Genomic DNA, 144,179 nt, shown 5'->3' with positions numbered 1-144,179 from the left:
AAATAAAATTTTTTTTTCATGTGCTCAATCATCCTGTTTTTCAACTTTTAATAAAGGTAACATATCATCTTCCAAAACCCCAAGTCAAAATGTCTGAATGCCTCTCATCAACCATCACCTAGAAAAGAGTTTGTATTCCCTAAAAGCATAATCTTAAGCAAAGAGAAATCTAAGGTACAGTTCTTCTATTTTTCATTAATCTATTCAATAATTAAATACTCTGTGCCAGGTATTGTTTTAGTACTGCCTATATACAGCATAAAAGGTGAGGTGAAAAGCGAATAAGTTATTAAATAAAGAAATCATAGGAAGCGTATCAGATAGTTATAAGCACTGGTGGTAGGAAGATATGGGAAAGAAGAAATTGGTAATAGCCTTGAACTTGAAATCAGAAGAACTAGGTTTTAGTTTGGCTTTGCCATAGATTAGCATTTGATTTGAAGAGGTATTTTCCACTCGAATGGCTAACCTTGTAATCAGCTTTGTCTGCTTCTGTAGACATGCTTGCTGCATAAACCAAAGGGCAGAGTGATCTTGAGATCAATTGAAGACTCGCCCTCCTCTTTGATTGTTCTGTCTAGATAACAGATATACTGCCTAAATTCCTGTCTGAAAATCTCATGCTCTGTAACTGCCCGAAGCCCATAGCAACTCACAAGGTCTGTAACCACCTGTGGACAAATCAACCAATCAGTCCAACTATAACAGCGTGGATAAGCCCTATAAAAGCAGGATTGCCACTGAGCTCGTGGCTCAGATCTTTAGAGCACTAGCTCTTCTGGGACCACTGGCACAATAAACCTGAGTTCTCCAACTATCCTAGTGGTGCTTGGTTTCTCACCGGTTTGATTTCGTAACATTTCTGCAACACATCCTTGGACAAAATACCTCACTCCCCTGAACCTTAGTCCCTCACACATCAAATGAAAGTCATTTTAAAACATACTATATTGAATGTATATGTTATCCTGGTTCCTCTCTAAAACTTTAGCGAGTGACATAGTAAACAGATTTTTTAAAAAGAAGTCTTAAGCCCATAAGGACAAGAATAACAGAAGAAAAGACAACAGCAGAACACAGTGTGAATAAAATTTTGGAAGACAAAAGTAGTTAAACAAGTGATAACTGCACAGAATTGGGGAAACTGAAACCTCAGTGTGGAGAGTCAGAGGCCAAAACAAACCACCAGGGACAATAAAAAGAACTCAAGAGAAACACGAACTAAGCAGAGACCAAAAGAAAACTTTAAAAATAATAATATCATAAAAGAGATAATAAGTAATATATCCATAAAACATGAGCAGTATGCTGTAAAAAGAGCAACAATAAAAATCTCCTAGGAATTAAAGTATGATGGCAACAATTAAATTCAACATAAATATTAAAAGATAAAGTTGAGGAAATCTACTAAGAAGTGAAACCAAAATACTAAGAGATAGAAAATGGGAGATAATAAGAAAATCAGAAGCTATATCTAAAAAATCTTTACATCCAACTTTTAGGCATTTCAGGAAGAAAACAAAGAAATGGAGAAAAGGAACTTCATAAAGAAAAAATAAATACAAAGGAAACCTAGAATTAAAAAGTAGAAGTATCCATAATGAAAGAGCCCAGAGTTAAAGAAAATGTCACATCACTAAATTTTTATAAAACCAGGTATAAAGAAAGGACCCAAAAAGCTTCCTGAGAGGAAAAAAAGCTAATAGTCTATACACAAATATTCAAGAATAAAAATGGCATCAGACTTCTCAACCACAACAGTGAAATCTAGCAGACAATGTAAAAATGTCTTCATCCCTGCATGGAAGCAGGACATGACTCAGGAGACCTGGTCCCAAGACCAGCTTCTTCAGGGGCTGAGCCCTCTGCACAGAACTGGGGCATACACAGCTGCATGCCACTCACCCTCATGCTGTCACACATACCTGTAGTCATGCTAAGGGACAGAGGAACATGAAGCAGATGCAGGGTTACCCCCGGAGCCAGGTTGGTCTGGGTGTTGCTATCTGAGAATCTGAGTACGTTTCTGAAATGTGTGTGTGATTTCTCTACATTGCCCAGAAGGAAAAAAAAATGTCTTCGAAATTCTGATGGAAAGTAATTTCCAACCATAAAATACTATATCCAGGCAAACTGTTAAGTGTAAAATAGACATTTTTATTTTTTTATTTTTGCATTATTTTTTAATTAAGTTTATTGTGGGTAACATTGATTAATAAATAAAGACATTTTTAGACATGAAAAGTTTTTCCAAAAATTCCTGGCTACACATCCTTTTCGAGGGGAAGCTGATAAAGAATGTGATTCACCAAATCAAAATGTATATCAAGAAAGAAAGTGATGTGGTGTGGCATATGCAGTGAATTGGCTCCCTAAATAACTATTCTGACCTCCTCAAAGTGTGCTTCTCTATATCAAGGCTGGAAAGGTAAAAACTACATTTTCCCAGTTCTCTTGAAAGTAAGACTTCAGTTTTGTTAATCACATTCATGAATGAAAGACTTGAATTCAGCACTTAGTTAAATGGAGTACATGACATTCATGGCATCTGGTGTGGATATAGCAAGTGTGACATGGCTCTCAAAGTTGTAGAGGCAGCATCTTGACTTCTGTATCAAAGCTAAGAGAGTCTGTGTCTGGAGACAGTAGTTGCATCATGGCTTCCTGATTCCTCAGCATCCTAATCAGGGCAGATATGGCAGCATTTCAATAGCCTGTCTTATTCTGAGTCATCTCTGGAGGCTCCACCTAAACCCTGCTCCTCCACTCCTCTCAGCAATTATTTTTCAATACTGAACTCCTGTATGAAATCATTTTCTGTTTAAAATAACTAGGGTGGTTTTTGTTGCCTATCTGTACCCTAAAGGATTGTAGGCAATAGACATTCCAGGACAAGAATCTGGGATTATGTGACCTGGATTTATTTAAAAGGAGTGAGCATCTGTTACAATTAGAAGATGGGATATTGATTGTCCATACCACCCAGTGGCATGTTACTAAATTATCACCTATGTTAACTAAAATAAATTGCCTTTTTGTAGTCACAGCTTTGGTGGAATGAGTAGCCAAAGGTATAGCACAGTGTGTTGTGTATAAAGACTCCTGAGAGGTGCAGGTTACTTTTTGCCTCCCTAGGTCCCTTTAAATCCGCTCTGTGGCACTAATTTCCCCCCACCTCTAAATAAAAACTCAGGCCAGTGCTTGGACTTTTCAGGCCACTCTTAGGCAATAAAAGTCCTTTCAGTCATTTTAGGTCACACGGCACACCTTCAATTCAATAAGAAAAATCTCTAGTCTCATAATTCAAAGTTGTGGCTTCTCCTGCACCCTCAGTTCTGGCCTATTGCAGTGAGAAGCCTGCAATGTAGGAAAAGGAGAAAGGCAGCTCCTGCCTTCTTCCCTACCTAATGCCTCTCTTTCTCCTCCCTCATCTTGCCCATCCTGGTTTCCGGCCACTCTATGGTATGAGTGCATGGAAGAGGAAAGGGAGGCAGAAAAATTCATACCTAACTGACACAGTGGAGGTGATGTGGCCTCATGTTCTCTGGTCTCAGAGAAAGTTTTAAAACTGTTTTTTTTACCCTGGACAATTTGGTAGATTTTGTGAGCTCTTTATAAATTTCACATCACTAGGAAGCTTTCATTTGAAAGTCCCTTGCCATGGGGGCTTGCATCTGCGTTCTGGCTGGTTGGTTGCTACTTCTTCTCCAGTATATAGGCATCCTGTGGTACACATCTCAAAAGTCCTCTTGGATGGAATCTAAGACACTTCCATGCTATCTCTCTCACATGCATGATTTCCTTCTGGTCCATAGAAAACATTTACTCACTCTTTGCCCAAATGAAGTACAGAAATTGAGGAACAACCTCTCCTTTGTTCCTCCATTGGAACGGATAGCAAACCAGGCCCTCAGCTCTAGATTTCCCAAGTCGAGCTAAACATCCCCAAACTGCAGGGGACACATTTTAAACTCTTTGAGCAGTCCTGTTGAGGCTTCCCCCTGGACTTGAGATGAGGAGTAGGGATCCTTGTGGAGGAGAGAAGGAACTCACAGAACACTACCAGCTCTCTCCAAAACTCTTCTCTCGTCTCTAGCAACCCATGACATTTTATATTCTCTTCATAGATTATTTGTATGTTCTTTGAATGGACAGTTTTGGAGTGTCTCCTTTGATATTTTTTTATCTTGATCTGAAGACTTACTGGAATCTGTTCTCTGTTGCGCAGGGATTCCCTTGAAACTGCCATTGTATCTTATTATACTTTGGCAAAAATGGAAATTGAAACGATGGCCTTTCACTACATTAGACAATTTTTAAGGTCTCTTCCAGCTCTGTAAACAGTATGTGTGTAGGAAGGGGAGACATATTTTAAGAGAAGAGTGAGATATTAGCTGTGGCGGCACTGGGAAGAGGTGGAAAAGGCGTGCAAATGTGTGTGGGGTGATGTGATCAGGCAAGGGTATAGTAGTCAGCCATGCTATATTTCCTGTTGATTCTCCTTGAAAGCCTTGGAGGACAAGTCTGAAAGGATGACTGCACAAGATTTCAAAGAACCACTGTCTAGCTACCATCATTTGAAGATACTTTAAGAAGGTGGTTTGGAAAAAGACAGAGTCTTTTTTCGTCTCCATTTCTCTGTTTTAGGAAGTCAGGGAGATATAGTTCAATATATTTAATTCTAGGGAGGACCATAATAGTGAATAGAGCCAATTCTTTCTTTTTCCTCTTCCTCAATAATTTTGATTTCTGAGCATCTTTGTAAAGCAGAATTTTCTAAACATTTTAGGTTTGGTACTAGAGGAAAATTTGCTTTTACTATCACAGTTCAGAAATTCCAACAAGACTGCCTTCTTTAATGATCATGAAAGTCATTGTGATGATTTATATCCTGACCTTTGATTCATTTAATTTCCAGTGATGGGAAAAGTGAGGTAAAGAAAAACTAGAGTGATCGATCACCAAGTTAGTCACTCTCAGCAAAATTGTCAAATTGATAGGTAAAAATTGCATATCATTGATTTAATTTGCATCTTTCTGATTACTCGTGAAGTTGGGCATTTTGTCAGTGCTTAATGGTCATTATATTTCTTCATTTATAAATAACCTGTTTATAGGTAAAATGGTCTTTTGATAAATCAGATAGCAATTTCCAGTGGGATAAAGACAAATTGGCTTCTCTTTTTATATTTACTCCTTAGTGATACTGCTCTTGGGTGAGTAGGTTATAGGGCCCTAGCCACAAAACAAAGCAAACAAAAATACCAGCCTTCATCTTAAATGTAAATCACTTTTAATATTTTTCCCATAACTGATCTGTTCTCCATTTTCAGACAAGAAATGCTTTTAAAAAGTCAACTGTTCTAAAAATAAATTCTTACCCTTGAAAGACATATGCCAATATTTAAGTTGCTTGTCAATTATAAACTTATTCAAGTTAAGTTATTAAGTTATGTACATGTTTTTTCATTTTGAATGGTTGAGAGAAGCATTAGTTTCACCTAATTTAAAAATTTTCCACATTAAGTTACTAAAGTCACGTTCTATTATATTGAACTTTGGGGTCTTGAAGACTTTTTCATTTATGTGCTAAAGTGAATTCCAAACTACTTCTTGAAGAGAACTTAGGCCCTGCCCAAGAGTATTTTCTTAGCCTATTGCCATTCCCTTCTAAGACTTTTCTGCCTTCAAAAGAGGCTGTCAATTCTATGCCCAGACCAGTTGGCTATTAAAATTTCTGGCCCTATCTTTAACTACACTCCAGGTGCCTGGCATTGAGAATAACATTAAATTCACATTTCTTGTCCTAAGTGAGACAAATAATATTTTTGGAAGATATTTGGAAGAATGGTCTATTCTCCTCATTTATGCTAAGATCTATTATTAGGAAAGACCCCTCATCTATTCTTGCTGAATTAAGCTCAGACATGAGGCCATTGGCCTACACCAAGGGGCATTTATGCAAAACAATCCAATTCACAGGCCTCTTAGTTTCTCAACTTCCTCATCTCCGTGGACATTTTTTATCTCTACTACCTGAGGCACCCACTTTCCAAAGTCACATCCTGGGTGTCATCCCAGAAACTGTACAACTTCCAAGATGACAAATCTAATATCTCAACTTCTTTGCTGTCCATCCAGCTCCTCTGCTTGAGTCATACACTGCCACACTTTTTGTCTCATTTAGAGCACCGTTCATTGATGCCACCACCACTGCCCCTTTCAATCTATCGTGGTTTTCTTGTCTTCACTTTCTTCCTTATCCACCTTGGGTACCCTGGCCTAAATTTATAATCACTCGGGCATACCTCAGAGGTATTGCGGGTTTGGTTCCAGACCACCACAGTAAAGCAAATATTGCAATAAAGCAAGCATTGCAATAAATCAAGTCACACAAAATTTTGGGTTTTCCTATGTATAAAAGTTATATTTATATAACTTTTAAGTGTCTATTAAGTGTGCAGTAGTATCATGTCTAAAAAAAAAGTGTACATAAAAAAAAGTGTACATACCTTAGCTTAAGAATACTTTATTACTAAAAAGTTGCAAACTGTCATTCAGAGTCTTCAGAAAATTGTAATCTCTTTGCTACTGTAGGGTGTTGCCTCAGTGTTAATGACTGCTGACTGATCAAGGTGGTGGTTTCTGAAGATTGGGCCGGCTGTGGCAATTTCTCAGCCTTTTCCCATTTGGAAAAAAATGTGCAGATTACTGCTAGTGTTCATTTAACATCATGCATAAGAACGCTTCGTTTTCTAGGATCTGACATTTTCCGTGATCAAATTACTAAAAACAGAATGCTATAAATAGAATGATGTCGTTTGTTTCCAATATATTAGAGTGATGAGAAAAATAATAATAAAAGTGAGACATTTCATGGAAAACTTTAGAAGTAAGGTTAAGACAGTAATCCTTGGGGTAAATGCTGCAGCTACAAGCGCTGCTGGTGAGTATTCTCGGGGCAAACGAGAAAAGGGTTAAAATAAGACAACAATGAAGTTTGCCACATTGGTTGACTCTTATTTTCATTTAAACACATAGAGACCATTGCTGGGTTATTAACTGGCCTAATATCAATATTGTATCTCAAGGAATAAAGGCCTGAGGGGAGGGAAAGAGATGAGGCAGCCAGTTGGTGGAGCAATCAGAACACATACAACATTCAATTGATTGTTTGCTGTCTTACACGGGCATGGTTTATGGTGGTCCAAAGCAATTACAATAATAACATCAAAGATCACTGATCGCCTATCACCATAACAAATATAATTATAATGAAAAAATTTTAAATATTGCAAGAACTACTAAAATGTGACCCCAAGATATAAAGTGAGCAAATGCTTTTAGAAAAATGGCACCGATAGATTTGCTCAACGCAGGGTTATTAAAACCTTCAAATTGTTAAAAATGCAATGTCTGCAAAGCACAATAAAAGGAAGTTCAATAAAACAAGGTATGCCTGGGAAGGTGGGAAAAAAATGGCATAGATGATAGAGGCTCTGTTCATCCCTCTGTTGACCAAATCAAAGTTATGACAGAAACAAGGAGCAAACAGCTAGGAAAAGTTGCCCGGGATATAGATGAACAAGCCATACAACTAGGGAGAAATCTAAGAAATCACCCTGCAATGGCAGAAGGTAGGACAGGTTGAGGATGTGAGGCTGCCCAGTCCTGAGGGGTAGAAGCAGCCAGCAGCTGCAGATGCCTCTTAAAGGGAAAGCATCTGTGAGCAAATTTTCACAGTGACAGACCTGCTTGCTCTGAGCACCAGTGCCTATTTGGCTGAGTGCAGGGGGCACCAGGGACTTACAGAGCTGAGATCTTAGAGTGAGGGCCAAAGTGAGGTTTACTCTGTATAGAAGCGCCAGTGGTATCCATTGTTCCCTGTTGAGCCCTGCCCTCTCACAGTGCATGGACTCAGTGCCACCATAGCCATGATGTCATCACTGGATAATAGAGGTCGCTCCACCCAGAGGATTCCCTGAAACTCTGCCTCCCCCAGCTCATGGCCTCACCCACACCACATCCAGGTGTAGCCTCAGTAAGTCAGGTGCGCCTTTCTGAGCAGTGCCTAGACTCACACAGGAGGTGGCTGGCCTTGGTTTGTGCAGTGGCTTTTTGAGACAACTATAAGCACAGCATCTGTGGATTGCTTACTGAATCTTAACAGGTGGCCTCAGAGGGGCACAGGCTTGGGCTAAATCTAGCCTGCAGCTGAAACCCTCTCAGGAATGGGCCACTGGATACCTACCACACAAATCCACACTAATAAGACTGGGAGACTAGGAGCTTTGCTTACTACATAGAAACAGAAAAGCAGCCAAAATGGGAAGACAAAGAAGCAGAAACCATATGAGAGAACAAAACAGAGATCCAGAAATAATGGAGTCAAGCAATCTAACAGATGCAGAGTTCAAAACACTGGTTATAAAGATGCTCAGTGAACATATGGGAAGGGTAGATGAATTCAGTGAGACTTTCAACAAGAGATAAAAAACATAAACATGGAAATGGAAATTATAAAAGAGAACCAGTCTGAAGTGAAGAACACATTATCTGAGATAAGAAGTATATTAAGTGGAATAAACCAAGGAATAAACAAAGTGAATAAAGAAGAGGATCAAATGCCCTATCTAGAGAATGGGAAAACCAAGGACACTCAATCAGAATAGCAAGAAAAAAGAAGCCACCACACTAATAATAATAATAATAATAATAATAATAATAATAATAATAATAATAAAGGAGCCTATAGGACACTATTAAAGGTAAATGTATCAGTGTCATAGGGGTACCTGAAAAGGGAGAACAAGAAGTTGAATATATGGTTGAAGAAATAATGAAAACTTCCCTAACCTGGTGAAGGAAATAGACATATAACCCCAGAAAGCACAGAGAATCCCAAAAACCAGGGATCCAAAGAGGCCCACACCACGGCCCACACCACATCATAATTAAAATGTCAAAAGTTAAATACAAAAAGAGAGTCTTCAATGCAGCAAGAGATAGCAGATAGTTGCCTACAAAGGAGCACCCATAAGACTGGCAGCTGATTTCTCAAAAAGAATTTATCACTACTGGGCCATTATTATAGGAAATGTTGGAGGGACTTCTTTAAGAAGAAAAAAACATATATCAAAAACAGGAATAAAGAATGGTAACAACTACATCCTATCAATAAGTACCTGAAATGGAAAAGAATTAAGCGCTCCCACCAAAAGATAGAGTGGCTGAATGGATAAGAAAATAAGAGTCCTACATATGCTGTCTACAAGAGACTCACTTCCGATTAAAAGACACACAGAGACTAAAAGTAAGGGAGTGGAAAGAAGATATTGCCTTGATGGACCTAGAAGGTATTGTGCTGAATGAAATAGGTCAGATAGGGAAAGATAAATATTGCGTGATTTCACGTACATGTGGAATGAAGAACAAATTCAAAGACGACGACAACAACAACAAAAGTGGAAATAAACTCATAGATACAGAGAATATTTAGAGGGATACTAGATGGGAGGGGAGTTGGTGGGACAAAAAAAGGCAAAAGGATTAAGAGGTACACATGGATAGTTGCGGAGTAGACATGGAGATGTAGAGTGTAGCATGGGGAAGATGGTTAATAATGTAATAAACATGTAAGGAGGAAGAGGGGTACTAGATTTAGTGGGGTGATCACTTTGTGAGTTATATGGATCTCTGATCACTATGCTATACAACTGAAACTGGTATATTATTGTATGCCAACTATAAGTGGGAGAAAAACTCTGAATTGTACAATGTAAATACAAGCAACTAATTGTCTATTACATTTCAATAAAGACAAAAACACAAAACGAGGTATGCCTGTAATTTAAAAATTCAAGGGTACATCTTGCTTTAGCTACAGCTTGATGCTGGGGATCAGACAATATCAAAAGATCTTAGTTTCTTTTTTGCATTTAAGAATCTCTGCTCCCCCACATTGCCTCCACTTTTAGGCCTGTTCTCTCCTCAGGGTGGCAAGGAGACTGTACTCATCAGCTTCACAACTTTAAATCCAACTGAACAAGATAGTCTCATTATTAATTGCTTTCATTAAAGTTCTGGGATTCACTAAGAATCACTCAGAGGGTGCACACTTCACCCCTCCCTCTTCTGGTTTGCTAAAAGATGGATGTAATGGCTGGTGCTTAAGCAGCCATTTTGGAGGTAAAAGCCATAGGTACAGCATGTCTAAACAGTATAGACAGGGACTAGTTCCCTACCTTTGTAAAACTGCCTTATTAGTCCTGGATATTCCTTTATGCTTTTTTACATGAAAGAGAGATAAATCTCCAACTTGTTTAAACCATTATTAATTATCGTTTTTCTTTTTCTGTCACTCACAGCCTAATCCTCAACCATGCAAAGTGTATTGTGTTGAGTTATATCACGATATTTCAGTAGCTATCTATAGTATAATAATGGAAGAGCAAATAGAAGTAGAAGAAGGAAACTCTAATGGTGCCAAAACATGTCTTTTATGCCATCCTAATTAATTTCTGTTTTTATTCTTTAAGCAGTGTTGCATGTATATACAGGGGGGATCCGCAATCATTTGAACTAAACATAATATGATTCGATTATTGTGTATGTTAGAAAAATTCTTCAAGTGATATGAAGGCTATTTGGGAGGTGGGCAACACCAGGGGAATTGAGCTTGTAGCAATTCTAACAAGAGATGAGGATCAAAATCAGAGCAAACAGTATTCGGGAGGGCAAAGAGGAGACAGACTTGAAAAACATATACAAGGCAGAATGGACCAGAATTTGGTCAACCTGAATGATTTCTGAAGCACTAGAGGCAAATAGAAGCTATTACAAGACTACTACTGGCTGATATAAGAAGTCCAAAATGGGCATTCCAGAGAGATGACATGGAAAAATGCAGCTATTCTTATTGTAGTTTTTCATTCACTACTTCTGTATATAGTTCTTATAGAAGTCCTGAGATTCACAGACATGTTGTGCCTGAATGAATGTCCATAGTTTACTGGAGTGTTTTTCAGCAGGCAAGATGTCTTTAATCTACTGTCGTAGGCATGCAAATGAACTATAAGTTTATCTTTCTACAACTCGAGGTAGTCATTATTTTTAGCCTCCATTTCAACTAATGACTTAATGTAGTTATTTAGGCTATTTTTCTGTAGCCATAGCAGGTTTCTTTTTAAATTAATGTATTTATTTTAATTAGTTTCAAGTATACAGTACATTGGTTAGATATCTATGTAATTCATAAAACTATCACCCCAATTGCTCCCTCCCTCCCCTAGCCCTCCACCTAGCCAACATATTAATGTTAATGGCATTCCCTATGCCATGATCCCCATCCCTATGTGACCATCCATAAACTACTAATTTGAACTTCTTTAAACCTTCACCTCATTCTCTCAGCCCCACAACCCCTCTCCCCTCTGTCCATCACCAAATTGTCCACTATATTTGTGAATTTTTTTTGATTAGTTTGTTCTTTTTGTTCCTTAGATTCCTCATATTAGTGAAATCATATAGTATTTATCTTTCTCTGTCTGAGTTAAACACTTTCTAGGTCCATCAAGGCAACATCTGCTTTCCACTCCCTTACTTTTAGTCTCTGTGTGTCTTTTAATCGGAAGTGAGTCTCTTGTAGACAGCATATGTAGGGCTCTTATTTTCTTATCCATTCAGCTACTCTATCTTTTGGTGGGAGCGCTTAATTCTTTTCCATTTCAGGTACTTATTGATAGGATGTAGTTGTTACCATTCTTTATTCCTGTTTTTGATATATGTTTTTTTCTTCTTAAAGAAGTCCCTCCAACATTTCCTATAATAATGGCCCGGTAGTGATAAATTCCTTTTGAGAAATCAGCTGCCAGTCTTATGGGTGCTCCTTTGTAGGCAACTATCTGCTATCTCTTGCTGCATTGAAGACTCTCTTTTTGTATTTAACTTTTGACATTTTAATTATGATGTGGTGTGGGCCGTGGTGTGGGCCTCTTTGGATCCCTGGATTTGGGGACCCTCTGAGCATTCTAGGGTTGTATGTCTATTTTTTTTAAATTCCAGTTTATTTATTTTTTTCATACTATACATACATAATTTTTTAACATTTTATTTTCTTATTTCTTATTTTCTTATTACTCATCTTCCCTCTACTCCCTCCGTTCTGGTAACCACTTGTCCATTGTCCATGTCCATGAGTCTCAGTTCGTTTGTCCTGCTCATTGGTTGCTTTTAGGTTTATATCCCACATATAAGTGATATCATGTTATTTTTAACTTTTTCGGTCTGGCTTATTTCACTTAGAATGATTATTTCAAGGTCTATCCATGTTGTTGCAAATGGCAGTATTTCATCTCTTCTTATGGCTAAGTAGTATTCTATTGCATATATGTACCACAGCTTCTTTATCCAATTGTTTGTCATAGAACACTTCAGTTGCTTCCATGTCCTGGCCACTGTGAATAATGCTGCTATGAACATCGGTGTGCAAATATCTTTATATATATGAGTTTTCAAATCTTTGGGGTAAATTCCCAGTAGATGGATCGCTAGATCATATGGTAGGTCAATTCTCAATTTTTTGAGGAACCTCTGTACTGTTATCCATAGTGGCTGTACCTATTTGCAGTTCCACCAGTAGTGTATGAGGCTTCCTTTTGCTCCAAATCCTCTCCAACATTTGTTATTACTTGTCTTATTGATTATAGCCATTCTAACAGGAGTCAGATGGTATCTCATTTTGGTTTTGAATTGCATTTCCCTAATAGCTAGTGATGTTGAGCATCTTTTTTATATATTTGTTGGCCATTTGTATGTCCTCTAGGGAGAAGTGTCGGTTCAAGTCCTCTGCCCATTTTTTGATTGTATTGTTTGTTTGTTTTTGTTGTTATTGAGTCGTATGAGTTCTTTGTATATTTTGGATATTAGGCCCTTATTGGAGGTGTTGTTTGTAAATATATTTTCCCCTTTGGATGGTTGTCTCTTTACCTTGTTGATGGTTTCTTTTTCTAAGCAAAAACTTTTTGGTTTGATGTAGTCCCATTTATTTATTTTTGCTTTTACTTCCCTTGCCTTTGAGGTCAAATTCCTAAAATCCTCTTTAAGTCCAAGGTCCTTGAGTTTAGTTCCTATGTTTTCTCCTATGAATTTCATTGTTTCAGGTCTTATATTCAGGTCCTTAATCCATTTTGAGTTAATTTTGGTGTGTGGTGATAGACAACAGTCCAGTTTCATTGTTTTGCAGGCAGCTTTCCAGTTTTCCCAGCATCACTTGTTGAAGAGTCTTTCCTTTCTCCATCGTATGTTTTTGGCTTTTTTTGCCAAAAATTGTTTGCCTGTATAAATATGTGTTTACTTCTGGACTCTCATATCTGTTCCACTGATCAGTGGGTCTGTTTTGCTGACAATACCATGCTGTTTTGATTACTGTCGCTTTGTAGTATAATTTGAAGTTGGGCAGAGTGATGCCTCCAGCCTCGGTCTTTGTTGTCAGGATGGCTTTGGCAATTTCGGGTCTTTTGTGCTTCCATACAAATCTGATGATTTTTTATTCTACTTCATTAAAAAATGCCAATGGGATTTTGATGGGGACTCCATTAAATCTGTATAATGCTTTAGGTAATATGGTCATTTTAACTGTTGATTCTTCTCATCCACTAACACGAAATATCTTTCCATTTCTTTGTATCTTCTTCGATTTCTTTTAATAGGGTCTTATGGTTTTCATTATATAGGTCCTTCACATATGTCTATTTGCTTCACCAGGTTAGGGAAGTTTTCCATCATTATATCTTCAAATAGCTGTTCAACATTTTATTTTCCTTCCGGTATCCCAATGAGATGGATATTTTTATTTTTAATCATGTCCCATAGGCTCCTTAGAATATTATTATAGTCTTGGTATCTTTATTCTTGCCATTCTGATTGAGTATCCTTGGCTTTCTCATCCTCTAGATAGGGCATTTGATCCTCTTCTTTATTCACTTTGTTTATTCCTCTGTTTATTCCGCTTAATATACTTCTTATCTCAGATAATGTGTTCTTTATTTCAGACTGATTCCCTTTTATAATTTCCATTTCCATATTTATGTTTTTTATCTCTTGTTGAAATTCTCACTGAATTCATCTACCCTTCCCATATGTTCATTGAGCATCTTTGTAACCAGTGTTTTGAACTCTGCTTCTGTTAGATTGCTTGACTCCATTATTTCTGGATCTCTGTTCTGTTCTCTCATATGGTTTCTGCTTCTTTGTCTTCCCATTTTGGCTGCTTTTCTGTTTCTATGTAGTAAGCAAAGCTCCTAGTCTCCCAGTCTTATTAGTGTGGATTTGTGTGGTAGGTATCCAGTGGCCCATTCCTGAGAGGGTTTCAGCTGCAGGCCAGATTTAGCCCAAGCCTGTGCCCCTCCAAGGCCGCCTGTTAAGATTCGGCAAGCAATCCACAGATGTTGTGTTTATAGTTGCCTCAAAAGGCCAGCTATCTCCTGTGTGAGTCTAGGTGCTGCTCAGCAAGGAGCACCTGACCTGCTGAGGATATAGCTGGAGGTGGCGTGGGTGGGGCCGCGAGTTGGGGGAGGCAGAGTTTCAGGGAATCCTCTGAGCGAAGCGACCTCTGTTATCCAGTTTGATGATGTCTCTGCTATGGTGGGGCTACGTCCATGCACTGGGAGAGGGCAGGGCCCAACAGGGAACACGATACCACTGGCACTTCTGCTGGGGTGAGAGAGAGAGCCTCACTGTGGCCTTCACTCTGACAACTCAATTTTGCCCTATAAGTCTCCGCGTAGCCAAATCGGCCTGGTTCTCAGAGCAAGCAGGTCTGTCACCATAAAAGTTCTCTCGTAGATACAGCCCTTTTAAGAAGCATCTGTCGCTGCCGCTACCTCCATCCCATTCGGCCTCTCAGGACTCGGCAGCCTTCCGTCCACGCCCCATCCTGCCTTCTGTTGTTGCAGGATGATTTCTTAGATTTCTCCCTAGTTGTATGGCTTGTTCATCTAGATCCAAGGTGATTTTTCCTTACTGTTTGCTCCTTGTTTCCATCACAACTTTTATTTGGTCGCCAGAGGGATGAATAGCCTCTATCATCTATGCCATTTTTTTTTCTCTCATCCATAGCAATTTTATTTATTTTTTTAATTTTTTTTCATAGCAAGTTTAAACTCTTGTCAATTCAGGATTTTTTCCTCCCTCTCCATATTCGTTTAGGTCATTCAAACTCCTTTATGTTTATATGAGCTCATCGTATTGGAGGTGGGTGTGGAATTGGACATTGGTCCAATTGAGCAATGACAAAGGCCTTCACTAATGCAGTGGCTGTAAAGTCTTATCTTGAAGTACAGAGGAGTATATAGAGGAAATTCTACCACTCAGATGCCTCTCATTATAAATATAACAAAATTAAAATAACGCCTATACAAGTTAGAAAATGATTATTACATTTTTAAAGTGTAAATTGACTTCTAATTCACTTTAGATAGCCTTTCCTATACAGAAAAGAATTGTAATGATACAAATAATAATTGTTTGAGTATTGGGAATGGCATGAACATAGATTCCAAGTTGACTTCTAATTTTATCCATCCACATTATTTATATATCCTGGAAAAACTCTATTTAGCTCAGTCTCAGACTTTGGTTCCAGTTTAATCCATGTCTGATTGTGAGGATCAAGATAGTAAGGGTACTGAGGATCTTAATCACTTCATACAGACCTCTCAATAATCTATTTCATGACCCCCTAGTGGAAACAGTAGGAAAATATACAGTTTGACAACAAATGTAATTTATTATCAAATTAATCCTTGATATCAAAAGATTATAATATAATTGGTAAATAAAAAATTGCAACTGATAAAACCCTGTCTCTACTCTCTATACTCAGAAATTTTTTTCTTTAATTCCCATACAAATCCTAAAAGAATGGTGCTACTATTTACTAAGGTGATGAAGACTGAGGAGCAGATTCTTTTTGTTGTTTTCTCACCTGTAAATAGTAACATTTATACCCAGTATGTAAAGTACTTCTTAGTGTTTAATGTAGCAAACACAAGGAGCATATGGAGGATTTCTGAGAGTTTTAAGAGAATCTCAAAGCCAAAGATACATTAGAGATCATCTAGCTCAATGGCTTTTGACATTTTTTACTTTCATTCAAAAGAAACAAATTTTACATCTTGACCCAGCACACAGACATATGTATACACACATACATACATATACATACATATCACTGAAACAAAAGTTTCATGAAATGAATATCCTTATTATGTACTATGTACTCTGGTATTTTGTTTTATTTTTAATTCTGGTAGTTAACTACTAAGTTAATTTTACAACCCTCAGTTTCAAAAACATAGATGTAGCTCAACCTTTCTAGTGTGTTGCTGAGGAAACGAACCCAGAAAGAGTAAGTAATTTATAAATGCCCTCCCCCAAAGTTAATGGCAATGCTTGGACCTGAATACAGGTCTCTTGACTGTATTTTAATAAGCAAAAAAAAAAAAAAAAAAAAAAAAAAGACTAGATTCTCCTTTCAAGTTGTTCCCATATTTTCATTTTCTTTTTAAAAAATGTATTAAAGTAGATTATCCTTAGTAACAGCTTACGCAGCTTTCTTAAACTAAATGTGCCCTACCTACCTGCCTTATTTTATAAGTTTACACTTTTATAAACACAACATAACATAACATTTTTAATTAAAATATTAAATTATTTATATTTAGCATGCATAATCCAATATACTTTATTGGATTATATACTTTAAGTTAAAGTTATTCATGGATTATTCAAAGCTAAATTTCAGTAAGCATAAAACTAATTAATTCTAGTTCATCATGAAGCTCATCAGATTGTGTGCACATTGCACATATAGAAGCTTAAGTTTATAGAGAATTCCGGTTAATGGTTTATTTCCACTCATGGAAGTTGTGTATGTGCTGGGGAAATAAATTAATGAATCAAGTTCCTGTGGCCTTGGGAACTTACAAGCAAGCAAGAGAGATAGTTAAACCAGTAGCCATAATTCAATATGAGATACATTAAAGAAGATATAAGAGATATCATAGAAGCACAGAGTAGTCTTTGCTTAACTACTATAGGAACATAGTTGAAGGGAGAAATCGATTCTTCTTGGGGTATAAACGGTTTAGAAAGACTGCAATGGGGAGATGACATTTTTTCTGCACCTCGAAAGATGAATAGAAATTTGCTGACCAGATGAAGGGTTAAAGGGATCTAAGGAGAGGAGAGACTAGCTCGATGGTGGGGAAGAGGGGGTGGGGATAGTATAGGATGAATAGCATATCATAGAGAGAAATCACTGACTAGATCATGGATACCACATTACGATTGGTCATATGTGACATGATTAGATATTTAGACTTTATCCTAGGGTGAATGAGTCATCAAAGAGTTTAATAAAGTAATTTTGGAAGCAATGTAGATACTAAATGGGAGGCTATTATGGGTTGAATTGTATCCTCCAAAAAAGATATGTTGAAATCTGTCCTACCTCCAGTACTTCAGAATGGGCCTTATTTGGAAACAGTCTTTGCAGATGATGAAGTTAAGATAAATCATTAGGGTGGGCCTTAGTCCAATAAGATTAGTGTCCTTGTAAGAAAGGGGGAATTTGGACACAGATACAGACATTCACAAAATGGAAGACTACATGATGAGACACAGGGAAAATGCCATGTAAAGGTGAAGGCCCGAGGTGATATATCTGCACAACAAGGAATGCCAAAGATTGCCAGGAAACCACCAGAAGCTAAGAAAGAGGGACAAAACAGATTCTCCCTCAAAGGACTCAGAAGGAACCAACACTGCAGACACCTTGATTTTGGATTTTTAGCCTCTAGCACTGTGAGACAAAATTCCTGTTACAGTCATCCCTCGGCATATGCAGAGGATTGGTTCCAGGGGCTCCTCGAGACCAAAATCTGAGAATGCTCAAGTCCCTTATATAAAATGGCATGGTATTTGCATGTAACCTATGCACATCCTCCCGTATACTTTAAATTATCTCTAGATTGCTTATAATACCTGATACAATTTAAATTCTATGTAAACGTTGTTATACTGTATTGTTTAGGGAATAATAGCAAGGAATAAAGGTCTCTACATGTTCTGTTCAGTACAGATGCAACCATCATAGGCCCACATAGCACATATCAGCAACAAGGTAACATTTTTTTAATGTGCATATTTTCAATCCCAATTTGTTTGAATCCATGAATATGAAACCCACAGATACAGAAGGCCAATTTTATTTTAAGCCACTCTGTTTTTTGGTACTTTGATACAGCAGCCCTAGGAAACTAATACAAAAGCTATTGAGCAGTACAGTCTAAAGTGATGAGACTGAATGAGATAGTGACAGTGGAGATTTCAGAAATATAATAAATCTGAAAGATGTTGATGAGGTAAAAGCAACAAGATTTAATGATTGGCTGAATATGGAGAGGGAGGAGTCCAAGATGGATACAGAGCACAAATTCAAAACCATACTCTCATCTAAGGAGCTAGAATAGATAGACACTAAAGCCATTAACTAACCTGTAATATATAGGAAAAGAAAACATGGCAAGAAAACTACTGAGTTCACTTTTGGACATTATGGAGAATATATTTTTGACAAAAAGGGAAGGCATTGACCTGTCTTTTCTCCAGGACTGCTAATACCCCATGTATCTCATCCAAAGGGATTGGCTTGCTACCCGTTCCTGTCCCACTGGCCATATCTCTTTGTTATGAACACCTGTTCCAAACTAGGCCAACTAGATTGTCTCTACAGAGAAATGGAAATCGGTCTGTATGTATCTAGATACCTAATATGGAAACTGCAGCAACTTTAGCCTTCCATATAGACTAAGCAGCAAAGAAAACTGGTTTGCAGAGAAATAAGAATTAAGCAGATGTTAGAAAGAAGTAAATATGAGAGATAGAGGCACATGCTACTTGAGTTCCTTACGGCTTTTCCTTTTCTGGTTCCAATCCCTTTCTAATAGCAGCTGCATTCCTGCCTGTGGATTCTGTAAAAGTTCCTCTGTATCCTTATAATAAGTTCACTCAACTTTTTATATGTCCCTAACTGGAGTTCATTTCAAAAAATCCTAACCAACACAGATGTGTTGAGTCTGAAATGTGAAGATAAAGCTGAGGTTGGAGAGAGGTCATGTTTGGGTAAAAGAGTAACTGAAGTCACTGGAGTAGATGAAGTCACCACAAAGAGCTCATAATAAATGGGCGAAAAAAGGGGGGAGAAGAGGGTAAAAAGAAAGGATGGATCTCTTAGGAACTTTGATATTTAAGAAATGTATCACAGAAATAGGTGTCAGTGAAGAAGTGTATAAATAACAGGAAGCTGGGAGAGAATGCTTTTGTAGAAGCCAAGAAATAAGAGTTTTCAGGTTGCACTTATAGAAAATCCAACCAGCAGTAGCTTAAACAGGTATTGATTTATTTGTCACAAACAATAACATGTCCAGAACTTGTATAACAGATCAACAAGTTCATTAGGGATTGAGGCTCTTCCTCTCTCTCTCTCTCTCCTAACATCTTTAACATCTATCCTTCATATTTATGGTCACAAGATGGTTGATACACTTTCCAAGTGTGGAGCGGGCATGGGAGTGGGTAGGGGAAGAGAAAGGGTAAAGGGTAATAGGTGGTGCCAGTTCCTTGTCGGAAGCCCTATTTATGTCTCACTTAGCTATCCCTAAGTAGAGGAGGACTACAAGAGAACTGTGGCTGAGGGTTAGGTCAGCCACTCAGCTTTCAGCAACAGAGGACAATAAACAAAAGCTACCAGGAGGTCAAAAAGAATGATAACTGGAAAGGTGAGAGGGGGCAGGGAACAACACACAATGGTGACACAACTTTGTTAGAAAGCCCCTGGTAAGCTTATCGAAAGCAATTTCAGGTGTGTAGTAGGAGAGGGTTGTTGAAGGCTCACTGGTGAGTGAAAAATGAGAATAAATGGTTCTTTCCTAATGTTTGAAAAGGAGAATAATGTAGGAAGCAAAAATCTAAAGGAGAGTCATAATGAAGAGATGTTGGTTTTAGGATAGGGGATGCTTGAGCGTATTTATAGGCTGAGTAGTAGAAACAATTAGAAGGCAGAGATATGAGGTATAATGCTATGAAATAAAGATCAACTGTTGGAAAAAAGTCCAAAAATCCTAAGTAGCAGGGTATTCAACACATTCTGAAAAGGCGTGCCTCTTCTTCCAAAACAAGGATAATAACAATATTATAAGTTTAGATGTGGGAATGAACAGAAAGTAAAATTGTTGAAAATTCTATTTGGGCAAAAATATACTTTAAAACGGTTCCAGTTTTAAGAGATAAATTTTGAATTCACTATTTTCCAGTTTTAAGAAAGGCATGAGAAAGTAATAGCCAAAATTCAGGCGTATTTTGTTTATTTAGACCAGACACAAGTAGAGACCACTTTGGGATTTTTCAGACTTATAGAAACAGAGGCAGGAAAGAATAGGAGCTTTTCTGGACATCTCCACAATTTACTGTTTTTTCTCCCCTCCATGCCGGCGGGGATGGAGGGCCCGAGAGAGAATGGAGATGATACTTGGCATTTTTTCCACTCTCCTGCGGTACTAAAAGCAGTGAAGAAAAGATGCCTGAGCCAGGAGAAATGGCCGAAGTCCTTGATAGGAAGCATCCAGAACTTGCTCTGCAAATTTATTTCAATCCTGCTCTCAACTCCTTCTCCTTAGAACACTTCGGAGGTGGCGTTCAGCAGGACTAGAGAGTAAGAAGCAGTAACTGGGATCTTCAGAAATTCGGGAAGTGACAGAGGACAAAGAGCTGGTCAAATCATGAAATAAGAAGCAACAGCAGTGACCCAGCAGTGTCCGGCCTCGCCAACTTCCAAAATCAGAGCCCGCATCTGATGAGCCCTCCCTGACGCCAGTGAGAAAACGATTCTCACTTGTCATTGGCTGACCCTCCCGAGTTGCTTCATTTTCATTGGTTGTTGCTGCTGTCACATCCTTTAACCATACTCACTTTCCCGTCGGCGCCCAATGAGCTTCGCTGGAGATTTGATATGCCGAAGTCGGGGGTGGGAGTCCGCGAGCCGGTTTCGCGTTTACCCCTTCCCAGAGCCCCGCCCCCTACCTCGAGGCCACGCCCCCGGACCGACAGGGCCCCGCCTCTCCTACCAGAGAGGGCGGAGACCAGGCGCGGCTGCAGCGCAGGAATATGCTGGAAGCCAGCGGGTGGGCGCCCGGCAGGTGCTGAAGGGACAGTTCCCGCCGCGGAACTTTCCGGGCTGAGGGAGGGTGGGGCGGCGGGGCACGTGAGTGATGGAGACCATCTGGATCTACCAGTTCCGCCTCATCGTGATCGGGGACTCCACCGTGGGCAAGTCGTGCCTGCTGCATCGCTTCACCCAGGGCCGCTTTCCTGGGCTGCGCTCCCCCGCCTGTGACCCCACCGTCGGCGTGGACTTCTTCTCTCGCCTGCTGGAAATCGAGCCGGGCAAGAGGATAAAGCTGCAGCTCTGGGACACGGCGGGACAGGAGCGGTTCAGGTAGGGCTGCTGGCGCTGGGATCCCCGGGGACCCCGGGGACCGCGCTGCCGCCTCTGTCCGCCCGGGCGCCCCTTCCCCAAGCGTTGGCCGCACCAGCCCTGGTTGGGAGAGGCTCTGCCCCTTCCCTCTAGAAAGTGCAAACACTTCATTCTCTTTTCCCCTTTGCCCCTCCTCTTCCAGGGACAACTTCCTCCTCCGCAATTTCTCACTTCTTTCTTTGGCGCCCATTTCCTGCGTCCCCTTTCCATCTTTCCTTTCCCGCTTGAACCGGGTCACCCGCCTGCCCTGGTGGTATTTTGATCCCTAACTCTTCGGTCCCCCTGCTGCCCTCGCCCCAAACTTAGCGTCCCTCGCTGCGCACACCCTGACCCGGCCACCCTCCTCCAAGCTCCCTGTTCATCCTCTAACCAAGTGGCTTCCCCTCTGTGCAGCCCAGGAAAATTGCCAGTAGGGTTCCCAGATTCGTGATTGATCCCTTTAGCTTCACAGCAAGCAGCGCTCCAACCCAGGTTACTGCATGAGCTCATTGGGCATCTTTCGCGAAGAGATGGATGCGGTAATGGTTTGAACACCTCACGGCACCGATGTGGTCATCAGAAATACTGGGCCATGCCCCGTGGGAATGTCTTGTACAGCAGCTAGATGTAACATCAGGGACACTGACACAGCTGAGGGTTTTTTGTTGTTTTGTTTTTTAAGGATCGAGTTGTCTTTAGAAGTTTGTCATCACTGATGTTTTGGTGGGAAAAGAGATACTGAGATATGTCAGGAACTTTGATTTCATTTATAATGGGTACTTAACATCCGCGGGTGATCGTATATAAGAATAAACATTTTTAAATATAGGAGGGGTACGTATCAATAGTCTCATTCTAAGTGTTTGCTGAGACCTTTAAAGAAGGATTTCACAAAGGCTACTCATGTAAATAAAAACTAAATGTAAATTGTATGCATTTCCTGGATATTTAAGACTGAACCAGATTACAAAGCACATTTGAAATTTCTAGGATTTGAAGGAACTTTTTTTAGAGAAAGGTGGGGAATTTGATATATTGTAGTCTTTTTTTTTTTTTTAAGATTGCACTGTCAATTCGAACCCATTGAAGCAAGCATTTTGCAGTCTTCAGCAAGTACTAGGCTTGTGAAATACAGTACTCCACCAGGGGACTTCCCAAGCAGGGCTTCACCTCACCCCCAGCTAGTATCCATTCTTTATGAGATCAGCCTACTTTTGTGAGATTGTTCCAACATTTAAAGTTTTGGCTTCCAATGCCAGTTATGACAATGATTTATAGAGATAATAAGGGAAGCTTAGCTTGCTTATACACTAGTTTTCCTATGTATGAAGTGGAAAGGTGGTAAGGCTACGCCTTCAGAGAGGTGTTAACGGTTATTGATTTGAATTATACAATACCTAGAATTCCATAAAGAAATTTTTTCTTTTCAAGGAGCTTCCTTTAATTACAATAATTTTCAAACTTCTCTAAGATTTCTTGCAGTTTCACCATTTTAACGTTGATTGCAAATTCCTTCACTTGTGATCACAGAGATGAACTTTAAGATATTTAAGGATCAGAAAAAAAGCATTTACTAATAGCTCTTGCTCTGCTCTCTAAAGTGAATATAATAAAAACATGTTTTTTATGCTTTAAACTCCTAACATCTACTGTAATTTGCAACTACAAGAAACATGAGTAGTAAAATTTTATTGAATCTGTTTCCTTAAAAGTAGCTCTTCAACTCACTGACAAGAGAGTAAAGGATAATTACTTAGATTTTAAAGATGTTTCTGCTAAATAGATCATTGCCTTTAAGAAGGATGTAAATAGTAATTAATTTTAATACATTATTAAAACCAGACAGTAACTCTCCCATAATAATACAAGGACATTTCGGGAATGTTTACTGACAATGAGTCATACTTTATTTTGTTTGGCTCTTTACCAAAGATATATTTACAAGTACATACATATTTCAGTAGCTAACTTCAAATCTTGATTTTCTCTCATTTAGCAGAATGTTTTACCATAAAATTGCACTTAAAACGATTACTGTTAAATCATTCTGTATCTTCAAGAACATACAGATACTTATTTTGAATAATAGATATATCTGTGCTCATGTATTTCATAGAAAGATATTATAGCTCATGAAGGCATATTTCCCTCAATGATAATCATACCATTAGAAATTTGTGGGAAATATTCTATTTGGAGGTTTAGTAGTGATTAGACATAAACTAACAAAAAAGGAACCTTTTTTGGACAACTTGGAGTGTAGCTTGAAAGCATAAACAACTATGTTACAAAACAAAAAAAAATAGTCTTGGTTTTCTTTTCATTCCCTAGCTTTACTGAGATATAATTGACAAGACTTAGTTTTCAATGTTCAGATTAATACTCTAGCAGACAATAACTACTTACAAAAAATAAAAGGGAACAAAATCAAGATGAAGATGGATTTAGAAAAATAATGTTTGCGTGAGCATACTCTAAGTTGTAATATTACACTCAAATGTTAAATTTTTATTGTTAACCCTATGTTTTAGTGAGCATAAATGTTAAATGTATGTATCTATGAGAGTCAAAATTACAGTGCTTTCATTAAAGATAGAACTTTATTTCTCTTGTGTAACAGTCGTAAGTAGTCCTAGCAGATAGAGTGGCTCTGCTCCAGGCCATCTTTCAGGTACCTTCCATCCATTTTTCTGTTATCCTGAAGACTATCATCTTTGTGGACACTGTGTTCCTGCTCAGGGGAAGGGAAAAGGAAAGATCTAAATCAAGCAATATTCCTTTTAAGCAAGTGAGACCAACATGGTACAAATCACTTCAGCTCTCAAGCAATTGAAAACAGTTACAAGGTCACACTTAGACTACCATGTACCCAGGAAGAAGAGAAGATAGATTTGGCATTGTGGGCATTGCCAGTAAATCACCAATTTTCATTTTTAATCATCATAGTGGAAAAAACTTAGCAGGAAAGGAAAAAAGAATGTTGTTTAACACAGTGCTAATAAGGATAAATATTGGAAAGAGCATCAAATGTAAGAATAGAAATTTTGAACCTTTCCCATAAAAGCATTTATAGGGCAATATGGAAATAAAATGAGATAAAGAAATAGCAATGTTACCAGGGAAAGAGGAAACCTCAAGGCTTCAAACCAGATTTAGCCTTTTCTTTCATGTCGTGACCTTTGGAGGTTATAGTTATAGCCACTGGTTACAAAGCTCAGAGAATAATGTCCTAATGCAGTGCTCCTCAAAGTATGTTCTGTACAACACTCCTCCCTTGGGATTTTTTTTTTTAAAAGATGGGTTCTATGATCAAATAAGTTTGGAGATCCTTGTATTTTACGTAGCACTCTCTTAGAAATTCATATCATTAAAGCTCTGAGAACTACTGTGGCAAAGAAACCTGCTTAACTTTTATTAAATTAGCATTTCCCAAATTTATTTGAGAGACTATTATTAAAATGTGAAAATCTAGTGCTTTAAGGAGTATCATTTGGGAGACACTTCCTTGATGAGCTACTTTAGTCACATTATTTGAGCAGAACCACTAAACTTTTGAAATTTGGAGCACTGGAAGACCTGCAGACATTAGTTAACTAGCTAATTAACTTAGGGCTGTAAACAGTAAGTGCTTTATAAGGGATAGCCTTCCTTTCTGCTCCCCTCAAAAGTCCGAAGGTAGTCTCTAATGCTGTTAAGTGTACTCGGCCTCTCCCGCACCCTCTGTCTGCTTCTTCCTCATTTCTTTTAGCTTCTCTTCCACTATGTATGTTTTTACTCTCCATGTGTCTTACGCATCCTTCAGGTTCTAATTTTATCTTTAACTTAGCAGGAAAGGAAAAAAGAATGTTGTTTAACACAGTGCTAATAAGGATAAATATTGGAAAGAGCATCAAATGTAAGAATAGAAATTTTGAACCTTTCCCATAAAAGCATTTACCCCTTTTGCCTATCTGTCCTTACTCATAGTTACCTCACACCCTTTGTCTTTTGCTCTTCTCCCTTTTAATTTTAATGTCTCTTACTCTCTCATCTCTTTAGCTTATCTCTTATTTATCCCTCTGACTCCCTTGTGTCTCTTTTTTCCCCTCTATCCCCTCACAATAGTCATGTGAAGTAATATTTAAAAGTGGTTTAATTTACGCTTTCTGTTCTTAATTTTAAAAGCAAACATTGTGAACATTTTATTTCTCTTTAAGAGACCTTTTAAAATGCCTAAATTAAATAATTTTGTTTCATTTTGTTTTAAGAGCCCTCATTTGATACCTACCCTCTTTACTGTGGTTCATGGACTTCAAGAGAAAAAAATATATATTTTTTTATTTATTGGGGTAACATTGGTTAACACAATTATATAATTTTCAGTTGTACATTATAATTTGACATCTATATATTCTATTGTGTGATTACCACCTAAAGTCCAATTCCTTCAGCTACCATATATTTGATTGCCTTTACCCGCTTCGCCATCCTCCAATCCCTCTATATTGACCCCCTTTACCCTGTCTACTTCTTCCCTCCTTCCCCACTCCCTACCCTCTGGTAATCACTAGTCCATTTTCCATGTCCCTGAGTCTCTGTTTGTCCTGTCCATTTGTTGCTTTTAGGTTTATATCCCACATATAAATGATATTATGTGATTTTCAACTTTTTCAGTTTGGCTTATTTCACGCAGCATGATTTTCTCGAGATTCATCCAGGTTATCGCAAATGGCAGTATTTCATCTCTTCTTATGGCTGAGTAATATTCCATTGTATATATATACCACAGCTTCTTTAGCCAATCACTATCATAGGGCACTTTAGTTGCTTCCATGTCCTGGCTACTGTGAATAATGCCTCTGTGAACATCGGTGTGCAAATATCTTTATATATATGAATTTTCAAGTCTTTGGGGTAAATACCCAGTAGAGGGATTATTGGATCATATGGTAGATCAATTTTCAGTTTTTTGAGGAACCTCCAAACTGTTTTCCATGGTGGTTGTACCAGTTAGCAGTCCCACCAGCAGTGTATGAGGGCTCCTTTTCCTTCACATCCTCTTCGACATTTGTTATTACTTATCCTGTTGATTATAGCCATTCTAACAGGTGTGAGATGGTATCTCATTGTGGTTTTGATTTGCTTTTCTATAATAGCTAGTGATATTGAGCATCTTTTCATATATATGTTGGCCATTTGTATGTCCTCTGTTCAGGTCCTCTGCCCATTTTTTGATTGAGTTCTTTGTGTATTTTGGATATTAGGCCCTTATTGGAGGCGTTGCTTGCAAATATATTTTCCCATTTGGATGGTTGTCTCTTTACCTCATTGACAATTTCTTTTGTTGAACAAAAGCTTTTTAGTTTGATGTAGTTCCATTTATTTATTTTAGCTTTTACTTCTCTTGCCTTTGAGGTCAAATTCATAAAATCCTCTTTAAGTCCAAGGTCCTTGAGTTTAGTTCCTATGTCTCCTTCTATGCACTTCATTGTTTCAGGTCTTATATTCAGGTCCTTAGAACATTTTGAGTTAATTTTGGTGTGTGGTGATAGACAACAGTCCAGTTTCATTCTTTTGCAGGTGGCTTTTCAGTTTCCCCAGCACCATTTATCAAATAGGCTTTCCTTTCTCCACTATATTTTTGACTTCTTTGTGAAAAATTATTTGCCCATATAAATATGGGTTTACTTCTGGACTCTCATATCTGTTCCACTGATCAGTGAGTCTGTTTTGCTGACAATACCATGCTGTTTTGATTACTGTCGCTTTGTAGTATAATTTGAAGTTGGGCAGAGTGATGCCTCCAGCCTCAGTCTTTGTTGTCAGGATGGCTTTGGCAATTTCGGGTCTTTTGTGCTTCTATACAAATCTGATGATTTTTTGTTCTATTTTTTTTAAAAATGCCGATAGGATTTTGATGGGGATTGCATTAAATCTGAATAATGCTTTAGGTAATATGGTCATTTTAACTATGTTGATTCTTCCAATCCAAGAACATGGAATATCTTTCCATTTCTGTGTATCTTCCTTAATTTCTTTTAATAAGGGCTTGTTTTTTCATTACATCGGTCCTTTACAGGTTTTGTTAAATTTATCTCTAGGTATTTTATTCTTTTTGTTACAATTGCAAAGGAATCATTTTTTTCCATTTCTTTTTGACACTTTATTATTAGAGTATAGGAATAATATGGGTTTTTGAATGTTGATTTTTGTATCCAGAGACTTGACTGTATTTGCTTATTGTTTCTAGTAGTGTTTTTGTGGAGTCTTTAGGGTTTTCTGTATAGAGAATCATGTCATCCACAAATAGTGAAGTTTGACTTCTTTATTTCCTATTTGGATTCCTTTTATGTCTTTCTCTTATCTGATTTCACTTGATAGGACCTCCAATGTTATATTGAATAACAGTGGCAATAGTGGACAGCCTTGCCTTGTTTCTGATCTTAGAGGGAAGGTTTTTAGTTTTTCACCATTAAGTATAATAATGTTGGCTGAGGGTTTGTCATATATGGCCTTTATTATGTTAAGGTACTTTCTTTCTATACCGATTTTGTGAAGTGTTTTGTTCATAAATGGATGCTATATTTTGTCGAAGGTTTTTTTTTTATGTCTATTGATATGATCATATGATTCTTATTTTTTAATTTGTTTATGCGATGTATCACAGTAATCGATTTGCATATGTTGAACCATCCTTAGGCCCCTGGGATAAAGCCCACTTGATCATGGTGGGCTTTATCTTTTTAATATGTTTCTGTATTCAGTTTGCTAGTACCTTATTTAGGACTTTTGCATCTGTGTTCATGAAAGATATCAGTCTGTAGTTTTCTTTTTGTGTGTTATCTTTACCAGGTTTTGGTATCAGAGTAATATTGGCCTCATAAAAAGAGTTGGAAAGTATTGCCTCCTCTTCGATATTTTGGAAGAGTTTGAGGAGAATAATATTAAATCTTCTTTGAATGTTTGGTAGAATTCACTAGTGAAGCCATCTGGTTCTGGACTTTGACTTTTTGGTAGGTTTTTGATGATAGTTTTAATTTCCATACTGCTGGTCAATCTATTTAGATTTTCCAGATCTTCCTGAGTCAGTCTAGGAAGATTATATTTTTCTAAGTACTGGTCCATTTCTTCTAGGTTATTAAATTTGTTGTCATTTACTTAGAAAAGGATTTTCTGATCCTCAGTTGGCGGGTTCATAATTGCATAGGTAATAGAACAGTGATTGTCCACAATTAAGTGTCATAATCCTCATAGTCTACTGTAATTCCAAGTTATTAGAAACAATAGAAAGTTAGGCTATATTTTTGTATTGATATAATGTCTTGATGATATAATGTCTTGATTAAAATTATGTCGTAATGTGTTATAAGTAAGAGAAATCTAGCCAAATTAGTTTAGATAATAGGAGGTAAATTATAAATGATACAGAGCTCATGAAAGACAAAAATTCTCTGATTACAGATGTCTGAAAATATGGAAATTCCACCAAGAGTTTGTGGATTTTCCCTCTAGTTTATTCGTATTCTCCAACTTTGTTGTCTCCTGACTCTCAGCCTCTGAGCCTCTTATTCATATTTTTGAAAGAAAAGATAACATTAGCTACTTTTCTGGCCAGTGAATCAGGTCCCCCACAGTCAGGTTATTAAGATGCACTTACGTGTAATTCAAATGTATTATAATGTAAATATACTAGATAAGTATTATAGGTTATACAATGCAATTGTATCTGTTATAGTTTCTACCTTTTGGGAAAGAGAAATCCACAGGAGAAGGAAGTGAGCAGTCACCCCAAAATATATCTATTATATGGTGTTTCAGAGTAAAATGGAAAGTAAGAGTGAGCTAGCATCATTTCTAACAAGTGAGGCAGAATGTGAAAAGATTACCTATGTAGCCAAACATTTTTATACTCTAAAGATTATTTTCGCTATCCACTCAGGATATTCAGACCATTTTGAATGATTATATAATCAGTACTGTCAAGAAACTAACCAGAAATTTGAAAAACCTGTGATTATTTTTCTTAATTTATTTCTTCTTCAATAAATCAATTGATTTAGCATGTATAGCCACAACTTCAATGCTGTACTGAGATAAGAAGGTAATTATATATCCTGAAGTAAACTGAATATTGTATATCAAATGAGTAAGGGTCCTGGGTCAATAGTAGGCAAAACTGCAAAGTAGATAAAACTCATTCTTGGACTCTTTGTGACTTTACTATTTTATTTTCCTTCTGTTTTTGGATAGTGATGCCTTGACCTATTCTTCCTCACATCTCAATCAAAAAGCCATCCCTTAATACTCCATCTTAGCTTTACAGAGAGACATAGCTGGGAAACTAAGGCACGCAAAATTATTAATGGTTGAAAATGACTTAATAAGGATCCAGCCAGGAGTATTCATATTCTAAAAGAAGATGATCACCTCAAGAGATAATATTTCAACTTGACATTTCCCTGTTGGCAGAGTTATAGATATGTGGCTGACAGGTGTTGGAATTTCTTTCATCATGCTACCGTGATGGCCACCTATTCTGACACACTGGCCCCCAATTAACTTTCAAAGCAAGGGCTAGAGAAAAGTTAGAGATAAAATTGTGGGTACATGGATCACCACAGTAAAGTTTTCACATGAAGAAAAGGACTTTACTCAATCTGAGAGAGAGAGAGAGAAGAAATTTCCAGCCATTGTCAGTTAGTTTTGTTGACATACACAGATTTCTTAGCAACTGACCTTCCACAGCTATGTTAAAGTTTACTTAAAAGTTTAAAGAACATCTTAGAATGATCGGAGAATATTAATTTTGTTATATTAAAAGCCAGTTATTCTAATCCTAGCTGAGTTACAGGGAATCTGCTTTCTTCCAGTCTGCTCTGTCAAGCAGTGGAAAAGAAAGATGAGCCACTCAAGAGATACTAAGGTACACACACCCATGTACACACCAACACACACACACACATATACCAGGGGACATCAGATATTACTTTAATAAGATCTTTTCATTCTTTCCAAAGCAAAATAAGTGCAAAGCCAATACTTTATGATTTTAATAAATCTGCCTCTAAAAGACAGTAACATTTAATCAATTCTGATAATGTGTAATTCAGGAACGTTCCCTTTAAAAATTTCCTCCCCACGGGATCTACCTGGTTTATCATGAAACATCTATTGTGTTAAAACAAAACAAAACAAAACAAACAAACAAAAAAGACATTGTTTATTGAAAGGAATCACTTTAGTAATAAAGTACTGTTCTGACCTACAGGAGTTCCAGAAAAATTTGAAAGAGAAGTCAAAGAATGTTTTTAATTTAAAAGTACACTTTTTGTTTAAGCTGTGAAAGAGTTTCAAAATACATATAATAGTTCTACATATAAGTATAACTCAGTAAATGATGATGTCTAGCTGGTATGTTATTTAGTTTAAAATCTTAAGTGTTCTCGTAAACATTCTATTTTTCTTCCTTTATTAATGATTCGTTTTCAATTTAAGAATACCTTGCTAAATCAAGGCATAAGTCTTTAAGACTATCCACTGATATCAATAGCTAGGATATTAAGAAGCCATCAAAAATACCTCAGTTCCTAAAAAATATTGAGGTAAGGGAACAGAGACTTCTCTCTTAGGCTTGTTTCTAGTTCACTAATATGGCAAGTGCATCAGAAGTCACATGAGAAAGGCCTTTATCACGCTACATCCAAAAGGTTATCAGTGTCTTTTCTTGGCAAAATGTAATACTTCTCGATGCCTATTTTTTTCTACTTTTTGTATGATTGGTCACAATCTCTTTTTAAATTATCTTCCTGTGCTAGGAATGTTAAAAGTAATTTTTGCTCTGATTCTTTACCCTTTACAAGCATATTTTCTTTTCATAGGACTTCATGTGATATGGCCTCAAAATAGATAAGGGTGAAGGATAGCCTTAATAACACATCTCTGCCTCAGAAATACAAAAGCATAGTGTGTGACCCAAAATGAACCCTTTTCTCTCAGAAGAGATCAAGAGAGAATACTGGAGTTAGTAGATATTAAAAACTTCCTGGCTGTAAGAGACAACAGTATGAAGAAAGGTTATAGATTCTCAAATTCTCGGCATTGGCCTATCATTTTTCTTTAGAGTAGCACTTTTCTAAATGATAGTAATAGGTGTAATTTGAGAAACAGTTTCCTTGATAAAATAATTTTGGAAATGCTGGATTGCTGCACTTTTAACATATTAATATGCTAATACACATTGTGAATCCCCAAGGCAGATATGGTGTTTCCCAACCCAGAGTCCTTTTACGAGTGTTTTAGGAGCCAAAAGATAGATGGATGGATGGATGGATGGATGGATGGATGGATGGATGGATGGATGGGTGGATGGGGACAGGGGGCGATGAGAGAGAGAGAAATTAGATAAAGTGAACACTTTAGGAACCGATATTTTAAAAATATATATATATATATAAACAATTCCTTAAATTTTAGAAATATATTTGAGAACTCATAATTTCTTCCCTCATGATTCTCTATATCTTTTGCTGGTGCTTCTGGATTATTTAATCATGTCTCTCTTCTAAAACACTAGATTACCGTATTTTAGAGAGAGATGTAGTCAGATCTATAGATTTTAGAGAGTCCCTTGATTTGTCCCCTCAATCAAAATTAAAAGGTTTATCTTCCTGCTTGACTTCCTTGCAGGCACTTATCACACTTTTACACAGATCATGCAATATCATTAGCACCTAATTTAAGCACAAAACCTTTCAATTAGAATAACTGAAAAAACTGGAAGAGAATATATAGATGTCAAACTATAATAATGTACACCTGAAAATTATATAATTGTATTAACTAACATTACCTCAATAAACTTAGTTTAAAAAATGTTTTTTGAAAAAAAGGAACACTGGAAGAACGATAAAGAAGCAAATGGATGAAACCACATTTTAAAATTCTTTAGATATAAAAGGGCTACAAAAAGGCTATGTATGATATTAGGAAAGCAAAAGTTAATAAAAGCAAAATAAGGTGAAATTTAATACTGAGAGTTGATAGAATAGAGGAAGAGACTCCAAGAAAAGAATTAAAAGTGGAAGAGAAGCTACAGCCATGCCACCTTGAATGTGCCTGATCTCATCTGATCTTGGAAGCTAAGCAGGGTCAGGCCTGGTTAGTACTTGGATGGGAGACCACCTAAGAATACCTGGTGCTGTAGGCATTAAAAAAAGGAAAAAAAAAGTGGAAGAGAAGATATAAATAATTGTATAACAGAGGACTATTGGAGGCGAGGAAAATTAGGGAGAGTTGAAAACAAAGTTTAAGAAAGTAAAGGAGAAGAGACACAGGAAAGAAGCTGCAGAGGTCAACCATACTGTAGTCAGCATTCTGGCCATTTTGGTAGAAAAGTGACTGCAGCCAGAGGACTATGAAGGAATAGACAGATGATCTGATATAAGTCTCATTTTCCAAATAATATAATTGATGTCCAGAGAGGCTTTGCTTGCGCCAGGCCTTATAATTCATTAACAGTTTGCATAAGAGCCTAGTTCTCTTAACACTCTATTCAGTGCTCTTTCTGCTGTGCCAGGCCTCCTATCATGTGAAAAGGGTTTTATTGACACATTGTGTGGCTTCGGTCCTGAAAAGTATTCTGCTTGCACAATCCTACCCCTACTCCCACTTCTGTAGATCCAAGTTAATAATTATGTCCACCCAAAACATTATTTTACTGCTATATTCAGAAAACAAAGGAGAAATAGCTTTACACAACAGAAGTGATACTGATAACTGACAGCAAACACTTGTGGCTGCAATGACAGTCAACCCTCCCCTTCATGCAGTACTCAGGATGGCATTGCTACATTTTGTAACAGGAATGAACCCTGCCACTGCAATGGGGAAATTTATATGGAGTTTTTTTTTACTTTGTTAGACAAGGAAAGGAGTTGAGTATTAGGCAAAGCTACAAGTAAACACTGGCTATAGTGTCTTAAAGTTTCAAAAGTATCATGAAATAGCTTTCCAGTCTTTAAATGCTGCCTCATTGTTTTATTTTTTTATTTTTTATTTTATTTTTTTTTCTGGAGAAACCGAAGCAACTAGGACAGTGATTTACTTGTGGAAATCAATGCGTTTATTTAGTGTAACTTTGTGTCATGCACTAGATACAAAAATAAATAAGATATAGTCTGTCTCTCTCTATACTCTCTCTATAGTCTCTGTAGAGTACAGACTATGTTGCTATAACAAAGAGACTGCCCGAATATGGCAACTTAAATAATATAGAACTTTGTTTCTGTCTCCTATAATAATAGTCCAGAATGAGCAGTTCTGGGCTCTCAGGGTGACTTTGCCTCCACATCTGTTTCTAGAGTTCTCCAGGCATTATCATTTCCTTGCAAGCAGGAAGAAGAAAGAGGAAGCCTAGGGAAAATGGCTACTTCAGGGAGATGGAACTCAGATGACACACATAACTTCTCATGTCCTATTGACCCAAACTTAGTGACATGACCAAAACTAACTGTAAGAGAGCTGAGAAATAGTCTCTATATGAGTTGTTGTGTGCCAGCTAGAACTCATGGAGTTCTATTACTAAAGGAAGACAGGGAAAATAGATACCGGGGAACAATTAGAGGTCTTTCTTATGGACTCATGGTAAAGAAAGATGACAAATAATTGCAGTAAAGGCTGGTAAGTAAGTTTCTGTGGCAGAACAAAGGGAGGACTTGTCATCTATGTTTAGGATGAGGGCTGGTTTCAGAAAATGCATCCCAAAGAAAGTAGTCCTTGATGTTGAGACATGAAGGATATGTCAGTATTAAGAGAAGTAATAATAGGAACCAATTACAATAGAAAAAGAAGTAACAATAGCAGATTGAACACATATCTATTTTAGATTTTTTGCCCAGGAAATCTCACTAAAATGGTATTCGTTTTGACAAAGAAACAATAGCAACAAAATTTTGGAAGCAGGAAAGCAGATGGAATGATAAATTAATTAGCAAATTCAAGAAAACTGACTTCTAAGCTAGTCGTAGAAAAAGCTAAAAACAAAAGCTAAAAACAGATTGGATCCCCTAAAGACTCAGGAAATGGTGGCACCAGATACTTCTGGAAGTGGAAGTGCTAAAATATGGATCATGGACTGTCATCTGTTTATAAAGATTGGATTCTTACATCTCCACCATTCCATACATCAGGTAACTTTCTCCCAACATTGACAAAAATTGAACATTTATTCTCTGAAAAGAATTAGACGTAGAGTCTTTGACTTGAAGACTAGGCATAATTGAGTTTGCAGTCCCTTATTAAAAGTAAGGGCTTGAAGTGAATGGATGCATATTGGATGCTAAGACTGTCTAGACATCTTTCCCCATTCAGTTCTGAGAACCCTGGCAGTAAGGCCTTCACTCTTTAAACAGGACATTGGTGAAATCCTTTCTGAAGAATTTGAGCAGGCTGAGAGGAAAGACTTCAGATACCAACATTAGAGTTTCTTCAACTAAGTAACCCAGCCTGATCATCTTACAGTGGGCTTTTTTTTTGTCTCAATTAAAGATTACAAGAAATATTAGGAAATATTAGGAAATCTGTAATATGAACCTAGAGAACAAAACAAACAGACCAAAGGCAACTGGAGAAACAAACTTAATAAAGGAGAAGGGAGTGTTAAAAATGAAGAACAAAAACAAACAAAAAAAAACTCCTTAATTTTCTCAGAGAGATAATAGGAAAATATTGCAATTATAAAAGAACAGGATACTATTTTAAAAAACAAACAAAAAAAGAAAATATTCTGAGAATAAAAGAGCTTTTGGAAACAGTAGAAAATATACAACACAATATAAACTTGAGGAAATTTCTTAAAAAGTAGGACAAAAAGGCAAAAACTTCAAAAATAGGAAAAAAGGGACTTTTAAAAAAAATTAGACTACTAGTCCAAAAGGTTCAATACATTAACAGGCATTACAAAAAGATAAAACAGGAGAGAAAAAAAAGGGGGGGAGGAGACATCATTAATGAAGCAATTCAAGAAAAGTTTCCAAGATTTAGGGACAAGTTTTCGGATTTAAAAGCCTCAGTACAGTAGGTGAAAGTAGACACATTCTAAGACACATTGTCATGAAATTCTAGAACACTGGGGCCACAGAGAAGTTCCTGCAAACTTCTGGGGGTGGGGAAAGAAGGTCACATAAAAAAGATCAGGAATCAGATTAGCCTCAAATGTCCCTGAAACAACAGTGGAAGCTGAAAGACGATGGAAAAATAACAAAAATTCTGATGGAATTATTAACCTGACCAAACTTTTATTCAGCCGTGATAGCAGAAATCAAACATGCAAGATTTCAGAATATTACCTCATGCATCTTTTTTAGGAAGCTACTTGGGGGCATGCGAGAGAGAGAGACAGACAGACAGAGAGACAGAGAGACAGAGAGACAGAGAAAGAGAAAGAGAGAAAGAGAAAGAGAAAGAGAAAGAGAAAGAGAAAGAGAAAGAGAAAGAGAAAGAAAGAGAAAAGCAAACCGGGAATGAAGAGGAACTAACTACCTGTGAAGAAAACCAAAGCAATGCCCAGGAAGGTGGTAAAGGGTGATTCTAAGATATCTCCGCTGCAGATACCAAGGCCAGATTGGAGCAGGACAAAAGGTTGGAGGAGACTTCTTCAGAAGGATGAAATTGACAGAAAAGCTAATGTGAATGAACTTAAAAGAAGGCAACTGATAGTTTGTGATTAGATTAATGAGAACTTCATGGAAAACTTAGCAAGAAGAAAAAAATCTGTGATAGAGACTTAGTGTTCACTCATATCTGATGGCTCTTCTGGACACCTGGGAGGAATATATTTCCTTTCCCTCTGCACTTAGCAGAATCATGTGACTAATTGTGGCCAGTGGATTTGAGCAGAAGTCTTGAAGTGGTTTTAAAATACAGCCCAGATTCTTTAAGATTATTCCTACCGAGAGGCGGATTGTTTGTTACTTCCCATAACCTGGCATGTCTTGATTGATATGCAAGATAATTATTAACTCTAAGGAAAATAATTCATAGTTTACTGCAGGAAACAGCAATGAAAAGAATCTACATGATCAAAATAACACAAGTGCTAAGAATTGATTGTTCTAAAATGATAACACCGATATTAGCAACTTGGGGGAATGGGAAAAGTAAGAACATATAGTAAGTGCACATATAACTTTGACTTAAAACACAAACAGAAAAGGAAAAGAACATAATTTATTCAAAGAACTTGAAAATAGAAGCTGCATAATTTCAGAGAGAGAATGAATTGAGAAAGTCAATTATAAATTCCAAGATGTAGAAAGCACATGAAACAAAGCAGTATAGAGGAAGTCATATGGGAACAGACAGAAGTCACAAAAATGGTCAGAAAATTATAACCCAAGAGAAAATATCCCTGTCTGATCCTAGAAGCTAAGCAGGGTCAGGCCTGGTTAGTACTCGGATGGGAGACCACCTAGGAAGACCAAGTGCTATAGGGGTAAAAAATAAAAATATAAGGGATTGTAAGCTGACAAGGTCCTTGCAATCTGTGAGGTCAACCAAGGGTTGCCTTGCCTAAAAAAGGAAGGAAGGAAGGAAGGAAGGAAGGAAGGAAGGAAGGAAGGAAGGAAGGAAGGAAGGAAGGAAAAATATTACTTAGTTATGTTTGATCACACAATGCATTGTTATATGGAAAATAAAATAATCATGAGAAGCTGGTCATCGTCTCATTTTTATTTTCCAAAGGATGCCAGAAAGCATTGGAATAGGTGCTGCTGTCTTTTATATACTTTCTGGTACTATACCAAAGAGAAAATAAGCACTCTTTCATTATCACCTTGCAGGCAATTAATGAAACTAGAAATATTTCTCATTAATTTCCAAATATACTATTTCAATTTTCATATGTAACTTGTTCATCTCCAAGAATCCACTGTAAAGTACAATTTGAATTACTTCCAATTTAAATACAGTAGTTTTTTAGAAAGCATGGACAATTTCACCCATATGCTTATATTGTATGCAATTATTCAGCTTATTTCTCCCCTTTTGACTTCACAGACCCCTACTATAAATATCAAAAAGGGGTAAGCTTCTTTGTTTTTTCTCTATTATGCTCCCATTTACTCAGCATTTGCATGCTGGCTGGGCACAGTCTGACAGAATCTGAATTTATTAATTTGGTTCTTAATTCATTTGCAACATTGTTAGGACTCCTGCATGCCCAGTCAGTTTTAGACACTTAGGGATACAGAATCCCTAAAGAACTGACAAAAATCTTTGCTCTCATGGAGGTTATTTTCTAATTGGGAGAGAAAGGTTATAACCAAATAAACTAGAAAAACTGTACAGGATATTAGAATATGTTAATTGCTACAGAGGAAAATAGAGGATAAAAAATGAATAGAGCATGCTGGGGGTGGTAAGGCCTCATATGATCAAATGATTTTCCATAAAGGGAAAATAAAAGGTGGTCATGGGAATTAATTCATATATTCAAAGAGAAAATATGGCCCATTAGGTCTTGTCAATATTATGTATAGCCTCCACAATATTTTTAATGGACAGCCCCTGGAATTATTTTTTAAAAAAACATTTTATACATATATAAAATGCAATATTGCTCAGCAAGAAAGAAAGAAAGAAAGAGAGAGAGGGAGGGAGGGAGGGAGGGAGGGAGGGAGGGAGGAAGGAAGGAAGGAAGGAAGGAAGGAAGGAAGGAAGGAAGGAAGGAAGATCTTACCATTTACAACAACATGGATGGACCTAGAGGGTATTATGCTAAGTGAAATAAGTCAGGCAGAGAAACACAAATACCAGATGATTTCGCTTATACATGGAATCTAAAGAACAAAAAACGAACATACAAAATGAAAACATTCAGGTACAGAAAAGAAACCGATTGCTAGAATGGGAGGAGAGTTGGGAAGCTGGGTGAAAAAGGTAAAGTTTTAAGAAGTACAAATTGGTGGTTACAAAATAGTCACAGGGATACGAAGTGTAGCACAAAGAATATAGTATTATAATAACCGTATAGTGTCAATAATATTGTAATAGCTGTATTGTGCCAGGAGGGTACTAAGCTAATTGGAGGATCACTTCATAAATTATATAAATGTCTAACCTGTATGCTGTACACCTGAAACTAAAAATAATACTGAATGTTAACTCTAATTGAAAAATAAAAATTAAAAAATAAATAAGTAAAAATAAACTAATGAATTTTAGTGTTTGTATGTTTCAAGTTACAGAATCTGAGGCAAGGGCAGAGACTGTTGGCATTAAAAATAACAGGAGCAGAGAGACTTGTGTTTTAGTCCCCTGCAACCAGTCGGAAGGGACAGGATTACAAGGCAAGTGAAGCAGGTATATAAAGCATCAACACCATGACTATTCCCAGAAGGGCAGTAGGCATGTAATGTCATGGTGAACAGAAGCTCTCACAGGACTAATGCATTCATAGGCTTCTTGCTGCCAACAGCCTTTGGCATCGAAGTACTTCTATCCTCCAAATGCCTATTTTACAATTGGCAAAGCACAAGAAGGGTGTTTCCAGGGTGGAACATCTGGTTCATTTTACCTAAGTAAGTCAGCAAGTGTGTCAATATTTTGTTGTTTTTTTGAGAGGCCTGTACATATCCAACAAAGTTATAATAACAGCATATAAGATATATATATAATCTTGCCACTTTCATATAAAAGTTTTTTATACAAGTAACTATCTAGTCTAAATAATGTTGAGCATTCTAGGGCCTATGGACTTTTCTCCTTCATATGACAAGAACATCCTGTTTTTAGTACCTTCCAGGAAACTAGATAAGTGTTTAATTTGAGATATCATTTACATTTTTTAGAATCTCTGTAATGATGTCATTGTGTCAAAAAATTTCAAATTCCTCAAGGGATATCATTCACACTTGATTGCATTGCTCATATATTGAGTAATTCATTGTAAATGTGAGCAAACATCAATGTTCCCAATATCATTTGTTTATGTATTATTTCAAGAATAAAATTAAAGAGGGGAATTAAACAGTTAAAAATGTTTACATAAACAGGGCAACCATTTTTTCTATTCTAAAGCAAATATACCCATAAGAATAAACTGCAGATGAATGGATAAAAAAAGTGATATATACGTACAATTGAATGCTATTCATCCATAAAAAAAAATAAAACCTGTCATATGCTACGATATGGATGAATATTGAGGAATTATGATAAGTAAAATAAGCCAGTCACAGAAAGGACAAATAATGCATGACTCTACTAATATGAGGTATCTAAAGTAGTCAAACTCATGGAAGCAGAAAGTAGAAAAGCAGTTGCCAGGGGCTGAGAGAAGGAAATGCCTCACTGTTCAGGGAGTCCTAGTCATGCAAGGTGAAAAAGTTTTAGAAGTCTGTCCAACATTGCACTTGTCGTTACTAATACTCTACACTTAAAAATTGTTCAGAAGGCAGATCTCATGTGTTTTTAACATAATAATTTTAAAAAGAATTTTGGCTTTGTGAGACTATGGTGAAAGTTAAAAAATATTTATGACTGTGATTTGTGTCATTCTCGGAAAAGGTGCAGACTCTATCGATCAGGTCTTTGGTTGACAGCAACAAAACCAACAAGAGGACATTAATTAAAAATGAAAGTAGGTCCCTCTCACTCTTTGTCTCTGAGGAGAGACCACACTCTGTCTGTGGAGTGTTACCCCTTCTCTAATAAACTTTCCTTTTGACGACTTCCTCCCACATACAAAAAAATGAAAGTAACTGAAAACATGTCCGAGGCACAGAGACTTGACCAGAGCTGAAGGGACCAGGCTTGGAATGGGTCAAAAGATCTCTGGAGTTTGGGCAGCAGGAACCACAGAGGGCCAGTGTGGTCTCCACATACTATTTTTCCTTTTGTGCTTGGTTACCCACTGCCATCAGAATCCCCAAATGGCCATTTGGCAGTCTCAGCTAATTCAGTAGAAGCATCATACGGTTCCCTAGTGAAAGCATTTCTCCCTTGGATACTAAAACCTTTATATCAGCAGAGTTCAGAGTCACAGGGATTAGGAGCAACAAAAAATTCAGTGACTCATTAAGTATAATTGCGAGAGGCACCATAACCCTACTTTCACCCTTTGTTTCCCATACCACGGCATCTATTTACGGGGGAAAAAACACCACCTCCTCTTTTCCTCACTAGTTTAGAACATATACATCCTGAAAGATATGCCAAAATCTTGCAAATCTAGACATGGGCATAACTGAATCTTAATAACGTATTCCACAGTTTTATAGAGCTAGAACCCTCTAGGTGACAGTGACATGATGAGATTAATGAATTCCATGGCATCAGCTCATTTCTCTATTTTGTCTTCTGTTAAGTGAAGTCTGGTCTGTAGTAAGGTATGAGATACTGTGACTGTGCATAAGGCATTCCATAGTTCTTTTTATTATTATTTCAATTAGTTTCAAGTATACAGTACCTTGGTTAGACATCTATATAGTTTGTAAAACAATCATCTCAATTGCTCCCTCCCTCACCGACCCTCCACCCAGCCAACGTATTAATGCTAACTGCATTCCCTGTGCCGTGCTTCCCATCCCTGTGACCATCCATCAGCTACTAATTTGTACTTCTTTAACTCTTCACCCCATTCTCCCAGCCCCCTAAACCCCACTCCCCTCTGTCCATCACCAAATTGCCCACTATATTCGTGAGTCTATTTTTGTTTGTTTGTTCTTTTTATTCCTAAGATTCCACATATAAGTGAAATCATATGTGTTTATCTTTCTCTGTCTGACAAATACCTTCTAGGTCCATCAAAGCATTATCTTTTTCCATCCACTTCCTTTTCATATGCAGGAGTCTTAATTTTCTTATCCATTCAGCCACTCTATCTTTTGGTTGGAGCACTTCATTTTTTTCCATTTGAGGTATTCATTAATAGGAATGTAGTTGTTACCATTCTTTATTCCTGTTTATTGATACATGTTTTTTCTCCTTTAAGTCCCTCCAACATTTCCTGTAATACTGGCTTGACGGTGATAAATTCCTTTAGCTTTTTATTTAGGAAGCTCTTTATCTGTCCTTCAGCTCTAAAGGAAAGCTTTGCTGGATAAAGTATTCTTGGTTGTAGATCCTGGGTTTTCATCCTGTCGAATATTTTGTGCCAAGCCCCTCTGCTCTGCATAGTTTCTTTTGAGAAATCAGCTGCCAGTCTTATGGGTGCTCCCTTGTAGGCAACTATCTGCTTATCTCTTGCTGGTTTTAAGAGTCTCTTTTTGTATTTAACTTTTGGCATTTTAATTATGATGTCTTGGTGTGGGCCTCTTTGGGTTCCTTGTTTTGGGGACTTTTGAGCATCCTAGGGTTTTATGTCTATTTCCTTCAGCAGGTTAGGGAGGTTTTTCATCATTATTTTTTTTAAATAGCTGTTCAACATCTTGTTTTCCCTCAAGTACCCCTATAAAATGGATATTTTAGCCTTTAATAGTGTCCCATAGGCACCTTAGATTATTATTATAGTCTTGGCTTCTTTTTTTCTTGCCATTCTGATTGAGTGTCCTTGACTTTCCCATCCTCTAGATAAGGCATTTGATCCTCTTCTTTATTCACTTTGTTTATTCCATTTAATATACTTCTCATCTCAGAAAACATGTTCTTCATTTCAGGCTGGTTCCCTTTTACAATTTCCACTTCCATTTTCATGTTTTTTATTACTTGTTGAAGTTCTCACTGAATTCATCTACCCTTCCCATACGTTCATTGAGCATGTTTATAACCAGTGTTTTGAACTCTGCATCTGTTAGATTGCTTGACTCCATTATTTCTGGATCTCTGTTCTGTTCTCGCATATGGTTTCTGCTTCTTTGTCTTCCCATTTTGGCTGCTTTTCTGTTTATGTAGTAAGCAAAGCTCCTAGTGTCCCAGTCTTATTAGTGTGGATTTGTGTGGTAGGTATCCAGTGGCGCATTCCTGAGAGGGTTTCAGCTGCAGGCCACATTTAGCTCAAGCCTGTGCTCCTTGTTGAGGAGTGCCTAGACTCACACTGGAGGCAGCTGGCCTCGGTTTCTGCTGTGTCCTTTTGAGGCAACTATAAGCACAGCGTCTACCTTCTGCTCTTGCAGGGTGATTTCTTAGATTATCTCCCTAGTTATATGGCTTGTTCATCGAGCTCCCAGGTGATTTTTCTTACTGTTTGTGCCTTGTTTCTGTCACAACTTTGATTTGATTGCCAGAGGAATGAACAGAGCTTTTATCATCTATGCCATTTTTTTCCCATCTGGCTACTATATTTTCATGGAATGGATATTTAATTTATCCACCCCCTCCAACACCGACATGCTCACAATAATTCAGTGACCTTAGTGAGAATGTAACATACTACTAGTAGGTCTAATATTGGGCACCTTTTCTTTTTTTATGTGCTGCTGGTATCTCGTTCCCTCAAACTTCCTTACTCTTTCTGCCATTTCTCTTATTTCCCCAATAGCTGTGTTCATGTTTTCTACCATCAACCATTCACTTATTAATAATGTGTTGAGTGTCCACTGTGTGCCAGGCACTTGAGGACCACTGAGTACTCATGATGGGCATAGTCAGGGAAGCTGCCTACCTCACACAATTAGCAAACCAATATCAAGGATCCAGAAAGTGGAAAGAAGAGGAAAAGGATGCTATGCAAGAGTCCTAATCTTGAACACCCAGCAGCAGTTCTACCCACCAGCCTGAGAAACAGACTCTAACCAAACAGAGCAGTCTTTTTTTCCTTTCATGGAGGAATCCAATAAGAGGGTAAAGTGTTCTTCTAGTTCTCTTCTGTGGGAAGAGGAAGGTCAGATGGAAATTCTATTCCTTCCTGTGTTAGAACCCTCAATGTGAGATAAGAGGGAGAAGAGTTTTTCCTGATACTAGTTTTCCTTGGCACGGTCAAGTGTCCACTTGGGATCGGTTATAATTAATTTGTAGTGATACTAGCCTACCTGGTTGAGTGATTTTTCCCAGAAATATTCAGCTCCATGCTTGGCCACTCCGGATATAGTTTTCCTAGATGAATAGAGGGACTTGGGAATTTAGATATTTCCAAGAGAAAAATTATAGTGATGTTTCATAGAACTAAGATGTGGAAGATTAAGGATAGGAGGGTATAAAGGAATTGGAAGTGGTAGAGTTGGTCAGTGGATGACAAATCTTGATGAAATTAAATAATTATCCCAGTAAAAACATATTGGTGGACTGTGAGATTTTGATAAAAAAGTAGACTGAAATTTTGTAGTTTTGGAAGTAGTGAACATTTCTGATGAAAAGGGAGTAGATGAGAAGGCAGAATATAGGGGAAAGTTCGTGAGAGATGAGGAAGCCACGAAACTGAGAGATGGCCTCAGACAGCTCATCCAAGTGGATGTTGAAATCAGTGAGCAAAATGACAGGAATTGAGATAAAAAAAACAACGCCAAGTGCTAAAGTCTTCAGTATATGGAAAATGACCAAGCAGTTGACAGATGACAACAGATTATAGAGCCAGATGGCATAGGCCTCAAAGGAGCAGAGGATTTTTTGTTTACCACAGGGTTGGGAGAGAATAATTATCTAGAAGCAGCATTGGAGAAGCAGAAGCCACCTCCCCATGATCCTATAGAATGAGCAACATGAGCATGCTGCAGGGGAGGCTGTGTTCTCACCAACAGATTTCAGTTAAGGTGAAGAGGAAGCGAAAACACTCTGAGAAACTATTTGAAAATAATCTAAGAGTTGCTGATAGTGTAGCTTTTAGGGTATAAAATAACCAGAGGGCTTTTTAAAAATATAACCCAAACCATATCTTCCACTTGAGAGAGACAAAGTACTGCTAAGACTTTGTAACCCTGACCACTGTCCTACATAATTTACTTTCCCCATCATATTGCCATCATACTGGGTTTAGGAGGTGCTATATCTCCTTTACCAGTCTCACCAGAGTGTAGTCTCGTAAATCTTTTCTCCCATAACACACCAGAGATCACACTGGAATCTATTCATTTGTTTCTCTCTTCTTTCCATCTCTTCTTCTTCCTTTTCCTCCATCCCCCTTCCCTAATTGTTTTTTCTTTCTTTAAATCAACCATTCAGTCAGTGAGACTTTCAAAGTCCAGAAGGAAATAGATATCAAGTAACATGCAACAAAATGTTGTTGCTTATAAAGAAATTTTACTTATCAACTCCTGAATTTTTTACAGGGAAGTCTACCTACCTAGTTCTTTTAAGATCTGTTCCCCAACTCTTTCTAATACTTTCAAGAACTTTTAGAGATTTAAGTGTCCAAACCCAAGATAAAAGATCCAAAGAAAGATAGATGCTCCCTCATCCCCTCTGTAAGACCTGCTTAACAAGTTCCAGTTTTCAGTCTGGAATTGGGCAGGGATGCCCAATTGTTTTAGGGAAAACCTATCCCCTAGGACAACTATATCTGAATCTGAAGCCTAACCAGGATTCTTCACCTAATATCCATATCCACACACAGAAACTGGAGATCAAGTTATTATACAGAAAATGGCATCTGTCATATTGAGACCTTTTCTTCCAGCTAATCATTAATGGCTGTTTTATAGCATAATTATAAATATTGTACTGTAATTTTATTTTATAGAATGATTTGCCAACTGTATTCTTATGTTTTCAAAATTAAATACAAGGCATTAAAAAACATGATATTTCCTACCATGTAGGCATGCCTCTGCCTAACATATGAGGATTTTAACTTGAGTTTTCAACCACAAAAACCTGTTTTTTAAAAATTATACTAATGGTAAATTAAGTGGGAAGGGCAATAAAAATAATGCAGACTTGGTGCTGAGTAAATTAAAGCTTTCGATCTAATAACATAGCCTGAATTAGATTTCTCTTAAGGCACTGCACATCTGCCTAAATTCACACATATAAAAATGACTAGAAGAACAATAATAAATTAATTATTCCTCAAAATTAAAAAAAAAATTAAATGAACTACATTACTTGTAGCCTGCTAAAGATAGTGGGAGATTTTTTAAATTGTCAATGGCTGTATAATACAGGAGTCCTTGAGAAAATTAAAAAAAAATAATAATCACTGGAGAATCTGGTAGGAATTCTGAGGAGAAACAGGAAAGCAAAAGAAATGGAAAGAAAGAGGACATAAAATAATTTCTTCACATTTCCACAACAAATGGTACTTACGGTATCAGGTCACAAACTGAGCTGTAATTTCAGCAATAAGGATGATGAACATATGTAAAATTTGAGACTACCAGGTAACCTACTGGTCCTCCGTAAAGTCATTGGTGCATCGGGCAAGGAAGAGATGAGTTTGCTTAAGGATGATCTCAATGCCCAAGATCATTGACAACTTGGAAACTGAGATACATGTAATCTCTGGCTCATGTGACATTTCTCCAATAAGATTAATTAATTCAATATAATTAATATTAACTGATATTTATCACTTTCCAGGCAAACAATTATTAGATACATAGGCAAAAAATGTTTGACCCTCAAGAAGCCTTGAATCGAGTGGAAGACATACCAGCAAATTCAATCAGCACATTATGAAAATTGATATAATTATAATGGCAGTATTCCAAAGGTTTAATGGAATACAAGAGGAGTGCCTAAGGGAGGTAGAAGGGGAGAGGTCAGTGGCAGAGAAGGCTTCTCACATATATAATTTCTGATCATATTCTTGAAAGAGAAATAGGACTTTGCTAGGCAAAAATGGGTAGCAGACATTTTAGGTAGAGAAAACAACGTATGTACAGGCAAAAAAATATAAAACAACATGGCCTTGCCACCTTGCCTCATGATTTAGTCAGGAAACAGAAGGCACACTTGAAAGGTTACTGAAAAGTATTTAATGAAGTGACTATTTCCAGAAATGTGGACATAGTCAAAGCACCAACAAAGGATGGTGAAGGATTCAGGGAAAGCGAGAATGGGAAGCCATTAACCACCTGGCCAGAAGGGGCAAGAAAAGAAATTGAGATCGCCAGAACCTAGCAACAGCCATAGCTGACAGGAGCTTTGACCAGCAGCAAAGAAACGCAACCACTGTATCAGGTCACAGCCTGGGACGGGTAAATACCTATCCTCTCTTCCCTTCAGTCTCCAGCAGGTGACTCCCATCGGTTCAACCCCACTGCAAGCCAGAGGACAGAAAATTTGGGAAAGCTTTCTGTAAAGGTCAGCTTCCTGAGGCCCAGAGAGTGGAGCCTAGATCTGGAGAGGCAAACAATCATTAGTGTACCTCATTTTCATATCCCATGTCCAAAACATTTTCTGTTTCTTGAATAGGTATAGCATAGGACTATAACTGTAATCAACATATAACAAGTTCACTGATAGAGAGAGGGGCTTATTACATTTTATGACAGGGAGAGATTCTTAAGGTCTGGTTTGCTATGCAACTTCTGCCCTTCACCAAATCTTTGTTTATTTTTAACTACAGTGATATAATAATTATTCCCTCAGATATTTAAAAATAAAAACAAATAATTCGAAAACAGAGGGGGGATGACATACCATGTAAGTGCTTGTTTGTCTGCCTAAAAATAATGTTGTCAGTGGATGAAACTGGCTTGAATATTAGTCTTATTGAATATTTTTGTTCACTTAGGACACTTCATAGTTGGTTTATAAATTCTAATTAAATCACACTCTAAGGTATCTTAAATTTTCACCATGGTGCATCATTGTTTGAAAGGAGGGAATGAGAACAACTTGTCCTTTTACAACGTTTTTTTCTATTTATTTTTCAGATCAATAACTCGATCTTATTACCGCAACTCAGTTGGTGGATTTTTAGTATTTGACATTACTAACCGGCGATCTTTTGAACATGTGAAAGATTGGCTAGAAGAAGCAAAAATGCACGTACAGCCGTTTCAGATTGTATTTCTGCTAGTGGGACATAAATGTGATTTAGCTTCAAAACGTCAAGTTACAAGGGAAGAAGCTGAAAAACTGTCAGCAGACTGTGGTATGAAGTATATAGAAACCTCAGCAAAAGATGCTACAAATGTTGAGGAATCCTTCACGATCTTGACAAGAGACATATATGAACTTATCAAAAGGGGAGAAATTTGTATTCAGGATGGCTGGGAAGGGGTTAAAAGTGGTTTTGTTCCAAATACTGTGCATTCTTCTGAGGAAGCTGTGAAGCCCAGGAAAGAGTGCTTCTGCTGACTTCTGACATGCCAAAGGACTAACAATAACAGATTGGGTGTCATTTCAGGATAAATACCAACATTAAGAAAAGAATGATTCAGTGAAAGCATTAAAAAAAGTAATCGATCTGTATTAAAACTATTTGTTAGGTATTGGATTCACAGCATTATACTTTCTTGTTACACTACAAGATTGGGTATTTTGCTAAAATATCAGACAAAGCAGATGACTTTTTCTTGAAATTGGAGTGTCTACAGAATTACCCCCATTCTCACTTCGTTAGCATATCCCTGACCTTAATGTCTGAATACGTCAATATTACTCATTTTTCTTGACAGTTTGAAGTGGGTTTTTGTGTGTACATAGTTTGATTGAAAAGATTTCACCAGAAATTACATTCTCTTGAGGTAATTTATTAATATTGACTAATAAAGTGGATTTCGAAGTGCACTCTTTACTTACAAATTAAACAATCTCAGAGAGATCAGCTAGGACTAAAATAGCAGTTCCTTGTTTAAGGTGTCAGGTTTTTAACCATTCTTTAAAATATTTATCCTCCCTTAATTTTGCCTGAGTGTAAGAAAATAAGTTTTATACTCATTTTTGTTCTCTGATTTATTGCTTCTAAAATTTTTGTTATATGAAGCTATCTAAGGATCCAAGCAAAATATTTTATTGCAAATATTTGTAAAAATTAAAACAAAGGACCATTCATCAGCAAATGTTTTGATATAGTATACCATCCTTATTTAGACAAGAAAAACAAATTTATTTATATACTGACATTTTCAAAAAAGTAAATGCAATTTGCCTTGAACTATTGTCAAAATTATCAATATAGGTAAATATAGAATGTTTTTAGTAATAGCTTTTTTGTCCAAATAAGTTTCCAAATTTCCTCATTTCCAATACAAGAAAAGTATAAGATTTTTCTGAACAAAGAAAATGGCTAGATGTTGATATATTTAGCATTCAAGTTGTATTTTACAATCTTGTCACTAAAAGTAAAGAAATATTAATGAGTTAAAGGTTCTAAATGACTTTTGAGGTTCCTGATTTTCGAGTTATTGGTTAAATTCCCTTCTTGGAAGGAACATTTTGATGACAATGTCAAATATTTTATAACATACATTTCTATTCTGTTCTGTAAACCATTCCTAATCCCATACGGCACCGGATGAAGCTGCCTTTTGGATACATGAGGGTTTTTTTTTTTACTGTTAAACCATAGTAGCTTCATTTTGTTTGAAAATCAAAGTGGTCTGGTAGAAAGAATATACAAGAAGAAATCAGAAAATCTGGGTTCTTAGCTCACTTTTGCTGTACCAGTGTTTGTACGTGAGTCAGTCACTTAACCTCGCTAAGCATCAGTTTTCTCATCTGTAAAATGAGGTTAATAACCCCATTTATTGTGCTTAATGCAATTATGATAATCAAGTGGATCATGTGAAAAAGCTTTGTAAATAGAGAAAGCAAGCATACAAATCTGAGATTGGTACCAGCTGTTCACGGGCATATTATATTTACAATGGATGGGAATTTGTTTTTCTCACGTTCCTTCCATGCATTCCCATATTCTGCAGAGGAATTAGAAGGTGCAGGTTCTTGTGGACTTGGGGGAATTCTTGGTTTGATATACACCTTCTGCCCTCTTAACCTGAAAACACTGCTTCTCTAAAGTGGAAATGATAGGGAAATTCCAGGAGACGGAATTCAATCAAAAATCATGTTTAAATGTAGTTTTTGTGCATCTTTGAAATAGATATTTAATTATATTTTTAAATACTTGTACATTTTCTAGGTTCATGTAAGTATTTTTAATAGTGCTTATGGAGAGAATATAAATTATAACATCACTATACATTTTTTAAATACTCGTCAACATTTTCTTGATATCCTTACATTAACTTCACCTGAGTGAGTTCGAACTATAATTGACAAGATAAGAAAATAGCTAGTCTCCTAAAATGTGAAATAATCTATTTTTACTGTTAAAATTTAAAATCTTATATTACAATTTTCCATCAATCCAAAATGGCATAAACTCAAAAACTGAAGCTCTAACTGCAGTTTGAAATATATTCACTTGTGCCCCTTAATAAAGTTAAACAGCTAAAATATACAATGTGATTTAAATTTCAGTGGATACCTTTTATTAGGGTAAGACTAATATTTGAGCTGAAGGATATGAAGTGTTCTAAGATTAAGAATACAATTAAGGAATCTGAAGAAACAAATGGGAAAGTAGGGCGCCAAAAAGTTCATACTTACTAAAGTCAGGTATGAGCAGAAGCAAGCCTAGAATTCTGGTTCTCCTTGCACCTTGTTCAGGGTTCTTTGCATTACCAAGCTGAGTAGTTGTTTGTGTGTATGGTGAAGAAAAGGGGAAATGTGGTTTAACTAAATTCACAAAATACTAAAATTGGGCTAAAAGATTTTGATGTTATAGAGGAGTTATTCGTGGTAAAACAATATTAAATTAATGACTACAAAGAGCTGAATTCTTATACAAAATTGACAAATATCTGTATAACCTTAGCCAGACATCTGTATCCATACATATATGTATGAATACTATAATATATATAAATATATATAACAGCTGACCTATTTTCTTACATGTCATTATAGAGAATATGGATAATAGTGCCAAAATAGTAAAAATATTAGCTCCAGGCAAAAAAATTTTAACTAAGTGTCCCAGAAGTCAGATATGCTTGAATCAGATATAATAGAAATTATTTAATTTAAAATTAATTTAAATTTAAATATATTTAAATTAAAAATTTTAAAATAATACATGATGTAACTAATTACTAAATATTTTAAATAAATGTGATTTTTAAAAATTAAAAATCAGTCCAATCTTATGATTAATTGTCCCTTACAGAAATTGCTCTTCTTGAGTTCCATTAACACTTTCAGTGCTTGTGGTGATGTGATGGTTCCTTAAATGGTAAGCTTAAGCCAAAATGATTATGTAATCAAAGTGCTTTCAAATGTGGCCTTTATATACATAATAGTAGAAAACAAGATTTCTTGAGCCTGGAAACCTGAGAATTTATTCTAGGTTTCCAAAAGCCTCAAAGTACTCCATGACTGTTTGTGTGGAAACCAAAGCAGTTTTTATTATTAAGTTAACTTTACCTATCTATTTATTCAACTTTACGTAATTAAAAAAACAAATCTGTGGATTAATAAAGTAATTTTAAGAGTGCTTTTGTCAGATTTCATATTGCTTTTGGATCAATTAAGTATAAAGCTTCCACAGAGTGCACTACATTTGAATAATTTCCTTAGATCTGACATAGTGAGAAGGATTTGAAAAGTAATCTAACTCATTTGTTTTTCAGTAACTGTCTGGAGAGATTTATCTGGAAATGCAGAGGAAACATTTAACCTTTAAGAAAAAAAGAAAGAAAGTCTATGAAGGCTTTAAATTTAGATCCTACAGAATATATTGCCAACCAGAGGCTAACTCTTGGAAATTCTACAAATAGCCATCTCTGCTTTTGAATCTGTCTAAATCCCAATGTTTTTACTAAACTTTACTGAATAACCAATCTCCACCTGATCTTAAAATAACTAACAAACTATTCTCCTGAGCTTGAATGACTTGCTGCATGACCTGGTATTTCTATAATCTTAATAACTGATGAAAGTAGACACATGGGTAATAAGCTGCGACAATCTCTATCAATCATTACACCATCTAGTTCACTTACTACACATAATCATGTTATAGAATAAATAAAGAGAAAACAAAAAATTTTAAGATATTTTTTAAATTAGTATTTTTTATTGTTATCTCTGTGAGTAAATTTTTTGTCTTTTTTAAAATAGTGCATAAATCATTCATTGTCTTATCTATGTAACTTTCAGTGACAACTAATTGATGGTTATTATGTTGAACTAATCCTCTCAAATGTGGGTTCCATGTACATGTTTTTTAATTTACATATTCCATTTCATTCCGTGGAACAAACATGTTTTGCTACAATCATATCTCGCCATTTTTTTAGAATGAAGCCAATGGAAGAAAGACAAAGCAAACTTTTTGAAATATGTTATTAGTGTTACTTTATTTAAAATAATGAATAAAAAGAATGAGAATGAGAACTATGATTGTAACATGACTGTTATATTATCTGTCTTTAGCAAACCATTTTTAGTGGTGCTTTTAAAACAGAAGCAACTGTTTAACTGCAATTAAATGCATGTGTGTATTCACAAAAGAAGTGCAAATAATCAATTCAAGATCTGAAATTTCTTATGTATTACATAAAACCCCAGTAGACTGTGGGGTAGAACCCCATAACCAAATATTAATACATGTGCAACACAATTTATGAACATTCATACTAAAAACAAAATCTATAAATAACCTACATTAGTTCAGGTCAGATTTTTTGCCACCAAATGAGTTATCAAAAGAATTGGTTTTCAGAGCTTTTTGGATTTCAGAATTATAGAAAGGGGATCATGGTTATGTATTACACCTTAAAAGATAATTTGGAATTTGTGACTTTTTTCTAGTTAGTTTATCTTTGTTATGCTTCAGTCTTGCACAGAATAGAAGCTTATTACCTTTTGAATTGAGCTATTAAATAACATGCAAAAAAATTTATAACATGTACAGATATAACCAGTTACACATATAAAATATTTGCAACAGTTTTTGGCACATAGTAAGCACTTTATGATAAATGCAATCTTTTCATTTTGCTTTACTTTTAGTAAAAGTACTCTATGACCACTGAGTAGTCAAGAAGCCAATTTAAATTCCTATGATGTTCCAGAAACTAATTTTTGATAATGGCTGTCTTACTAGTTCATGGTAAATAGTCATGAATTTTTGAAGTGGTCTGATTCTTAGAGTCAAAGAGGAATGCCTTAATTGGACAAACAATATGATACAGCCTTGGGGATAGCTGGCAATCACCAATAGCACCTGACCAGATAGATACATGCTCAAAGGAGTGTAGACCATCATGTCTCAACTGCAGTGCTGCAGACAGTTCTCACCAGGAACAGTAATGCACATGGACCATGGGTCGAAGGATTAGGCTTCTTAATCTGTTAAATATAAAATGATTTTCAGTAGCATTAGTTTTTAAAAAGATTTTTTGGTAACAGCTTGATTGACATAATTAACATGCCACATAATTCACTCATTTAAGATATAGAATTAAATGATTTTTTGTATATTTAGAGTTCTGCAACAATCACCATAATCAGTTTTAAAACATTTTTTTCTTAAAGAAATCCCCATACCCTTTAGCTATCACTCCTGATACCCCTTCCCACCCCACACCACCTGAGTCCTAAACAACTACTAATCTACTTTATATCTCCATATTTGCTTATACTGGATATTTCATATAATTGGAATCATTAAATATGTGGTCTTTTGTGGCTAGTGTCTTTTAAAGTAGTACCATCATTTTAATGAAATTTTCCCATTATGTAATAAATACTAATTCACTGTACAAAATTTGGAAAATGTAGAAAATAGAAAGATAAGGAAGAAATTACCATTGTATCTATCACCTGAAAACAATTATTTCAATATTTAACATTTCCTGCTAGTAGCAATACAGCCATGTTGTAAAAAGAAAAAAAAAATTCTAATAATAGAGAATGTAGAAAGTGAAAGCCTCCTTTTACTTTCTTTATTCTATTCCTCTCCAAGAGAAAATCACTGTTCACAATTTTATGTATATCCTTCATGTCTTCCTGTGTATTTATTATATATATGATACACATGTATAATGGAGAAGGAATTACATAAATAAGACCAGTTTATACTATTCTGTAACTTGCTTTTTGTGCATAATAGGGTCTTGGAATTCTCTTCCACATTGAAATATATTTATGTTCTTTTGACAGCTTTATAAAGTGCCATAATACAGAGGTAAATATCATTTATTTAACCACTTTTAATAATAAACATTAGATTGTTTCCAGTTTTTTACTAATATACAATGTTACAATGAACATATTAGTGAGCATATTTTTGAGCAAATGTGTAATTTTGTATGATGGATTTCTGGGTCAAGGGACATTACATATTTTTTAGTAGGTATTGGCAATTTCCACTAAAAACTAAGATATGCTACTACATCTTCTTTATATGTTTACACTTTTATATGTCATGACTTATTTATACACAGTATGACATAGAGACCTTTTCTGAATAAATAGACCATTATTCCAACATCATTTCTTTCTCCAAACATTTGAATTACCATCTTTATCACAGAAGATTTACATATCTATATTTTAGCTCTATCTGTATCTATATAAAACCTGTTTCCAGACTTCAGTTCCACTGACTATTAATCTATTGTTGAGCTAATACTACACTTTCCCTTATTGAAGTTTTAAAATATGGTGTCATAAGTTCTAACCCAGTTGCTATAAGCCCCTCCGGTGCTAACCAGCACCCAGACTCTAGTTTCTATATACTATTTCCCACTGAAAGGAACCAAGGCTTTTTGGTGAAATGGCTGATTCTTGGTCTGGGGCAAGAAATGAACAAATTGAACCTAAACATTTTGTCATACCAGAAACTAAGGAAGCTATCAAAGAACACTCTAGACATACCCAAAGACTTAGAAGCAAACCTGAAGAGGCCAAAACTGGGACAATATGGTCATCAAAATGAATAATAGTGGAGTAAAATAATAATCAATGTTTTTAAATCTATGAGTTCAAAATGATAGTAAGCAAAAATTCATTGTATAATGAAAGGAGCCACTCATACTTCTATTCCCTGATTCCCAGGCCCATGTATTCAGGCTGTAGGGGAGACTATAGTATGTAATGATCTCTGATTCTAAGCATGTACTGCATCCTGTGAGATAGAATCCCATTCTCTAAGTTTTTGTCTCCTAAGTGGCTGTGTATCTGAGTCTTCAGTAAGTTGTTTTACTTTTCAGTTAGGTCAGCTGCTTCTGGATATTGAGGTAATGGTAAGACCAAATAATGACATAAGCATAAGCCCACTGCTGCACTTCCTTTGGTGTGAAACGAGTTTCTCAGTCAGACACAAGGTTGTGGAGGATGCAAGTTAAAGGATGGTAGTGCAGACAAAATCATTACAGACAGTGAAGATAAAACCATATCCAGAATATGGACCTAGTCCAGTACAAATTGCTTCCATGATAGAAAAGGTCCATTGTAATTATCCTCCAATGAGTGGCTGTTGGACCCTGTCTGAGGGATCCCTGAGACCATAACCCAGTCCAGTGATTCACTGGGATGATTCACAGAACTCGGCAGATAGTCTACTCACAGCTATGATTTATTATAGCAAAGGATACGAAGCAAAATCAGCTGAGGGAAAAGGTGCATGGAACAAAGCCTGGGCACAAGCCTCCAAAAGTCCTCCCCAGGTGGAGTCCCCTTAGCATTGTGTTGTGATAACACATGTGAAATGTGGTCTACAAGGGAAGCTCATTAGAGACTCAGTGCCCAGGGTTTTTTTAGGGGGCTGATGACATAGGCAGCCTCTGCCGGGCACATATTCCAGACTCCCCGAATGAAAGCAGGTATTCAGCATAAATCGCTGTGTTTGTACAAACAGCTTAGGTATAATAAACCACTCTTATCAGTTCTGGGATGGTGGGAACCCTTCTGAAATCCAAGATGCCAGTCAAGAAGCAACTTTGTAAGCAGATCTTCCAAAGCATAGGAGCAGTCAAGCCTGCTATATTAACTATTGTCTGTGCAGTTCCCTGGGGAGTAGTGATGTGCTGGGAGCTCCATGTTGGTCTTGTTTGTTGGACATTCAGTGGTAGCAGTAGCTAGATCAGCCTTGGTAAGTGGGAGCACCTACTGTTGAGTGTAAGTACAGGGTGAAGGAAGTTGGATTTGATGCCAGAAGCCATTAATTGGCAACTGGCAAAGCTGTGCCAATCTACTACATACATGTTTGGGAGCAGCTCTCCCAGGAATCCAGTGGATCTCTCCTGCAGAAACCTTACAAGTGCAAGGTTAGTGGAACAAAATACAAGAAGTTTTTTTTCTGCAACTGGTCTCCAGGCCACAACCAATACTCATCATTTGCTTTAGCTAGCACCCATTCTTGATTCCCCTCACCCACATCTAGCATTTCCGCTGGTTTCATTGATTTGTATGGCAGTGTGCTGCAGACCCTCATCCCTGATACTTACATCCTTTTCCCCAAATAACCTGTGACTATATTATCTTACATTAGAAAAAGGGACTCTACAGAGTCCCTTTCCCATATGTGCATATGTGATTGAGTTAAAGATTGTGAGATGGAGAGGTTATCCTAGATTATCCAGGTGGGCCCAATGTAACTACAAAGGAAAGAGAGAAGAGCTGTGTGTTGGTGGAAGCAGAGGAGTGATGCCACTGTTGGAACAGGGCCTCATGCCAAGGAATGCATATGGCCTCTAGAATCTGGAGAAGGTAAGGAACAGATTCTTCCCTAGAGCTTCCAGAAGGAACACAACCCTGTTGATATCGTAATTTTAGCCCATAAGACCCATTCTGGGACTTTCGAGTCCCAGAATTGTAAGATAATAAATTTATATTGTTTTAGGCACTAAGTTTGTGGTAAATTGTTATAGCAGCAATAGGAAACTAATACAATATGCCCCTTACAGGCTGAGGTCACAGAACTTGTCCATTTATGATCACATTGTATAAGAGAGTCCAACAAGACACCCAAGTGATTCACATGTTTTTCTTTGCCCTACTACATAACAGCATCCTTACTCTGTTCTGACAAAATTTAATTATTCTTACCAGGATGACAATGCCTCTTCTTGCCTGCTAGTCCCTTGCCATAAGATACCAAAGTACCCAGTGCAGCCACAGCTTGTAATTAACAGGATTCTTGCTATGTCCTTTGGCAGAATCTCTTAAGCTGAAGAGTTCAGAGTTATAGAGATGGAGAAACACAAGTTTCCCAAGTAGGTCTCTGGGAGTGATGGTAAGTAAGATCACCCCCACTTCTACACCTTCGTTCCTGGCCACATGTGTTCTTATTGAGGACGCAACACTATACACGAGTCTCTGATTCAAAGGAAACTTTGCATCCTGAAGGATGGTACTGCATCCTCAAAGAGCATCTTCACGGAACAGACACTTCAGCTCTTCCTTTAACAGGCTGTTTTAATACTCTGTTGGGTCATCAGGTTCTGGGGGGTGTGATAAGTGATACAGTTAGTATCATGGTCATGGGCCCACTCCTGCACATCTTTTGATATTAGGTGGGTCCCTGGTCTGATGTGATAATATATGGCAAGCTGTACTGACTGAGTCACTGCAAGAAAAGCAAACCCACACCCGGTATGTGTCTATTCCTACCAGAATTAACAATTGACCTTTCTAATCTGGTCAACTTGCCACCAAGTGGCCAATTAGTCTCCTCAAAGGATGATACTTTATTAATGACTCAGTGTTGGTTTCTTCTGCTGGTAGATTCGACATTCAGTGGTGGATATTCAGCCTTAATAAGTGGAAGCCATGCTATTGGGTCTAAGCACAGCCTCCATTCCTGCCACTGTGACTTTGCTCACATGTCCGTCATGCCAGAACTGGGTGGCCAATGGCAGAGCTTCATTGATGCCAACTAGCAGAGTGATTTTGTGAATTTGGTTTTTTAGTGCCTCTTCTGAGGTAGAAGCTGTCATCAGCATTAACATGATAAAAGGACCTTCGTATTTGGTATCCTCTCCCATGCGTTCATCCTCTGCCTCTATCCCAGACTTCTTTGTCCTAAGTCATACCACTTCTACACCCTGATCAAATAACCAAGCCATTCATCATTGCGCCAATCCAAATATTCTAACTTCGTTCTATCTCTTGTTTCACATAAAGTGAATAACCAGGTTGCCAAAGAAAAAACATAACTGAACAGTAGTTAAAGCAGTAAAAAACAGATTCTACTCAGGAACCACTGCAGTTGAGAAAAAGAACTGTACAACTTTAATTCCAAATTGAATGAGGAAAAGTGGGTACTTACAGTCATGGAGCAGGGTGGGGATCAGAGGATAGAAAATTGCTAAGAGAAAATATCCTGGGATTCTGACTAAGTGACCTAACAGGATTCTTGGCGAAGACAGGCCAGCATGACCAAATATCACCTGAGGGATGACAAGGAATGAGGAATTTGATCAATATCAAAAGTTGAGGATTTTGACTAAATCGACTTAGCAGGGTTCTTGCTCAACATGGGCTCTAGACATGCCTGGGCATGGGATCTCCTCAGGCTCAGAGACACTTGGCTAAAGTTTGGTCAAGGAAAGAATCTGTGTCACAGTGCACCACCCAAAGTCCTGCCCGTGGGAGAATTTTCCACCACCACTTTTCAGGGCTTTGGTGCTGCTGCTATCCACCTTTGGCCTGCACACTCATAGTGAGCAAATCATCATGAATTCAGACTGACGTTTTTTCTCCTTCATCAGCTGGTCATGAGGCCATAGATGTGAGCTGAGGAAGAGATGCTGGTACAATAGTGTTTGGATGACATAGGATTACAAGCTTCCTGCCTATGCTGCTTGCTTTTGCTTCTGGCTTGTGCTCGATCCTGGATATACCACTTTTATCTTATAAGAGAGTGTTGCTATGCTCGGCAGCTCTAACAGAAACTAAATCATAAAGGACAGTTGTGGCCACATGATCACTTGGTGCTTTATAGGCAAGCTTTTCACCTCTACCAGCGCCCAGTATCATGACAGAGGTTGTTTAAAAAAAAAAAAATCACCTAATTCTCTGCTATAGATGGAATGACTTTGATTTGGAACCCTAGGGGCTACTTGCTATTTTCCCATTGAGTCTTGCCATAAACTCTGCCATGTGTCTTTCCCACCACTGATATGTCTCACGGTATAGGGCCTGTTGATTTTTGGTCCAAGCAGCCACTTGCACCACAATCTGGGCTCCTTCCTTTTTTTGGTCAGAGCAGTATTATCTGGTGTGGACTATCTTGTCTTCAGAACCCAAGAGGCCTACTAGGATTTGCTCTTCCTTCTTCACAGTCAGAGGAGGAAGATGCAACAATTTGTTCTTTAGTTGGCATGTCTCAGCATGTAACTGATCACTTAACCCTTAAGAAAATTCTACTCTTGCGGCAGATTCCTGAATCTTCATAGGGTCTCTTTCCCACCTCTAAAGTGTATGTGTCTTTGAAACACTTCCAGCATAAGGGCCAATCATTTATCAATTAATCAAATGATGTTATGCATAATGTTAAGATAGACCAGATCTCTTTGGACTTTAATATGACAAAGGACAGGAGATTTAACACAGCCCTAGGCAAAACTAAATTTTTTTCCCATATCATGTGAAAACTGTCTCTGATCTCTTTCCTGATGTAAATAGAAAAGAACATATTTACAAAGTCAAAAGTTGTATACCATGTCCCTAGGACCATATTAATCTACTCTAGAAAAGAAAGGGCATCTGGGACAATGCTAAAACTGGTAATACTGGTGCTGCAATTGGTTGAGTTTGGTAATCTACTGTCATTCTTCAAAATCTGTCTGGAGTTTTCAGGGGGAAGACTGGTTACTTAAATGGAGATATAATGAGAATTACGACCCCTGAATTCTAAAATCTTTAAGAATAGCCCTCATTTCTGCCACCTCCTTCAGGATATAATATTTATTCTCCTGGCCAGGGAAGATGTGCATTTTCAGAGCCTAACACTTGCCTTTCCCCACTGTGTTAGCTTTTATTCCACAAGCCGATGACCCAGTATGCTGTTGTGTCAACTACTAGGTATGGGGTTTCCCAGGCTTAGGGGGTTCGAGGGAATCTAATGATTCAAGATCTTCTAGGTCATCAAACTAGATGTCCTCACTCAGTGTGTCAGGTTCTCATTCTTTATCAGTTAGAGCCCCGGCTTTGGCACAGAAGACCTGCCTTGTAGAAAGTTTAACTCTCTTCGGAGCTTGGCTACTCCAATGATTGATTAAGTCTTGGACCTGGTCCTTGGCTTTCTCTGTCCTACTGCTTCAGGAGGCGAAAGCCTCTTCATAGGTTCTCAATGGAACCTTCTGAATTTCACATTTAGTTTTCAAGTGGCAATTAATGCCCTCAGATTTTCCTTATCTGTTTTTTGTGCTTAGATAGCCACCCAATATCATTGTCCTTAGAGTTACTGGAGTTACCCCCATATATTTAGCTTATATCCCTCAAATGCCTTGTATATCTCACCAGCTAATGCATCCGCTTCCACCGTATATCAAACAATTCACCACTGGAGAAAGTTTGACAACCTGTGATGTGTCTTTATCATGCTAGTAGGAAATGATTCAAATTTTCATTTTATAACGTTCCTTTATTAAAACCCTCCTGGCTACAATTGTCACAAGATAGATTTTCCAGAAAGCTGACTCTGAAACAGAGTTTGGCTGAGATGGCCAGGTCTTTATTCCCTTTTATTAATAGAACCTGAGTTCTATTAATAAATAGAATAAAAATATATAATAGAATAAATAGAATAAAAATAAATGGGCTTGGGTGAGGTGGCTTTCTGCAGCTGAGACAACGCAAGGAAACGGGCAGCTGAATATCACCTGCAGACAGCAGAGCTGGAACAGTAAGTTTTTCAGAAAAGGGGAATCACTGTGGGGTATCTCAGTGCCCACCAGAGAAGCTTATAAGTTAAAGAGACTTAAGGGATACATCAAACATATGTGTTGTGTTGATCAAATGATCCTGATTCAACTGTAAAAAAGAATCATGTGACAATCAGGGAAAATGGAATACTAAACAATAATACTTTAAGACATGTCAATTTTTTAGGTGTGATAATGGTATATAGTTGTGTTTTTTTTTTAATGAGCTCATGCCTTTTAGAGATACACACCAAAATGTTTATGGATGAAATGATAGGCTTTCTGGGATTTGCTTCAAACTAATGGGTTAGAAGAAAGTTAGCATATACATGGGACAAGAGTGACTATGGAAGACAAAATAATGCTTCACCCCACAAAGATGTCCCTGAACTAATCTCTAGAACCTGTGATTACATTGCCTTATGTGGCAAAAAGGATTTTGTTGGTGTGATTAAATTAAGGATTTTGAGATGGGAAGATTATCCTGGATTATCCAGGTGAGTCCCATATAATCACAAAAGTCCTTATAAGATTGCTTTGGTACAACAAAAATATTCTGACAATTTACTTTAGATTTAATCAATTAAGAAATTGAATTTCATATAGAAAGCAATACTCTAAATTCTAGTATTAAAATATTGTTTTCACAGTCCATCCTAATCTTGTAAACTGTAAACTGTAAGGCAAGAGGGCCAAAGTCAAAAAACAAAAAAGAAAAAACCATGTGACAGTGGAAGCAGAATAAATCGGAATCAAAGAAAGAAGATGCCATGCTGCTGGCTTGGAAGGTGGAGGAAGGAACAACAAACCAAGGAATGAAGGCAGCCACTAGAAGATGGAAAAGGCAAGGAATAGATTTTTTCCCAAAACCTTCAGAAGAAATGAGGCCCTGCCAACACCTCGATTGTAGACTTCTGACCTCCAAAATGTAAAATTCTGTATTGTTTTAAGCCACTAAATCTATGGGAAGTTGTTACAGCAGCAAGAGAAATCTAATACAGTAGGCATATGGGAATTTCACTGTGCTTTTTAAAATTATTTTTTGATATTCCTCCACATTTTATCTCCCATATACATTTTTAATTGGCTTGTCAAGTTTCTGTAAAATAAAATCATTAAGAATTTTACCTAAATTTTTGTGAGTATACAAATTAATTTGGGGAACTCATATCAAAGATAAATATAACAGGATGTCCCTGTTAGTTTGAGCCGATTCTTATTTGTCTAATGGATAGATTTCAGGCTGTCATCTCTTCTAAGAGGCAGTAGTTAAAGGACATCTGTGGTTCTCCAGCCACCCCATGGATAACTAAGTCGCAAGTTCTATTGAGGGAGAAAAGAGAAAAAATGACACTTGGTCTCCCTTTCAAGACACATTCTTCAGGATAGCTTTACTACCATAACGTAAACATTTTAAGCTCTGTTTTCTCCCTTACTTTCTTAATTGGCTCATGATTAGCATTGCTAATTATAGTTCTCTGAAATTATCAGTACATTGTAGATAGCAGACTAAATGATAGAGATGAATAGAGCAGAAGAACATAGAGAATTGGTCCTGAGTATTTTATGGCATGCTCTGGAAACAAAACAAAACAAACAAAGTGAAGAGGATGAGGTAGAGACTGGTGGAAGTATTGTAGAAGCAAGACCGACAAGAAACCAAGCACCACTCGGAGAGTTAGAAAACTCAGATTTATTATGCCAGTAATCCCAGAAGAGCTAGCTCTCTGAAGATCTGGGCCCTGAACTCATGGGTAACTTTACTTTAATAGAGCTTAACAAGCAAAGGCAATATGTCTGTTCATAACAAGCAAAAACAATACATTTGTTATCTAGACAGAATGATCAAAGGGGAGGGTGAGTCTATAGTTGATTTTGAGATCACTCTGCTCTTTGGCCTACGCAGCAAACATGTCTACAGAAACAGAACAAAGAGTTGATTGCAAGGTTAGCCATTTGAGTAGAAAAAATCCCTCTTCAGAAGAAGTAACAAAATTTAGGTATTAATTTTATGTGCCTCATTGCCTAGATTTGTGAAGCCTGAGGATAGTTTAATTTTATAAATAGTAATCTACTAAGCAAAAATACAGCAGGACACAACTTATGTGCCACAACTACAAAATTGCTTTGGTACAGCAAAAATATTCTGAAAATTTACTTTAGATTTAATCAATTAAGAAATTGAGTTTCATGTAGAAAGCAATACTTTAAATTCTATTACTAAAATATTATTTTCATAATCCATTCTAATCTTGTAAACTGTCTAAACTAAGAATTTTAAAATAAATTAGATAAGGCTTTTCAATGATAGTAACTTGAATAAAAAGTATTATAGAATTTAAGATAAAATTTTAATTAAATGAAGTCCCCAAGTGATAGTATGAATAAAACTTGGCCAACACCTGCTATTTTTTGTTTCTTCTACTTAATTAGGCGAGATAAAGTTGTTTTTTCTGGTAGTGGGAAAGTGAGTAATTATTTGTGTAATTATAGATAATAAAACAAGTATTGTGTGTGTGTGTGTGTGTGTGTGTGTGTGTGTGTGTGTGTGTGTGTGTGTGTGTGTTTCTTTCCAGGTCTTTGAAATCCTCTAGCAGCCCAAAAGTCAATGTGATCTCTAATGGCAGCTCCAGCGTCGCGTCGGGAGTTAGCTGAAATACTACTGGGGGAAGCTAGTGAGACAGTTTTGAATATTCCAGATCCTAACGGCTGCATTCCTGGCAGTGGTCGCTAGAGGGTACCAAAGTGCAAGGTTAAGAAATCCGGAGTTAAACCTCTTCCTCGTTCATGAAGTTTCCAGCTGCTTCTGAATCTACTTAGTGGACGTGTAAAGGAGAAAGTGAACTTGGCTTGCAACGAACAAGTCAAGAAGATATGTAAACAGGTCCAGCGAACATCAGAAAACCTGGAACCATCTCAGGTTTAACCATTACATTGTCTGTAGAGGATTAGCGCACGACGTGAGAGTAAGGCACAGGAGATCCACAGCTGTGGACAGGGGTGGAAGAGGAATTAGAATCTAAATCTTTGGTGAGGCAACCATAGAGGAGATACAAAGAATCAAGCCCAGAAATGAAGGTTCTGCCTAACAGAACAAGCGAAATATTTCTTGAGCTTTTTGTCTGTTTTCTTTGATACTTTTTCCTGAAACCATCCTTCACACAATAGCATTAAATCACAAATCAGAAGACTTAAATCTAGTCCCAGTTCTGTCAATCAGCAATACTAAATGATATGGTGGAAGATAATTTGCCCCCAAGCATGTTCATAGGTTGCAAGTTGGTCAACCCAACAAGTTGTTTAAAATATATTTGTTCCAGAAATCGTATACCTAATCACTGTTTTTTCAAGAATTGATCAGTCTAGGGCTATCCAATATTGTTCTGCAATATTTTAAAATCTTAAACATTTTTCCTATTAAGTATATGTGAGGTTATTTTCTATAATAGACATATAATATCATAAGTCTCATAACATTTAATTAATTCTTGTCTAGGAAACATAATGTAGATATAAGCTTCAGGCATCGGTTAACAATTGTTAAGAATAATAGTGAATAAGTGAATAGGTGACTATTCATCAGTTTCATTGAGACTATCCCCAAAGTAGTTATTAAAATTTGTTCCCCAGAATTTGCAGGACTTCAGATAAGCCTGTGTATCTCCCTGAGTGTCCTGCCTCCTCCTCCAGTAAGGGTCAAGAGAATTCCCAAGAACCCTGTGGATTTGCATGAAGTAGGAGGGCCCCTCCTCAGCTTCTATACTTTAAACTGCAGCAGAGAAGAGGGTCTGTGTGTTTCTGGTAAGACCCCCACCCCTCCCTAGTTCTGACACACCCCCACTATCTACCGTTCAGGACCAATCTCATTATGCCTTCAGTTTTATGTCAGTCTCTGTAAGAAGCCCCAACACCCTCATTGGGTACACCTCTTCACTTACCCACTTCTGATTCCATCTCCCATTTACCCAAACTCCAAGCTTCTGGACAGACAGCAAAATCCTATGCATCCTCAAACAGTTCTCTCAATGGTTCCTTTACTTCCTTATTCGAAGTGGAAGTTGATTCTCCCCTGAAGTCACTGCTTTCCTTGCATCTCTCATGAGATGGCTAATGTACCACTGGGCCTGGAGTTCATGCGATGGTCTTCTTTGTTCCCCACTGCTACTTCCGAATCATCCTTTTCCCCTCTTTCCTAGAAGCACTCAACTTTGAGTCTGATGTTAAAAGGACTATCTATTAACCCTCCTTGTCATAATCTTGTCTTGACCCCCAGATCCTTAATTTTGATCCTGACTCACTATTATTCTCTCCAACTGACTTCTGTCATAATTCTTACTGAGTTCATTATTCACATAGATTTTTAATACCCTGGCATTTTAATAAGGTCTCTCCTGAAAGTAGACCCTGAAACAAGAACTTGGGATACCATCTTTTTGGGGGGTGGGGGGTGGGACATAACTCGGGAAGCAGGAACCAGGGTACAAGGAGAGTAACATAGGGAAGGAGGAAAAGAATCAAGGTTGCTACCATGAACAAAAGAAACTCAAGTCCCCTGAGACCCCTGGGAAACATCCTGAGTGCCCTACGGAATTGTTTGCCAGAGGATCAGAGGCTGAGGCACTTATTCACTGGCTTCTGGTCCTACTGGTTAAGGGTTGTTCTCTGAAACATTATCTTCACCATACTTTGCTGTACTTGACTGACTGTGAACCTAGCAGGCTCCTGAGCCTTCAAAACACACACACACACACACACACACACACACACACACACACACACACACCCAGAGGTAAAGAAGAAAGGAGTGGTGACCTTTACATATGGGACATTGGGACATTCAGGGGGAGTTCTACCACAGCCGCTGCTGAAATCAGAAAGAGGTCAAGGGGATGTAATTAGGATACCAAAACCTGGAATGCCTGCCTTCTCAGTCCCCTGTCCTCTTTCCCAGGATTGGTGTTCTTCACCCTACCTTAATTACTCTCTTACTGGTCATAGCTTAGCCCTTGTCATTACCAAAAATTGCAACTACTAACAGCCTAAGCTCAGTTTCACCCTCCAGCCACCTCCTCCTATTTTTCCATTTCAGCCCCTCTGGTATTTTGATTCCAACAATCCTAGACTCACTCAGGCATACAGTGTTTTGATTCTATCTTTTCACTGTTCTTCACCCACCAGATTCAGCTTTAATCCCATGGTCAATCATTATACTCTCTTATATATATATATATATATAGTTGACTTATTGCAACATCCTCTCTCAGCAAAACCCTAACCTTAGTTACCTGTTCAGTGCCTGCAAGTGTCTAAATGTGGCTTTAGAATCGAACGGGTTCTGACTCTCATGAGCTGAGTACTTGGGCACCTTACTTAACCCTGCTATGTTGTAGTTTCCTTAGCTATGCCAAGTGGTCTCAACTAAAATTTAGGGCCACTGCCCTCATTTGGGTCCTTGGGGCTGCCTAGGAATCATAATGCATTTCCTCTGTCCCTTCACTATCCCTCCATCATAGATAATTTCCGATTTCCTACCTTCTTTTCTTCTGTCTCCTTAAACCTCACAACATCTGCTGTTGAAGACATTTACAAGAAAGTGATTATGTAATTTGTATAAATTGGGCTGTGGGAGTTTCACTCCTGACCTGGTGCCATGAAAATCTTAAGATGGTTCTCTTTGGTTTCACTCAGTTGCTAGTAGGGCTTTCACTTCCTTACTTACCCCTTTCCCAGCCACTCATCTTGTCCTGGGTCCCACTTTCTGGATGCGGGAGTGTCTTGGATCATGGGAGAGGGGGATCGTCCAAATAAAGTAGTTTCATGGGCTGAGCATAGCCTTAAGGTACAGGTAACTGTCTCAAGGGCAATATGGAGAAGGCAGCTGCCTCTGAGATACTTTCTCCCAAGATATACAACTAACACACCCCTTACAGGTAATGTGAGGCATTTCCTGGCACAACAAAGAAGAATCGTCTGTCTTAAAAATAAGGATAGGAATTGATATAGGTATATGGTTAGGTTCTGGATAGGGTTAGGCTTCGGGTGGGCTCCCATAGGTCTTCCTGGTGCCAGGCAGTGGTGTAGTCTTCTGAGGCAGGGTCTTTTTCTCCATGTGGTATACAAAGATCTGGAAGGTCCCAACAGTCATCCTCCACCACTTCTTGAGGCTGTTTCTGTCCTTCTTCCCTCTTCTATTCCAAAATCTTGTAAACATTTGGTGCTCCATCTAGTTTTTTTTTTTTTTTTACCAATTCTCTAATCAATATATAATTTTTTGATGAAACTTTATTATCTTTACATGTAAAAAAGCTTTTTGTGTTTTGCTTCCTACAAATCAAAAGCTTTGACTTTATAGCTATTGTATTAATCCTGAACATCTTGGAGGCAAGGGATACATTATAGCCTGCTGGTAATTGTTTGTATTTCTATAAGAAAGTGTGAAAAAAGTAAGCACAATCATATTTTTCAGTAATTTATATCTCTTAGCTGAGAGAAAAAAGATGTTAAAGAGAATAAGAGCATGCCATTATTTGTGAGGAGAGTAAAAAAGAATACCTACATAAATGTTTATATAGGCACAGAATGTCCCAGGGATTCATAAGAAACTTTTAACCACTGAGAAGAAAGAATGGGTACCTGGGGGACTGCAGAAGGGAGCCTATTAAAAAAAAAAACTGCCCCCAACATTTAATTATGTAAAATTTCAAACATAGAGACAAGATGAAAGATTTTACACAGAAAAATCTAGAATATCCATCACCTAGATTCTGTAATTAACATTTTACTTTGCCAATTTTCTATGCAATTATTCCATCTCATTTTTTGATACATTTTGAAGTAAATTGTAAACATAAATTCAACTTACTCCTAAATTCTTCAGCATGAATATCATTAACTAAATTTCAAATTTGTTCATTTTTCTGTTGAATGAGATACAAACACCTTAAGGGTATACAGCTGTTTTGACAAATGTATATGCCTAAATAACCTAAATGCCTACAATATAGAACATTACATTACCCCAGACAGGAGAAGGAAGCTTACTTTTAACTGTATTCCTTCTGGCACCTTCTGAATTTTGTATGGTGAGCCTGTGTTCTCTATTTTAAAATAAATAAAATATTTAAGCATTTTAAATATTTAAACACTCTTATAATGATGGGCTCTAGAATCTAAATTGGATGAAGAAAGTGAAAACAGGAGGGAATGATAGATATCGGGGAATGGCGGGGCAATGGAATGGAAAACTCATTGAAGTCAGACTTATAGCAGTTGTGTTGCCAGAACGAGTTAGGAGAATGGAATGTCTTGTTAAACAGTAGGATGTTTGAAATTGAGTTTTCGAAAGTAGCCAGAAGGTTCAGAGTGGGACCATAGAATGATGGCAATTAGGTTATTAATCTCCCTCCCTACTATATGTTCTCAAGTGCACATTGCAGTATTTATCACAATTCCAATTAAGTAATATTTGACTTGTGTAACTATGCTTAATATCTGGCTCCCTTATTATACTATAAGTTCCAAAATGGCAGGGTTCTCTCATTTATTTTTGTATTTCCAGTGCCTTGTACATACAGGCATACCTCGGATTGCTCTGTACCAATTCCAGATCACTGCAATAAAGCAAGTCGTAATCCTTTTGCCAGTGGAGGGTCTTACCTTCAATTTGTAAAAATGCAACAAGCATGAAGTACAATAAACTGAAGAGCAATAAAATCAGGTATGCCTGTAGTAGGTACTCAAACCTACTTAATTGAATTCTTTAGTATTAAATATTTAATTGAATTCTTTATGTAGGGTCATTAATTGATTTATTCAATTAATATGTCACAGCTTCTCACCTGACTTTTTAAAAAGTACATTAAGCTGATTATAATTTAATCTAGAGTCTTACAATTTAAAATAAACAGTAGAGTTGGACTAGAGTTGGAAGATAACCCAGTTTCGTGGGAAAAGGGAACTATAATTATATAAAGTTTATTCTGGACTAGGCCTTTTCTCTAACTCAGTTGGCCAGATAACCTCTCTGAGCCTCATTTTTCTCATCTGTAGGACAAAGATGACCTCTAAGAGTCATCCATGTATAAATTTCTGCAAGGACATACAGGTATAGGAGCTCTGAATCCTGTTTTACCACTTAACTCATTGTTTAATAGAGGATTGCTCTGTAGTAAATCATTTGTAAAACGGAGATAGCATGATTGCTGTATTGATTCAATAACATATTACAATAGCTTCTAAATTACCCTTCTACTTCTATTCACTACACAGCAATCAGAGTAAAAATGGAAGTGTGACCATGCTACTATTGTTTAAAAGCCTGCAATAATTTCCCATCTCACTCAGAATAAAAGCATCTTTACAGAGGTCTGCAAGGTCCTATTCAATATTCTGATCTCCTTACTCTCTCTGTCCAGAACACATACACCTTTTCACTGTTCCCCTGGGCAACCTGCCACATGTGCATCCCGTCTGAGATGCTCATCGCCCACGTATGAAATGGCCTTCTTCCTTACCTCCTTCAAGTCTTTGCTCAAATGTCATCTTCTCAGTGAGGCCTACTTGGATCACCATATTTAAAATTTCAAACTTCATCCTCCCTTCGCTGTTTTATTTTACTCCATAACTCTTATTTCTAAAATATGAATACTATTAGCAAACATGCATAATACATAATATCGAGAATATGGTAGGTTCTATGTACAAATTATATTCTCTTCCTTTGTCCTGTGGCTTGCGGTCTGAAGGTATAAAGATTGGAGGCTTATGGCTTAGGATCTTCCAGGATAATGTGCCTTCAGGAAATCTCAGATTAATAGTCACTGCCTGATCAATCTTTTATAGATTATTTCAGTGCCAGACACCCTTGAATGGAAATATTAACATTTTGTGCATTCATTCATTCACGTATCCATTGAACAAATATTTATTGGGATGCTTCTATGTGCCAGTTCTTATTGAAGACGGCTGTCAGAAGCATTTCATTCAGGGTATCTCCCTTAACACACACCGAAACGTCGGGTTTGGCGCAGGCTGAGAGATGTCTGGTTCCGCCAACAGAGGGCGTGCCTTCGCTCTCTTTGCAGCCTCCCACCAAGGCTTCCAGGCTCCCACGCTCGCTCCCGAGCGCGCCCCCGCCCGCCGTGTCACGTGATGTGGTCGTGGAACCCGAGCTGCCCGGCCTAAGCCGAGCTAAATTCGTTGCCGGTTGCCGCTGCGGGTGCAACCACAAAGGCTAATCCGAAGGAGTGGGTAGAGTCGTGGAGCCGATGCTTCCTCTTCCAGTTCAGGTCGGCTCCCGTTACCGTCTCACCGTTCACCGTTTCCGTCTCCCTGAGCGTTTGCATGAGCTCTTTCGTGTGGGGAAGCTCCGGTGACCATGTAGGGGGAAAGAGTGAGGAAGCCAGGTGCCTGGGAAGAGGTCAGCACTGTCGGCACGCCGCCCCGGCGCCCAGCACACCCCCGGTGCGGGCCACTTGGCCCGTCAGCCCCGGTGGGAACTCCGGCCTCGGTTGTGGCCTGCCCCAGAGCGCCACGAAATCTCGCGCCGTCTCGCGAGAATCTAAGTTGAAGGAACATGGCGACGTCTAATCTGTTAAAGGTAAGACCCTCAGTCCAGCTTGGCTTTTACTCCATGACCGCTGGGTTCAGGTCTTCGGGAAAGGCTCTGTTCAGGTTCGGGGGCGAATTGTGGGAGTGTTCAGGGGTTGTCTATTGGAAGGGAAGCTGGGGAGGCAGCCGCCGCGGACCGGAACGCCGGTCTCTGGCCTTGGGGTCGAGAGGCTTTGGTTGTCCCTCCCGCCGGTTGACCGGTGTGTGAAAGGCCCGGCTCAGGGATGGCGGTTAGCGATGCTTTCAAGGGACCAGCTTTGGCTTTAGGCGGGAGATGAATGGTGGTGCTGTGCCACTGCTTGTTGAGCAGTTAGTACTCCTAGGGTCTCAGTTTCTTCTGAAGCGAGAGTCTAAGATACATAAAGGAAAATCCAAGAAAATGCTGCCTAACATAGGTATCAGTGACTCTTCCCCCCCCCTCCTCGATTTCCGTTCTCATTCTCTGCGAAATTCCAAATCAGACAGCACTGTCTTCCACCCTGCTCCCTTCCTCCCTTTTCTGCACGCTATACTTTCCATCCTATTCGCCCATTCTTGAGTTTATATTTTACCCTTTTTTCCCCTTAGGAATTGCTTCTTAACCCCATTGCAGCTCATAACCAGATGACTACTGAAGAAGTGCTACATCGTTTCAGGATTTAGGGAAGTTACTTTATCAAAGAAAACGATTAAAGTTAGTTTTATATATTTGGATAACAAGGGAAATCTAGACCCAGAGGGACAAATTCTTTACCATCAGTCAAAACTTTTGGAGGAGAATAAGGAAGACATGGCACTATTCTTTTTATTCTATGCTTGTGTTTATAGTAGGAATGTTTTGCCTTAAAAGTATTTATTGAAATGTGGGTCTTAGTAGCTCAGGAGCATAATAAATAGAAAGGATGAAATACTCATCCCTCAAACCCGTCATTATGCCTTCAGACACTGTGGATGGATAGTAGAAAATAATTGAATAGAAAATTTAAGATACCGGAACCTCACTCAATGTCTTCTTTAGACTACTGATATTAATTGCCCAATAGATGGGACTGTCTTATAAAATGTCAAACCTTTTACTGTCTTAAGAGGCATTATATTTTCTTTTAAAAGGGGGAGGGCCTAGAACCAGACTGAATTTTGGCCACCTGGAAACTGTATGATTTTGGGCAAGTTTCTTAATCTGCCTGGGTTTCTCATCAATGAAATGGAGTTATTCATAGCACCTGTTTCATAGGAGCATTGTGAAGATTGAGTTAATGTATGTAAAATGCTTAAAACCATGACTGGCAAGTAGTACACAATATACATAACTTACTAGAATTACTGCTTTTTCGGTTTCTCTAAGAAAACTAATTCATGAGAATTGAGTAACCCATCCTATTCTGCTCTTATATAAATAGTAGAGTTCTAATAGTTCAGAAAGAAAACTTGTTTAATTTCTAAAGATTCCTATTAATGCACTCACATAGTTACATGAACAAGAGCTTATGTTATTAACTGAAATGTGTTTAAGGAATAATTGGGTTCCTAAGTCATTGAATTTTTGACTTGATTACCTGCATATATACAGCAAGGTTCCTCCCCCCCCCTCCAGATTCTCTCTTAGAAAAGAGAGAGTTATTTTATTCTACTCCATTCAAAGCCTTGCAAAGGATTGTTTGGACGAGAGAAAAGTCTGAAGCTCTATCAGTCAATACAAGTAAGTGGTTATCTTGTAGAGATTATGAATCTACATCTACAGCACACATCTGTAGAATGAAAAAAACTGCCTGAATTATAGAAAATGAGCAATTACTATATAGGTTAAAAACAGGATTCAGAAGTTCTGTAACTCAAACAACTTTTATCAATAAAAGGAATGTGACGATGCTTTGAAAAAATGGGTAAATGACTTAGTCACTCTAGTACAGTGGTCCCCAACCTTCATGGCACCAGGTAACCAGGCTCCTATGATAATGCCTGATGATCTGAGATGGAGCAGAGGCCATGATGCTAGTGCTGGGGAGCACCTGCAAATACAGGTGAAGCTTCGCTTGCTTGCCCATAGCTTACCTCCTACTGTGTGGCCCTATGTGGCCCGGTTCCTAACAGGCCACGGGCCAGTACCAGACTGCGGCCCAGGGATTGGGGATCCCAGCTCTTGTGAACATGAAAACAAATGTTAAAGATGCACTGGAAAATTTTCAATAAAATTGTTCCATGAAATGTTGAAAGGGTGAAAAAAATTTTTTAAAGATTATTTTATATAGTATGTGATTTTAAATGTATACAAGTAACATAATATAGTGGACATTATAGTCATGTGATTCTATTATTTATATTACCAAAAGTTTACATATTTAAATTGGCCAGAAACTTTTTTTTTTGTTTTTTCTCTCATTGGTGGTGGTGGTGGGAGGGAGAGGTTGCTTTAAATTCATCTTTAGAAGTAGCTAATTAAAAAGTGGGAAGTTTTTCCTCTCAGAGAAATGTCGTGTGCCCCTGCCAGGGTAGACCCGTAACATAATTAATAGGATCATTTGAATTCAAGTCTGGTGCTACCTTGAATAGAGACTGGGGCTGGTGAGGGAGTGGCCACATCAGCCTCTTTTCCTTCTTTGTCAGAATAGACTGCTTCATTAACATTAGAAAAATGCCTTAGGTATTGTGCAATTAGATTTCAGCAGAGCATAGTTGACAGAATTATCATGTCCTATGGTCGAAATGGAGTTATGTGGGCTAGATGAGAATCCAGTTAGAATTTGATTCATTTTCAGTTAAACTGTACCTGAAGAATGATGAGTAATATCATCAACACTGAAGGGGAGGTCTTTGGTGTCCTGCTGAAGTAAAATGTCCTGGTGTTTTCCACTAACTTGGATTAAGTTTATTGAATTTGTGGATGACAGAGTTCAGAAGGATAGCTAATATATTATGAAAAATAACAAGATTCAAAATGTTGATATGGAACTTTTAAGTCTTAACCAAATGTAATAAAACTACCTACTTTTTTTCTATTGGAATTCGATCATAATAATAACTATTCTCTATTTAAAGCAAGTGGACTATTGCTGGATTTTGGAAATCTTTTGGTTATACGAAGATTTGTATGGTACATTTTGACATATAGTTATCAGTTGCTTGAGAGATATATATCTTCAAAAACTTTTTAATAGTGCTCCTTTAACATTTAATGTATAATTCTGCTTGTTCCTTTACTTTTGCAATTATCATCTAGGCCCTCAGTACTCCTGAGTACTCCTTTTCCGAATAGGAACTGTTTAAATCTTATTTTGCTGAACATCATCTCATTTAATTCTTAGCACACTATTTTATCTAGCTATTTGTCCTTAACTTCCTTGGTCAATACCGCAAAATTTTCTAGTACCCCTAAGTTCTCTTTTCCAAGGTTCCTTCCACTTGTTCTGCCTTCAACCCCACCTTTCTCCAGCACTTGGCAGCATATCTCCTGTTACTTTTGTTTCATTCTCCTATATTCTCACTTCTAAGGGGATAAAAATTCATGTAACTCCTCATATAAACTTAACCTGTGCTCTGCTTTGACTTCAAACTTTTGCCCTTTTCTTTTTCCATTTACTATCACAGTTCTTAGAAAAGCAGCCCCCAGTTCTGCCTTTATAATTCTTCACCTTTTTCTTTAACTTACTGTGACTTGGCTCTCTCCCTACTCCCACACAATTATTTTGAAGCTGTTAGTCTTAAAAGTTCTGACAACCTCCATATCGCCAAATGAGATTTTTCTCTGAAACATTCGTTCTCTCTTCTGATATTGTTGATTACTACTTCTGCTTCCTTTTGGTTTTTATAACATTCTTTGGTCTTCTGTCACCCAAATCACTTGTGTTTTTCAGTGATCTCCCTCCTCTCCTCTCCAATATAATTATTTCTCAGGATTTAATCTTCAGCCCTTTTCTATCTTTATACTTTTTTTCTGGGACAGCCTTAACTTCCGTGATTTCACTATTTTTATCTCTTACCTCTGATTTGAGCTCTAGACCAAAACAGTGCTAACCATATCACTTTCCTGCTCAGATACCTTTGATGGTTTAAATTCTTTGAGATCCTTCCAGCTGGGTCTTCTCCCTGATAACATTCATATTAACATTCATTCTCTCTCCCTCTCCCCCTCCTCCCTATTCTCTCTCCTTGCCTCCCACCTCTCTACCTCTTTCTACCTGTCTGATTATTTGTCCCTTCACTAGCATACCAGTTTTCAAGACTCTTTATGTTTACTTTTTCTTCTGTCAGGAATGTCCCCTCCCCTCAATGTTTGCCAGTTGAAATTCTATTTATTCATCAAGGCCTAGCCCAAGTGTCTCCTTTTTCCTTAGTGCTCTCATTTGGAATTAATTGTTGCCTGCTCCGCACAACCGTAGCACTGCATCAATCTCTTTTAACACTTACATTATGTCTTATGTATTAATGAGAGGATCCGTTTACATATCTAATTCCTTTTCTGAGTTATAAGCCCCATTAGTGCTAGGACTTTATTAATCTGTTGATGCCTTAACCATCTAGTGCAGTGATCACTCACGGTAGGTGCTCAAGTAAATGGATGATAATTGGTTGAAAAGAAAAGTATAGTGCAATACCCAGGCATTATAGATGCTTATTAAATGAGTGTTCATTGCTTAAAAGGAGTAATTTATGATTTTATTCCATTCTAGCTAGATCTAGAGAGAGGGAGGGAGAGAGAGAGAGTAGAGGTATAAAATAAATCCACAAGAAAATAAACACTTTAAACTGACATAGGAAGCTCACTACTTTTCTCAGTGGAATGTTTTTGCCCTTTGAGAGGAAAGAAGAAGGAAATACAAAGGAGTGATTCAGAGTGTGTGTAGAATTTATTAAAATAATTTTATTAGACCTATGTACAAGGCATCACGAAGGATATAAAGCTATGTAAAACAATATTCAGCCTATTTGGGAACTTACCGTATACTAAAGGATATTAAAAAGTACTAACGACTTGCTGTAAGGCAAGAACTTCAAGAGTATTACCGCATGCTGTGTGGTTCCTCACAGACTGAGAAGATCATTTCTGGTGGGATGATTGGAAAAGTTTTATGGAGAAAGCATTGGAGCTGGATTTTGAAAAATGGGTGGGCTTTTTTGTAGGTGGTGATTAGCAGAAAATTTGTCAGGAGTGGAGACTAGATCAGCATTGCTGCAGTGCAGTGCTTTGTTGTATTTTATGTGAATGGTGCTCCTTGCAATTGTTGCAGCATAGTAGCCTAGAATATGGGGAACAGTAGGAGACAAGAATACAAAGGAAATTCAGGGTCAGATTGTGAAAGGTCTTCAGTGCTAGGCAAGGGAGTTTAAAATTAAGTTCCATAGATAATGATGTATATTTGAAAACTATGTGTGCAGATACATTGTTAAGCCCTCAATCTCTTGGCTTTTACACATAAAACCTGTTACTCATCATTTCATCTATTTTGTGTGTATTCCAAATCTGATTTGTGGGGTGGCCATGAAGAGGGTATATGTACTAATGAAACTATAACAGGAGTCATTATGTCTGTGGAAAGTAAATTCATTCAACAAGCATATAGCGTTTTCTTATTCCAACTAGATAATGGTGATCTAGGCAGACAAATTCCTGCCCTAAATGTAACTTACATTTTTTTTTGTGGGGGAGAGTAGTAAACATATAAGCAAATAAATATGTACTGTAAGGTCAGGTTGTGACAAATGTTATGAAGAAATATAATCGAGGTGAAAGAGAGTGATAGATGTTATTTTTGATATGATATAGGAAGGCTTCGAAGGAGATCACATTTGAGGGGAGACCTGAATGAAGCAAGAGAAAAAGCAATGTCCATATTTAGGAGGAGAGTTTCACGTAGAGGGAACAGAACAGCTGATGCAAAGGCATTAAATCAGGAACATGCTTGGCAAAGAATATATATATATATAAAATACCAAGATTTGAATGTTTTCAGTATAGTTAAGATACACTACTGGATAATTCTTTTTTAATGTTTATTTAAACATAAATGAGGGCCTCATTTATTTAGAACCTTACTTGTAAATTTTCTTTGGGTTTATGGAAATTATCTGGGCATCTGAGAGGGCCATGATCTTTAGGGCTGCCTTCCCTCACTCCGGTGGCCTGTCTGAGAGTCATGGTTACAGTGGACACTCAGCCTAGGGAAAGAATGAATTCAGGGGTTTGTATGTGTAGAAGTAAGAGTGGCAATAATGAACTAAATCACTTATATAAAACTGGGATAAATGTAAATGTGTGAGTTTTTCATCATCTGTAAAAATAAATGAGTAAAAGGTTACCATAATCTGGAGGTGACGTATGTTAAAGCTACTAACAGGAAGTGACAGTTTAAGATAAACTTACAAGAGGAGAATTTTAGACTGCAGGAGGGTATCAAAAGGACACTAAGGCTTCTATCTGGTGGACAGGGAAGAGTGGAGGAGAGAGGTAGACAAAGACAGGTGTTTCTTGTTAGGTATTTTGCTAGATACTGGTGAACTCAGTCGTGTCATAGAAAGTCCTCTGCCTCTTTCCTCCCTATAGTAGGTAGAGTAAATTGTTGCCTGATAGGCTCTGTTAAACAAGTTACAGCTCAGGTTAAAACAATGGTCATAATACATGGAATATGTACAGGTAATATCATGGATATTTAATCTGTGTAATGGGTTTGTTCGTTCTACAAATATGTGAGCATCTACTCTGTGCTGGATAGTATTGTGACAGTGATATAGTAGTGAATATGACAGACAAGGCCCCTAGTCTTTGGAGCCTATTTTCTAATGTATAAATATTGACACTAAAGGAATAAGCACAACACTCTGGATAGTCTTTGCAGTAATGAGGTCTGTGAAGAAAACAGTATAATCAAGAGTGTTCAGAAGATGGGGCACTATTTTACTTATTTACAACAGAAAGTTATTTTTCTCCCTAAATGTCACTTTCACTATGTTCTGTTGAATTTTCCTTCCCTAGCATTTAATGACATTTTAGCCAGATCCCATATCTTTCTGGTCTTAAAAGTAATGTTTAGTCCAAGTTCAAATTTCAGTCTCATAGCAAATCAAAGCACCTCTTCTACCAGCTCAAGACCTTGGCTCTGGATATACAGAGAAGAAAGGGGAAAGGGCATTTTTCTTAGATTGGTTTGGGAAGACCTCTCTGAGGTGACATTGTTGCTTAGGTGAGCTTGGCATCTTTGAGGAACACCTTCAAAAGGGTGGTGTAGTTGGAATATAGTAAGAATTGCCAGTATTCAAATATATACTGCAGTTTGTGGTTCTTTTGGTTAATGGGGATTGCAGATGTGGTTTTAAAATCACATAACTGGGAGCACTAGCGGCTCATAGACAATATGGGAATCCACACATTCAAGTAGCTAACCTCATAATTTATATGAGAGGCCTAAAATATACAATTGGATTCCTTTTGTGAGTTAGTAAATACTATCACTGGATATAATCCTTAATAGATAAGGAACTTCAAAGAAAACAAATACAAATCTTAAAAAAAAATTAAATTCGTTGGGTTGGTAAAAATGTTACTGGCATGAGAGAATACAAATGATGAAATAATTGCCGTTAATTGTATGGATGTTATTATTTCTAGTATTGCCTTTAATTTGTCCTTTCACCTTGGCTTTTCTTACACTTTTGTCATGAAGAGTTAGCAAGATGTACAGCAATAATAACTACATTCTTTATTTTCTCTTAAATGCAGCATTTGAGATTATAAAATATTATAGTGATATTGCTCCTTTTATTTGATGGGGTATGTTTTGCCTGTATAGATTTCTGGAGATTTTCAGGCAAACCAATAGGTAGTATTTGTATTTTTGTTGCAAAGTAAGTGATTCTGTCACTTTTAAAACATTTTGCAAACCAGTGGGCTTTTCTGTTTTTGCTTGTTTTTATGTGTTTATTTAAGCATTCTTATTTTTTAACTTGGTGACGAATTTTATATATATGGATAAGCAATTTTATGTCTACTCTTTTTCCTGGGATGAATTGAAATGGAATTGTTGTAGATGAACTCATTGCTTGAAAAAGCACTCTTGAATTTCAATGGGAGGTGTGCACATTTTTTTAAGTGATAATATATTCCAGAAAGATCTATATAGCATCTTTCATTATTGGCCTGTAACACCTCCTCCCACTCCAAACATGTTACAAGAAGTTAAACTTTTTCTCTAATTTACTTCCTAATGCATATTTGTTTTTCTTTGAAACAATCACCATGTCTACAGATAAGAGATTGTGGGACATTACTGTCAATCCGTTTTAGAACTGATTCTTCCATTAGGAAATACTTTTCAGAAAAGTTGAATGTATTTTATTTGGGTCTGGCAACTAACATGTTATATTAAGAGATCCTGATTTCTTTATACCTATTAGAGCAGGGAAAGGGAGCTGAACTGTTCACTTGTTTTTCTTTCATCTTTTTTTTTTCTTTCTGTTTTCATCCTGTCTCTCCTAATTGTTTCTGAGAAACTGGACACTTTTTTTTTTTTTTTTTGGTCTCAGCTCTATGGGGGAGACAGTAAGAAGCAACTTAGTAGTAAATAAACTTTAAAATAAAGAGAAAGGGAGACTACAGGGAACAAGAAATAAAGGCTAAGAGAGTTATAACTTCACCATTTGTTTTTATCTGACAGTATGTCCAAAATTGCACTCGTGTCTTCTCCTGATACCATCCAGCTCACATGCATTCCTTTCTGTGCATTTCTCCTGTGGTCAGTGATTCCACCAGCCATTCACTCAAGTAAGAAATTTCAGAGCTATGTTGTGTTATCAAATAGGCAGAACGAGTACATGTTAGGATATCCTGCTTCCATAGAAAAAAATGAGAAAAAAAATGTGTGGGGGTTATATTTGATTTTTTTAAAGAAAACTTTCAGACATTTAATCTATATTTTAGAGTCTTTAGTATAATTTTGAATTTTACTGGGGGGTACTGGTCATTGGAGGGACTATATACTAGTCATTTGAGAGCTTAGGGCCTTAATACTGCTTGTTGAGTCATTTTTAACATCATTTTTCTCATTTCCATATCTAATTACCACCAAATCTTGTTATTGTAGGAGAAGTAGAAGCAGTAGTAGTTCTAATATAATGATAGCCAACATTTGTGTAATGTTTGTTTATGTCAGCCACTTTTCTGAACATTGTACATATATATCCCTATAACTGCCCTTTCAACTAGGTACTTATTAAATCCATTTTACATAGATGAAGCTGAAGCCCAAAGAGTTTAAGTAACTTACTCAAGGTCACACATTCAATAAATGGCAAGTCATAATTTTATTCTTATAAAGTCTGCTTCACAGACCTCATCCCATTAGCACCTTTCTGTTTCATTGCCTGTTTATGATTTCATCATTTATTGTTCATATGGATTATTGTATTAGCTTCCTGTTAGACTCCCTTTCAATTTTTCCTTCAGTGAGTTTGTAGATAATCTTTCTAGAAATTAAATATAATCACGTCAGTAGCCAAGGACTACCATTTTCCCTCCATCCAAAGCATTATTTAATGTGTTTTATAATGTTACTATAGTTTATTTTCCTTAGAGTGAATGCTTTCTTACTTTCAGGTGCAAAATATGTGTTTTAGGATCATCCCTACTCCAGTTTTGGAATTAGCATTTTCTTTAAGGATCCTTTTTGTGGCATATGGTACTGAGAAATCAAGATCTGGATGTTAGGTATGCTAATTGCAATTGGGGTATCATTGTTTTCAAGCCCTCTCTGGAATGAACTAGGATACACACACACCACTATACTATACTTATTTCTGTTTTTGTATTATCAAAACTTATGAGTTCACTCCAATCCCAATAAATTCAATTCTAATAAATTTAATTCTGTTATTTTCCTTTTTCATGTATGTAACTTCCTTCTCTGACAGTGAGGAATCTTGCTTTTCGACTGAATTATTCAAGAAGGAGGGAAGGGAAGGAAGGGGAAAAAGAACTTAACATTCTTACTATGTATAGATGTAAAACTATGAATATCTTAAGCTCAGAATTCTTTAACAATTAAAAATAGATTTACCAATTAAATACACTAAAAACTCAGTAAGATTTAAATGAACAACACTAGCATGACAATTTTTAAACTATTGAATTATAACCTATATACAAAAATGCATACAAATCATTAGTGTATAGTTGGAAACATACCTGTATAATCAGCATCCAGATCTAGATAGAATATTAACAGTACTCCTGAAAGCCCCTCTCTCTTGGCCCATCGAACTCTTAACTTTTAATCCCCTCCCCAAGGTAATCAGTGTTCTGACTTCTTGTAACAATAGGTGTGTTTTGCTTGTTAATGGACATTGATTGTATGTACTCTTGTGTCTGACCTCATTGCTCAACATTGTGAGATCCATCTGTATTATCACATGGTAAATTTTTGTTGCTATATTTCATTTTTATGACTCTTCCACAATTTATCCATCCTATTGTTGATGGACATTGGGTTGTTTCCAATTTTTTAATATTGAGAATAAAGATAACTGTACTATCTTTTACAAGTCTTTGGGTAGACATATGTATGCAACTCAGTTGCAGGTATACCTAGGAGTATAATTGCTGGGTTACATATTATACATATATTCAGCTTTCATAGATACTGCTAAATAGTTTTCTAAAATGGTTGTGCCAATTAATACTCTCACCAGCACAATGAGTCCTAAAATCTCTAAATTCTCTCCCAACACTTGGTATTGTCATTCCTTTCTATTTTAGCTTTTTTTGCTCGTATGTAGTGATGTTTTATTATGGTTTTAATATGTATTTCCCTGATGATTATCGATGATGGGCACCTTTTCATATAATTTTTGGCCATTTAGCTATTTTCTTCAAAGGGTTCAAAGTTTTGCCAGTTTTTAAATTGGATTGTCTTTCTTTTCTTACTGGTTTTTAGGACTCTGCATATTCTGGATAAGAGCCTTTCTTGGGTATATATCTTCTTCCACTCTGTGGATTGCTTTTTTCACTCCTAGTGGTATCTTTTGAGGAACTAGAGTTCTTAATTTTAATACAGTACTATTTGTCATTTTTTTCATCTTACGATTATTGCTTGGTCACACATAGGTCATACAAATGATCCAGACTCTACTTGCATTAATATTTAAATTTTTAATGAAAAAAAAGTTTATTTTTATAGTTTTGAACCTCAGGAATAAATCTTGGAACCTTTTTAGGAATCCATGAACCACAATTTAAGAAACACTATACTGGAATGTGAATTCCTTGAAGAACTTTCATTTATGTGTCCGAATGACTGGCATAATTTTTCATGTACAGTAGGCACTCAGGTATTTATTGAATGAATACATGTAATAAGTGAATGATGAAGAAGTACCCCAAAATAAACTCTTATCAGTATTATAATTTTTTCTTAAAGTCAATTTGTGTGTCTAAAATATAAGCATTGTCAGAATTTAATTATTTTTTTCTCTGTAGAAAAACCTAAAGGCTTTAAAGGGAACTGTAATATATTTTTTATTTCAATGGAAAAAAATTCAACTTTTGGAAAAATAGTTTAAGGGTAAATATGTTTTTTATGTAATGATACTTTCACCTTATTGCTTTTAGATAATTGCCACTAATTTATTATATCATAGATTTTTTTTTTTTTTGCAATTTACAGATCTGATGAAATTAACCCACAGGCTGGATCTGGGCCATACATTAGAAGTTTCTTCATTCCTCATCCCAGAAAGATTCAAGGAGTTAAGAATGTGGCTCTAACAGAACCAAATTATTTACCTTTGTGTAAATGAATTAATACACTTGTATGTATTTAGAATAGTATCGAACACACAACTAGCAATTAGATATTATAATGTAAAATGATCAAAATGATGGCGTGATCTATCATGAAGATTATGCTGAAGTTAAATAATAGTGTAAATAACTGAACTCAATTTTATTTATAGATATTAGATATATGAACTATGCATGGAAATGTAAAGTAAAACATTTAAAGGTAAACACAGGAAATTCTCTTGTATCACAGATATCATATTTAAAAAATTAGCCAAATGCCATATATTTGCAATGAAAGAAATAGTGGAAAATCATGCAATGCAATGATTAAACAAAACCAGTAAAAATATAATGAGAAACTTAAAAAATTCCACCCTTCTAGAACCTCAATTTCAAGCATCCTACTCTGATTAATTAACCACTCCTGTCTTTATAACTCATTCTAGTACTCTTATTTCAATAATCTAACTCTTCTAGGGTCTGCAGCCTATTTCTGCCATCATATTGTTTATGTCTTTGATCTGTGGGTTTATAGTTTCCATCAGATTAGGAAACATTTTGGCCTTTATTTCTTCAAATATTTCCCCCACCCCGGGACTCTGGTTATATGTAGGTTAGGATGATTTGATGTCCCACGGCTCACTGATACTTATTTTTTAAACTCTTGTTTCTACGACGTTCCTGCTTTCCTCTGTCTTCTTGAATGTGTGGCGTATATTTATAATAGCTGATTGAACATCTTTGTCTACTAAAACTATGTCATTTCTGGGTCAGTTTCTGTTGATGGGTTTTTCTCTTCATGGGTTATATCTTCCTTCTTTGCCTGCTTGGTAATTTTTGATTGGTTGCCAGACATTGTGAGTTTCATGGTTTAGGGCCTGAATTTTTAAAATGTCTTTCAAATATTTTTGGATTTGGCTGTGACACAGTTAAATCGCTTGGAATCAGTTTGAACATTTTGAAGCTTGCTTTTAAGTTTTGTTAGAGTGGGTCTATAACAACATTCAGGGTAGAGTTACTGTGGCTCCACTATAGATGCTGTACCTTTCTGAGGACTCTACCAATGCCTAGCATATTAAGAAACATTTCTACTCTGGCTAGTGAGAACACAAAGTACTCGTACTCCCAGTCTCGTACTCCTAGTCTCGCTTTGTGTGGGCTCTGGTGATTGCTGTGTACTCCTGTTTAATGATTCTTTCCCCAGTCTCTGATAGCTTTCTCACACACTTGTCTAAGTCAATATTCAATCAAAGACTCAAGGAGACCCCTCTATATATCTCCAGAGCTCTCTCTGTGTAGCTCCCTATTTTCTTATACTTGGTGCCACAAATTTTCATTGCTTTGGCCTCCCCAAACTCTGAAATCTGCCTTTTAGTATTAGTAAAATCGCCAGACTTTCATTTTCCCCTGCTTGTGCTGAGGCCTGAAATCTCTAGGCAGTATGCTTGGGTATTTGGAGGGCACTCACTTCATTTGTTTTCCTTTTCTCAGGAAGCACTGTCCAGTACTGCCCTTTGGCTTTCTAGTTGTTTAGGCAGGTGGGGAAATCTGGCTCCTATTATTTCATCATGATTGAAAGCAGGACTGTCTTTCATCATCCTGATGTCTTTCCTTTCTCCCTTACCCAGCATAAATTCTCCGGTCAATAATTATAATCACTCCTTCAAATACACTTTTGACTCTGTTGCACCTCTTTTGTTTCACTGGGTAAAACCACAACCCTGGTTAAATCCATCTCCTCACCTTTCACTGCCAGCACCTGTGTAGTTGAATGTTGCAGAGGAAAATGCACTCATGCTGTTTCCACTTTAAATATATGACCACAAACTATAATTGAGCCTAGTCACACTATACTTCAATAATCATTTATTTTTCCACTTTCCTAAATGTCTGCTTCCCATCTTTTCTCTCAAAATTCCAGCACCTCCTCCCCCAGTCTCCAAGGCATTTTTCTTATTTCCACATCACTGAGAAATTAAAAAATGAACTTCTCAGCATGGCAGCACATCTATCCACCTACCAGCATCTGCATGTACATACTTTGCCTTCTCTTAGAATATAGCCAATTTCTCCACCAGTGCATTAGATTCCATTTTCTCTTGCCCACCCTGGGCAATTTAAATTCTACAATAGTATTCTCCCTTTTTCTCCTATATGTCAATATTATATCTTGGAACATGCCTAGCAGTATACAAACATAACATATTACATTTAAAAAAAAAAAAAAACAATCAACTCCCTCTCACCCTAATAATTACAATGCCATTTCTGTGCTCCCTTTTACAGCAAAAATTGTCAAGTTGTCTGTACTTTCTCTACTTTTTCCTATCTTTCTTTCTTAATCTACTCCAGTCTGGCTTTTGTCCTTATCACTCTACAATAAAAAACTGATATTGACAAAAATCTCAATGATTTCAATGTTGTTATTTCAGTTGTTATCTTACATTTGCTAAAGCTGATCAACCCCCTCTTTCTTGATACACTTTATTCACTTGGTTTCCAGAATGCGGTACTCTTGATTCTCTTGCCATCTCTGGTTGCTCTGTCTTCTTAGTTCTTACTCTTTTTCCTACTTCTTATTGTTGGATACCTAAGGACTCAGGCCTGGATATTCTCTTCTACTTATATTCACTTTCAGTAATTTTTTAAAACCCTCCTGTATTCTTATGACTTTCAGATTTTTGTTTCCTAATCAGACCTTTCTTTTAAATCTTGATTTGCTCATCAAGTTGCCTATTTAACATCTTCAAATGTGTTTGAATGTGTCAAATGTAACATGTCTGAAGCCAAATTCCTAAGCTTTCATTTTTAAGCCTGTTACATTTGCAGTTTTTCTATCCCAGTTGATAGCAATGCCATGCTTGGACATGTCAAATCACAAAACTAAAGCAATTTAGTAATGAATTTTATGTCTTTTATTAAAGGAAAAATAATCCATACATTGGGGAAATATAGTGCCTAACAAGCAGTGGAGCATTCTTAATGAGGGATTTTAAGCAAGAATGAGTTTTATAGAATGTCAGAAGAAGCAATGTGTAAACAAGGCTAGGGATGGCTAGGAGGTTAGGGCTTTCCTTATAAGGTAAGCAGGTCCTCCCCCCCACCCCCCATTAAAGTTATCTAGTTTAGTTGGAGGATGGTGATTGGTGGTAAGTTCCCTTGACAGTGAGCAGTTTTCTATATGTGCAGTCTGACTTAGGAGGTTTGGATTTGTGATGTGGTCTGGCCACAAGCGTGGCCTCCATTTTGTGGGTCCTTATATACAAATTAATTTTATCAGATAAAAACCTTAGAGTCATCCTTTATTTCTTTCTCTCCAATGCATACTGTGAGGAAATTCTGTTAGTGCCACCTTTAAAACATAAAATCTGCAACTCACTGACTCCATTGCTACCACCCTGGTCAAATTCATTATCATCATTATCATCTCTCACCGTGCCTCCGAACCCTACCCATCCCTAACCCTTGCCTCTTGTAATGTATTCACAACCTAACAATCACGGAGATTTTTAAATGTCACTTCTTGCTCAGAATTTTTTAATGATTCCTCGTCTCACTTATATTGAAGCCAAAGTCTTTATAGTGCTCTTCAAGGCCTTACATGATCCAACCTTCTTGTTTTTCTGATCTCATCTGCTCTTTCCTCTGTCCTTACTTTGTTCCACCTTAAGTACATCTTCTGTGTTCTACCTTGCAGTGGCTGCTTCCTCTGCCTGGAATATTCTTTCCCCACATATCTTCCATGGCCAACTACCCATTGGCTTCCCCATGGCCCATTTGTGTTTTTGAGAAAAGTACCTGTGAGGGAATTAGTTGTGCTGTAAGGAGTAAATGATAAAGTGGCAGGGGGATGGCAAATGTTGAAATCCTCTTGGTCTGAAAGAGCCCACGTGTGAGATAATCCTAGACTTACTAGCAATTGGTGAGAGTGATAATGAAAAACTTAAAGCAGCCTTAAGTTAGCCATTCAAACATTTATAAATCATGGTTCATAATTTGAAGGTCCCTTCACCTTAGGCATTCTGTTTTGTAGAGAATAGGTTCAGGGTATGCTCTTCAGTTTAACAGAATAAGTAAAAAAATTGCTCGAGTATCAAATTTGGAATCTATTATAAAAGCTTAATAGAAAACATTCAGTTATTTAAGTCCTCTTTTAATTGAGTATTGAGGAAAATGTTTCTGTAATGACTCTTGTATGTTTTCATCAAATAGGAAAATGAAAATGTGTTTCCTATTATTTTGCCATATATGATACATTTCAGAGCCTAACCAGTATTTAATTTATCTCGAATACCCTTTTAGTCCTCTTTACCTTTTTGTTTTTTAATTGAAGGATTTATAGTACATTTAATTTTATAAGTTGTCAAAATTGCTCATGGAAATAGACTTAATTGACACGATAAAGTATTCTCTTATTAAGAGGGAATTATGAGTTTCTGTGTCATAGTCAGGAAAAGATACGTGTATTCTTTCTGTGGTTCTTTGATACTTGTTAGTTTGTACACCGTTTTCTTAGAGGGAAGAATAAATGAAGAAATGAGAGTTATAGGAAAATAACAGTAGGAAAAGGTTAGTACACAAAGTGTATGCCATAGGATCACAAATCTGACTGAATTTTTAATTAGACAACACTAATATGTCCATAAGGTAAAAATAAACTAGTTTTTTAGGGGAGAAGCAGAGCAAATCCTGGTACTAAATTTTGGGTGAATATCTTTTGTGGGTTCTTGTAATAAGAATACTGTGATAAAAGTAAGTACCTGGGGCAAGACAGTACAATAGCTTTTAGGATCAGCTGTGTTTGTAGATGTAAGAAGCATCACTTGCTCTCACAGGAGTTTAATGTTAGTGGTTCATTTGGAGGGAAGGGGTCCTAACATTTTAATGTAATTTTATCATGAATTTGCTAAACATGCAGATTCTAAACTCATCCTCAAGAGATTCTGATCCAGCAGGTCTAAGGTAGGTTTTAGAAATCTATATGTATAATCACCACCCTAGATGATTCTAATATAGGTTCTTGTCAGACCATATATTTAGAAACTGCTTCTGGGTTATAATTTCAGGGAGTTCACATATTCTGCATAGTCAGTTTATGGACCTTATTTGGTACAAGTAAGCAACATCCTCAACAATTGTATAGTAAAAACAATGAGTTTCATAGGGGTGTGTGGTGCTGTTATCTTAGAAAATTGACTTTTGTTGAAATCTATTGACAAAAACAAGTTACATGGCCAATACTTAATTTGAAAAGGAACAGTACAAATGACTAATATATGGAGTTTCCTTTTTTCTTTTTAGTAATATAATGAATTGATTTTATTTCTAATATCGAATGACTTTCACATTCTTGGGTTTAACCACACATGATTATGAAGTATTCTGTTGATATGCCGCTTGTTTAATTTATTAATATTTATTTAAGACTTTTGCATTTCTGTTCTCTAGTTAGATTGGTCTAGAGTTTCCATTTCTTGTTCTCTTATCACCAATTTGGTATCAAGGTTTTGTTAGAATTATAGAATGAGATAGGTATCTCTCCGTGGGGTGTTTTTTTTTTTTTTTTGGTCTTGTTTTTCAGAGTTTATATAGATTTTCAATACACTTTTTGTGAGGAGTTTAGGACAACTGTAAAATCAGAGGGTACCATCTCCACACACAAGACCACCCTTACTTCTGACACCAGCTGCGTGTTTGGGTGGCTCCCAAAACCAGCTTGAGGTTCCAAAATTCATGAGAAAGACTCAGGTCTTACTTAAAGCTTTTCTACTCAGGGTTACATTTTATTACAGAGAAAGAATACAGATTAAGATCAGCCAAAGGAAGAGACATAAAGGGCAGAGTCCAGGAGGGTTTCAAACACAGAACTTCCCTTGTCCTCTCCTGTGCAGTCAGGTCACATTTCACTCCTTCCTCAATGTGTGACAGTGCATATGGAGTACTGCTAGCCAGGGAAGTTCACCTAACTTTTGGCATCCAAAATTTTTATTAGGGCTTCATCATGTAGGTGTAATTGATTGATTGTTCACATGGGTAATCTCAGTCTCCAGGTTGGCTGACCCAAAGCCTCCACCCTAAGTCACATTGTTGGTGTTTCTGGATTGCCCAGCCACCACCTTAAGACTATATGTGTGTGACCAGCCCTCTCTTTAAATCACATTATCATACTATCCAGTATGACCCAAGGTCCCCAGGCAGATAATGACATAACATTCCAAGGGCCCAGCGATTATCTCGTAGAAGCCAAGGGCAAAGGCCAGACCACCCCTTTGGACCAGACTAAATTATTTACTAATACACTTTTGTACAATTGCTTTTCAATTTTATGATTGTCTTCCTGTGATTCCTTGATACCAATTAAATTTATAGTGATTCCATTATAGAAAACTGATTCTTTTACATTTCTCTAGCTAGCTCTTAAAAATTACATGCTTGGTTTAATTGCATTTAAATTAAACTACTGTTTATCCTTTTTTTTTTATTAAAGAATAAAGGTTCTCTTCAGTTTGAAGACAAGTGGGATTTCATGCGTCCAATCGTTTTGAAGCTTTTACGCCAGGAATCTGTTACAAAACAGCAGTGGTTTGATCTGTTTTCGTAAGTAATTCATTAATTCAAACTTTCTGCTAACATAAAGGAAATTTTGGTGATGCATTTCTATAACCAAATGAAATGTTTACTCCAGATTGCTCTGTTTCTGTTTAAAATTATTACTAGTTGTGTCAGGGGCCCCCAAGACCACCCCTAGGTTCATTGATTTGCTAGGAGGACTCTTAGGATTGAACATGTTGTATTGATAGCCATGATAATGATACAAAGCAAAATCAGCAAAGGGAAGAAGGCAAATGGGGTGAAGTCTGAGAAAAAACAGGTGCAAGTTGCCCAGAGTACTCTCCCTGTGGAGTCTCACAAAACACTCTTAATTTCCCCAGCAACAAGATTGACAACATGTGTGATATGTTGTCTACTTAGGAAGCTCACTAGAGACTAAGTGCCCAGCGATTTCATTGGGGGCTGGTTACATAGGCTGCCTCTGCCTGACGTGAACCAGCATTCCAGACCCTTAGAGAACGAGAGCAGGTGTTCATTGTCAACCATTTTGTTTATACAAACAATTTAGGCACAGCGAGCTATTCTTAACATTTTAGGCAAGTTTTATGTCAGTGTAGGGAACTGGTGACCATTCAAATTCTCAGAGGCCAGCCAAAGCTAAGAAGCCTTTTCTAAAGAATATAGTCTCAGGTCTGCTATGTTAACTCTTGGCTTTTGGCCAAATGACTTTACAGCAAAACTGTTATCAGTAAGACTCCACACAGCAAGGCAAGACTAGCTTGTTGTATTTATTGCAGTTATACCTTTTAGAGGTCCTGGTTTTAGCTGATTAAAATATATCCTATCCACCATGAGGTTTATCTTAGAAAACTAGATGGCTTTCTCTTTCACTTTTTATATGGATCTTTTTTACATGCCCCGAAGTATCAGGCAAAGTATAACTCTCGCTCATAAGTTGAAGCAGGCCTGAGAGTTTTCGAGGGTTGAAGCAGTTTCATGATAGTCAGGGTTCACGTGGTACCCCAGGAAACAAAGAATTTACAATCGTTAGGGTACCCCAAGCAAGACATACATTAGGCAGTATAGGTTAACAAGGCCCCCAGTGTGTTGCGCTTCCCTTGGGTCCTTTTGCTCTAGAGTTCCCAGTTTAGTTCAGTAAATTCAGGTCAGGCCTTGATTTCAGTTGGACTGCCTGAAATCAGTTAGTTCCAAATGGTTTCATTTACCCATGAGACCAGATCATTTGCCTAACTAGTGTGGATTTAGAAGTGTTCTGTGTGGGAAATGCTGCCTCAGAAGACTGTTAGATTGGAAGCTTGGCAGCCACTGTGAATTCAGGGCACTCACAGAAGCACGGAAAGCGTACACCAGGAGTTTTTCTTCAGGAAGAGGGGACAGCTTTCAAGAATAGTTCTGAAAAACAAAAATTATTAACGTCTTCCTCTCCTGGTGGTGGGTTTTGTTTTTTCTGTCATAAAATTAGTATGTCTAATTCAGTAATGAAAACTATTCGTTTTTTTCCCAATGATCCAGACCTGCAAGAGGAACAAAAACATTTTTACAGAAAGACATTTTTGTATAACTTAAGTAGAAAGACATACCATGTTTAGGAATTGGTCAAGGTAGAATCTGCAATTTTCAGAAATTTTCTGAATAGGTTTATGTCACCTCCCACTACTTTTGTCCTCGTTTATTTAGTGAGCAACCTAGAAAAGATCAGTTTTTTTCTGAAGACCGCTATGTTTAATAAACAGGTTTCCGTATTGAGGTGTGTGTAAAAGGAAGCTTGGAGAGGTGAAGGTACAGGAGATAGAATCAGGTTATTAATACATTGTTGGAAAACTGCAACTAATTCAAAAAGCTGAATACAGGTCAATAGCAGTAAGACATTCATAAGAGGAGTTAAAGAGTCTTGTCTGTAAGGAGTGAGTATAGTACCCTCTCCCAACTTTAATCTTTTGGCAGTAACCACAAGTTAAGAATGTACTTAGTCTCTGTATCAGATATATAGAACCATTCAGCAGCTTGATTTCAGATGGCCCCATCAGAGATTAAGCCCCTTTTCTCTGGTTATCCGCAAGTGATTCAGATGATCCAACCAGAAGGCATGATGTTCTCACTTTATGGCTTCACAAATATTGTCTTAAATCTTCAGCAGTCCTCAAGTCAAAGTCTTGTTCATTGAGCGCATGCCTGGCATAGTTTGGTACAACTTGTGTTGCGATTTAAACAGCCCAGTATCAAACAGTATAGTTTCAGCCTAGAGTCAGATCCAACCAATTAGAATCTGTGAATTCAGGATTCCAAAAAAAGCCAGTGACTTTTCTTCAGCATCAGCAAAGCTAAGATGTGGCATGACAGTCAATTCCAAGTCCAAGTGATGAGCAAGACTCTTTTAAGCTCATTTCATGTTGTCTGACAGTCTAAATTAATCCACTCAAAAATATGCACATCAGATTGGAAAATCATCAGCCTCTATGGGTCAGACATCTGATTTCAAAAGAGCTCAGTAGCAACTAAAAACTACTTTTTAAAACAAAAGTGTCATACCTTCTGGAGATTTCCTTTGTTTTCCTCTTGTCTTCCTTTTCTCAGAGACACCAATATGTAAAAATAATAGTCAATATCATTCATTGCAGAGATTAACTGTTTTTTAATACTTAAACCATTTAAATTCCAATCTCCTCACCAGTGGTAAAAAGCAAGGAAAATGTGTCTCATTAACTTTAATTTTCCAGCTTTCCTGATTGATATGATTCCTCTCGCATTTATGAAAGTATAAGCATATACTGTTTTATATGTTTATTTATCATATAACGAAATGCGAGAGCCATAACATACACAGCCATCTTTTAAACCTCTCCTGCTCTCGTTTTTTTTTTTTTTTTTTTTTTTTTTTTTTATTACAAGTGTATTTAAATTCTGGCAGTAAAATTCAGTATTTATAACATTAGCCATTGCAGTTGCTGGGAGACTCTGAACAGAATGCAAGGGGTACAGAGGGATTGATGCAGCAGCAGTTAGGCTGAAGAAACAGCTGGAATGGTTTCCTCTCCCTTGATTTCTTAAAGCTTTCTCCAGCTCTGGGATCTAATTTAATTATTATTTCCTCATGCTCGAAGGAGAGAGCAACACAGTTAACATTTTTGGTCCACCCAAAGCTTGCCTTTGAAAACTTTTGAGCCTTTTCTCTACCTACTTAGAGGTGAGATCAAAAACCAAAGGTGTCACCCAGCCTGTGCTTTTTCTCCTCCCCCTTTAGTCAGCATGGCCAAAAGCAGCCAGAGAATTGAGTGAGCCAACTCTCGTTGGGTTAGATCTGTCATTTTAAAATTTCATAGGTAGCTTTCACAACAGATACGAACTCAGCTGCTGTTTCATAGCCACCAAGGAAGCAAAGGTTTGTGGTCTTGCCACTTCATCCTTCCCTTTTCCCAAACAATCCTTTCACCATGCTTCAGTGAGTCAGAGTTGTTCTAGTGAATCCCACTTGTGACACCAACCACATTGGCAGTCTCAAGACCACACCAGATTCACTGATTGCTAGGAAGACTCACAGGATTCAGCATATAGGTATATTCATGGCCATGATTTATTACAGTGGGGGATACAAAACAAAATGCCACGTAAGTGCATGTGGCAAAGTCCAGGGGAAACCAAGTACAATTTCCAAGTATCCTCTCCAAGTGGATACATAGGATACATTTAATTCCTCCAGTAATTGTGACAACACATGTGCAATGCTGTCTGCCAGGGAAGCTCAATAAAGACTTGGTGCCCAAGGTTTTTACTGGAGGCTGGTCACATCGTCAGCTTCTACCTGACATGAACCAAAATTCCAGAGTCCTAGACAAATAGCAAGTGTTCAACATAAATTGTATTTTTACATAAAAGGTTTAGGCACAGTGAGCCATTCTTAATCAGGGAAATCTCCCAAAATCTAAGCTGCTAGATGCCAGCCAAGCACCAACCTTGCAACCATGTCTTCCTAAGGACAGCTGTCTCAGACCTGCTATAATTTGTGTGTGTGTGTGTATCAGTGAAGTACTGTGAGTTGTTGATGTGTGATTGAATAATCTATACATGTTAAGCCATTGTGCTCATTTTTTTCTCTTTAACATATAAGAAAATAATAACATAGAACTTGTTGCATAATATTAACTTATATCCATGAATCTGCCTTTTGAGAAATTAGAATTCAATGAGAAACAGCTGAGACCTTTTGAAACTTCATAGCATTCATGTATACATGTATTTTTCTTAAATTATTTGTTTAAACTTTTATGAATAATATGTCGAATGTGGCAAGGGATTTTTTGTTTTGTTTTTTGTTTTATTTTTGCCAATTTGTGTTGATAATATTTATCATCTAGAATAATGCTTATTCTCTGTGCATTCCTGACTGAGAACAGGAACATAGTGTGGTGGTTTTTCTTGCATAAAGGTATCATTCTAAGCAGAAATAGTCAATAACTTTGTACTTGCTACAATTAATGGCTTCTGCATATCATTTTCAAAACTCCTTGATATTCTTGGACTTACGCAAGGTTGCTTAATATGTGGTCCTTTTAGGTTAAAGGATTCCTGTATGTCTTACCATGTATGCTGTCACCAAAATTGCAAGACCTATATTAATTGAAACCTTTCCAAATTTTAGCCTATTTAACCATATTAATAACATTTAGATCGCGTATATCTATATCTGAGGTACTAAAATAATGTACTGACATTAAACTACATTGGCCAGCCATATGCTCCCCTTTTCTCATAACCTGTGTCATGGTTTCTCAGTGCATTTTGGGTGGTTATATAAAGCCTTGCATATCACCTCTGGCCTTTATCCTCATAAAGTCTAGTAGTGGATACTCCCTACCCACCTCTCATTGTTGAAACAAAAAAAAATCTCTCACGTGTTTCCAAATGTTTTGATGGGGCAGTAACTCCCTCAGTTGAGACTGGCTGCTTTAAATATGTGTTGTTTGGTTTGACTCTGGCGTGTAAAATAGAAGCCAGAATTGAATAATTATTTTCAACTTGTGAGAATTTATTTAAAAAAAAATTCTTTTTTACTATAAATAATTTTTAAAAAGATGTTTTTCTTGTTCTTAAACTGGTTTTTGTGATACCACTTTTTTTTTTTCTTTTTTTCTGCCTCATCTCAGTCATCTTAGCTGACTCATCCTCTATGCCAGTTAAATGCTGGTTTCCTTCAGGGGTACATATTTTTCCTTTTCTTATACCCAAGTTCTGATTTCTGTATAAGCAATTCAGGTTATTTTTCTGAATTGAACGTCCAGATCTATGAGACCTTTTGTTTCCCGCATATGTCTGTCTCTTAAGTTCCATATGTACTCCATATTTTGAATCATAAAAATCTGTTATTCATAGTCTCAATCTAAAAATCTGGCAGCTACCATGAACATCCTGTGTTTTTTTTACTTTCATATTGTGTCAATTTCTGAGTTGCATAGATTTTTATTAAATATCTCTTGAACATCTTTCTATTCCAGTTGTCTTTTTCCCATCTGTCTCATCTGAATCATTACATAGGCCTCCATTTCCCTATATTCTTTGTTGTTTCTCTGTGTATTAGTTAGCTATTGCTGCCAAACAAATTGCTCAGTAACTTATCAGCTAAAAACAACAAACATTATCTTACAGTTTCTGAAGGTCAGGAAGTTAATAGCAGCTTAATTGGGTAGTTCAGGCTCAGGGTCTCATGAGGTTGCAGTCATGCTCTCTGCAAAAGATTTGGGCCTGTATTCAACTAGGACTGAATAATCTTCCATGCTTACTCACATAATTGTTGGCAGGTCTCAGTTCTTCACTAGCCTCTCAGATCCTCACCATGTGGAACCCTCCATAAAGCCATTTACAATGTGGCAGCTCATTTTCCCCAGAGTGAGAGAGCTCCCAAGATAGAAGTCATGATGTTTTATAACATAATTTTGGAAGTGATAAACCGTCGCTTCTATCATATGCTATTAATCATACAGACAAATGCTTCAACAGTATAGGAGGAAACTGTGCAGAGGTATAAATACCACCAGGAGACAGAATCATTGGGGGCCATCTTAGAGACTGTACATCAGAGTTAGAGAATGCAAAATTTAGAAAAAAACTCAAATTCCAGTTTATATCATCATGGAGGAATGAAATGCAAGAGATTACTTTGAAAAATGAAATAGTCAAAATAAAGAAGAAATCTTTGAAATAAATAAAAGAGCTAAATAGTAAAAGACCAATTTAGTAATTTGAAAAATAAAACCAAAAAGTTCTCCCTGAATGTAGAGCAGAGTATGGAAAATTAAATAAAAATTAAGAGTATGGAGGATAGACCTAGAATTGGTTATCTTCTACGTAAAAAGAGTTCCAGAAGGAGAGAACAGAAATAGTAGAGGAGAGGTATAGTCTAAAAGTTTCAAGAAGAAAATTTCCCAGGGCCGAAAACTCTTGTCCCTTTGTACCCATTCTATAAGTCTTCATATTGAAAGTGTCGACAAAAAAACATGCCTAGATATGACCTTAAGGAATTTCAGAATTCAAGGGTAAAGAATATAATGCTAATTCTTGCAGAGAAGAAAAAAGTTACCTTTCAAACAAAACAGACTGTCCCTACTCTTTATATTAGCCATTTGGGATGCAGGAGGTTGATGGAAAATATTCAAGGGACCTAGTATTCTATACCTAGTCAAGTTTTTAATCAAGTTTAAAGTAAAATGAACATATTCTCAGACACATGAAGATGTAGAGATGTAAGGATCTGCAGAAATGAAACAGGTACCCTTTCCTCTACCATTACCAATTTCAGCCATTAAACAGATTGAGTTTTATTAAAATAACAGAAAGAGGTGCTCTTGACTGGAAATTCTGACCATAAAATGAATATAAATAGAAAAAAAGCAGACATCATCCAAAAATACAAAATACAAATCAAAGCATTTTAGCTGATAAAAATTGTTCCATAGAAACCAACTACAAAGCAGAACACAAATGCAACACTCCAGACTGAATTTAGTGTCCACAAACAATCATTTTGGGTTATAAAAAACAATTTTGAATCTAAAATTCAAAAACTAACTAGAGAAATCAAAAAAAAAAAAAGAAGGGAGACATGAAATGAAAACCAAAACTTATCTTGTGTATGTGGTTATATTTCATTTTTCTTCCCTAATCCAACGTATTTTCCTTTTATCTGGATCTTAAGGAGTTGATCTGTTTTATCGGTCTTTTCCTGGAACCAAATAATCACTTTGATATGATACATCCTGTAAGAACTTTTTGGCTCCACCTAAGCCATTCTTAAGTGGAAGGATTTATAGCCTAAAATGCTTGTAATTGGGAAAAAAGGCTAAAAGTCATTGAGCTAATTTTTCATTTCAAGAAATGAGGAAAAAACTTCAGCAAATTAAACCTAAAGAAAATAGAAGGGAAGACAAAAGCCAAAATTAATGAAATACAAAATAATTATGCAATGAAGAAAAGAAAGGAACTAATTTTCCCATTTTTGTTCATTATCAAATTATAGTTTCTTTTATTGTCTTTTTTCTGGTTTCTTTGATTTATTTTTTTCTGGTTTCTTAGTTTTTTATTGAATTCTTAATTCTTTTATTATTTTTATCTTTTAAAAGTATTCAAGGTTATACATTCTTTTTCTTAATATTGTTTTTATCATTATAGGTTTTGTGGTATAAAGTTTTTATTACTTTGTTCATTCTTATTAAATTTTTTTGTTTTCTTTAATCCATGTGTTATCTAGGAATTTAGCTTCTAAATAGTGATGTTTTTGTTGTTTGTTTATTTATGGATTGTGATCAGAGAAATAGCCTATAAAAATATCTTTAAAAATTTTTGTATACATGTGCTTTTAGGAAAAAATTATCTTTTTGAGTTGTAAGAATCTTTACTCATATCTACTAATTCTTCTATATCCTTAATTTTTTTTTTCCGATTTTCACATATTGGAAAATTTTGTGATAGACACTGTCGAATAGCTAAGCCATACTCATTCCCAGTTCTCTGTCTTGTATGTCTTCCACTGTAGAGGTTGGATAATTTAATATTCACTTTTTTAGCTTCCCTTGTGCTAGGGTAGCCATGTGACACAATTTTGGAAAATAGGTCTATAGAAGGAGGACTTCTAGAAAAGTTTTTGCTTTCCAGATGAGTTAAACTAATGTACCTGGCACTGTCCTCTCCTGACTCCTTTAACATGCTAAGATGACAGTGGAGAAAGAAAGATCCTGGTGAGTCTCTGAACAAACACCAGCAATTCTCTAGCTCTAGACTTCTTTTATATAAGAAAAAGAACCTAATGATATAAGCCTCCGGTAATTGAGTTTAATGCTATTTTTAGCTGAGTGCATCCTAACTAATGTAAGGGTGTTTAAGGTATTCCAATGCATTTGTATGTATCAAGTTCTTACATATCTAATTATTTTTGTTCTGCATTTTGATATATATATTTTCTGGTGTAAATAGATGGACATATCTTCATAAATAATGCTTTTTATCATTATGTGATATTCCTTCTCTCTAGTTCTTTTAATAATAAATTCCTCTTTGAATAACATTAATGTACCTACCTTGCTTTCTTTTGGTTTGTGTTTCCCTAGTATCTTTTAAGAGACACTAGTTTTGAAAACATTTTTTTGTAAAATGTACGTTACACAAAGATTACCATTTTAGCTATTTTAAAGTATATGATTCGGCGGCAATTGAGTACATTCATAGTGTTGTGTAAACATCAGCATTATCCATTTTCAGAACTTAGTTATCCCAAACAGCTCTATGCCTATTTAACAGTAATACCCCTCACCCCCTTCCCCCATCCCCTGGTATCTTCCATTCTACTTTTTGTCTATAAATTTGCCTATTCTAGGTACCCCATGTAAATGGAATCATAGTATTTGTCCTTTTGAAAGCCATACTGTCTTCTAATGGAATAATTTATTCAGCTAAGGTTTAATGTTATAACTGATTTTCTTGTTTTTACTGCTTTTATAAATTTATCACTTATTAGACACTATTTTTTCCTTATTTTTCCTTTTACTTATATTTGTTAATTTGAAAGTTCATTTTCATTGGTGGTTTCTCACAGTCAAAGAAAGGCATTATGGTATTGCTATTAATTAAAAGCAAAAATCTGTTTTTTACACACTATTTGCCTTTTACTTCCATTCTTCCCAGAGAAGTTGAAACCTTTGGAATACTTAGCTCTTGCCATCTCCCATCCCTCCTTTCTGTCCCTTTGAAATCTTTGAAAAGCTTTTGCTTTGTCATTCTCCTGCTCCCCAGTTCTCTGATTTTTCTAATATAGTTAGGTATTTAAAAAGAATTTTCCTTACAGCATGTAAGGAAAATACACTATTCCAATAGATTGTATTCTTACTTCTGCAGACTTAATTTCATATATTTGTTGCTCACTATTACTCCTTCCCTTTTATGTTGAAGTGCCATTTGGTATAACAGATAAAGTATGTGAACTAGACCTACATACATAGTTAAAGTACATGAACTGGACCACATATAAATGGGTAAATGTCAGAAGCAATGTTGAGGAAAAAAATCATTTGAAAAAATTACTGTTCGGTAAAATTTTTCTAAAATTCAGAAATCTTCATAGTATATTGTAAAACTTGAAGAAAAAAAAATTCAGGCTTGGTTACATCTAGAGTGGAATGGAAGAGGGTAAGATTGGGGAGTGAAACATAGAGGGCTTTAAGGGCACTATAATACAGTCTTCAAGTATCTTATAATACATTTCTCAAAATGTGTATGAAAATGCCCAGGAGACTTGACTTGTTTTATTATGTGAGTACTATTGTTTTGAATAAGAAAGAGTGTATTGAGGACATTCTTCCCTGATATAACACCACATGGGAATATCTGGAGGTTGAGAAAAGGGAGCTAGAGAAGATGTACTAATAAACCAATATCAAGTTTCCTTCTTTGGTAAGATTGTTTTGGAACTTCCCATCCCCACATCCAGTCTGTCTTGTCTTAGGAGACACAAGTCATATTTGAGCCCTTCCAACATGTACCCAGCAGTAGTTCGAGTATGGCAGGGATACTAAGATAGTTCTTTTGAGGGACATTTCTCTCAATAAATCTCTTGTACTTCTAATCCCATCCGCTTCTGGGGAAAATCTAAACTTAAGACATGAGTCAAGATATGTAAAGTGCATGGCAACATAGTAAGCAGTCAGTTCATGTTAGTTTTTGTTATAATAAACTAAGAGATGATGGTGATTTTGATTATGGTAGTGGTGATGGTAGGAAATGTCCAAATTGGAGAGACATTTAGGTGATATATAGAGTAGGACTGTGATTAAAAATAGAGGATAAAGGGTTAGTTTGCCCAATTTTTTGCTTATCACTTCCCACTTCACATGCCAATTGTATAGATTTGTGTACAGTTCACTGCAAACACCTAGTGGTCCCTAGTTCTTTACTCATATTGTTACTTCTTCATAAAATATCTTTTTCCAACTTCTTACACCTTTGCCTGGTAAACTCCTATTTGTTCTTTGAGATTAAGCTCTGGAATCAGCTCTTTCACGGAGCCTTCCCTTTTCCTGTTTGCCTCTCTCATTTCTACCCTTACCTTCTCGGATTCCCAAACCGTCTTGTGTTTATATTCATAGTAGTAGTTGTAAACATCTGCAATGAATTATAATCAGTTTATTTTTATATCAGTTTCTTCTTTCAGACTTTAGATTCCTTTAATTATGAGGTGAGATTGCAGAGGTATTAGAGGAGTCAGTTAACAATTATTTGGTACTTTATTCAAAGAGCAATGGAAAACCATTGGAAGATTTTAAATTTAGAAGCAATATGATATGATTTTTGAGTTTTATGGCGATCACTTTGGCTACTGTTTGGTGGGTGGATTGAAGAAGTGCAGGAATAAATTTTGGGGAATGGTTTAGTGTGGGCTCTGGAGCCGAATTGCCTTGTTCCACCATTTACTAGCTCTGTAATCTTGGGAATATTATTTAATCTTTTTTTGCCTCAGTTTCCACACAGAAATAAAAATAGTACTCCTTCAGAGTTGCTGTGAAAGTTAAATGAGTTAAAACAGCTTAGAATAGAATTTGGCACATAGTAAACCGATGTTACCTATTATATTGTTATTTAACAAATATTTGTGTGCTTACTGCATCCTAGGCACTGGATCTGATACCACTATTAAGCTGAATTTAACAAATGACAGAAGCAAGTTCAAATTAATATCCAGACAAAACTTTGGGTTATAATGATGTACCTAAGAATCTGAATATAAATCAAGCCATTTGGCCATTGTTATATTATAAATTTGAAGATTTTTTTTAGGTTTCTTTGACTTTTATTTTATAGCAGGGGTCATATAGGGTACTGAATGAGTCACTGTGGGACATTTTTTGGACAAAAGAATCCTCAATATAAGACTCTCCTTTAGTTATGTTTCCCTGTTCTACAACTTGGTAATTAAGAAATTAACTGTGAACATTTATTATTATAATTAAATATATTTCTATAATAAATGACTTTTGAGTAAAATATATTAGTTTTGTAAGTTCAGGGCTTTTGTATACCAGTCTATGAGAACTTTTGTTGTTTTTTTAAATATAGGAGACAGTTGTAATTGACATGTAAAAGTAATGAATGTACAGGGTGGGGGGTGGAATGGCAAGGGGGAATCTAGAAGATTCTCTAACAGGATTTAAATTACTAAATTTTTAAAAAACAACAGTTTATTGTGTTAAAGAATTAAAAGGATTTACACTTTACACAAGAAAATATTAATAGTTCATTTTGGGGGTGGGATTGGAGATAGTATACTTTTATAACAAAATATTTTATGCAATAAGTAGCAGAGATGTAAAGTAAACAATAATAAAGAAATTAAAATAGAAACAAATCTATCTGTGACATAGAAAGACTGCTTGGTTCATATGAATGGATTCTGGCACCCTTAGCTTGGTCTAGTAGCATGGTTCATGGAAACTGTTTTAAATTAGAACTTAACACAAGTTTTGTTTTTGTTCTTGTTCCAGTGTGAATGTTTATTTACCTGCTTTATTTTTACAGGGATGTGCATGCAGTTTGTCTTTGGGATGATAAAGGCCCAGCAAAAATTCATCAGGCTTTAAAAGAAGATATTCTTGAATTCATTAAGCAAGCACAGGCAGTAAGTTCTGCATCTTTATATTATTTTAAGACTTTACTCAAAGAATATTATGTTTTCTTATTTTGAATGTAAGACTTCTTGAAGTAATTTTAAATGTCACATTGTCTTTTGATATATTTGTTAAACAAATTTTTTTTAATGAAATGATTGTTGTTTGTTGTCCCCCCACTGATGTTTCTTTCAAGAGAGCACGTTATTATCCTCAATTAAAAGATGGCATAAAAAAATTAAGATTTTATATGTTCTTTTGACCTCCCTACCACTGTTATTTTTTGGCATATGCAGAGATAAAGTATAATTTCAAATAAATTCTGACACCACTAATGCATACCTTACCACTTTGAAGAAGAGCCGAAGAACATAAGATTATTTTCCTTTCTAAAGAATGAAGTTTGAATACTAGATAGCTAGAATTTCTTATTCCTTAGTTGAAATTTTATCTCAGTGTTTTATACATTAGTAAAAGTTGTCTGTTAGAAATCTTGTTAAAAACTAATAGTAGTTTAGCAGTTGGAAATTGAAAATAAGTTTTCTCTATATATGACTTAAAGGAAGATGCTGAAAATCAGTATATGATCGGTATATGTTTAATTCTGCTAGTGTTTGGCCACTACCATGATGAAATAAGAATAATTTTATATTGGGTATTATAGTTATGAAATAAAAGGCTTTATTGCTAACACCATTAATTCTACCATTTTAATAATTTCAAAAAAATATCAATTTAGAGGAAATTACATTTTAAAGAAAACAAATCAATTTTCAGATTTATTTAGAAAAATTAAATGTTTCAGTGTCAAAATTTAATCAAAACTGTATTTTTACAAACCTGATTTAGGAGTGCAGTTTCCACTTGCAGTGGAAAGTGTATCAGCTTACCTGTTCATGACTTTTGGTGAAGATAAATTATGTATTTCAAATTGGTAGAGGTTTTTTCTTCAGTTTCTGGAAATGAGCTCATAAAGAATCATCTTAAGTATTGTTAACAAACAGTAAAAAATATACTTCACAATAGAAAACAAAATATGTTAAGGGTTTCACTGTAACATGACCCAGTAACGTTTGGAATGTAGACCTCAGTAAGAACCTGAGGGTGGGATTTAATACCACTAATTAGAGCAGTTAAATTATAGGAATAGCAGTGCCAGACACAGGTGGATGATTTTAAAAGATTTTTAAATATTTAAGAAAATCTAGCTTTGTGAGTTTTTTACTAGTCAATTACTAGACTAATTGAGCTTTTCTTGTTAGAAAGGGCCAAATCTCCCAAACAGGAAGGATAATATGCATTAAAATGTTTATTATAGCATTATTTAAAATAACTAAAAAAAGGAAGTAAAAATTTACTATGCTTGGGAAGTTATTAGGATATTTAAAATTTTTTTTAGATTAACATTACTTTTACTTGCTCATAATTCTGTGGATTAGTAATTTGGGATAGGCTTACATGATTTCTCCTAAGCTTACTAATGTGGCAGCAGTGAAATACAAGGACTAGGTGGCCCATGAGAGCTTTTCTCACATACTTGGTGTTTGCTGCTGGCTTCCATCTGGACCTCTCTCCCCTTATGTGGCTTCTCATTCTCAAGGAACCCAGCCTTTGAGATGATAGTGGGTCTACAACAGTGGTCCCCTACCTTTTTGGCATTGTCTCAGAAATCTCACAGTATCACATATGCTGCATTCTGTTGGTCAAAACAAGTCACAGGACCAGCCCAAACTGCAGTGGTGGAGAAACAGGCTCCACCATATTTTTAAAAAATTAGATATAATTAATATTCCAGAATATTCACCCTCTTAAAATATATAGTTTGGTGGGTTTTGGTATATTCATGAAGTGCAACCATTACCCACTAATTCTAGAACATTTTCATTGCCTCAAATAGTAACTCTGTACCCATTAGCAGTTATTCTCCCATTACCACAACCACTAATCTACTTTCTGGCCATATAGATTCGTTCGTTCTGGACACTTCCAGTAAATGGAATTGTACAATATGTGGCCTTTTATCACTAGCTTCTTTCTCTTATGATAATGTTTTCAAGGGTCATCTGTGTTGTAGTTTTTATCAGTATTTCCTTTTCATGGCTGAATAATATTCCAGTTTCATGGCTATGCCACATTTTTTTTATTCATTGATGGAGATTTGGGTTGTTACTTCTTTTTGTCTATTTCAAATAGTGCTACTATAAACATTTGTGTACAAGTTTGTTTTTTCTTGGATTTTTTTTTTGAGGTGTAATTGACATAGTTTAAGGTGTATAACATAATGATTCAATATTTGTATTATTGCAAAATGGTCACAATAAGTCTAGTTAACATTCATCACATAGCTACAAAATTTTTTTTCTTGTGATGAGAACTTTTTAAGAATTAATGTTCTAGCAACTTTCAAATATGCAATCCAGTATTATTAACTATAACTACCATGCTGTATGTTACATTCCCGTGACTTATTTATTTTATAACTGGAAGTTTGTACCTTTTGACCCCTTCCTCCATTTTGCGCCCCTGTATGGTCCGGCAACCACCAATCCTTTCTCTGTATCTATAAGCTTATTTTGTGTTTTGTTGTTAGTTTTTTAGATTCTACATGTGAGATCATACAGTGTTTGCCTTTCTCTGCCTGACTTATTCCACTTAGTATAATGCTCTCAAGTTTCATCCACATTGTTCCAAATGCCAAGAAATTTTTTATGGCTGAAAAATATTCCATTGTATATATATACCACATTTTTTTTTTTTTATCCATTCATCATCCATTGATAGACATTTAGGTTGCTTCTGTATCTTGGCTATTGCAAATAATGCTGTAGTGAACATGACAGTGCAAATAGTCATCCCTTGTTATCTGTTCGGAGTTGGTTCTAGGAATCTACCACTCCATCATTGCAGTTAACAAAATCCATGGATTCTCAAGTCCCTTAGTCAGCTCTTTGTATCTGTGGGCTGCATCTGTAGATTCAACTAACTGCAGATGCAGAAACCACAAATACGAGTGCCACCTGTATATTTTTTCGAAGTAGTGTTTTTGTCTTCTTTGAATAGATACCTAGAAGTAGAATTGCTGGATCATATGGTAGTTCTATTTTTCTTTTTTTGAGGAAACTTCATACTGTTTTCCATAGTGGTTTACCAGTTTACATTCCCAATTACAGTGCACAAAAATTCCCTTTTCTCCACATCTTCAGTATTTGTTATTTCTTGTCTTTTTGGTAATAGCCGTTCTGCCAAGTGCGAGATGACATCTCATTGTGGTTTTCATTTGCATTTCATTTGATTAGTGATATTGAGTATCTTTTCATATGCCTTTTGCTCATCTGTATGGATTTTTTTTTTTTGACTATTGAGTTGTATACATTCTTTGTATCTTTTGGATATTAACCTTTTATCAGATATGATTTGCATATATTTTCTCCTGTTCAGTAGGTTGTCTTTCTCTTTCGTTGATGCTTTCTTTCGATGTACAGAAAACTTTTTAGTTTGATGTAGTCCTACTTGTTTATTTTTGCTTTTAGTGTCAAACCCAAAAAATCACTGCCAACATTTAATGTCAAAGAGTTTACTGTATATATTTTCTTCGAGGATTTTTACTGTTTCGGGTTTAAAATTTGTCTTTAATCCATTTTGAGTTAATTTTTGTGTATCGTGTAAGATAGTGGTTGAGTTTCTTTTGCATGTGGCTGTCCAGTTTTCCTAACACCGTTTATTGAAGAGACTGTCCTTATTGTATATTCTTGGCTTTTTTGGGGGGTCATAAATTGACCAACTATTCTGTTACATTGATCCACATCTGTTTTTATGTCAATGCCACACTCTTTTGATTTCTGTAGCTGTGTAATAGTTGGAAATCAGGAAGCATGATACCTCCAATTTTGTTCTTAAGATTTGGCTGTTGTGGGTCCATACAAATTTTAGGATTATTTGTTCGTATTTCTGTGAAAAATGCCATTAGTTTTGATAGAGATTGCATTAAATCTGTAGATTGCCTTGGGGTATATGGACATTTTAACAATATTTTTCCAGTTCATGAGCACAGAATATTATTTCATTTTTGTGTCTTCTTGACTTCATCAGTGTCATAGGTTTTCAAGGTAGGTCTTTCACCTCTTTGGTTAAATTTATTCCTGTATATTTTATTCTTTTTGCTTCAGTTTTAAATGGGATTGTGTTCTTAGTTTCTCTTTCTGATAGTTTGTTATAAGCGTATAGAAACACAACAGATTTTTGTATTTTGATTTTGTATCCTGCACCTTTACTGAATTTGTTTCTTCTTACGATTTTTTGTGGAGTCTTTAGGGTTTTCTATATATAATTTAATGTCACCTGCAAATAGTGACAGTTTTACAAAATCTTTCTATCCTATTTGGATACCTTTTATTTCTTTTTGCCTCATTGCTTTCCTGGGACTTCCACTATTATGTTAAATAGAAGTGGTGAGAATGGGCATCCTTGTCTTGTTCCTGACCTCAAAGGAAAGGCATTTAGCTTTTCATTGTTGAATATGTTAGCTGTGGACTTGTCACATATGGCCTTTATTATGTTGAGGTACATTCCTGCTATACCCACTTTGTTAAAAGTTTTTGTTGTATAAGGATGAAGCGTTTTATCAGATGCCTTTTCAGCATCTATCAAGATGATCTTTTAGTTTTAATCCTTCATTTGTTAATGTGGTGTATCACATTAATTTGCCAATGTTGAACCATTCATACTTCATTGGAATAAATCCCACTTGATTATGGTGTATGATCCTTTTAATGTGCTGTAGAATTTGGTTTGTTAGTATTTTGTTCAGGATTTTATCTACATTTATCAGAGATATTGGCCTATAATTTTCTTGTGGTGCCTTTTCTGGTTGTAGACACAAGTAATGCTGACCTTGTAAAATTAATTTGAAAATGTTTCCTCTTTTTGTAATTTTGCAAGAGTTTGAAAAGGATGTGTATATAATTCTTCTTTTAATGCTTGATTAAATTTACTGGTGAAGCCATCTGTTCCTGGACTTTGATTTTGTTTGTTGAAGTCTTTAATTACTAGTTCAGTTTCCTTAGTAGTTATTGGCCTTTTCAGTTTTCTATCTCTATGATGCAAGCTTGGCAGATTGCATATTTCTAGAAATTTGTGTATTTCTTATAGGTTGTCAAATTTGTTGGTGTGTGTTTATAGTAGACTCTTGTGATCCTTTGCCTATCCGTGGTCTCAGTTGTAATGTCTCCCTTTCATTTCCGATTTATTTGTTTGAGTCCTCTGTCTTTTATTCTTGGTGTGTGCAAGTTTTTGCAAACATTTGTTGTATACAAATATTTATAACAACCTTATGCATGATAGCCAAAAGGTGAAAACAACCCAGATGTTTGTCAGTGGACAAACAGATAAACAAAATATGGTAAAGCTGTAAAATGGAATAGTATTCAGCCATAAAAAGGAGTAAAATAGGGTGCATGCTACAACAGGCAAATATTTAGACACAGAAAGTAAACTAGTACTTAGGAGGGAGACAGAGGAGAAGATAAGAAGGTGATAGCTAACAGATATAGGGTATTTTAAAAATTGAGATATAATTAACATTTTTTTTAGTTTTCAGGTATACAACATAATGATATGTATATGTTTTGAAATGATCACTACACTAAATCTGTGTGAATCTGTTGTAATTTCCTTTGGGTATAATATAGTTTGTACAGTAAATAAAATATTTTAAATTTATAGCATGAATATGTTCTAGTATTCTTTTAAAGCACCATTATTTAAAACGGGTACATTTCTTTTTTATTTTTTTCAGCGAGTACTGAGCCACCAAGATGATACAGCTTTGCTGAAAGCATATATTGTTGAATGGCGAAAATTCTTCACACAGTGTGATATTTTACCGAAGCCTTTTTGTCAACTAGAGATTACTTTAATGGGTAAACAGGGCAGCAATAAAAAGTCAAATGTAGAAGACAGTATTGTTCGAAAGGTAAGTCGGTTTTCTCATTTTTTCCCTAATATTCTTCGGAGGAGGGCAATTTTAAGACTTTTGAAAGTAATTTAAATTTTTAATGGATTTTTTTATTTCACATATAAATTCTTTTTCAGCTCTTGCTGGGTTTTATTGAGTACTTTCATCCAGTTTTAGCTTCAATTCTCTTTCATCTTTTTATGTGGTCTTAAACTATAGATCTGTGTCTTCACTTTTTCTTTTCATTTTCTCCTTTTCCTAGTTTTATCTTCAATATTTTGCTACTTTAGTCTTTCTTATACTTTTACCTTCCTATAAATTAAGTTACTTTTATTCTGTTTCAAAAATCTCTTATTAGGTTATCTTCTGGTATCTCTATGTTTAATCATGGTTAAACTACTTAATCTTTTCATCTTTTTAGTTGATTCTATTATAAACTCTGTATATACTGTTGTTATTTTCATATTTTGCATAGTCTCTAGTTAAAAACTCTGTACCCAGTAACAACTTATGAATTAATGGAAGAAACTCAGGTCTGAAAAAGCTCAGGTTTCACTTTCAACTCTTCAATCAGTAATAAGTTGTCTGTCCTTAATTATTTTGTTTTTCTACTTGCAAGAATCAGATGGAACCACAGATCTGAAAAGTAAAACATGCCATTTGAATTTTAAACAACTTACTCTTGCTGTGATGGTTTTAGCAACAAACTCAGGCATTCAAATAGTGGCCTGGGCATTATTGCCCCAGCCTTAAAATTCATGCTAATGCTGACAGGGTTACTGTAAATTTAGATACCCAGTGGTTCTTCATTGGTAGAAATAACTGCAATATGAGAAATTACTCCCTCCTCCCTGAGAAACTTCTAGATGCTTTTTAATTTGCAGTTCCATAATTTTGTCCTCTCTTGTTTTTCTGTTATTCTTTAAATTTTTACCATTTCCTTTTGATTGTGGTAGTCAGCAGCGCTTAATGACTTAAGGTATAGATTCTAGGACCACAGTTGCTGGATTCAAGTTCTAGTGTGCCACTTATGAACTGTGGAAATGATAGTGTATCTGTATCTAGGTTATGAATACTAAAGATGAGTTATATGTGGAAAGTACTTAGAGAAGTGTAGGTACATATTGAACGTTATGTAACTGATTCTTGTTATTGATGCTCCTGGCTGCTGTTATTAATATGTTTATTATATTTGACAAAATTACTCGGGAATATGTATATATCGTTTTTATCATTTAAGTGGAATATCTGTAAGATGGATTTTATTTTAAGGTCCAGTATGAAACATTTTCAGTTGGTTCTTTTCTCATTTATTATGTCTTCACAAAAATGTTCATGGGTGTGAACATTCCAGACACACACCACTATTTCTGAAATTCAGCCTTGGAACTATAGAGGAAGTAACATTTTCCATGTAATACCATATTTAATTTTTCAGTAGCCACTTGAAATTTGTACTGTTGTTTTCGCCATTTTACAAATAGGGAAGCAAGTAAATAAGAAAACTGGAATTCAAATCTAGTTATATTTGATTCTGAAATGTGTTCTTTACCATTATTTACCATATTTAAATATACTGCCTCGCGAAGTATTTAAGTGAATGTAGGCCTAAGAATTTAATTTCCTTTTTTAGTGTTTGTACTTAACATTTTTTGGTGTATATGTGGTACCTCGTATATTCATAATTGAAATGATTGCATATTTTTTTTCCCTAGCTAATGCTTGATACATGGAATGAGTCAATCTTTTCAAATATAAAAAATAGACTTCAAGACAGTGCAATGAAACTGGTACATGCTGAAAGATTAGGAGAAGCTTTTGATTCTCAGTTGGTCATCGGAGTAAGAGAATCCTATGGTATGTTCTGAACTTTTATAATTTTTTTTTTCATGAAAATTCTAAGACAATTTAAAGAGTAATACTATCAGAGTTATGTTTAGTAGCATATAGTCACATCTACTTTTAGTGCCAGATGCTTTTAAGAGTATACAAAAGATACTCTGCTTTTTAAAGAAGCCTACACAAATTCATGTTTGTGTGGTTAATTTATTTTCTCCATCTCATTTCTTGGCTGGTGAATCTTTTTAGCAATTTAAATTAGAGAAATGTAGATTTGAATCTATAGCAAAGGTAACTGGTTTTGTACATATATTTTTAGGATGAAAGTTAATTCAGTGTGTACATTCCTGTGTCCAGACTTATGTTTCTGACAATGACATTCTCATCTGTTCTTTCAATCACATATGTCATTTCCTCTAACTAGAATATTATTCTTTTTCCTTCTTTATCTTCTAACTCATCCTCATCCTCTGTTTCTTCATGGAGGCCTTTCCTAATTTCCAGACTAGGGTAGGTTCTCTCATAGTGCTTTATAGTACCTGTGCCTCCCTGTTATAATTTTTTAGTGTAATTAACTGTGTTGCTGACACTTGTCTTTACTGAATATGGAAAATAGTTGTCAACAAGAATTTTTTTATATTAACAAACCTTTAGTTATCTTTGACTTGCTTTTTCTGTTGCCCTCATAGTCAAGTATCAAGGCTAAAATTTTCATTAGCCATGTACCTGAAAGTTTTTCCTTTTTTATTTCATCTGCCACCAGTTTAAACTTCTTTAAACTCTTTTTCTGGAATTTCAAAACAAACTTCTTGTAGTGATCATCTTGCTATCATTTTACCCATCTGCTGTTCACAGATTAATTTTTAGGTACTATTTTGTTAGTACTTTTTTTACCCATTTAGTGGTACGCCATTCTAAATTCAGATTACTTAGCCTGGGATTGGAGGCTCTCCACAACCATTCCTAATTTACCATCCTACCTTATCTTCTATTAACTTTATTATCCACTCAGACAGCCTAGTCATTATACTTTGTCTTAGCCTTGTGCTTTTCTATTTCTGAATATTTACTTACTTTATCAATCTATGTAAGTCATAGATTATTCCTTAAGACTCATTTTCAAATCCCATCTCCCCTGTGAATGGTTTCTTGATTAAGTTAAAAGTCAGTGTCTTTTCTATTCAAGAATAAGAAATAAAATAGTTCATGTTATCTATACTGTTTTGTCACTTTACTGCTTTGTGTTATTCTTTTAAAGTTTTTTATAGAGATTTTGTTTTAATGTTTTTATGTTCTTGTAAGCATTGTCACATAATGACTCCCTCAATATTTGTTATTTCATTTAGTGTACTCAAAATACTGATTTGAATCATAATTAGAGTAAAATTTTATTTTCTGTTTTTCAGTTAACCTTTGTTCTAATCCTGAAGATAAGCTTCAAATTTATAGGGACAATTTTGAGAAGGCATACTTGGATTCGACAGAGAGATTTTATAGAACACAGGCACCCTCGTATTTACAACAAAATGGTGTACAGAATTATATGAAATATGTAAGTCAGAATTTAGTATATGTGATAATTTGAGCTATTCTCTTGATATTCTTAAAATGATTGCTATTTTCCTTCTGGACAGGCAGATGCTAAATTAAAAGAAGAAGAAAAACGAGCACTACGTTATTTAGAAACAAGACGAGAATGTAACTCTGTGGAAGCAGTAAGTAATGTTGTAATTGTATATTCTGTGGGATTATTTGAAGTACAGCACCCCAGGGATGTTAAATACATAATGGAAGCAACATTATTTATCCTTTCACACGTCTCTGACCAAAATTACTAGTTGTTTATATTACTCTTTCCCAGTGAGCAAAAGCACCGCTTTAATAGACGCCTTATTCAAAACTCATTGTTTTTCAGAGCTGGTGTGCAAGATAAAGTCTATTTGCCAACCCTGCTCTAGATTTTACTATATTTAATGTACTTTGCTATGACAAGTAAAATATGCTCCCTCAAGATAGTTGATTCTCAGTATGTTGGTGATTAAGTTCTACAAAGTGGCTGCAAACACTGAATTAGTGATTACTGACCTAGTACCGACTATACTAGGGCAGATTTCTTCTCACTGGAGGATGTTTTCAAACTTTATCTTGTCATGAGATAAAATATTATTTGATAAGAGAATATTAGTCTTTTGTATTGTTTTATTTATTTTGTAAGTTCCTTATTAAAAAAAAAAACAAAAAAAAACTCCAGAAGTAGTAACCATGCTATAATATCTCTCCTGGGTATTTTCTTTTATATGGAGAGTGACCTTACTGTGTCTTAGTAAGGAAAATATAGGAATAATATGTCTTCCATTTCCTTTCAGTTTTTGGAGCCTAGAAACTAGATTTAAATTTACATTCAAAGAAGTAACATTCCAGTTTGCCTGCAACCAGACATTTATCAATTATGATTTTTTTTCTAACTTTTTTTTGAGTATTTTCCGTTTTGAATGGTAGTCATGTTTATTCTTTGTTTAGGAATCAAATTGAGTTGGATCTTTTTTCTCTTGTTTTTGTTTTGTGTTGCTTTTCATAATGTGCAGTATATTTCCTATTTTAAAGGTTAAAATAACTTTGATATTAGCCAGAAGAGGGGCCTAATTTAGTTGTTTGTAGAAGTTCTCTATAGAAATTTAAAGCCAAGCTTCGGCTTCATTCAGAAGTCAGGGAAAGCCATTAAATGTTTCGTTAAACAAGTATGCCATGCTTAAAGTTATTCCTCAGGAAGATTAATCTAGTGACAGTACAGAAGTTTAATTAGAGTGGCAGAGAGCTGGGAATAGGAAGTAGGAATTTTTTTGCAGTAACTTAAGCTGGGTATTTGGAGTACCAAGTAGGATTTTAGCAATGGAGATGGAAAAGACAAGAGTGGAAAGAAAGAATTCCATCGGTGGAACATTCTATCATATGAATGGGACTAGATATTGGAGAGAATTGAGTCAATAATGTTTCTGAGGTTTTGGCTTGGGAGAATTATGCTACTACAAAAATCAAGTATAAGAATAAATCCTAGTAGTTAGGGAGAAAAGTGAGTTTAGTTAGAGGGATTTGAGAATTATGAGTTGATTGATGCGCTCGTATCATCTAAGTGGAGATATTACAATTTTGTAAGATAGAATTATTTTTCTATTCTTCTACTGTATTTATACAGCTTAATTATAGCGTATCCATAGTAAACTTAGGGAAATTCAACTATAGAGGTCCAACTAAGAATGAGACAGAGCAAGAAAAAGATAATGAGAAAGGTAGAGATAAACAAATACACATGACAACTTGTACAGAACAGTTAAATCTCTCTACTGTAACACAGATACACAAAAACACGAAAAAAACTTGAAATAGAAAATGTGAATTTGCTCTTCCGCAGTTACCAAATAGTGTTATCTCACGAGCTGAATGATTCTAGAGTTTAAAGATAAGTTTTTGTTTCATTATTTTTCAACAAAGACCTTAAGTGCAATATAGCATGCTTCCAAAAAAATTGTACTTTATGGGGATGTAAGAGGTCTGTTTGTGTAGTTTGTTTCTATTTTGTTTTGATTTTCTGTTCATTTTTTAAAATCAACTGTTTTGATTAAAGTATGACATATATACTGAAAAGGACACAAAAATCTCAAGTATATAGTAAGTGAATTATCACAAAGCGAACATGCCTGTGAAATCACCAGAAAAAGAATTAATAGCAATTCAGAAACCTATCGTTCCCTCCCGTAGGACTGTTACCATCTTTTCCTTCAAAGGTTGTCCCTCTGTTAATTTTTAACAACATAGATAAATATTAGTGACCACGATTTAATGTGTACAGCAAAATTCGGTACAGAGGAGACATCAAGCACCATAATTGTAGAATTATGACATTGGGAATTTAAGGCTTAATGCAGATGTATTACTATATTGTATACCTCACTGAGCTAATGCCGTTATACTACATACATAACATTTATTATATATTTGTTATAATTTTTGTTTACAAAGAGAAATGTGCTAAAATGGAGTGTGTTGTAATAGAAAGAACAGTAAATGAAAAATCAAGTCCTGGGTTCTAATTTAATATGAATAAAGTATAATCATTATTATTTGAATAGCTAGTAAGAAAGAAATCACTTTCCACACTAAAAACTTACTGTCCTAAATTTTCTCTTAGAGGTGTTAGCCATCAGAACCTGCTATGCTGTACCTTAATGCTTTATTGATACTAGTTTAAGTCTGTGCTTACCTATTAGGCTATTCTCATTAATGAAGGACAGTGACAGATCAAGTTCATAGGGGGCTACACAATAATGCACACCAGAAATTAAGATTAAAGTTGTATATTTTGGCACTTATATTTTCCTCTGAAAATTAGCAAATTATTATGGTTTATCAATTACTTTCAAATTTAGTTAGTATGAGTAAATCTTAATTTTCTAAACCTGATTATTTTTCAGTATATGCAGGAAAACAAGTTTCTGGACATGTATTCTGTATAATAGAGCAAATTTCACCCAGTTATGAGGCCAGGCCTAATAAAGGCTAATGTACATATCAAGTAATGTTCATATAGTGCTTAGCAGCTTACTGAATTTTTTCATCCCTTTTAAGAGTTTTAGTTCATTCCCGTGGATATTCCAAACATTTGATTATATCATTTGCAAAAGATGATGCTTACTTCTTCCTTTCTAATACTAACATCTATTTACTTCAGTGGACTAAATCCCTCTAAAATTAAATGGTTACTTTTAGAAAAATGTTAATATTATTGGGGATCCTCTCTTTCAGTCTTTAATGGGAGTGCTTTTAAATTTTCACCATTAAGCATGATGCTATTCTTTTGGCATGATACATGCATTTTATTAAGACAGTACTCACTTATTCTTCTTTTATTAAGAATAATATCAAGCCCACTCTTCTTAGAGGAGAGCAACTTAGACCCACTTAGATCCAGTTATTCATACAATTCTTATAAACTTGATTATCATTAGATGGGCCTGTAGCAGAAGAGCAGCAATATGTTAGTAAAACCAGATAAGAGGTAAGAGGCTTCAGAGCTATGTGCTGAAGAGGCATTATCGATAGCAAAAAAAAAAAAAAAAAAAAAAAAATTGAGAAAAGAGAAAAGTTAAAACCAAAATAACTCACAGCTTTTTTCTATGGCTATTGGTATTTTAGATGATAGTCCAACACATGTATTCCCTGAGGGCATTCAGTTAGTATTTATTATGCACCTATGTTAGGCCTTGTGGTAGTTGGGAATAATAAGACTGACTTTGTCTCTATCTTCACTAAAGTAAAGTGACACTAGAGTGACACTAGAATAAAATGAATTGTTTCTACAACAGAGTAATGGAATACAGTGTGAATTGGTGGTGACAACCCTTCATTTCTTTACAGTACTAGGGCACTGATAGGGAGGCAGTGTGTTATAGTGGTTAGGAGCGTACACAATGGAACCAGATCAGAATTTGAATTCCATTGTTGTCATTTTACCAGCTCTGTGCCCTTTGGCAAGTTAGTCAACATTTGCATTCTTCCCAACTATAAAATGGGGTAATACCTATTTTACTTGTGTTATCAGAGTTTAATGAAATACTATATAGAAAACATTTAAGCACTGTTCCTGGCCTGGTCACTTTTACTGTTGGGGCTCTGGTTTGGAAAAAGTTGCTTACTGATCCTAAGACAGATAAAAATTATTTTACTGTCTGTACAAAACATTGATAAAACTGAATTAGAACTAGGTCACAGGTCATAAATTATTAACTTTAAATACTTGATAACCTTTAGTATTTTAGTATTAAGAGTGGTATCCAAAAAAGTTAAGGTGAATTGATCTGACTCATTGTTCTATGTAAAGAATTACTTGTGTAACTATTTTAGAAATGAAACAAGAACCACTAGTTATAATGGTAAAAAAATAATCTAAACCAAGCATGAAAGGCCACGAGAAATTAATTTTGAGAATAACCTACCACACATGGAATAAATTAATTCTTGAAGACTTTACAAATACCTTTGTATCATTAAAGACCTAGCTGATAATGATAAAGTAGAACCTTAAAATGGAGAAACTTAGGATAATTTTTAGTTCAACTTCTATTTTGTAGCTGAGGCAAAGCAAATTATCACTTAACACAGAATTAAATAACTATGAGAATAACTGTTCTTTTTGCTTTTTACTAAATTTCAATGAAGTAGAATAAATTGTTCATACTGAATATCACTGAAAGAAGGCTCTACTATATAACTTAGCTTGCCTATCCCACCTTTCATCTTCACAGACCTATGCATTCATTCATTCAACAAATACTGAGTGCCTGCTGTGTTTTATGGCAGGCATCATCTTTGAAGAGTTTTGCTGTAGAGGAAGGTAAAACATAAAGCATATTGATAGTTAAAGTGTTTCACCTTGCAGACCTCTGGGGAGAGATTGCTATGGATTTAGAAGTTGTGCTCATCTCAGGCAAAATACAGGAGTTGATGGCATATGGCAAAAAGGTTTTTTCTTCACGGAAGCTAGCAAAAGGAGACAGAAAGGGAATACAAGGTGAGAGAGATGGTTTATCGCTATCCTTTCCATTCAAGATGTATTTTTCAAATAACAATATATTTAGGGTTTTATGTATGTAGTACTTTAGTAAATGATGGGGAAGGAATACAAAAGAGGAATAACATGGTCTCTGCTCTCTGAGAATTGACCCTCTTGTTAAGGCAAGACTCATTTGAAATAAGGAAAGAACTCTATTGAGCAATCTCCCTTCTTTTTGCCTATATTAAATAGTTTTCTAAAGGGTTTTTTAACACACAAGGAACTAGACCATAATTATTCTCTTTTTTTTTTAAATCTTTGTTATGAAAGTTTTCAAATATTTACAAAAGTGGAGAAAATAATACAATGAACCCAACCCACCATACTTAGCCCCTCGATTTAGCAATGATCATTTTGTCATACTTGCTTGATTGATCCCTGTTTACTTTTCCCTCCCTACTTATTTCCTCCCTTCTTCTTTCCTTATTTTCTTTCTCTATCTTTCCTTTAGCATTTTAAACAAAAGTTTTACTCTAAACCCTTCTGTATTATAATGTTTTAAATTCCTGTATATATTTCATCATGCATATATGTATACTATAATATATGTAACCAATCCACTAGTGACAGATGTTTTAATATTCATTATTATTACAGTTTATTTCTTATAAATAATACTTCCAGGAACATCATTATATGGTGATATTTTTTTGACATCTTTGTATATACATCTTTCTCACATGTGGCATTCTCTTGGAATGGAATTTCCTGAAAATGAGATTGCCAAATCAAAGGGTATGCACATTTTACAAATTGCTACATTACACCAAACTGATCTTCAGAAATGTAGTAATTGTTACTCTCATCAACAATGTGCCTGTTTATCTTTGCTCATCTGGGCTCTGATTTTCAAAACCCTTCATAATTTGGCCCTAACCTATTTTTTAATTTAATACTGTCCTGCAAGAGTCATTCTAGTCCAATAAGAAATATTTCCTCATTGATACACTTCATTCCATTCATTTTTTTCTTGGATCCATTTCTGAGTAATGTTTTCCCTTTCTTCTTAATGCTTTACTACTATTATTAACTTTTTCTGCCTATAAAAATCTTGCAGAATCCTTATAGCCATGGTGCAGTAAAGTTGCCCCCAATTCTCTAGCTTTCATCAGTTTCCTCATTTGATTTCCTCTGTACTTATTGTTTCCACCACTTGATTTAGTAGCATATTATAGACTGCTTTGTTGTGTTATTATCAAGTACCAGCTGCTTGTGAGGCCATGAATACATAGCTATGGACAGAATAGTCTCTGTTCTTGTAAAATTTATAGTGTAGTAATGCTGGATTTATTTCTACTTCTTTGCTTTTTTGGTGATTTTAAACTTCTTTTCATATACCTCTGTTGTATATGAAATATGCACACATTTTTTAGATATATAATTATATGTTCCCAACTGAATTGTAAAATCATGTTTTATACTTCTCTACTCCTTAGAACACTTAATTCAGTTCTGAGCATGTAGCCATTACTAAGTATATACTCGCTCTGTCAATATAGTAAGGAAACTTGCTGGCTGTGGAGTTAACATACCTGGTCTCTTATTGCAGCTTAGGTCCTTATGAAGTAACCGTACAACATTTGTAAGTTATGTAGCTTCTCTAAGCTTGTGTCCTCATATGTTAAATATCTTCCTCATAAGGTGGTTTTCTTGTGGGTTAAATGAGATAATGTATGTAAAGCATTTAGCACAATAATTGGTACAGAGTAAGTCCTAATTAAAAGATACCTGATATTATAATGATTTGTTTAACATCTCAAGCTAGAAACTGCTTCAGCAGCCTTTTATTTCCCTAACACATTTTATCTAAGCAGTTACCAATTTCTGCTGTTTGCTTCAATTATCTTGTCAACTTAGCCTGTCCTTTGATCTTCATTATAACCCACAATAAGAAATAATTTTGTACATATTTATATTGTGGTTTAGTATACACTGTATTTATTTGCTCATATTTGAAACAAAAGTTTTATGAAATAATTGTTAATATTTGTGATGCACTCTTTTGGTTGTTTTGTGTTATTTAAAAAAAAAGCTTGGCCATTAAAACTGATTTCACAACAAACAGTTTGAAAAACACTGGTCTAGATTTTTGGAATCTGCAAAATTTGTACTACTACTAAACTGGATTATGTTCAAGTGTTAATTTTCAATGAAATATAAAACAAATGAAGTAACTGGGGCTTGGAACTAATTTCAATTGCACTTTCACTTCTCTTTTAGTTATATATAGTTAGATTAACCTCAGTCTGGTTTTGCTCCTGATGGTGAGAGTGTTGAGTTGTGCATATTCCACATGTAGAATGATATAGAATGAGATTATTCAGCAGTTAGGGCAGAGCTTCCCACCTTGGCAGGGCAGAAATTTCTCAACCACTTTGTATGTATATTTGTTTTCTTAGTACAGAATTAGACATACCTGGATTTTAAAGTCATTAGCATAATTCTAAAGAGGGCCTGAAAAAATCTTCTTATTACAGAAATTTAAAAATACTTTTAAAAGTAGAAAGAATGGTGTAATGAATCTCCATTAATTATCCTAAATTCAACTAATTATCAACATTATGTCAATTCCAAGAGAAATTTTTAACAAAGAACTTTTAAGGCACACATAATTTCCTTTCTTAATATAGATAGATGATCTGTTTTTCAGAAGCAATATATCAGTCTTAGTGTACCTTGCTTTAGTACTCACAATCTATTGATTTTATTTGATACCTGCAAGAAGGGTAAATAATTCTGTGACACAAGGGAGTAGTGGTGGGATAAGGTGGGTTTATTTTCCTGAAGGCTGTGCGGAACACTAGACCCTGGACGCCTTACTTCAAATATTTCAACAGCCTTCTTTGCCAGTCCCCCTAGCACCACTCAGTACTACCTACCTTGCTGCCATTAAACTGATCTTTTAAAAATTACTTGAGGGAAGTAGAAGCTCATTACATGTATCCCCTGTTTAAAACCTTCGTTTTGTCCTTCCCTACCCATACTATAGAATAACATCCCAAACTATAGATTTTTATTTATAATCTGGCTCTGGCCTACCTTTCTAGCTTTCTCTTCCACTGTCTGTCTCTTCTGTAACATGTTCAACGTCTTATTCCTAGAATACTCAATCCGTTTTTAGGGCTTATACTTGTTTTTCAAGATCCAATTTAAATGTCATCTTGTGGATGAGACCTTTTTACTAGAAGTACATAGTTCCTTTAATTGTTTTTGTTTGGGGGGTGTGTGTGTGTGTGTGTGTGTGTGTGTGTGTGTGTGTGTGTGTGTACACTTTACTGAGTTGTATTTATTAGTTTAGGTTTGCCTCCCTCCTCACTTTAGTTAGTTATCTCTTCCAAAGCAGGAGTTATCTTATTCTTTTTAGTCTCCTAACCCCTTATTTAGTGCCCATATATAGTAAACTTCTAATGATGGTATATTAAATGAATATATCAATACTTTTAGAATTTTAGAGTCTAATTCCAACACTTGTTCTCTCCAGAAGAGTTTGTCAAAGTTATTTTTTCATTTTGTTTGTATGTGTGTCATTTTTGTTTCCTCCCCGTTTTTGGGGACTTGTTACAATTTCTAAAGAGAACCTAAGTTCGATAGCCTTTTCCTTAGGGAAAAGATACTTTGATAAACTAATGTGGAGTATCCATCTTTATTCCTGTAGTAAAGGTAAGTAAAATCTACTTTTAGTATACTTAATTTTTTTGCTATTGTTGAAAGATACAGTTTTAAGAAGCTATAAAGCAAAACAGAGATAAATTTGAGCCTGTTTGTGCTTATAAAAACCTTGACCAAATTTTGATATATTTCAGCTCATGGAATGCTGTGTAAATGCCCTGGTGACATCTTTTAAAGAGACTATCTTAGCAGAGTGCCAAGGCATGATCAAGAGAAATGAAACTGAAAGTAGGTAAAATACTACTTAAAGTTCTCTTAATCTTTGAGGAAGTTATCTTTAAAGCAGACCATTTTTAATATATCACTGTTATAGTGTTCTTATATACATAGGTATATATGTTACAACAAACTGTGCTTAAAATGATGAACTATTTAGCACAGAATCATTGTGAAGAAGGTTATAAACTTGTACTTTTACCATTTCCTCTGCTTTAGGTATCACTATGCGTATGCACTTGTACATGTGTGTGTGAATTTCAATTTGTTCTCTAAAGCAGAGCAGGACTCTGCTTTTAAAGACTAATTTAAATAGTAAACATACAGAACTACATATCTCTTTTGTGTGCAAACTTGCAACATTTTTAGAAAGTAATAAAACACTCTATGTTAATATTCATCTCTCTCCCCAAAAATATTTTACAATTTAAAATTTTGGAAGTAGGTTTTTTTTAAATTACTTAAATGTTTTCTTAATAAAGATAGATTGAGGGTGGGGGGAAGTTAGCAAGTACATTACAACTAAAAAGAATACAGTATAACTTGCCATATCCCTACTACCCAGAGATAAACCACTTTTAGCATTTTTATGTATCACTCTGCAGATTTCATTGTGTATAATTGCAAGATACTATTTAATCTCCAGCTGCATTTAAAGTGTGTATTTCAGTTCACTTAAGGTCATACGCCTTTTAGAAATTAAGTTTATAGTAAAAAGCAAGCTCATTGGCATAAATGAAATATTTGAATTTCTATGTGGCAGGCTAAGTAGAGTTATAATTGATCCATGTTAGAGTCCTTTCAAAAGGATTTATTTATTAGTAACCAGTCCTATGAAGTAAGATTTTTATAAAGGTCAATTAAATGGTATAACATGAGAAAGTGCTTTTGAACACTGAAAAATTCTTTATGATACAGTTTACCTCTAATGTACTTTTATAATCATTACCTTAAACAGTTTGATGACATGATTTTTGATGTGGCTGTGTATTTAGTATTGCATCTACTTCATGAAATGTACTTATGGTCTGCATGAACTTTTGTTCTTCTTAGAATAAAAAATATTCCATTCTTTGAAGGTCAAATGATTCACTTTTAAAAAGGATTTGGATTTTGTAGTGTGTGCTCACTTTTAGAGTTTCTTTTAAAAATAATTTTTGTTGGATTGAGAAGGTAGATCAGGAAGTTATAGTACTTAAACAACTCCTGAACTAATTGTACCCACAAAATATTATTAACTTGCAAGTAATATTTCTCCAAACACTTACTATCATAGGAATTCTAGACCCATGATACAGATCAAAGAGAACATTTATTCTGATAGATGAAATGATTACATGAGTGTGTTCTATTCTTTCAGAGTTACACTTAATGTTTTCATTAATGGACAAAGTTCCTAATGGGATAGAGCCAATGTTGAAAGACTTGGAGGAACATATCATTAGTGCTGGCCTGGCAGATATGGTAGCAGCTGCTGAAACTATTACTACAGTAAGTTTTCCTCAATGGCAGTAGTAGATACATGTCATTTATTTTTTAAATGAAGTTTGGGTATTAAAAATAGTAATTGATGACAAAACAGTGATATTGGAATACCTTTTAGTTTTAAAGAAAAACTGTTCAGAAAACTTCCTAAATTTTAAAGCTATAGTGTTTTGTTAAATTTATGCTGATATTTTCTTTTTAGTATTACTCTTTTTAAAACTCAAATATAAAACATTTTATTTTTAGGACTCTGAGAAATATGTTGAACAGTTACTTACACTATTTAATAGATTTAGTAAACTCGTCAAAGAAGCTTTTCAAGATGATCCACGATTTCTTACTGCAAGAGATAAGGTATATATATATTCCTATATATTAACACTATTGTCATCATTTACTTTTAATAAGAAACGTGCATCATTATGTTATTAAATTACAAACCAAAAACCTAGCCATTCTGATTTTTCTTCAGTGGAGGACAACCATATTTATTATATTTGGTTGTTAAATGTTTTTGTAAGCATTGAGTATGCTCGTGAACTAGAATTTGTTAGAAAGTTCTCTTCTTTTTCTAAAAATGTTTTTGTTTTGTAATATTACTGTTTGTTTAATTCCTATTCATTCTTTCTTTATGACCCAGCTCAAAATATTTTGGAACTTCCTTAATACCCCACCTCCTCCTACATCATATCTCAAGCAGAGTTGATGCCTCTGTCTTTTCATAGGGCTCCTGTGAGAGTTATGTCACATTTATTCTTGCTTCCCATACCCTCTTCTCCCATCCTCAATAGTGGGGAATAACGATAATGAAACATAGTGTTGTCCTTAGAGTTGTGTCTTTTTAAATATCATAAACCTATTACTAGAAATTACCATTACTTTTTTTCTCCCTCTTCAACTACCTTTTTTGACTTCCCAAGTTAGAGTTGTATTTTCTGTGACTAAAAAGACAACTTCCTCCAGTAGGATTTTTTTCCTCTGTTTTTCTATTTTAAGGTAGGTAGTAGGTTGGTCAGTCGATCGATCGATAGATATAGACAGAGTAGGAAAGGAGTTAAGAGAGTATGGAGGTAATAAAGTGGTTTGAAATATTAAATTGAATGGCCTGCAAAGGCTTAATTGAGGTGACATGCGAATTAAGATTGAAAGTGATTAGGAATAAATCATGTGGCTAATTGAGGGACGAGTGTTCCAGACAGAGGGTCAGCAGATATAAAGGCTCTAAGGCAGGAATGTACCTGTCAAGTTCCAGGAACAGAGATGAAAGTGCTCGTTGTAGTTTGAGTGGACTGAGTGAGTGGGAGAATAATAGGAAATGAAGTTAAAAAGGTAGCGGGAAGCCAGAGCATGTAAGACTGTGAGCCAAGGTAAGGAGTTTGGTTTTTATTCTGAGAAGGGCAGAAAGTCATTGAAAGCTTTTGAACAAAATGGCAGGACCTGACTTAATTTTAACAAGATCACCTGGCTGCTGCAAAAAGAATAGACAGAAGGGAGTCAGGTGAAGAAGGAGGAATATCAGTTAAGAACCTATTTAATTCAATTAAGTAATACAGAAGCTTGGCCCAGAACAATAGTGGGTAGAGGTAGTCAAAAGTAGTTGAATTCTAATTACATTATGAAAATAGACTAAACAGGATTTGGTAATGAATCAGATGTGGAATGTGGTAAAAAGAGACCAGTCAAGGATGACTCTCAGATTTTTGTTGTGACCAATTTAAAAGCATATGCTTTTGCTGAGATGGGGAAGAGTTTGGAAGAAGCACTTTTTGTGGAGATAGTTGCAGAGAGGTTAGGAACTCAGTTCTAGAGAAGTTAACTTTGAAATGTTTATTAAACATTCATATAGCAATGTCAAGTCTGGAGTTTAAGGGAGGGAATGGGCCTGGAAAAAATAAATTTGAGAGCTTCAGCATATAGATGGTGTTTAAAGCACTGACACTATGATCATTAAGTTAACGAATGAGGATGGAAAAAATAAGCAACCAAGGACTGGCCGGCCTGGGGCATTCTATATTTAGTTATCAGAAAGTTGAGGAATGATCTTTCATGAAGTGAAAGGAGAATGAGTAGAATGATCAGGAGAGTCCCGTGTGCTAGAAAGGGGAAAAAGCACTTTCAGGAAGAGGGCATTCTCTGCTGTTTTAAAATGCCGCTGATAGGTCAAATAAGATGGAAATTAACAATTATCTTCAGCAACATAGAGGTTGTGAGTGACTTTGACAAGAATGATTGGGCAGAGTACTGGTGTGAAGGCTTGGTTATAATGGTTTCCAGTAAAAATGGCAGTAGAGAAGGTGGAGAGAGTGAATTGGATAATTTTTCTAGGAGAAAGAGCTAAAGGGAGAGAGTGAAAGAGAGAGGGAGGGAGAGGAGAGAGAGAGAGAGGAGAAAAAAATAAGAAACTGTAACTGAAGGTGGACAAAGCCAAGAGAGAATTTTTAAGATTTGAAAAGTAACAGTATGTTTCTATGCTGAGGCTACAGAAATAATGGAGAGGGAAAAAATTGGTGATGCAAGAGAAATAGGAGGGAATTTGATTATTAAATTTTCTCAGTGAAATCAGAAGCTACATCATCAGCTAAGAGTGTACATGAGGGATGGAATATTGGAGGTTTGAAGAGAAAAGAGTATGAAAATGTTTTTAAGGATAATTTGTGGATAAGATAAAATGGTATAGTTGTCAGGTAGCGTCAAGACCCCACTTGAGAATATGGATAATCATAACATGACAAAGAGTATGCTGAAGTCATTGACTTGAAAAATTCTATCAGGCCAAATAGGCCATTAAAAATAAAAATTTATGTTTTTATGTATTATTGGAATTGTAACAATTTATATAACTATTAAATATCAAAAAAGAATGTTCATATTTTATTTTAAATTATTATTTGTAGGCATATAAAGCAGTTGTTAATGATGCTACCATATTTAAACTTGAATTACCTTTGAAGCAGAAAGGGTAAGTTTTTTAAAAATCAAACATTTAACGTCTTAAATTTTTTGAAGTGTATTGTATGTTATTGGATATGCAAAGTGCCTATTTTCCTAATCCCGTTAGGTTTGTTTTCGTATTTTTTTTACTTTTATAATTTTTGCAGCCTTTAATTATTAAAAATTGTCTTAATTTTTAATTTTCTATTAAGTCGTCTCCTTTTATGACCAAAAAAATATATTGACCTTATTTTTTTAAGTAGAAAAATGTTTTAGTCATATTCTTTTAGAATCTCTACTTGTTTTTCTCTCATTAGGCACTAAAGTTGTTTTAGTACCTATAAATGCATAGACGATAACTCAATTTTTACCATAAGGATAAAAAAAAATGGAAGTCAATTTTAATGTAAATTTTTATTTACCATTTTTAAAAATTGATCTCATTGTTGGTAGGATGAATTTAGTTGTGCTAAGTATTATAGAAAATCTGAAAATCAAAATTTAGTGAAATAGTAATCTGAACTAGGTATGGTGTCTTCAGAGTAGTACTAAGTAGTACCAAATGTTAAGGGTTAATTGGAAAAAGATTTTTATGTAATTTCTAGCTGAGAATTGCTATTTAAACAGATTTTATACATAATGCTAAAATATTTGAAAAATAGCATTTCTTAAGAAGGAAAAATTGGGGTTTTTAAATTTTAATCATTTTTAGTTTTGGTCTTTTTTTTTAGCTATATAAGTTGTTTGAGTATTATTATAGTGGAAGACACCTAGGTCATAAAAGTATTGTAGTAATTGGCATAGTTTAGAAGGGCATTTATTGTGTTCTCTATAAATTATGAAATATATGAAACATAATAGTACATTTTGGAAATCTCTTCATATTATATTCATATTGCTCATTCTCCTCTGCTCCTAGTACTTTTCTTTGAAAAAATCTCAGACTTACAGAAAAGTCACTCTATTGCTTTATCAAATATGTATCTCTCTATATATCTGTCAGTCAACTTTTTAAATACCTTGCAAAAGAATTTTCAGGCATCAGTAACCTTTACTCCTTTAAGCACTTCTGCATGCAGTCATAAATTGAATTTGGTGTTTATTTTTTTAAATAAAAATTACCTACAGTCATATGCATATATTTTAAATGTATAGTTTTGTGAGATTTAACAAGTGCTTATACCTTTCTTAAGTATCTTCATCATCCTTGATGCCTCATCCTCATTTTCAGTGAGTCCCACCTCTATCTCTTACAAGCTGCTGTTATGATTATTTCATCATAGATTAGTTTTGTCTGTTCTGGCACTTCATATAAATGGAATTATACAATATGTACTTTTTTTGTGTAAAGCTTCTTTCAATTTAGCTTAGTGTTTTCGAGCTTCATTCATGTTTTAGCATATCATGTTTGTTTGTTTTCCAAAGTGGTTGTACTGTTTTCCACTCATACCAACAAAATGTAAGAGTACCAGTTGATCCTCATTCTCACCACCATTTAGTGTTGTTAATTTAACTTTAGTCATTCTGAATATAAATGGCGCTATCTCATTATAGTTTTAATTGCCATTTCTCATGACCTTTGATGTTGAGCACTTTTTTATGTTTTAGTATTCTTATATTTTTTCTTTATAAAGTGTTCAAATTTTTGGCCTGTTTTTTCTTTTCATTGGGTTTTTATTAGTGAACTATGTAGGAGTTCCTATATATCCTCTATACAGGTCCTTTGTAAAATATATGCTTTTCTTTTATAGTTTTCACTTCTGTATTTTGTCTAGAAAACTTTTGTCTACCTCTGCCCTTAGGGCATGAAGATAATCTTTTGTTTTCGTCTAGAAGCTTTATCATTTTTGTTTTCACATTTTGGTCTAAGATCCATCTTAATGTTTGTATATAGTTTAAGTTAGGGGTTACATTTCTTCCCCCTGCCCCACCCCCCTTTTCCATAGTGGTTTCATCATCATTTGTTGGAAATACTTTCCATTTCCCACTACCGTGCTTTGGTACCTTTTGTCAAAAATCAAGTGACTTAAGTATGTGTTTGTTTTTCAGGGCTCTGTATTCTATTCCATTGATATATTTGGGTATCCTTAGGCCATTACCATATAGTCATGATTAATATAGTTTTGTATTAAATCTTGATGCCAGGTAGTATAATTTTGTTCTTTTTTTCTGTGAGTGTCTTTGATATTCTATTATTTTTCTAGTATATAGAAATATTGTTGATTTTTATATAGTTATTATATGTCCTGGTACCATGTTAAAGTTATTCCAGTAATTGTTATGTAGATTTTTAGAAATTTTCTGTGTAAACAATCATATAATCTTTGAATAGAGACAATTTAACTTCTTCCTTTATGATCTTAATACCTGGCCTTGTTTCCTTATGGATACATTTCTCACTCTGACTTCTCAAGCTGGGTCACCCCTTACATGGATGCCTTCTTCATCCCACTGAAACCTTAACATCTCCCATTGTGCCTTCTCCTTATACGGACACCCTCACCTATTTGGTGTCTTGTACTCCATACCTGGCCACTCCTCCATGTCAACATACACATTCTCTGTTTGGGTTTTGACACCTGATACTTAGCCTTTCTAGTGAATGTCTAACTTACCCAACCTGGGCTCTGACACCCCATGCAAGACTGCAACCCTGCACTGGTGGTGCTTTCACTCTGCTTGGGCTTTCATATCCTTGGTTAAATTTATTCCTAGGTACGTTTTTCTTTTGGATGTTATAAATAGAATTGTTTTCTTATTTTCCTTGTGGATTGTTCAGTGTTGGTACATAAAGCCACACCGATTTATGCGTGTTGATCTTGTACCCTGCAACTTTGCTGAATTAGCTCTAGTAGCTTTTTTGTGAATTCTTTCATACTTTGTACATATAAGATTATGACATCTGTGAATGGTGATACTTTTACTTCTTTTCAACTTGGATGCCTTTATTTCTTTTTCTTGCCTAATCGATCTAACTAGAACCTCTAGTACAGTGATGAATAGGAGTGGTGAATGTGAACATCCTTGTCTCATTCCTGATTTTAGGGAGAATACTCTCAGTATTTCAACACTTTGCATGTTTGCAGTGGTTTTTTTATAACTTCATTTTTCTTAATAGCATGGCATTCTGTCTGGTAGATTTAGCATAGTGTATTTAATTGATCCTTTATTGCCACACTAAGTAGTTTCTGATATTTTGCTATTACTAATAGTGCTCCAGTGATTAATATTGTATATTTCTCATTTTATGTGTGTGAAAGTGTTTCTCCAGTTTCCTAGAAATGAGGATTGCTGGATTTCTCTTTATTTTCTAGTTCTAAGGTCACCATGTCCTATCTTTAGCACTAAATTAAAGTAGAAAAAATCCTGTGGAATAAAAGGAGTATTATTAGCTGATCCAGGCATCAGAACATGGTTGTTGTGGCTATTGGAAGTGGTGAAGGTTTTAGAAAAATGAAACTGCTAGTAGCATCCAGTTTTTGGGAGACTCACTTCTGAGGAAGGAAAGAATAGTTTGTGGTGGGCCAGTGCTTTCACTGACATCAACCAGGAAAATCAGGTAATATAGAAAATTGTAATTTTTTTTATATTACCAAAGAGCTACAGAAGCAGCTAGGACAAAATATTTGAAACATAGAAATGAGAGAGAATCTTTCAGAGGTTAACTGAGGTTTTGTAGTTATGTTTTCCTGAAAAGCAGCAGCTACGTATTAGGTTTGGCTCAGGCTAAGCAGTACTGCTGAGAGCCAGTGGGGCTTTTGGTGGTCACACAGGACTGGAATGGCAAAACCCACTAGGCTCTAATTGAGAGTCCAGGAGGAACATTCCTTGGATTTAGTGGCTAACCAGAAGTAGATCAATTGAACTAACTCAGTTCCTGATTGGATTAAAGTTATCAGCCTCTTTCATAGCAGAACAAAGGATGAACCCATTCTTAATGGAAGTACCATTATGTGTTGCCTCTGTGATTCTTTTATGTGCAGTGCCCACTATTCAGTATGACATTACTAGTTCTGTGAAGGCAGAGAAACTTATGATCAACTAAGAGAAAAATCATTTTAGAAGCAGACTTTCATATGGTCCCAATATTGGAGTTAGCAGATAAGGACAATCAGTTAATTAAAATTAATAGCTTAACTACAGTGATATACCACTCACACCTGCTAGGATGGCTAAAATTAAAAAGCTGTTAGCAAGTGCTGGTGAGGATGTGGAGAGGTTAAAATCATATACAGTTGGTGTGCAGCCGCTTTAGAAACAATTTGATAGTTCCTCAAGAAGTTAAACATAGAGTTACTGTTTAACTCAGTAGTTCCACTCTTTGGTGTAGACACAAGAGAAATGAACACATGCATACATCCACTCTAACACTTGTACGTGAGTATTTATAGCAGGATTATTCTTATTAGCCAAAAAAATGGAAACCATCCAAATGCCGTTTTCTGATGAATGGTTAAGCAAATTATGGTATTTCCGTGCAACAAAATATTATTCAGCCATAAAAAAGGAATGAAATTCCGATACATGCTGCAATGTGAATAAAACCTTGAGAATAATATGTTCAATAAAATAAGCTGAACACAAGAAGCACAAATTTTGTATGATTCTCTTTATATGAGGTATCTAGAATAGTCAAATTCACTGATAGAAAAAATAGGATAGAATAGATGTTACCAGGGACGGGGTGGGGGAGTGAGAAGTTATTGTATAATGGGTATAGAGTTTCCGTTTAGGATAATGAAAAAGTTCTGGACGTTGATATGGTGATATTTGCAGAACATTGAATGCCACTGAATTGTACACATAAAACTGGTTAAAATGCTTATTTTTACCACAATAGAAAGATAAATATGTTTTAGAAAGGAATGAACTATTGATACATGCTATAATGTGTATGAAACTTAAAAGTGTTAACGCTGAGTAAAAGAAATCAGTCACAGAAGACCACATGTATGATTCCATCTATATGAGATGTCCAGAATAAGGAAATCCATAGCGACAGGAAGGAGATTAGCTGTGGCCAAGGCCTGAGAGCAAGGGGCAGATAGAGAATGAGATTTAACTGCTAATGAGTATGGGGTTTTAAAATGTTTTGAAATTTTATTGTGATGATGGTTGCATAACCTTATGAATATACTTAAAAGTCATTGAATTGCACATTTTAAATGGATGAATTGTATGGTGTGAATTATATCTCAGTAATAATATTAAATAGGTAATAATATTGGACAAATAGGTGGAAGTTGTCATCTGAGAAATGATAAAATATCTATAACAATGTGTAATTGGAATCATAGAAGACAGAAAGGGCATAAGCAATAATTGAAGAGCTATTGACCAAAAATTTCCAAAATTGATAAAGATACTGACTCTTAAACTCAGGCATCTCTTTGAGACCCGAGCAGGGTAAATGGCAATTAAAGCTTCCCTGGGCACATCACAGTATAACAGCTAAAAACTGAAAACAACAAAAAAAGCTAAAAGAGCTGGGGTGGGGGTGGTAAAATTCCACACTATGCTCAGAGAAACAACAATAAAAGACTGACAGCTGTCTTCTCAACAGGTTAAATTGGAGAAAAGGAGATAGACCACTGCAGATATTACTGTAGTTCATGCAGGAGCTAGGCATTGGCAGTGCAAATAAATTGGAGGAGATGGATAGATTCTTGCGAAGTAAGTTAGTGGTCTTCAGACTGGCATATATCTACCTTGAGAGATACTGAAAGTTTCCTAGAGTATGCCAGTGTGGATACTTTTTAGGAAATCAATTTCTAAATCCTTAACTTCCACATCTATTCTTTTCTAAAATTGAGCCCTCTGGTGGAAGTATTATTGCAATTTCTTCTTTCCCCTTCTTTTTACAATTACTCTTCCTTATTTTTCAAAGAAAGTTATACTCCTCTTATTCTTACTTTAGTATGTAGCCTTAGGATATAAAAAGCCTCCATGTTGCATAAAAAAAGGAATATTTTGAAACATTGGTGTTGAGATACAGAAAATGAATTTCTAATGTTTCAGTATTAGATTCTATTGCAGATCATGATTTTCAGTTCTTTGCTTTCAACATAATTGGTGGCCAGTTGGCTGCATTATTAAAAATAAATTTTTGTTAGATCATCATGTATTTTTTTAGCAAATAACTCAGGAAGTACGTAACATCATAAGAAAAGCTTCCAGTTCTGTCTACTTATGTGAATAAGAGTTTTCAGGGCATATATATATATATATATAGAGAGAGAGAGAGAGAGAGAGAGAGAGAGAGAGAGAGAGACAGAGAGAGAGAGAGAATATATATCTCTCTATATAAAGTAGAACTAAAATTGATTGTGATTCTTGGATTCATAATTGGAAAGGAAAAAAGTTTTATCCACATCTTTAAGAGTTGATACAGTAAAATTTCGCATATTAATGTTTTATACACAGACTATAATTGTTTTGATAAGTTGCATATTTATAATGATAACTCGATTCTGGTACACTAACACTTAGATTTTATACACACAAGAAATTTTAAAATAGTAAATGTACATATATAGTTAAAAGAAGTAGGATAAAGAAATTCAAGACTTTCAAGAATAAAGGCACCGTACCCTTGGTTTTAAATTTTTGTTAAGTAGAGATACAAGTTCTTACAGTGTTTTAAATGGATGATGAAAGCTATCACATTGATATGGAGTTTAGGTTACATTGGAAACATTTCAAAGAGTGACATAACAGTTTTAACATATTAATAATGAAAAGTTTTAAATGTTAATGTATAAACAGGCACAGATTTACCCAGTTTTTTGAAAGTATTTTAGCAGGTGTCTGAATAAAATCTTTCATATATTATTGGCAAGGCCACCACTAGAATGAAGCAAAAAGGCACATAGGGTACAAGAATTTAAGGCAGTCTCATTCTCAGGTCCTGCAAGTACATTTATGAGAACCTAAGAGTGAGTGTCTCCTTAAATTATGCGCCGTAGGTGTCTTCTTGTTCGTTCTAGTTATTCTATTTCCAGCCTTTATCACTGGATTTATACAACATAAGGAATTTGTTTGTGAAAAATTGTGAAAAATTGCTTTAGAAGAAATATTTGCAGATATCAATCATTTTTTCTTTAACTGCTTTTAATTTGCTTTTTTAGGGTGGGATTAAAAACTCAGCCTGAATCAAAATGCCCTGAGCTGCTTGCCAATTACTGTGACATGTTACTAAGAAAAACCCCATTAAGCAAAAAACTAACCTCTGAAGAGATTGAAGCAAAGCTTAAAGAAGTGGTACGTAATATACATATATTTTTTACTTTGAGCTTGTGTTTTGCTTATAAGACTTCTGTGATAACATCATTTTTTAAAAAATGCACATTATAAGCAACTAATATGAAATTTTACAGTGCAAGCTCTCTATAGATATTTTTCTTCCTGAAAATTTTTATTCTGTAACTTCCAGAAAGGGAAATAAGCATTACCCCTTTATTAATTCTTTTTAAGCAGTTAAATTCTAGCACCTATTAAAGGAAAAACCAAAGGGAAAATGGTGCCAATGGTGTTTGGAACAATTGTTGAAAGACTGGGAGTTTTTAACTTCTTTCTTTTTGTGAGAATTCAAAATAGATAACTAGAGGTGAGTGAGTGTAGATAAAGAAGCAGTTGCTTTCATTTATATTTGTCTCCTATTGTTAGTGTAATATAAGCCCAGGAATACCAACATGAAAATAATGAATAAGGATATAGAGAAAGTATGAACAAAAAGGCCTAAAGAGATTGGTGTCAGAAAAAGGTAAATAAATAATGTAGAAAAGAAAATTGGGAAGAACCATTGCTTTTACATTTTATATAAAATTTGAAGATGTTTATAGGAATTAAAAGGTTATTTTTAAAGTCTCAAATTTGCTAACTTTTAAAGTAGTAAATAGAATATCAGGATTGATTATTTTTCAGAGATGGGCAGTTTAGTAAGCCTCTATATATGCTTTATAAATTTCTGAATGTTGACAATTGGGAGGTCTGAAAGAGTTGACTAAGCATATATGTGAATTAACAGTAACTTTTTTGTGTGTACAGCTCTTGGTACTCAAATACGTACAAAACAAAGACGTTTTTATGAGATATCACAAAGCTCATTTGACGCGACGTCTTATATTGGACATCTCTGCTGATAGTGAAATTGAAGAGAATATGGTAGAGTGGCTAAGAGTAAGTAATTTAAAAAAATATTTGATTTTATTAATATAGCACATAGTTCATATGTGTGCTTAAGTAATATATTTTGGTGATATCTTTAATGTTGAAGAAATAGATATATTTTATAACCAAATGATATCAATTACATAAAATGAAATGATATCTAATAAAGTATATTTTCTTAATAAAGACTTGTGGTGAAGCACCTTTGCTCTTGTTTGAACTGACCTTATTAAGTAGGCTACAGGACAAATAATTTTTAAGGTATTAGTAACTGCTTAACTATACAGTTAGTGTGTAAGTAAATACTTCTTAATAACGAAAAGAACCAGTAGGTAAAAGATGATGGCTTATTTTAGGGTAATCATTGCTCATTGTGACTAAATTTCCATATCAAAATATGCTGTCTGTTCCTTTCAGTTCATTTTAGTGGAATTTGAGTTATATTAAAATAAATATGTCTTTACATGTATATATATGTTTCAAATTACAGATTTACAGATAGCCCTGCTTTGTAGTGTGGGATAGTAAAAATTACTATGCAAACTAAGACTATGCAAAGTGATCTTAATATTATTAACATTCAGTGGGAAAAATTATTTTGTGACTGATTTCAGAAAATTTTTGGCAGAGCATTAAAAACTCTTTCCATCTGTTATAAATATATAGAAAAAAGAAAAACAGTAAAATTACGCTGTAATTTAAAACAAATTTTCAGAGTTTAAAGTTTTCATTTCCTTGTAAAAAAAACAAGATTAGTTAGGGAAGTACTCTCAAATCATGTATCTGGTATTGCATCGAGACTATATAAAGAACTCTTACAACTCAACAGTAAAAAAAAAAAACTCAATTAAAAAATAGGCAAAGGATTAGAATAGACATTTTTCACAGAGGATATACAAATGGCCAGTAAGTAAATACAAAGATGCTCAGTATCATTAATCATTAGGGAAATGCAAATCAAAACCACAATGAGATACTACTTTACTCCCACTAGGATAGCTAAAATAAAAAAGACAATAATACATGTTGAGGAAGAGAAATCATAATCCTCGTGCATTGCTGGTGAGAGTATAAAATGGTGCAACCTTTTTAGAAAACTATTTGGTAGTTCCTCAAAAAGTTAAATATAGAGTTGAGCCAGCAATTCTACTCTTAATTTATTCCACTTGAGAAATGAAAACATGACCACACAAAATCTTGCATATGAACACTCACAGCAGCATTATGCATAATAGCCAAAAAATGGAAATGACCCAATATGTCAGCTGATATATAGATAAAATGTTGTTTATACATAGAATATTATTTGGGAATAAAAAGAAATGTACTGATTCAAGCTACAACATGGATAACTTTGAAAACATCCTAACTCACAAGCCTGTCACCAAAAACACCTATCATATGATTCTACTAATACAGAATGTTCAAAATAGCCAAATCTGTAGAGACAGAAAGTAAATTAGCTGTCTCCTAAGAGCTAGGGAAGGTGGATGATGGGGAGTGACTGCTAATAAGTATGGAGATTTTTTTAGGGGTGATAAAAAGGTTCTAATGTTCTAAAATTAGGTAGTGGTGATGGTTACAGAACTCTGTAAATACTGTACAAAAATCCACTTTATTGTACACTTTAAAAGGGTGAATTTTGAGGTAAATGAATTATCTCAATATTACTGTTATTAAATGAAGAGTAGATTGACTAGAACTTGCCTTCATGTCTTGTAACTTGCAGTGCAGCGTGAGCATCTTTTGCATGCCTTGGAGAGTTGTCATTCTCTCTGTAAGTTTAGATCAGCTTCAAGCCTTTTGTCTTTTGGGCTTTCAAATGTTGTGAAAATTTTTGCTGACGTCACTTTCTCTGGGGCATCTTATCCTTTTTTTATCACTACGGTTTTTGTCATTTACATTGACAGTTTACCTTCACTAACTTCCTATGGCTCTGCATACTTAAATCTTTAACGTTGAGAGTATCAACATTATAACCAAAAAAGAGTAGGCTCTTCTGTAACTCCTTTTATGTTCTGTTTTGTTTTCACTTCCGGCATTATTTTCATTTCTTTACTATATTTTTATCATTTTTGTTGCTAGTTACCGCTTTTATCTATTTTTGTTACTGTCATGCAGATTTATCACTGGAAGACAAAGATGCAGCAAAACTACATGCTTTACTGTCTGGGTGAATAGATTTTGAAAGAAGTATAATTGTTCACTGATATGATGTCCTCTGTTACTTATGTAATTATTTGTAGATTGAGGAGCTAGAAGCGAAGGTTATATTTTATGTATTAGTCACACTTAACATATAGTGGTAACTGAAAGTCGAACTATGTTGTTGGGGGACTGGTGCTATTTATTCATACTATGGTAACTGAAATTCATGAATATTGGAATTGTGCAGAGAAAGCCAGGATTGCCTGTACTAACCTATTGGTTTTATGAATCAAATTTAATAGGTATTAGACTACAAATATTGTAATAAATAAGAGAGGACGAATTTTGTATTAAAGCATCTAAGATTTAGTTTTCCATTAAAAGTTTTACCAACAGTATATCAGATTATATATTATTTATTGCCTCATGTCTTTCATTTTCATAGGAAGTTGGTATGCCTGCAGATTATGTAAACAAGCTTGCTAGAATGTTTCAGGACATAAAAGTATCTGAAGATTTGAACCAAGCTTTTAAGGAAATGCACAAAAATAATAAATTGGCTTTACCAGGTATTTTATAATTTACATATATAATATATATATTTTTAACTTTTTTTAAAAAAATATCTTTTCCAGTAAATTAAAAATGATCCTTGACAGTAATAGATATAAAGATGTTAACAAAGACCACATTCTTTGAAGACATCCTGCAAAACAGACTTTAGATTTGCTAACCCTTATTTTGGAAACAAAAGGACACTTTTTAACAAAAGCTTTAGTCTTGTTTATTTTTTTACTATGGCTTGTATATATGTATATGTTTGTTTATTTTGAATTTTATCCATTATCAAGATTATTTACCTTATAGTTTTCTGATATTCTTGCCTATAGCTGATTCAGTTAATATAAAAATTTTGAATGCTGGTGCCTGGTCAAGAAGTTCTGAGAAAGTCTTTGTCTCACTTCCTACTGAACTAGAGGATTTGATACCTGAAGTAGAAGAATTCTACAAAAAAAATCATAGTGGTAGAAAATTACATTGGCATCATCTCATGTCAAATGGAATTGTAAGTAAATAATGTGTTAGTTCAGATATCAGTTTGGCTGAAAGTAGCAGGACTCCAAATAAGTGTTGCTTAAGAAAGATAGCTCTTTGCTTCTCTCACATTAAAAGTTTGAGCAGATATAGTGAATCTGTTCCATGAACTTGTTAGGAACCTAGTCTTCTGGTTATGTCACCATTCATAAGGTATTGCCCTTGTTTGCAGAATCCAGTATCATCTGCACTGTGTCTTCCAGTACAACGGAAAGGTGAGGGTATAGCGTTCCTTTAAAAGCAACTTCTAGAAGTTTACCTCATCATTTCCACTTATATCTCATTGGCCAGAACTCAGTCACATGGCTAAATTTTGCTCCAGAGAAAGCTGGGAGATGAACCTTTACTCTGGACAGCCATTAAGGTCTGCTAAAAATTTTATTACCATATAAGAAGGAAGAATGGATATTGGAAAACAACTACTAGTCTTTTCCAAATTTAATCTCATGTAAGAGAAATTAGAGTAGATAGATTGTAATCATTATGAAGAGATTCTTATTTTTTTAAATTACTTTATCTATTATAGATAACATTTAAGAATGAAGTAGGTCAGTATGATTTGGAAGTAACAACGTTTCAACTGGCTGTGTTATTTGCGTGGAACCAAAGACCCAGAGAGAAAATCAGCTTTGAAAATCTAAAACTTGCAACTGAACTTCCTGATGCTGAGCTAAGAAGGACATTATGGGTTTGTTTGTTTTTATGTGTTCTGTTTTTAAAATTGTATCTTCTCACATAGCAGGACATAATTTATAAATTCATAATTCTGAAATGACTTTAACCAAGAAAAATAAACCAAAGAAGTATTTATGGGGGAAAAAAAAGATCGAAAATAAGCAAGTTACTAAGATGGAGAAAGGCAAAAAAAAAAAAAAAAAAAAGGAAAGATTGAGTTGGTATTTAAATATTACCTGTGAGGAGTGTGACAAAGATTTCATAATGAGAATTTGTTCATTGATTTTATGATAACTCAAAATCTAAGAATTAGACAACTTTGGTCCTTTTGAGGGCTGATAAAATGTACTCTTTAGCCTTTGCTTATAACTACGTTATATTCCTACCCCATAGACCTCTTAAAAGTTGCAAAATAAATTACCTAGAGAGAAACAGTTGGTAAATAACTGGCAAGTGGTGTTCGTGGTGGGTCATACGTGATCAGTCTCTTTAGTTTCTTGTCTTATTGTAAAGAGAACATTTATTGCTTCCTCATAACCAACTCTTCTCATTGTATCTGTCCTCATTGTGCATTTACATTGTTATATTCATGGAAGTACCAAGTAAAAGTGTGAATTCTGAATTTGTGCTTATAATTTTTTCTGTATTGTTATGTTGGAGAATTGATATTAGTATCTAACTCTATTTATAGATGCTAATTATTTCCTCTTTATTCTTTATAGTCGTTAGTAGCTTTCCCAAAGCTCAAACGTCAAGTTTTATTATATGAACCTCAAGTCAACTCGCCCAAAGACTTTACAGAAGGTACCCTCTTCTCAGTGAACCAGGAGTTCAGTTTAATGTAAGGTTTATGTTGGTTGATCTAAAAACTACCTTGTTTGAATTTTAGTGCTTTATTTTTAGCAAAATATTTTTCTTACATGATATATATATAACATCTGTATACTGTCATCACTCTAGATTTATGCCATTTAGTTGTTTATTAAACATGTTAATGAATTGGAGATGTTTACTTTATATATTATTCATGGATACATTTTGGGTTCTGACATTTTACTATATTGCTTTTCATCTTTAAAGTAAACCATCCTTTTACGTTTTAAAGCTGCTTTATCCACGCAAAGCATTTTTTTCTTAAGATCCAGTTAGAAGATAATGCTAAGTTACAACCCATATATATTTTCAATTATCTAATCAGTTCCATAGCAGTATAAATTATATTAACTTTGTTATTACAGGGAGTGTGGTCACCCCTATTTTATTAACAGAGCCTTTACTGTGTTGTGGGGAAATCATAGGGTTTATTTTACATAAAGCTGCATGTTGGTTATTTATTACTTTTCCTTTAAGCAGTTCTGGATATTAATTTTTAGAATATTTCGGATCCACATTGTTGCTATAATATGATGTTTAAAAGGCCTTTCTCTGTAAGATATTTGATACATTGTTTTTTATAGAAAAAATGCAAAAGTTCAGAAAAGAGGTAAAATCAACCTGATTGGACGCTTACAGCTCACTACAGAAAGAATGAGAGAAGAAGAAAATGAAGGAATAGTTCAACTAAGAATACTAAGAACCCAGGTTTGTAATGTTAAGACAGAATGTCTAAAATTTGAAAAACTTTGGCTTTTTGTTTTTTTGTTTTCGTTTTTAATCTTTAAACCCCCTTTTTTGAATTTAAAAACATGTAGGAATTCAAACTTTTTGTAAGGAAGAGTTACTTTCCATTTTACTTAAAAATTGTATTGACAGAATTTCCTTATCTGCTGAAAGAGATGTTTGTATGGCTTGGCGGATCCTAGTAGATTCTGTTGGTTGGGCAAAACCTTGGTTTTAGGTTGTGTCTTGCTTTGACCATATCTGAATAAATGTATCTCAGCAACAAATTACAATTCTAGAATTAACATATTTTAATTTTAATTTAAGACTTCTAATTCCTTTGTAATATGAAACTAGGGAACATTTTTAAAAATGTTTTAAAGCTAGAGTTATGCTACCTTTCAACCATGATAAAGATTACCTATTGCAAGCTAATATATGACCATTGTAACTTTAGAAATAGTCTTATTAAAACTAAGTTGAACCTGTTTTACTATCATTATTTAATATTGTTTGAAATTATTGGTCAGTGCAATGAAATAGGAAACAAGAGGAAAAGATTAAAATTTTTATTACTTATAGAACATATAATCTGATAAAAGAGTAAAGATGAATAAAAATTGCTTTTCTATTTAGCAATAAATAAATTCTAAAACTTAAGAAAATGAAAGAAGAAACGATAGAATTCAAAGTGTAGTTTTCATTAGTTTTGATAAGTGCATATACCTGTGTAACCATCAACTCAATTAAGATATAGAACATTCCTACCACCCCAGTAATTTCCCTATGTCTCCCATCCAGCCAGTCCCCCTTCTTCCAGCCCACCTGATTCCAATCACCATTGCTTAGTTTTGCCTGTTTTGGGTCTTCATATAAATAGAATCAGATGGTATATATACTCTTTGTGTCTGGCTTCTTTTGCTCAACATGAAATACCACATTTTTTAATGATATGGCTGAGTAACTTAACGAGTCAGTTTTTCCCATATTAGTATCAAGTTTACTGAGTTTCATATAAAAATTTAACTAGGAAGATGTTTGGAATTTTACTAATTGGTTCTCAGTTTTATCAGAAAGAAATAGATGAGAGTATTGAAAACCTTAAAAAAATAAGGTGGTAGTGGTCGTAGAACTTACCTTGTCAAATATTAAAACTTATTAAAATATCTACAAAAATATAACAATATGACAAGCAGATTAATTGGAGAAAATAAATCAAAATTATGCCTCTTATGTAAATATAGATGAACTTTACAATAAAGGAAATAATTTCCATGGCCCATGAAAAGAGAATGGATTATTCATTAAGAGGTTTTGAGGAGTTTTACTTTTGTGGGGAAAAATCAGGATGTACTCCTAGCTTATGGCTATACCAGGATAAATTTCAGATAGAGTTGAGATGTATAATGGGGTGGTAGTATATAGTCATACTCTAAGAAGCACAGAGAAAATAAAGTTTTTTTTTTGTTGTTTTGTCTTAAACTAATCCATAGTTATGCCCATTCCAGTAATCTAAGCTGTCCCTTTAGGTAATGCTGAGACATCTTATTTCTCCCCGATCCTACTCTGCCTATCCCCATTCTTTGCAATTTTCACAAATGGCATCTAGATGTATTGAGGGTGAGAGGAATTCATTTGACCTTGTAGTGACAGTGAAGGGATCATCATATTTTTTGCAGTTGTGACTGTGTCCTGGGTTCTTGCTCTTAGCAGCTGTGGAGTGCTTTCTCTCTCACCTATGGGAATTTGACTTTCTCTTGCTATGTACTGCTGATGTCTATAGCAGATGAACTATTATTTATTCTTTTTCCAGTTGGGAAGGACCACATAGTCTCTTCCCTCCTCTACCTGCCTGTCCTCTGCTCTTAACTGAGCCCTTGAGCCCTCTAAAACTATGCCATATCGTATGTGGCCCCCTTGGCCTTCATTGCACACTGCCCTTATCATCTGCTGCTGTAGGATCACCTTCACCTGCCACTAAAGGCCCAGTGGCAGGTCCATTAACTCTGCACTCTATCTGTGTCATGTGGGAATGAGAGAGATTCAGGAGTTTATATTATATCTATCATATCATCCCACTCTTCAAGTAACCTCCAGCATATTAAATGGGGACCAGAGCCAGAGCCCCTGTGCTTTCCATTTTCCTCTCTGTAATACTATCTTCACCTTTACCAAGTCTAGAAGAGGAGAAATTGGGACATTTACAGTTGTTCCTCTTCTCTTCCTTGGTTCTTGTAATCTTCAAATGCCTGAAGGGACAGACTTTTTCCTTCTTTCTGTCTGTACCCTTGGCATAAATCTCTGTGATCAAGATCCTGGCATCTGGATATGTTGAGAATGGGAGGAATTCACCTGACCTATTGACAGTGAAAGAATCCTCATGTCTATACAGGGGAAATTGAAGGCACTTTTCTCTTACTGAGTAGTGCCTGATTTCTAAGTCTGTTGCTTTGCAGCAAAACTTCATTTTGTAGCATATCTCAGCTGCAGCAGAGAGGCCTCGAGCCTGCAACCTCGGCGGTGTCAGAAAGGGAAAGAACAAGACTCCACTTTGAATGGTAAAAGCAAATATTGCTTCATTTTTTGTTTTCACATTTCATTTTCAATAAATTCTAATTTTGAGCAAGACAGACAGATGCCTTTTCTTGCGCTGGAAAAAGACAAGAGAGAAGAATATTTGAAAGCTAAGCAGGGTTGGGCCTGGTTAGTACTTGGATGGGAGACCACTTAGGAATACCAGGTGCTGTAGGCTTAAAAAATAAAAAAATAAGGGATTGTAAGCTGACAAGGTCCTTGCAATCTGCAATGTCAACCAAGGGTTGCCTTGCCTAAAAAATAATAAAAAAAAGAATATTTGATAATTCTCTAGTTATTTTTATTATAAGCTTAATAGTAATTAAAGAAACCACCAAGGAAAATGTTGATAAAATTGACTTAGATGAAAAGTGCTTACTCCTGAAGAAAGTTAAAACATTTAATCGAATCAGTACAGACTGAAGATAATATAACAAATAAAACTTATCTGATAAGTATATAAATAGTAGTAATTATCGCTTTTTAAAACAGACACCAACTGGCTTCTACTACTACACAAAGAAATAACAATGCAAGGGGAAAGGTATGTGTAGGGGTTTGCTGTATCTTAATGGATTTTTAACATAATATCAGATTATATACATTTTGTGTTCACAGGTAAGATAAAAATTTTAATGTACATGGTGTATAAAAGGAATGAAAGGAATTGGCCGAAACATTTAAGTATGGTTTTCTTTCATCAGAAGGGTTATAGAGAATTTTCCTTTCACAATGAGAGAAAAAAAAAGATATTTTTATTTGTTAGGTAAAAGATACTGATCTCAAGATTAATCTAGTGATTGCTAATCATTTGGATAGATGTTGAATAGAGGATGAAATACATGAGAAGTCATTTTTTGTTTTACTTAAATAATTTAATACATTAATGCTCTTATTTTTTTCTTTTAGGAAGCAATCATACAAATAATGAAGATGAGAAAGAAAATTAGTAATGCTCAGCTGCAGACTGAATTAGTAGAAATTTTGAAAAACATGTTCTTGCCACAGAAGAAAATGATTAAAGAGCAAATAGAATGGCTAATAGAGCACAAATACATCAGAAGAGATGAATCTGATATCAACACTTTCATATATATGGCATAATTTCGAATATTATGGACCAAATTAAGAACCCAAATTTTGAAGTGCTTGGGCAGAAAGTTGTAACAGTTTGTCCTGGAGGAAGGTTTATTTGGACTTTGATTACATAAATATTAAAATCTCTGCCTTACCTAACAAAACTATATTTTGGCAATCACCTTAGTTAGCATGATGGCATTCCTTCATGTTGCACACTCTTTAACAGCATGCTGTTTTGTGGAGAAACTTGCATTCATGAAGAGCCCTTTATGAACTTGTAAAGGTAAATTTGATTTATGCCCACCTGAAGAAATACAGTTGGGAAAGGTGAGAGCGGGGTTCTTATTGCTTTTTTCTCTTTTTTTCCTCTCTTACAAAAATGTACTTGCACAAGGAAGGATCTTCAGATATTTGTGCACTGAAAAATGCTGTTATGTTTTATTTTAAAAATGCAATTAAAACTAGAAATAGCACTCTTGGTTTCTTTTGATCAAAGGAGTGAGCTGGTCTACACAACATTGGGAGAGGGCAGATATAGGTGAGATGATAAGTATTTAATAAGTATCAAATTATTTGTTCAAACACTGCTTCAGTATAATAACTGGATTTTAATGGTGGCCTAAAAATGGTATTAAATTTTCCCAACTTACAAATGTTGGCTTTCTTTAAGCAGGAGACTGCTGTTTTAATCGTTTGTTGTTAAATGATGAATTTTTTTTTTTTTTTTAAATCTTGTATGGCTGGAGAGCTTGTTTTGAAAAAGTGAAGCTTATATTAATTGTTGCTTCAGTTTAAAAAAAAATGTATGGAGATAGGTCATTTTGATTGTAGAGTCAAAATAGCAAAACAAACATGTTAAGTGTGTTTACTAACACACTTAATATTTATATACCTAATATTTATTATGCCATATCCAAATTTATTAAAAACAAGGCAGAAATCTGCTCTCACATAATACAGTTATGTAACTGATCTCTTAATCTGTAGCATAGAAATATTTTGGTATGTAAAGTCTCTTGATTTAGGGATTTGTAGCCTCAGGTTTCTGGTAAGGAAGACATTCTGTTTTTAAAAAGTAATAAGTGTCAGTCACCTGGAAGGAAGTGAAAAACCACAATTTAAGACCTAAAAAGCATAAGCAAAGTTGTTGCAGTCTTACTATGAGCAGTAAACTTGCCAAATATATGTACATATATATTTATATATTTTAAAAATAAACATTTTTAAAATGTTCAGAAGGCAACACTTGTTCCTTTTAGTCAATCCAAAGTAGCAACTTTTATTAGTTGCTGGTAATGGAACACCCAGAGTAGTGAAGATTTTAGGACATAAGGACATGAACAATTTAAAAAAGAACTTATTTCCCATTGGGAAAGAATGACTCAACATGGATTTTTATTCATTATGGTGCACATTTCAAAGTTTCTTGCAAATTATTTTATATCTTGTTTGATATTAAGTAAAAGTTAAAACATGATTTTCAAGATGGTAGGAAATAAAGTGCTGGAGCATTGAAAGATGTACAGTATTATTGCAGAGTACTTTCCAGAGCATTTTATGAAATCTGTCCCTAATCCCAAGAGGCTGTGTGAGCTGCCTCCCGAATGAAGGAAAGCAAGTTTAAAATATCTAAAGTTTTGCTGGTTATAGTCAAATGCCTGTTCTGAAACTCATAGGAAATTGGAATTTTGTTTTTGATTTAAAATCTTACTCTTAGGCTTTAAGGTAGTATATGTCAATTATTAGACCAAGCATATTGTGAGGAATTAAACTAAAATAGTGCTCACTATTTTCTCTAATTAAATGACTGCTGACAATGGATAAATTTTAATTTGTGACAATTGTGGTCCTTATGTTTAACAAATAGTTTGGTATTGGCATATTTGCTTATCTAATACAAGAATGCCAAAGGAAGAAACAATGGAAGGAAAATATTACAGGCCATTTTTTAATGTTTAATATTTGTTGTTTTAAATCAGAATTGTTCTCAGAACTTTTTTGGAACTTCTAATTGTTTGGGTCATTTAATTTAAGAATGAGAGCCATGATGTTTTGATTTATAAAGGCAAATTTAATGCAAACGTGGATAACTAAATCCATAGCAAAGTTTTCTATTAAATTTTATAAATTTTTTGATAGCTAATTATGTCCTAATTGTATTTTGGGGAATAGAACAGCAGTAATAGACTCACAGTTTTCATTATTTTTTTTGTTACATACACAAAAGTTTAACTACTTTTTTGATGTTTATGAAAACCATTTAGTTGACAAGGTGCCTATATCATTATTGAATTTTCTTTAAATACATTTTGACAATAGATTTGCTTATTTAAATAAAAAAATCTGAAAAAAAAAAAAGAAACAACATACCAGCAATTTGCTAAAGACAGAATCACAGCTAGTATCCTTTATCGGGTCCCTTTTCTATAATGTGCACTTAAAATCAGTGCTATCTGAGCTGGGATGAATATATACTATTTATTCCCCCCCATGAGTAGTATGGCAATAGAACTCTTCAGGGGTTCATTTAAGCTTCGAATATACATCTTTAATTTCAAGATGAAGCCATTTGGAAAATGTTAACCTCTGTTGCCATCTTGAATTGCCAGAGTAAAAAAGACATGGTATAAAATTTACAAAGTAAAAATATAGAACAATTTTAATGCTTACAGTGAAATAAATATTAAACCATTACTGTTCCAATGATTTAATGAGGATCTTGAAATAAATTCTGAAGTCTTCCAGTTTTACATTTATTGGAGGGGTCCCTGCATTCTGTCAATCTGTTTAATTCTCTGACTCTTATTTTGTGTGTAAATGTTAAAATTTCCAAAAATGAAATGTTAGCTTTCTAATTTTTGCTTTTTATTAAATTTAATACAAAATATGACTGGGGTAGCTTAAAAGTATTTTGCATTATTTGCAGTAGGAGTTCATTAGCCCTGCTCAAAGGGCAGATTTTAAAAATTCAATTTGGGTGAAAGATTTGCTAGTTTTCCAGAGAGATTTGCTATCTTAAACTCAAGCTGGTTTTTCTATTTTCATGTAAATGACTGGGATGCTATCTTATAAACTCTTCCAAGGTCATGTTTGTGAAATAAACATTACATGAGAGCTTTCCTGTCATCTACACTATAAATGTTGTCTGGAGTGTTGAACAAATTTGAGTTTCTAAATTGTAACCTATCCTCATATGGTATATACGATTTTGAATGTGTGCCACTACATACCAAGATAATAATGCTGTACAATTTTAAATGGTAGCAGTTTCTGTATGCAGTAGGCTGAAATATTTTGATGAACTGCTTAATTTTTGGATTTTATTTTTTAAGTTGTATAATTTATTTTCTTGCAAAATAAAAATGTAATATAAAAGATTTCACCTACCTAGAAAATATTGATGTTCTACTGTAAAAGTTTCTAAGAGTTTAATTAAAAACTTTATAATAGATATATTTATATATTTCATGAAGTAGTAAATCTCAGCCAGCCTTAAGAATCAGAAATATGAAAAGTAACTCACTTCTTTTGGATTTCAAATTTTAGCTCAAAATGAAAGCTTTCAGGAATATAGCTTTTCTATTGATAGTATGTGTCTCATGCTTAGGAGAGGTCAAACATATTAAATATAACAGTGATTAATACATTCATTCATCAATTCAGATAGGCCTTGTCATAACCAGAATTTTATATCAGATAAAAGTAAAAAATATAAATTATTTCATGTTTTGTATATATTTGAAAACTTCGAAATATTTAAAT

General features: G+C 35.3%; 2 protein-coding genes and 1 pseudogene across 4 annotated transcripts; all 3 read left to right on the top strand.

The window, feature by feature from the left end:
- Positions 1-21,216: 21,216 nt before the first annotated feature.
- On the top strand, positions 21,217-48,160 carry RAB39A (RAB39A, member RAS oncogene family). The gene is made up of 2 exons (XM_016160594.2): positions 21,217-21,556; positions 47,302-48,160. Exons 1-2 carry the CDS (start codon positions 21,330-21,332, stop codon positions 47,726-47,728), a joined length of 654 nt encoding a protein of 217 aa, XP_016016080.1. The 5' UTR covers positions 21,217-21,329; the 3' UTR covers positions 47,729-48,160.
- LOC118603237 lies at positions 32,641-32,759 on the top strand (annotated as a pseudogene).
- Positions 48,161-69,438: 21,278 nt separating the features above from the next.
- Positions 69,439-143,794, top strand: CUL5 (cullin 5). 3 transcript variants are annotated; one of them, XM_016160568.2, is made up of 20 exons: positions 69,439-69,907; positions 78,543-78,649; positions 88,152-88,261; positions 100,289-100,388; positions 106,172-106,348; positions 108,046-108,187; positions 109,576-109,721; positions 109,804-109,884; positions 118,580-118,673; positions 120,022-120,152; positions 120,393-120,500; positions 123,041-123,105; positions 130,205-130,337; positions 131,124-131,255; positions 133,840-133,963; positions 134,285-134,460; positions 135,016-135,177; positions 135,887-136,005; positions 136,622-136,745; positions 140,247-143,794. In XM_016160568.2, the coding sequence occupies exons 3-20, from the start codon at positions 88,191-88,193 to the stop codon at positions 140,439-140,441; spliced, it is 2,280 nt and encodes a 759-aa protein (XP_016016054.1). In that variant the 5' UTR covers positions 69,439-69,907; positions 78,543-78,649; positions 88,152-88,190; the 3' UTR covers positions 140,442-143,794. The 3 variants fall into 3 exon arrangements, with proteins under 3 accessions (XP_016016054.1, XP_016016053.1, XP_016016055.1); XM_016160567.2 differs by lacking the exon at positions 78,543-78,649; XM_016160569.2 differs by lacking the exons at positions 69,439-69,907; positions 78,543-78,649 and adding an exon at positions 81,577-81,690.
- Positions 143,795-144,179: the final 385 nt, after the last annotated feature.

Source organism: Rousettus aegyptiacus, unplaced genomic scaffold, assembly GCF_014176215.1.
Source record: "Rousettus aegyptiacus isolate mRouAeg1 unplaced genomic scaffold, mRouAeg1.p scaffold_m13_p_5, whole genome shotgun sequence".
NCBI classification, from domain to species: domain Eukaryota; kingdom Metazoa; phylum Chordata; class Mammalia; order Chiroptera; family Pteropodidae; genus Rousettus; species Rousettus aegyptiacus.
Note: the sequence above shows the minus strand (reverse complement) of the source record. Positions and strands in the feature narration are given on the sequence as shown.

Bases quoted from the DNA above. Each gene is read 5' to 3' on its own strand.
- RAB39A (XM_016160594.2), top strand. From the start codon at position 21,330: ATGGAGACCATCTGGATCTACCAGTTCCGCCTCATCGTGATCGGGGAC. The intron at 21,557-47,301 runs GTAGGGCTGCTG...TTTATTTTTCAG, and splicing joins GCGGGACAGGAGCGGTTCAG to ATCAATAACTCGATCTTATT.
- CUL5 (XM_016160567.2), top strand. From the start codon at position 69,884: ATGGCGACGTCTAATCTGTTAAAG. The intron at 130,338-131,123 runs GTACGTAATATA...TTGTGTGTACAG, and splicing joins AAGCAAAGCTTAAAGAAGTG to CTCTTGGTACTCAAATACGT. The intron at 131,256-133,839 runs GTAAGTAATTTA...TCATTTTCATAG, and splicing joins ATATGGTAGAGTGGCTAAGA to GAAGTTGGTATGCCTGCAGA.